The sequence below is a fragment of the Lissotriton vulgaris genome, chromosome 3_1, assembly GCF_964263255.1.
Source record: "Lissotriton vulgaris chromosome 3_1, aLisVul1.2, whole genome shotgun sequence".
In the NCBI taxonomy this organism is placed as follows: domain Eukaryota; kingdom Metazoa; phylum Chordata; class Amphibia; order Caudata; family Salamandridae; genus Lissotriton; species Lissotriton vulgaris.
In genome coordinates, this window is record NC_141689.1 from 257,931,053 (window position 1) to 258,075,231 (window position 144,179).

Here is a 144,179-nt window from a genome sequence, read left to right on the forward strand (position 1 = left end):
ACCTGACTAAAGTAGTGCTAGTGGACAATGCACTTTATTTCTCTTCTCACTCACCTCGGTCCTGGTAAAAGCTGCTACATCCCCTAGGGGAGTATTAGGCTGAAACTTGTTGACCATTCCATTGCTTTGACAGACTGAACCTCCCTCTGTCTGAGCTCCATGTTTTATCCTGACCTGCGGATGGCAGATTAAAGTTGATTAGCACACCACTAAGTCAGTTTTAATCACTCGCACTTTCATTTCACTCCTGTCTCATTACACCAATCTCATCAAGAGGTTTAGTACACATCAGCATCTCCATTAAAACATCCCTGAGCTCCTCCCTCTCAGAGAGGGGGTTGTAGCCCGCACTACGACTAGGTTCACAGTGCGAGGAGATCCCCAATGATGAAGCATGACACCCATGGGTGAATGAGTGGAATCCTCCTAAGAAAGGGACATTCCAGCACCACATCAAACTGCTTTTAGACTCAAGGGCTCATATTGTGTTTTTCAGTTATATGAGTAGGGAATCTGCCTCTGCTGGTCTTTAAATTTCCTCTGGTCCTCCTTTGTGTATATTATGACTAAAATATGTACCAATAAAAGACAAATTATGCTGCACAATGCAACAGATTTTGTGATGGTATAACTTCATTTTTTGTACATTTTTACAAATCTTAACACTCTCTGGGCAAAGAATTCAACTGATTAGTAACAATTTAACATCCAAATACAAAAATAAGCAACCAAAAGGTGACAAGTCGACCTTTGTGAGGGGACTTCCACTGCACCACATTTCACGTTGCTACACTTTTAGTAACATTTGGTCCCCTTGAGCTGGAAGCAAATTTTTTAGTTAAACTCTGGAGATTATCCATCAGGTGATGGAATATGTTCAAGTGCAGCAAATCCATAATTATGCAGTAAATGCTCAACAGGGTATTATTAAAAGCCACAACATAGCCCATGCACACTTGCATGATAGCACTTGCCAAGACTGCCTATTTTCAGTCTATTGTGAAATGCAGCCACCATCAAGTGACCCATCATGAAATCCCAAAGCAGCAAATTAAATCTCTGAACAGTAAATCCAAGCAAATAGAGAATGGGAAAAACAGCTGCTGAAAGGTAACCAAACGGTTAAGACAGAAGCTCTGCCAGACATTCAAACATGCTGTGTTCCTGAGAGTGGGTTAATTTAAACGAGCAACTCCACCTCTGGGGCTGTACAGTCCTGATATATGATTGAGTAGCAGAGATATCAAGGATCTTACTTAGGGGGCTCTCACAGCTGTTTAATTAAAAGAACCGTGATGAATTAAGTCAGCAAGGATTTACATTTTTTAGACTTGGGCTCCTCAATTTTTAAATTAGAATATGATTTTTAAATATTTCATAAAACAGAAAAATAAAGAACCTTGATATTTGTGTAGAAAGACTGCTGGGTCTATAAATAATGCTCAACCGGTGTTTAAAGTGACAAGTGCAAATTTAGAAGTAACGTAAAAACAGATGATATGTTCAACTATTAATGATATTAGGAAAATGAATGGCGGAATAATTGCATTCCATATAACTATTGCGGTAAAATATATTAATGACATTCGCAACAAAAGTTGTAGAAAATTATACCAAATAATTTAATTTCATCAATTTGTGCCTGTAGCTTAAGTTTCTGATAGTTGATAATAGGAGAGAACATGATTTTAAAAGTGTCTAAAATCATGTATAAAAAAAACATTTCATTATAAAAACCTGAATTCCTAAAAACTATCCCTGATTAATGGGCAAATTTCGCTACTACAGTACAATACTCCTGTGATTTTATCTAAACGTTAGATGTTGTAAAGTGCAAGTCCAGTGCAAAATGCATTATTTTATCACTAATATCCTAAATTAAAACCCATTAAATTCCTACTAAAACAGTACTAACTCACCCCATGTGTAAAAATGCAGCAGTTGTGATGTTTTGATTAATATCAAAAAAGTGTATTCTCAATTCTTGAGCATCAATGGCAATTGATAACTGGCTTATTGGACTCATAGATTCAAATATTTGCTTCACTCGCAGTTTAATCAAGTTCGAGACAAGTTTATAATTCCTCTGTGGCATTTAGACCTTTGTGAAATTTGTTTCGAGGTTGATAATATAGTTGGCCTCGTGTAGGCTGAGAGCTTTCTCTGTCACCTCCTCTTTTGTTGGGAGTGATGGCATCTATTAGAATGTACCTCAAACCGCTAGGGTCAGATATGTGTGCTTCACTGAAATGCCAGGCAACTGGATATTTCTGGTCTTCATTTTGTATCGCCCTTAAGTGCTGGAGAAGCCTCGTGTGGGCTTGTAAAATTGCGCTACCAATGTAGCTAAGCCCACAAGGCTAATCAGTTTTGCAATTGAGGGACTTGGTTATTGCATTTTCCTTGTTGCTAAAAGGAGTTTTGTATGTGGTCTGATTTCAGCCATATTGGCATGCATTATATACTCAACATCTGAAGAAACCCTTTCTTTGTGTTAGCCAAGAGCTTTTGTTCGGACCTGTAGGATCATTCTGGACCAAAATATCGCTCATGGACATCGCTCTGCTATATGTGATAGCTGGTTTCCTAGGGAGCAGATTCCCAATTGTAGGATAACTAAGGACTAAAGGCCAGATCCTGGTTAGTAGTCTCCTAATTTGTCTTTCTTGTTTGTTATACTGTATGATCAATCTGAAAGGGTCCCTAACAATATTTTTTTTGCCGGAAAGCGGGTGGGAGGGGCTGCTCTGCTTACGGAGCAGGGCAAGAGAAGAGTGGTTTGTCCACTCCTACCTGTGCAATGACTGTTTGGTCGGCAATCTCGGACCACCTAAACCAATCATGCGCACTCCCCTGTTTTCCATGCAGGCTGCATTGCAGCCTCCATGGAAAACATGCCCACCCGTCCAGCCCCTGGCTGAGCACCGTGTCACGGCACTCAGACCAATCACAATGCTTCATTTGAGGGTTGTGAGTGGCTTAGAAGTGGGAGCCCGGCTGCCTGCTTCATGTTCCGACCTGGGTTCTTTAAGACCCAGCGGTGCCAGGGCACAACACCTGAAACCTTCGTGGGTAACCTGCTCCGGCGTACGAATCACAGAGACACGGGACACTTCCTTCGACGTCAAAGATTCAAGGTTTATTTACTGCAGGGAACACAGAAGTCACGGCAAGTACACCACGTGCAACTTGGGGAGACTGCTTCAAATTGGTTCTGTGGATCGCTCCTTTTATACAGTTTTTACCCATAGGACAACATGGTACACAAAAGTTTACAACCTGGTTCTCACCATTATCCCCCAGAGGGGTCGCTTTGGTCACTTTGAAACACATGAGGTCCGGAACATAAGTGCGGAAACATTTGGCGGTTCCCAACTGTAAAAACCCATCTTCCCACCATTAGCGAATTCCTATCAGCAGTAAAACAGATCGAAATAGGAAGAAGGACAGGTGTAGAGGAAGACGGAGACAGTGGGGAGATCGGAAAGGGTGTAAAAGGGGAGGTATCGGGAAACACGAGATACAGGCATCAAAGGGACGTGCCTAATGAGATGCACGGCTGAGACAATAAGTCCGTGCGGCAAGATGAGCCTCGAGCGGCGCCATCTGCTTTACAGTAGCATCCCCCTCGTCATAAAGACACTTACAAAGAACATGTGTCTTCCGCAAATATCTTGGGAGTCCCAGGGTCGCGAAGCGGACAACGTCCGTTCGCTGGCTACTTGAGGGCAAGAGACAAAATGGATGCCGTATCTAAGATGGAACCCGTGGGTACAGATGAAAAACCCACATAACAAACGAACGGTTTAAGTTAGCACAGCAAAACTGCGCACACTTACTAAACTCGTCATTTGCGGTTCATAGATACCAGACTCGACCATATTCGTGCGAGTCGAAAACACCACTTACAATTGTCACGGAACCTCAGACGCTCCTTTTGCCCTCATGTAGGCAAGCACTAGTCGGAATCATATTCGATATTCATCAGACCATCGAGATGTTGCTGTAGCATAGCTCTGTCCAACCGAGTCCCCTTGGTAACAGGTGGTTGTCTTATACACGTTGTAGCACAGAGGCCACATAAGGCAGGACCACACTGTACACAAAGGCAACACATGAACAGGAACACTACAACAACTTCGATGATCATCAGAATCTTCCAACCCCAAGTCGACATCAGGCCCCAAAACCATCCAAGTAGCGTCCAATCCCCTACATCCACGTGTATGGATTCGGAGATCTTTTGCAACCTCGAGATGGCTTGATAGACAGTAGGAGCATTATCTGGAATAAAAATGCAGCAGCTCGAATGGATCACCTTACATACCCCACCTCGATCTGCTAAGATGACATCTAAAACCATACGGTTTTGTAACGTCATAAGTCTATCCGCCTGAAGTTCTGTGGTGATATTACCAAGGGCACTGGCAGTAATATTAGCTGTCGATTCTACCACTCGAGTCAACTGTCTCAGGTTCCTACTATTGACCATAGGTCCCCAAAACGGGAGGAAACCCTTGAAAAAGTCTCCTGCCTCTTGACCGGCAGTATCCTCTTCGCTAATTACGCCTCGTACAACTCTAGTCTTATGATAATCGGCATCTACAGTGAACGTCGGAGGCAACAAATTTGCAGCGAAACATGAGCCCATGAAGTCAGCGGGCAACCATGCATATGCACGATCATAACAGATAAAGTATGTACCCTTGGCAGCCAGAAACACAAGGGACGAGACCATCGGCAGTATGTAATTTTCAGTGCAAGCACTTGCTCCAAGTCGGGCTTGCGATCTTCGACCACGACCCATGGGACAAAAATTACCAGTGTGGGGTACGACCCATATCGGAGGCGAGCTTTTAAGCTGCTTTTCGCTAGTGAACGCACTATATTCACCTCTACTTAGGACCCTATAGGCCTGTACCTCTTCTTCGGGAATAAGCGAGGGATCATAGATATCACTATCTAAATCCTCTATTGCTATCGACAAAGGTTTTTGATACGAGGTAGGACGAGAGTAGGGGGAACGTGGTTCTCGAATGGGGTGGAAACCCAGTGCGCTTCGAAACATTGTTTGAAATGCTCGAGCTGACCCTTGGGAACTATACGGTAACACCAGATATGGAATTCCCTTATCCGTAGTGTATGGCATCAACCCACACACCCAACAATTAGTAGTGTTAACCACTAACTGATGCTGATGAAGGAGCTGAATAAAGGAATTGTTGCGGAATTCTACACGTCTAGCCTGCTCGTGTTCCGGTAACATGTGAAAGGAATGGGGAGAAACAGTAGAGGTAAGTTTAGGGTCAGGAGTAGGAGTAGGTGTAGCAGAAGGCAAGAAATAAGACATCGTATAATACACCCCACCCGCCAATAATGCAGAAGCAGTCAGGAATAATACAAACAGTTGGAATATAAAACATTTGGTACGACTGAGTTGCTGCAGCTTGAATCTGTGAACCTGAGCTCCCTCCAAATCATTCAGCTTCGAGAATGCCATTCCCTACGACCGTCCGCAACGTTTCTTGACGCACTTCGTTCTGTGTAGCAATAGTCAATCCCTAGGAGTTCCCAGGAACCGACGGCCTTTAACCTAGCGTCAAGACCTACTATCCAGAAGGAAGTACGCGCGCGGCCCTACGGCCTTTAATGCACAATATGTATATATGCAAAAACAAAGTCTCTCAGCTGTGGAAGCAAAAAGTACAAGGAATAAAGCTCAATATATGTACAATGAATAATTACAGTAATACGAAGGTTCAAAACTGATCACGGAAAACGGGATAATGCAGTTGTCAATACAACAAAGCAGGATCTTTTATTTGTCCTTAGTGCGAGATCGCAAAAAGTATCGGGTTTTCCCAGGACGTGTCTGCTCGTCAAACAAAGGATCCGTTGAAGAGACAGCGTCCTGCTGATCAGTTGAGTGTTCTGGTCTTGAGTCTTTTGATGCTAATTGTTCGACAGCGTCTCTCTGCTGCGCTGAGGATTCGCCAACAAGCTGTGCGTCGCTAAAAGGCACAGACGCCGGCAATGTTTCTGTTTCAGATGACGCAATGCCTCTCCTTACCCACGGGTCTGCCGGCAAAGGGATGGGGACTCTTTTGGTGTGGGTGGCATGCACCCAATTCTTACGTCCCTCGAGACGAACGGCAGTCCTCGTGGCCAGGAGCACTTGATAGGGTCCGGTAAACCTCGGGTCCAGGTTATTCTTGCGTGAAAAATTTCTCGTCACCACCCAGTCTCCGGGCTGGAGCTGGTGGCCTGGACCCTCCGTCTGCGTCGGCAATGCGTCGTAAACCTGTTGGTGAATTAACCTCAGTTTAGCAGTCAAGTCATGTAGATAATCGATCAACATTGGGTACTCAAGATCAGAGAACATTCCTGGCCTAGGAACCCCCCACACATTCGCAGGACGGCCGAACACTATTTCATAGGGACTAAGCCCTACTCGGGAGTGTACAGTCGCCCTAGTTGACAGTAATGCCAAAGGTAAAGCGTCAGGCCACGAAAGACCAGTCGTAGCCTGAATCTTCGCTAACTTTAGTTTAAGGGTGCCGTTGTACCCTTCAACCAATCCAGCTGACTGGGGATGATTGGCGCTGTGGAATTTCTGATTAATTCCCAGGCCCTTGCACACACTCTTCATCACACTACCCACGAACTCACTTCCGTTATCTGACCACACGACTCTAGGCATTCCATACCGAGGAAAATATTCCTTCAGCAGGATTTTCGCAGTAGACAAAGCAGTATTGTCTTTGAGAGGATAGGCCTCGATCCATCGGGAGAATGCGCAAACCACAACTAAGACGTATTTCAGGTTATTGCATCGCTCCATATGGATGAAGTCCAATTGAATCACCTCAAAGGGACATGAAGGGGGAGCAAAACTGCCAGGAGGAGTTGGGGTTCCTTGGCCAGGATTGTACATCATACACACCATACAATTCTTCACCAGACGTTCAGCACATTTCGTAATGCCATCATTCTTCCACACCGGAGACAACAATTTACAAATACCTTTCACGCTAATATGTGCTAACCCATGCGCCATTGTCACAACGGCCAGCACATACGCATCAGGCAACATCCATCTTTTCTGATCAGTCAAATCAATCCAACAACCACTCGCATCCAACTTTCCCGTACTTTCTTTCCACTTCATCTTTTCAGTCTCTGTGGCCTCATTCTGAATTTCTTTCACACTTTCGATAGTGTCCTCACACATTCTCGATTCTGTAGGCCACCTAACCGAACTCGTCACATACATCCGAGTGCTAAGGTTCCGGGCAGTCTCCTTAGCAGTCTCATCCGCAAACGCATTACCACGACCAACGTCATCCGTCACCTTACGATGCGCGCTACATTTAACAATCGCAACTTGCGTAGGCAAAGTCAATGCATCCAAAAGATCATTCACAAGCTGGCCATGCTGTATCTTCGTACCGTGCGACGTCAAGAAACCTCTCTCTCTCCACAATCGTCCAAAACTGTGAGCGACGCCAAATGCGTATTGGCTGTCGGTAAACACATTCACACGTTTCCCTTTCGCTAACACACATGCTCTAATGAGAGCAATCAATTCTGCAGCTTGGGCAGAATTCTGATTCAACCTAGCAGTCTCAACAACAGTATTCAATGTTACAACAGCATAAGCAGTAGTCACATCGCCATTCGGCAACTTAAAACATGACCCATCCACATACAATGTGCCATCCGGATCTTCCAATGGGGTGTTTTTAAGGTCCACTCGACCTTTTGTTTCCTCTTCGGTCCTCAAGTAGCAATCATGTTCTGCTACTTCATCTGACTCTGTGCTAACTGGTAACAAAGTTGCCGGGTTCAGAACATTACAACGTTTTATTTGAATGTGGCTTGCCAACAGCGTCAACTCATACCCAGACAACCTCGCACTCGTCAAGTGCTGAGTTTTCGTTCGATTCAAAAGAGTATCGACTGCATGCGGAACCATCACCGTAAGCATATTGTCCATGACCAATCCTGCTGATTGTCGGATGGAGACCGCAGCTGCCGCTGTTGCTCGTAAACAACTCGGTAATGCTCTACCTACTGGGTCCAAGGTCGAGGAAAAATATGCACATGGACGCTGCTTACCACCAAAAGGTTGCGTTAAGACACTCAAAGCACAACCTTCTCTCTCGTGAACATATAACGTAAACGGCTTACTGTAGTCAGGAGTACCTAACACAGGAGCCGAACACAATGAATCACGCAGTTCAGAAAAACTTTTCTGACATTCTTCCGTCCATGGTAAAGGAGTTGAAACATCCTTGCACGTAAGAGCCACCAATGGTTTCGCTAGCAATGAAAAATTAGGAATCCATTGCCTGCAGTATGACCTGATACCTAGAAAGGCACGCACATCTCTTTGGGTTTTTGGCACAGCCATTCGCGCAATTGCTGCAATTCTCTCTGGGGTCAACCTCCTTCCCTCCTTTGACAATATGTGACCTAGATAGGTTACTTCTTGACAACAATATTGGAGTTTAGAAGGGGACACCTTATGATTCAACTCACAGAGATGTTGGAGCAACGATACTGTAGCAATTTTGCAAATGTCCTGAGTATCAGCAGCCACCAATAAGTCGTCGACGTATTGGATCAAGGCCGCACCAACCGGCAACCTGAATGTGTCCAGTTGACCCTTCAAGGCTTGGCTGTAAATAGATGGACTTTCACAGTAGCCCTGAGGAGCGCGTTTGAACCGGAAGCTGCGTCCACCAAGAGAGAAACCGAAAAGGTCCCTGCTCTCCTCGGCAATCGGGATGCTGAAAAACGCATTTTTCAAGTCAATCACCGAAAACCATGATGCAGAAGCTGGAATCAGAGTCAGTAGCGCCGTGATGTCAGGCACAACGGGAAATTGAGGAACCACAATTTTATTCACCTCCCGTAAATCGATAACAAAGCGATAAACAGGCGGTTTTGAAGGATCAGTACGTTTAAGAATGGGCAGCACAGGGCTGTTGCACACGTTTCCCCGAGTCTCTTCAATAACATCTTTCTCGATCAAATCATAGATGATCGCTAACAGTGCTCGTTCACCATCAAGGGAGATACGATATTGGGGAATACGTGGTAGTCGCACATTAGATTTCAACTGTACAACATAAGGGGAGATATCAAGTAGGCCCACGTCATTCGGACCCGTTGCCCACAAAGACGCAGGAAGAGAACTCAATTCCGGTGGAAGCTTATCGAGAGACAAATACATAGGGGAGACAACCCTCTCTCCTAACGTAAGCTTTACACCCGCAGGAGAACAATACAACGTCGCGTACAAACGTTTAAGCAAATCCAGGCCCAAAAGATTTTCACCACAACCCGTAGTCAAAATCAATGGAGCTTCTAGCTCACGAGGCCCAATTTTAAGGGGCAAAGGGCGTGAAACTGGATTGCTAACCGGGGCGCCAGAGAATCCAACGGAAACATTTGTTAAGCCAGACAAAGGTGCGCCAGGGAGTTTCGAATGCATGATAGAACTTTTCGCTGCACCAGTGTCCAACAGAAAAGGCTCAACGACGCCCGATGTAGCAACTGCGACGTAAGGCCCTCTCTGATCAACCGGAACTGATACCACTCTCTCTCCTTGTCTTTGGCTGTCCTAGTACTTACTGTCGTCAGTTCCCTGATCGACGTAATAATCGTCTACATTGTACTGCGCAGATCGTCCTTGCGATGATCCACGTTGATCGAAACAATTATTAGAATTAGATGAGTTATCTGAGCGATCATTCTGAGCACCACGACCTCTACCACGTGATGCCTGCTGTGAAGCACCACGACCTCCTCTAGATGAGTTACCACTATTACGTTCATTCAAAACAGGGCAATTGAATTTAATGTGTCCCTCCTGTCTACAATAAGCACATTGATTGTACCCTAACGAAGATCTTTGGGAGGAGGAGTCATTACGAGTTTGGGATCTATTCGATTGCGGCTGCGATCTATTCTGTTGCGAATTATTCTGATTTGAACGTGGAGGATACGCTTGCTGAAGCAACACTTTAGTTTTCAATTCCTTCGTCTTTTTGTCAGCACGGTCGTTCTCTTCTTTCTCCCTATTCTCATAATATTGCGCCGTAGCCAATATCTGAGCCGAAGTAGAAACGGCCCATGCACTTTCCGAATTCTTTAACTTATTGCTCAAATCGGGCAATACATTCGAAACAAATTTATCCACAAACAGTCTCTGACCCCCCTCGGTACCCATATCCTGTCCACTATGATCAATGAATGCTTCCTCGAACCTCGTAAAGAAGTCGGAAACACTCTCATCTTTCTTCTGCTTACAGGCTGACAATTTGTCCCAGTTTACCCTCATAGCTGGCATAAGCGTTTTCATTAATGTTATTATTCGTTGAGGAAGAGCAGTAATCAACTGGTCGGGTTTAGTAGCAGCCACTTGTCCGGCATCTGCCGCTACAATAGCAGCCCAATCACCGCCTAATTCATTCGGATGATTCTCCTGCCGAATCTTATCCCATACCGGTTGCGGTACGACATTGCCGAACAACATATCGATATCGGCAAGATTCATTACCGTAGCATCTACGAGCTGCGATAATTCTTTGTAATACCCTGTAGGGTTTTTGCGTGGATCAGGCAAAGATTGCTTCACCTGTAGCACTTCCGATCGTTTCCATGGGAGGTGTATCCACACTCTCTGGAAATGCGCCACTGTCGCAGGGTTAGCAGCAGGATCAGCTGGTATCCAGACCGGCGGAACTTCACGCATAGGATATTGGCCAGACTCGTCTGGTTGTTTTTCAATATCCTCAACAAACAATGCATGAGGTATCGGAGCGGGACGGAAAGATAGCAACCGCTCAACAGCACGTCGAACGTTGGTATCCACTATCAGCCCATTTGCGAACTGAAGCTGAAGATCAGACAGAGCGGTGAGCACCTCGTCAGGCGCATCGGCCGCTATTTGATCATAAAGGAACTTACACATTTCATTAAACACATATCTCTGGGTTGGTATATTGAATTGGCAAAATGTATCAAGGACAACACGGGGTGGACATCTAAGAGGATTTACCATCCAACCCATCGCCATATTATATAGCGCAATGCGTTCTCTGTTTCCACGAAGCTGACTACGTCTCTGAGGACCATCGGAACCAGCGGACCCATGAACAGGTCCGAGCGAATGAAAGAAACTAGCCGCAAGAGGAGTAGTACGAGAACGAGTAGAAGGAGAAGCATACGATACAGGACTAACAAAAGAAGGAGTAGAAACAGTAGCAACAGTAGGAGTTAACAAAACAGGAGCAGTAGCAGGAGCAGTAGCGGGAGCAGGAGTATGTGGAAGTGGAGGAGCAGTAGGGATAGCAACAGGCAAAGGAGCAGGAGCAGTCGGAAGGGCAGGTGCAGGTTGAGGAACAGGCGGAGGAAGAATAGGCGGAAGAATAGGTACGGCAGGGACCACAGGAACTGCGGTACCCTGTACGTACGGAGGTGGTGACTTCATAAGATAAGACATTAAAGAATCCTCAACTGGCTCTTCCTTCTTTTCCGACTCCGTAGGCAAAGCGGGATAACATTTATCTACGGTCATACGCTGTAGTCTATCAAACACTTCCTTATCCTTAACCTCCTTATCTCGCTGAAATTGCTCTGCTTTCTTCACTATGGTAGCAACATTATCTCGCTGATTACGTTTAGTCTGTCTGATTTCTTTCTGTCGGGCTTCTTTACGCCACAACCGAAAGGCATCAAACATGGCCGGCCTTGACTTTCTTTCGAACAATTTAATCTCTAGATTATCTAAGATCGGGGCCTCGAAGCTACCATGAGGTGGCCAACGAAGGTCGCCGTCCTTTTTCGTGTATTTAATCCAGTAATCGTTAAAGGTAATTGGGCCTAGCCCATGTTTACTATAGAGCTCATAAGTGGGAGTTCCAACCGGAGGTATCGGACACGAGTCCTCCAGTCGGGAATCCGTACCACAAGGTCTGAAACAACTAAACAAAGTACTGCGACCAGGCATCTTGCACACTAGCCGAGTTTCACAAACTTCAAGGGTTACGGGATTTACCAAGTCCCAGCAAAAAAACAAAACCCTCGGTTTTTGGCGGCTGCAGTCGTCAAACAACACAACAAAGCACACTAGCAGAGTGTCACCGACAAAAACACTCACACAGCGCTAACAACAAAAACACTCGCTAAAGTGTCAACAACCAAGAACTCTGGGAGCGACCCACAAATACTTAACTCAAAAATCGATGGCGTCACCAGGAAGGCCCGTCAATCGTCTCGCTCTACCAAGGTCTACGCCAGGCGCCAAAACAGGTCTACAGTCAGGGCAGCAGTCCGTCGCAGCCGTCCGGAGGCGGGAATCTTCGCGGGAAAAGTCTTCGGGCCACTTATTTCGACAACAGGATCGATGAAGCGGAGTGCACCTTCCCTCGGAGATTTCACACGAAGTTCCTCACGATCGTCGGGCTTGGACCGGTACCACTGATGCAGCCCCACGTTGGGCGCCAACTGAAGGACTGGGTTCTTTAAGACCCAGCGGTGCCAGGGCACAACACCTGAAACCTTCGTGGGTAACCTGCTCCGGCGTACGAATCACAGAGACACGGGACACTTCCTTCGACGTCAAAGATTCAAGGTTTATTTACTGCAGGGAACACAGAAGTCACGGCAAGTACACCACGTGCAACTTGGGGAGACTGCTTCAAATTGGTTCTGTGGATCGCTCCTTTTATACAGTTTTTACCCATAGGACAACATGGTACACAAAAGTTTACAACCTGGTTCTCACCATTATCCCCCAGAGGGGTCGCTTTGGTCACTTTGAAACACATGAGGTCCGGAACATAAGTGCGGAAACATTTGGCGGTTCCCAACTGTACAAACCCATCTTCCCACCATTAGCGAATTCCTATCAGCAGTAAAACAGATCGAAATAGGAAGAAGGACAGGTGTAGAGGAAGACGGAGACAGTGGGGAGATCGGAAAGGGTGTAAAAGGGGAGGTATCGGGAAACACGAGATACAGGCATCAAAGGGACGTGCCTAATGAGATGCACGGCTGAGACAATAAGTCCGTGCGGCAAGATGAGCCTCGAGCGGCGCCATCTGCTTTACAGTAGCATCCCCCTCGTCATAAAGACACTTACAAAGAACATGTGTCTTCCGCAAATATCTTGGGAGTCCCAGGGTCGCGAAGCGGACAACGTCCGTTCGCTGGCTACTTGAGGGCAAAAATGGATGCCGTATCTAAGATGGAACCCGTGGGTACAGATGAAAAACCCACATAACAAACGAACGGTTTAAGTTAGCACAGCAAAACTGCGCACACTTACTAAACTCGTCATTTGCGGTTCATAGATACCAGACTCGACCATATTCGTGCGAGTCGAAAACACCACTTAGAATTGTCACGGAACCTCAGACCTGGAGTCGGACACAGGTGCGCAGGAAAGAAGACGCGCGGACCCGCGGAGGCAACTTGTGACATAAGCCTCCAAAATCTTGGCAAGGAACGGTAGAAGTGAAATCGGCCGAAAATTACTGGGCACGGAGGGATCTGCTCCTGGTTTTTTCAGAATGGGTCTCACCTCTGCCATCTTGAAGCAATCGGGAACAATGCCTGATGAGAGAGAGTTATTAAGGAGGGACAGGGGGATTTCAGGGAACTGATGAAAAACATCACGAGCGATGTGGGGGGGGCAGATATCCGTGGGGGAACCAGAACGGACTTTATTGAGGAGGGAGAAAAAAGTGTCTTGTGTGATAGGGGGGAATGAGTCAAATGAAGATGCATTATGGTATATCTCAGCAGGTATCGGGGAGGTAGTAACCTTGGGAATACTAGCTTTAATCGTGATGATTTTATCAAAGAAATAGGTGTTAAGGGAGTCGCAGAGCTGTTGGGATGGGGCGAGTTTGGGGGTAATCCTATCAGGCTTAGCCAACTCATCCACAATAGTGAATATTTCTTTAGCTTTGTTATCAGCGCTGAGAACCTATAGTGAATGTTTTTCAGCATTTGCTTTCAGGATGGCGGCCTTATATTGGTAAAGAGCCGCTACGAATGAGGATTTTAATATGGGACAGTAATTCGGTCTCCACTTTCGCTCTGCTTGACGCAGGGAGAGTTTCATTTGTTTCAAATTGGGAGTGAACCAGCGTTGGGCATCATGAGGTCTTTTCTGGATCACATTCTTAAGTGGGGCAAATTTGTCTCTGCCAGAGGTCAGCTAGGTATTAAGGTTCTCGGCTTGGGCGTGAGGAGATAGATGGGAATCGGGGAGGGGGGAACTAGAGGGTTTAGAAGTGGCTAGAAAGGAGCAGAGTTCAACACTGTTGACCCGGCTCCAGTTTCTAACTTTACTGCACCCTAGGTGAGGGGATTTAACATAAGAGGGAACAGGGAGGGAAAAGGATATAAGGTAATGATCTGACCAGGAGCACGGGCTGATCAGTAGATCAGAGATCTCAGCGTTGGAAGACCAGACCTGGTCAAGTATGTGTCCTTTTATATGAGTGGGACGCGTGATATGTTGTGAGAGATTCATCCCATTTAGAAGCTCAGTGAGAGCTGCTGATGTTGGACACTCACGCGGATCGCCGGGCCAAAAATTAAAATCGCCAATAACAAGAAGTATAGCGTGGGTGATGGCAAGTTCGGCAACAATGTTTCCTAAAGCTTGAGGAAAGGTGGGCATATAGCTAGGGGGTCTATAAATTACCGCACAGACAATGGGAGAGGTTAGTGAGTAAAGTTTGAACACTAGGAGGTCCACCAAGGGAATACCAGGTGAAGAGAGGAAGCTGAATTTATGTTTTTCCGGATTATGGCTGCCACTCTGCCCCCCACTTGTACTATTTGGACCTTGTACTACTTTCTAATATTCTCACCTTCTCTCACCCAGACGTGACAACTTCCCACACACACCATTACCTAATACAAATTGTGTGATTTTTGTTCTGCTGTCCCCAAGTCCATCACTTCATTTTGTCCCAAAAAGAAATCATGTTCCAGACTCCTTTCCTACTTTCCTGCTCAAAATACGCAGCAACATGCGCCACTTTAGCACACCTTATTATTTGACTAATGCAACCAAAGCCTTCAATATTGTTTGGCACGCACTATTCCTTGAGCACATTCAGAATCTTTGATCACGCCTCATTGAAAACCATAAAGAGGACGCTGCTTAGTAAGTAGCATAAAGACTTACGAGATTCTTTATGCTTTGTTGCAAGTTTGAACACACTTTCTTTTGCTTCAGAATACTACCTATTTTCAGAAAATCTTTTTTCTAGCTAAAACTCCATCCCCAAACATATTCCACGAATAATCAGTAACTTAATCTTCCCACTAAGCACATCAATCATTCATTCTTCACAATCCCTTTTGTCCCATCAATCACAAGTTCACTTTGCTATTCTCTCAGCTTATCCCAATCCTTTGATTCACTTACCTATTTTGTGCAGCAAATGGCCCAGCAAAGGTGCCATGGCCCTTAACAGACACAAGAAAAGTAACCCCCAGCCCACCTGTTAAGTAGAATACTGCAGTCATAGTACGGGTGCACTGGATGTCTAAGACTCATAGGCCCCGGTGTCACTGAATCTGCTGCTCCACTGATATCTACACCCCTGCGCACATCATTTGCCCCTTCAACCTAGAGTTTATCAAAACCTTAGCTTTTCTTATAATGTGCTTTTCTGACTAGCATCTCTTATCCCTTACCTACAGTATTTCAAGTCTGCAGTTATACTACTTTGATCTTCTGGTCAGGCTTTCTTGTCATTTGTTCAACTGAACCACAGTCATATTGATAAGTTTATCTCCTCCTTTCACCTCAATCACCTATCTTCGACCTATATTATTGGTCAATCTGCAGCTTTTGTTTCTGTAGATCACCAGATATTACTTCCCTGATTCTGTCTCCAAGCGCTCTGCCTAACAGTAGTTCTCTTCATATCTATGTAACTTCTCTTTCTCAGAGGTGAGGGACTCCAAAAGATCTCCACCATTCTTTCTTTCAGTCAGTTCCTTAATGGTCGATACAGGATTTTCTCTTATTTGCTCTGTGAACCACCTCACTTGAGGACACCAGAACCTCATTTGGCTCTTATCATCTGAGCACTGATGACATGAAAATTATCTTCTTTCTTACCTCTCTGACTGCCTCATTGCTAGTCAACATTGAATCCCCCTCTGGTCTCTAATGCTGAACTCCTTCCAAATGGAGATCCTCGGATTTACTGCCTCTTGTGAGACCATCCTGCTGACCTTCTCATACTTGATTGGAAATCTTTTAAACTCTCAATGTACTTTAAGTTTTTTATTACCAACACTGCCACTGCAGTACAGCATCAAGATCTAGATATAGGAAAAAATGGCACATATCCTCCTTTCCATGCCACTAAGGCAATATTCAGTTTCTAATACGTAGAAAAATTGAACAGCTGCAACGGACTGGTCATGTGTCTTCTCCATGCTGGGCAGCTTCCTTTACTTCGCTGCCAGAGCCTTACTCAACCTACATAAGCACACACCCTCAGGTTCTTTTTTGTCATGAAGTTGGATGGCTCTCAGCTAACAAACAGAACACTGTGCAAACTAGTAACACATATTCAAATTGATCTATTGCCTATCCAGACTAACTTGCTAACATGCTGACCCTCTATGCACCATCTAGGACTTCTCATGCCACCAACCAGAACCTGCTATCCACATCTAAATCAAGTCATTCATTAACCAAATTCTTATCTCTTCTATCTACTTTATACCCATCACTGCAACTTGCTTATATCCTGAAATCTGATCCAGCTCTTAGTGAGTTTAAAACAACACCGACGGACTACCACATGCAAGTAAAACTAGTGGCAAATATCAAAATTCTAAGTAAGTGCATTGATTAACAGTAATATATAAGTTGCCTAATTATTTTTTTCATTCACACAAAATAGCTTCTTTGCACAAAACCTCTTACACCCACTCAAGTTTGTGCTAATGTCCTTGTATGTCTATATTGCTATGTAGCACCCTGTGATTATTATTATTATTGTTTTTTTATTATTATTACTATTAATATTGTTATTATTATTATTTTTATTATTATTATTAATAATATTATTATTAGTTTTAATAATAAAATTACTGATAGGAACAACAAATATATTAACAATAATAATATTAATAATAACAACAATAATATCTTTATTAAGACTACTACTAATAATAGTCAGTATTATTTTTATTGTCATCATCATTTTTATAATAATAATTGTGAGACCTGGATTTTCTAGTGGGTTTATCTCCAGATTTTTTGCTTTTTGGCCTCCTCTTTTGGACCCTGTTTTTGTTTGTTTTATGAATCTGGGCACTTTAACACGGCTGATCAGTGCTAAAGTGCATATGCTATCCCTGTAAATTATGCTTATGGATTGGTGATTCCATGATTGGCATATTTGATTTACTGGTAAGTCCCTAGCACAGTGCACTGTCTGTGCGCAGGGCCAGTAAATAAAATGCTGCTAGTGGGCCTGCAGCACTGATTGTGCCATCCACATGAGTAGCCTGTAAATGTACCTCAGACCTGCCACTGCAGTTTCTGTGCACTGTTTGGCACTGCCATGTCGACCTGGCAAGTGCACCCACTTGCCAGACTCTAACCTTCACTTTTTGAACATGTGAGTCACCCCTAAGGTAGGCCCAAGGTACCCCTGTGGGCAGGGTGCAGTGTATGTAAAAGGTCGGACATGCCCTGATATGTGTGGAATGTCCTGATAGTGAAATGCTGCCAATTTTGATTTTTACTATTATAAGGCTATCTGTCTCATAGGATAGAATGGGAGTTTATTTATAACATCCTATCAATATAACTTCCCATTGCAACAAGATAGAAAGTTGGAGTCAGAATATAAAAAATAATCTTTTAATTAAAGATGATTTTTATATTGTGTGTTTGATAATACCACTTTTAGAAAGTGGGTGTTTTCTTCCTTAGCTATCCTGTGTGCCTCTGCTGGTTTGTAGATTGACTGTCTGGCTTTTAAGTGACAGGGGCTGGGGATGTGCATTCTCTCAGATAGCCAAGGGGGTTGATGTGTGTCCTGCTTTCCCTGAATGAATCAGGGCTGAGCTAAATAGACCTGGACTGCATTCAGAGTAGGGGGGGGGGGGGGAATTTCTTTCACATTAGAATGGGCCTGATCTGCCTTGAACAATGTTGTCTCCACATCTTGCCGGGCAGCAACCCCAGAGAGGACAGAGCTGGTTTTGGCTGGGCAAAGAGCTTCCTTGCCACCATAGAACAAAGGAACTTGTGCTATAAAAAATGGGGCACAGACCCCTGAACATGTGGATACTGCTGAACTAAGGAGCCTGCCAGGAAGAAGAACTGGGAAAGCTGGATGGGGAGTACTGCACCTGTGCTATGTGCTGTTGCGGTTGGCCTTCAGTGGGTGCTTCTTTCTTGGGCATGGGAAAGGACGGGATTGTGCTTTCATCATCTTGCTGTTAGAGTTGTCTCAAAGGGCTTGAAGTAGAGCTGGCCTTCTGTTGGAAGTATCAGGGATAGAAAAGACTTCAAAGAACACTTCTGGGAATCATGAGAAACCTTTGCCAAGGAGAACAGCTGGAGAAACTGAGGAGGAATACTGCCCCTGTGCTGTTTGCTGTCTGGAGCTGGCCTGCATAGGCTACTTTCTGCCAAGGAAAAGAGAAGGACTTTGCTGTGTGTTGTGTCCCACACTTGAAGAAAATCTTTAAGGGCTTGAAATAGAGTTTGATTGCTGTTCTGAAATCTCAGGGACACAAAGACTTCACACTCAGACCCTCCTGATCTCCTTTTCTGGGAGTTCTGACCTGCTGAGAGGTTCCTGTCAGTGTTCTGGACCTTAGAGGTTGTTTTGGGGCTGTAAACTGCAAGAACTTTGAAAATCGATGCATCGCCTGTTTCCGACGCATCGTTGCGGTGTGAGAAGAATTTTCCGACGTATCGGCGCCACCAAAGAATCGACACAGTGCGTGCTTGTGGCTAAAGTGCCTGCTGTGTGACGATTCCTGTGCACCAATCTCCAAGTCTGAGATCACCGCACGGATTCTGACACAGGCCCTCTTGCTGAACAACCAACATATCGAGGTGATGTGGTCGAAATCATTGCAGCGCATCCCAGGTCTTCACACATCGCCTCATGCCGGATTGTCATGCACCACATCGAAGCGTCAAGTCTGTCACATTTTTGGGGGCTGTTAGCACGTCACACTCCCCCGAAGTCCCGCCGGTAGTGGAGCAGCCTCCGTGTCTGCCAGCAGGAGCGGGCAGACCAGAGACCAGAAGGGAAGCGCTGGCTCCTGCGGCCAATCACAAGGGTGCGGGCCAGACGGGGAGCTGGCAGGAGCAGCCGGGGGTAGGCCCCCAGAGCTGCATTCAACCTCACCTGGCATGCACGGGAGTGACTGGGCCCCCAACGGTGGGCAAATGCGGCATAAGGCCGCCAGTATTTGCACTGCGGCTCTCCCCAGAGCAGCAGGACAGCCGCTGTTCTAAAAGCGCCCCATACTGCTTTGCAGGGCATGGGGATTACTGCGTGTTTTTGGGCGTGAGGTGGCCCTCAGAGAAGAGGGGTCACCACCATTGCTGGAAAAGGTGCAGGGGGAGCTACAAGACCAACGCAGACTCCCTCAGTATGAAAATGGAAATTCCCCACCCTCAGTCTCCGGGGGACTCAAAGGAGACTGCCCCTCAAGGGTTCATCTGTCTTTCCATGCTCATGACGAGCTCAGCTCGTCATGAGGCACACTGGAGCTGTGCTGATGACGAGCTGAGCTCGTCATGAACAATGGTATTCATAAAATGACAGCACAGGAGGGGAAAAGCCACAGCAGCCAAGGTGTTAAACCTACCTCATGCTGGAACTTTTGTTCTACAGCCAGGACCTGAAGCTTAGGGTTGTACTGAAGTATACAGGGTCAAACACGGATTCTCAGTGAGGTGATATCCCCTTGAGGTGGGAAGGTGTAATTGCACATGTGGTACATTTACAAATGGTGATCGTTTTGGGGACTGGAAATCACAGGTATAATGTGAAATGATTAGTGAATTGGGGGTTATGTTGCAGGACATTCTTGCTAGGGTGTCTGGCTGTACATACTTAATCCTGTGATTATCATTGTGATGCCTTTTAGGGGCTTTAATTGCAATGCTGTATAACTGTTATCAGATATGATGAGTTCTGTCATCCTAAGTGATGCCTAAACATGTATTCTTGATACTGCATTAGGTGAAGAACAAAACAGAATGTTAGCCACTAAGATGTATTGGTGTATACTGTATTGTCTGTATGAGATCCTCAGTCAGGGGTATGTGTCACCATGGCAGGTGTACCCATTTTAAATGCTTGCTGAGATACTGGGTTGGGTCGCCACTGGGATGGTGCCAGTGGGCAGGACCCTCACTCCAAGTTATGGCCAACCCACTGCATTAGGGGACAAGATGATGTGCATACATGGGGGTGGTGGTATTAGACCCCCCCCCCCCCACGGGTGGAGTGGGATTGTTATGCAATGTCACAAAGTAATTCCAACAGCTTATGTATATTTGTACTCTTCCTTTTATAAAGCAAAGTACAGACTGGGCAATCAAGCATTGAGTGTTATTTCTGCATACCTACAAATGGTGATTAGTAGCCCACACCACCTCCTTTGAGTAAGCGTTAGACTGCTCTGCAATGCTACCCTCTGAGAGTCAAGCGCTACAATGGATTGTTTGGTTCCCAGTGAAGGACAAATGTAGACATATTATTTGTGCAGGTCTCACAGATACTGCCTCGTTTTCAAACAGGGACGCAGTAAGAAACCGATGTATCAACTCCCCACACACTAAAAAACCGACGCATCACCCCCCTCTGCTAAGTAACCAACGCATCCCCTCCCCTGCGCAGCAGTAAGGAACTGAAGAATCACCTCCCCCGAACAAGGAACTGACGCATCATCTTCCCTTAATGAAAGGAACCAACACCTCACCTTCCCTGCGACCCTTTTTGCTTGCATCTTTTGACACATCCAAGGTACTTTGTATAAAAGTGTTGCATCCAGCATTTTCTTGGAACAGAACTGTTTCTACCTTTTGAGAATCATATTTTTAGTACTGTATTGTGGATTTTTGTCCTTTTGGTCTTGTTTGGTTTAGATAAAAAAATACTTATTTTTATAGACTGGTGTGGTGTCCCTTTGTAGCGTTTTCACTGTATTACTGTATGTGTTCACAAATGTTTTACACACTGCCTCTGAGATAAGCCTGTCTGCTCCTGCTAAGCTACCAATGAGGTGAGCAGGGGTTACTTTAAAAGTGTATCCCCCTAACCCTGACTAGGAAGAAGGGTCCTTTGGACAAAGGTACCTACCTCTGCCAACCAGAGATCACCATTTCTAACAATAATATTAACAACAATAATAACAGTTAATATTATAGCATTAGTAAGACTACTACTAACACATTTTAATAACCATACTAGTATGTATTATTTTATCATTATTATTATTGTTATTATTATGATCTTGCTCTCCCCCTCATCAGTTTGCCCTTCTGAATGCCAAGGGGAAGATTATCTCACTTCTGCATTAACCTCTTCCGTGCGTCGGACAGCCCCCGGAACATCTGATGTCACTTTGGGCATGTGTGGAGGATGGGCGAGGGCCGTCCGAATCGCGCACGCATCAAATTCCTCAGCACCGCTGGGGAATAACGGCCGCAGCGAAGCGGTTTAAGTTCATCTCTTATTTACCTCTTAAAATTCTGATCCAGATTTATCAAAGTGTTGCGTTATCCTTGCACCACTAAAGTCGGATTTTCCAAGCCACTCAAGGCCACTTTACGTGCCCCTGCATGTCTTGGTAAATGTGGAGTAAGGCAAGGCAGCGCAAGTTGTTACTCTCTGGCTGGGAGGCATCCCATGGATGAAGCGTGGGTGTTCCTACACATCCACCCATGGATTTTGACGCTTGCCCAGATTTACCTTGAGTGGTAGACCTGAGAATGCATCAAAATGCTACGCCTTCCAAGGGGAGGTGTAATGAGAAGATTTATCCTAAGTCCTCCGCATTTTCCTGTTTTCTGCGTGCACACTCTGCAGGACACAAAGAAAGAAGAAAAAGCCTCAGAGGAATTTTTTGGTGCAATGCAGGGATCCTTGCACCATGATGCAAGGGTGCTGCGTTGGCGCTAGGCAGGTAATAGTGTACCAGCGCAAGAGAGCACATGAATGCCCCATATAATGTTAAATATGGCACATTCTTGCCCTCTCCCTTTCACGGAGTGCAGCGCACTGAGGTGGCTTGCTGCGTTGCCTGAAATATTGATAAATCTGCCCCTATCTTCCTTTTGAACCTGCATCTAATCCCTCCATAGATTTGGTTCCCACCGAATGTATTTGTATTTAAAATGCATATTATTCCAGTGGTTTTCACTCTCTCGATGAGGCTTGCACTGCTGCTGCCTGTTGTCCATCTGTTCTGCATACAGGAAGGAAGCTTCTAGCCCTGATGACCTCATTTGTGGGTTATTTGTTTGACGGTAACCTGGATGCTATTGGAAACCTTCAGGAAACCTTTTGATTATACAAAAGCTAAAACTAATGTCTTTGCTAATTGTTGTTTATAACAGTCCATTACGGTTGGATGCAATTATTGTATAGCATGTTGCACCGTTTCGCTGCCTTCTGACAGGTGAACACATGCACCGGGCTTCTAATGCAGGCATTTGACTGACCCCTGCTGTCTGACCAAACTGGGGCAGTGGGCTGAAAGCGGAGTCATGGATACGTATGCTAGGTTGTGGCGTTTGCGCATGCTCCGTGGCATAGGAGAATTTGTCCTGCAGGCAGGAGCACTATAGTTCAGAGGAATGGTATCCTGTCATGTCTGAAAATCAGCGGCTGAAATTACCCGGCATAGGAGACATCGACCCAAAAAAACCTTATGAAAACGAATATTAGTGTGTCTCAGAAAAAAGGCGCAGCAGCTAACGCGTCTGATATTTGTAAAATGTGTACTATTATCATGTTTTATGGATGTCAATTAAAAATTGAAATTGAACGTCGAATTTAGCAATTGTAATGAACACGATGTTGGTCCTTGGTCCGCTGAAACTTCCAGCATGAGTCATGCAAAATTGTATTCAGAAAAATGGTTTTTGAGCCGGGAGAAGCCAATTCCTCATATCCTCTCGACTCATAAATCACGGGAGGGTAAACTCTGGAGACACTGAGTCAAAGACATCTGAGGAGCTGCCAGCAGCAGTCGCTGTGGGGTCAGGACATCTAATAAATTCCTGCAGTATATGATTAGACAGATTTTTGTGAAGCCATCTACGTGACCTTTGATTGAACACAGCAAATCCATCTCTGAAGGACGAGGCAGTTAGCGGAAGATATTTCATTAAAATACTGCGCCATGGGCAGGAAGGACAGATGCCCAGCTGCTGCAAGTGGTGTATTAAATTAAATGCGTCAGAATGAGCAAAAAGAAGTCACCCACTCGAAATAAATAGACTGCCGGTAGAAATTGTACTTATCTGAGGAGCATCGCAGGCTGACTCATACAGTAAGACGTTGCACCCCACCACCTAAATAGAAAAGTTCTTCCTAATCACGTCAATAATTATTGGGGGTCTAGGTGCGGTAGAGGAAACGGTGGGGGGCGAAGTCACGAGGGGCGGAGCCAGAAGAGCAGAATCTGACAGCTTATACATTTATAAAAAAAAAAAATCTGCTGTAAATAAATTGGCAAAAATAACGGTTGATGGACAGTATGCAGAACAATGTCATACATTCACCCCAGTACAGAGATCTGGGCCTAAATCCATCGTTTTTTTGCGCTCCACACCACCCCAGTTCAGACATCTTTCCTGGACCAGAATCAAGCATCCTAGGACCGGTTTCTGGCTATCAGCCGTCTTCAGCCAGGATAGCTTGACTCCAGTGGTGTGGAGAGCACGGGACTCACGTCTGAGCATACCCAGCCCACTCGGGGTGACAAATGCAAAAATCACAGTTGATGGACAGAATGCAGAACAATGTCATACATTCACTCCAGTACAGAGATCGGGCCTAAATCCATCGTTTTTTTGCACTCCACACCACGCCAGTTCAGACATGGCCATATGCAAATCAGCCTTGACCCTGTGCCTCATGGGAACAGTCCAGCCCGAACTGCCAAGCCATGTCTTTCCTGGACCAGAATCAAGCATCCTAGGACCTAGGACATGGGTATGGTATGTGCCTGACTTTGAAGAAGCGCTCTTTGTATGGTTACAGGAAATGCCTCTTTTTGCATGATCACCCCCAAAGTTTTGGACTGATGGTTTATCAACTCTCAGATTGCACTGAGGCCTGTTAACCAGACCCCAGTGCCAGTGTACTAACACTTTCCAAAATGTATGTTGAACTGACTACCCCAAATTGGCATAAGGTGACTTACTGAAGTACCTATTGTATGGTACCAAGGGTACCCAGGACATGTAAGTTAGAGTGTCCACCCTGGACGGCAGCACTGATTGTGCCACCCTAAGAGTAACAAAGCGCACAATGGCTTCTAGTCTGACACTGTAGCCTGGAATGGCAGTGTAAAACTGCTAGTTCGACTTTGCCATTTAAACCAATGGCAGCCGCGGCCGGTAGTGGGAGTACCGGCCGGGGGGAGACATGGGTAGGGTGCAGGTAGTAATGTATGGATTACAGACTTTAACAGGTAAGTAAACATATAAATAAATAAAACGAATTTCATTGCGCGCACTGCATCACCAAATGCGATGCAGTGCGCGCAACAAAATTCGTTTTATTCATTTATATGTTTACTTACTTGTTAAAGTCCGTAATCCATACATTACTACCCCCCATCCTGCCCCTCCCCCTCCCCACGTCACCGCCCGGCCTGCACTCCCACTACCGGCCCCTGCTGACCAATGGTAAAGCCCCCACTTTAACAATATATATAAGGCTCCCCTAAAGAAACCATATCGAGCCCTAAGACAGGAACCTGTATATTATTAGGTAAGATGTACTTTAAAATGTCTGAACATTAAAACTTACAAATTGTCTTTTTAATGTGGAAAAGCTAGTAGCCCCATTGTCTAGTGCAGAGTTGCAGGCTTCCTCCACGGTCCTCCAAACTTCTCAATCGGGCTACTAAAATGGCTACTTCCAGGTACCAAATTAATCTTGGCTTTAAACCCAACTTGATGCCCTAGTCCAATTTAATGTCACTTTTAAGGAGAAGCAACCTTTACAAAGTTGCCACTTTGTTTCCCAGTTTATCTAATGGCCTTTTGCAGTTGCTGGCTGTCAGACAGCCTTCTGCCTTCCTGGGAAGTAGTGTGAGCGAATGAAAGGTTCAGGAACAATTGGGGTCCTGCCAAAGAGGGAGGTGGTACCTCTCCCTTGCAGGAAGCCACACAGGGTGTTGGTCCTAAAGGTGAGTTTCAAAGGAGAAGCCGTCTTTGGTGGGCATTTGAGAAGGGCTGCCCGTTTGTACAGAAAGACGGGCTGGTGGTGAAAACAAAGAGGGGAAACCTTTTGGCAAACCGTTTTCTTCGTGGGCGTGCAGTCTACAGGTAGCCATGCCTCTAGGGCAGACAACTAAGCTCCTGAAATGCAAGGAGGAGTTCAAGCATCTTGAGATTGGGCAGAAAAGTGCACTCTGGGATTGCTAGATCCCACGTCACAGGGTGGGAGAGATACTGGTGGCCTGTGGTCTAGTGACTACATTAACCCCTCAGGGCACTTTCTGGCCCTAAATATGGCACCCCTTGCACCCCGTACCTCAGATCACATCTGCAATGGTTAAAGGACCGAAAAAGGATGGCCCTGTTGACCCCTGAACCTGGCAAGAGAGGCTACACCAGCCATTAGACTGCACTTGCTGCTCATTGGGCTAGCGAAGAGAGTAGTGTGACTGTGGCGCTTACCCCCTGGAAAAGTCACTCCAGAGCCCCCGACCGACAAGGTGACCTCAAAGGGTCACTCAGCTGACCTCCTGTTCTGGCACCAGGGCCATTAAAGTTGAAGTAGCCTTGCACGGCTAGTTACTAGCCATTTCAAAGACTCGCCGCTGACTGCCAATGTGCAGCCAAGAAGACCACCCCTCAGGACTCAACAGTTGAGCCTGTGTCTCCTGGACTTGGGAGAGTCATCAGATTGTGGATTGGTTGGCCAAGGTGGACAATAGCCCTCACCAAAGGAAATCATTGGGACTGCTGTGACCGGAGATCAGAAGCTCAGCTGCTGCTGGGCTTCTGCTGGTTCAAAGAGGCCTTCGAGGGACCCCTGTGGTTAAAGTCGCCCCACCTTAGCTGTTGACTGAGGAATAACCCCAGGAAGGCCGCAATCAACTGCACAGCACCAAGGGGATTTTTCAGCATCCTCAGCATTCTGTATCCTCAGCATCAGGACTGCTCCATTAAAATCTATGGCAGTTTTGATGTAAAGTGTGTAACTGGATTCAAAACTGCTTTGGTGTCCAGGGAACTGTCCAAATTCTCCTTATTGGTCTCCATGACCATCTGCCTGTCAGAATTGGTCATATGCCCGGACCGGAGTGGCTGAGCACAACTCTTTCAAACTTTTCACAGGTTTACAAACTTTACAGTTACTAATGCTTGTATGTTTTACTTAAAAGTCTATTGGCCACATGTATCAACATTTGTAATAGTGATTACCTAATTGTGATTCCCTGATTATGGCAATCAGGTAATCGCTATTACAAATGTATGAAAATCCAAGAGTGTCATTTAGCGATTCCTAGGGGGTTGCAAATCGACCTACCTCATTAATATTATTGAGGTAGGTCCCAATTTCCGATCCTCTAGGAATTTCTAAAATCACTGGGATGGTGGCCTGCTGGGGTCAGTGATTGCTTTCAAGTACAGAAATCTTTTTGTTTGTAAAGCAAACGGTTTTACTTAAAGGAAAAGTGGGACCACTGCCTGCTCTTAAAAAAGGTTTTGCATACATTCACAAAGGGGAAGGGGTCCCTTGAGGACCCCTTCCAGTTTGCGAATGGGTTACCACCAACTTGAGGTTGGTGGAAAATTAGGAATGTTTTGCGACCACGTTCACAGTCACAAAACATTCATACATATCGTTACTATTCAGTATTTGGAAGGGACTCCCTAAACAAGCCTCTGCCAAATACTGAATTGCAAACCCATTTTGCAATTCGGTAACAGCAGGGCCGGACTGGCAATTCTGGGCACTGGGCAATCCCCCGGTAGGCTGGACGGGGTGGGGGCCGGTTTGGTGACAGGGGCCCGGTTTTGTTGCTGGGCCCGATTTGGACCCTGAGACGTGAGCGAGCAAACAAGCACAATCTGCATAAAATGCAGCTGTTGCTGGTGCTGCACGCACCGTCCGGGACCCTGTCCTTGATGTCATCAGATTCTACTTTAATTATTAAAATTCCACCTGTGATCTGCTCTGACCTGGGTTGGGTGGTGGGTGAACTGTGATGCGTGGCGCGCGTGACGCCAAGGCCGGACTGGGAACAACAACCAGCCCTGGCAAAGTGCTTGGCCGGCCCCCCCGTCCCCACTGGCGGGGGGGGTTGGAGGTGCCCCGAGCTCTTTGTCGGAGACGGTTTTCAGCCGATTTTGGTACAGGGCGGATTTCGCAGCTATGCGTACTTTCATCTTTTGCACATTATCTCTCCCCTTCAATTAAAAAAATTTATTCAAATACCATATACATTTTGTTAACTGAAAAAAAAAATTCTACAGAAATGTTTTAACAGTACATTTTGAATACTGCAAAGAATGAAAGGGAGCAAAGTAAAAGGGAGGAACTCCTATCTAATGAGTGTATAATTTCTTTGGTAATGATTACATTTTTTCCATCTGGTATCTGCAGTATTGCATTTGTCAATAAGATACTGGATTTAATGTATTGGAATGAGCGCCTGATAGATTGCTTGGATAACTGTCTGGGATCTGTACAACACGGCTTAAAAAAGCTGTTAGGTGGTCAATGCTGGCCACATCACAGCGCTTTTTTCCCCCTTGACTTTAAGCCATGTTTCAAGGCAGCTTGTTCTCCTGTGCAACTGGTCTAAAACAACATTAACAAAGCCAATAGCCAACAGTTCTCTGACCGAATTGTATTGTATTGTATTGCAACATTTATATAGCACTTACCACCGGATGTATGTCATTACTACGCATGCTTTTACAACGCACGCCTTTACCACGCAGGTTTTACAATGCAAGTAGTTACAACGACTTGCGTTGGGGGGCGCTGGATAGTGAATAGTTTAATTTACTATTCCAACTCCAGTCCCCGTGGATAGTAGGGAAGGTTTTGGATAGTAAATTAAACTATTCCCTATCCTACAGCGCCCCCCAGTGCAAGTCGTTGTAACGACTTGCATTGTAAAAGTTGCGTGGTAAAGGTACTGCGTGGTAAAAGTTGCGTTGTAAACGCTGTTCCCCTTACCACCCCTATGTAGGGTGCTGGAGTGCTTGCCTACATGAGTAGCATGCTACACTTTGTAGAGTGTGTGGTTGGATGTCTTTATTTTGGTCCTTTGTGGGAAATGTTTCCATGTCGTGCGTGATGACCACTGAGGTGCGGTTATCATGTTATGAGATGCATCACCTAGCCTTGTGTTTGATGAAGTGTGCGAGAAAGATTTTAATTTTTAGGGTTTTTCGTATGCTGATAGGTTCGAACAGCTCTTCAGTTCCCTTTATGGTATTTCATATAGTATAGTCTGCTCAGCTGGTTGCTGCAGTAGTTTGTCCAATCTGAGATTTTGGGTATGGTTGTGAGCGGGCATGGTTGAAGTAAGAGAGAAGTGGAAAGATTGGGATTGGCATTTTTATTATCATCCCATATGCTTGTCTTTGTGAGATGTAAATGTGAGGAGATATTGTTTTTTATCACCTAGAGTGCTGCTGAAATGTGTCTAATCTACAGCTATGGAGTGGAGGTTTCTTTCGGGTGAAGTTCATCTCGAGTTCACCTTGGAAACTCTCCTCAACCCAAATACCACTTTCATTTTTTAGATCCCACCCATTGCTTACCACTGGTTGGCTTCATTATCACACTCCTTCGCTTGCTTCCTATTTGATGGCTTGCCTTCCTCTTCTTGTATTTGCCCTTCTCCTGGTTGCTAACTCCTTTACCATCCTTTTGATTAGCTGACTTGTATCCTTCGCACTCCTCACATTTAGGGAACTCGTTTCTTATTTTTCATTCAGCTCTTTGTGAGAGTGCATTTGGTTTCTTGCTTTCTACCTTTGTATGTCCTTTCCCTCACCCCCCACCCCAAATCACTTTTCTTGTTTGTAAAAGCAATAAGTATATATTTTCTGTTGGGTATGACTAAATATGAGACTTTAAATGTTGTTTTGGTTTTATTTCCTGCACACCACATATTGCACATAAGCTCATGCCTTGCATGCAAAGGCTTTTATGACACTGGATGAGTGGCCGGTTGATGCACTCAGCTGGCATTTGAGGCAGAAGGTGTAATTAGCATGACTGAAAATTAGTTGTCTTTTGGGGGGTCCATAAATCTGCTCCCCTGGCTACAGCAGAGGACCGAATGGCTGTAGCTTGTTTAACTTTTCAGTCCTGTGAAAATTAAATTGGACCTTGGCATGCGTTTTCCTTTAAACGTCCTTCTTTTTAAAAAAACAAAAAAGAAATTCTACTCACTGCCCATGGGAAAATTGTTTGAAAAATAAACCAGACATTTATAAAGAAGGCAAATCTTGAATTCAGTGTACAGTCTAGCGAGACCTTAAGATACGTTTACGTGTCCTCCAGTGTTGTGAAATAATTTTTTCCTCCTTAAACAGTACTATACAGACAAGCACTGGCAAACCCAATAGCTTGACAATCTTACTGTAAAGGCAAGACCTATTGAATTCGCAAATGCTTGTTCCAATGATAGTAAAAGGTCTAATTTTTCCAAATATCCACCACTGAAATTACTTTTATATTTCACCATAATAATTCACCACTAATCCTTTATGGGCTTCTGGAGTAGCATGCTTCAACACCCCATCAGGGGTAAAAAAAAGTTCTATATAAATACAAACCTTTTTTTCCTCCTCTATCCTTCTGCTATTATTCCAAATCCAAATAACTGACTAACCTATCCACCACTTAAAATATACTTGCATGTTTCACTATACTAATTCAACACTAATCCTCTATGGGTCCCGGAGTAGCGTGCTACTCGCCGAAAAGGCGCTTTGACACCTCATCAGTAGTAGTAAGCGCTATATAAATAAATACAATACAATTAAAAGCCCGGACCCCCGCAGACCGTACCTGCAGGGTACCCTGGATGCGGCCCGCCCCAAGCCCGGACACTCCCGCTGCTGCAGCTGCCACAAGCCCCGGCTCCATCTTGTACAATCCCAATGACACACACACAAAACACTGAGCCCGCAGTTATTTATCGACCTCAGGCCAGCCTCCGGCCCGGCAGCCAGAAAAAGCTATTGAGGGTCCCGGCCTATCCACGATAATCCGCAATGAGGCTCCTGCGACAGCACATGATCATTAATCACCAAAACACAGAGCCTGCCTGGAGTTCCCTGGAACTGGCATCACAGCCGTTGAAAGGGGCTCCTTGTATTAAGACACGTGGAGCGCAGTTGTTAACGTACATCATGGATTGTTATGGAGAACTTGAGCAGGTAGACACAGACACACAACCAGATAAAGATACAGAGAGAGGAACAATAGAGCTGAGGGACACAAGTAGAGCAGAAAGATACAGCTGAACACAGATGCAGAGACAGGAACAGAGGTAAATGAACAGACAGAGACAGGTACACAACCCGACGAAGAGGAAGTGAGTGGGACACTAGAACTTAGAGACAATCATAAAGAGAAAGACAAACACAAGAACACAGAGACATGAGCAGAGGGACACAGACACACAACCACATACGGATATGATTAGAGGACCACTAGAACAGAGGGACAACAACACACAACCAGATAAATATATATGGATACAAGAACGGTAGAGAAGAGAGGGACACCAGTAGAGAAGAAAGATTCAGGCACACAACTGAACAAAGATGCAGAGAGGGGAACAGAGGTAAATGAACAGAAAGACACAGGTACACAACCTGACAAAGAGGAAGAGAGGGGCAAACTAGAATTTAAAAGACATGAGCAGAAATACACACGCACGGAACCAGACAAAGAGCGAAACACTAGAACCCATGGACATGAGGAGAGAGACACAAACCCACAACTAGACAAAGAAACAACATAGAGAGGAATGCTACAATCCAGAGTCACTGAGTGTAGGGCTGCAGGGGCGCAGCTGCAACCCCAAAATAACCACCATGGAGTTTGGAATGAATGAGCAATAAAACACCTTAACTTGTGTTTTTATTTTGTCACATTTACTGTGAGTTCATAGACAGAGGTCAAACGCCAGGCCATGCCTTTAGACAAATCAATGCTTATTCTTTTAACCTGGAGATTGGTGTTTTCTTTACTTTCTGCGTCAGCTGTCAGGGAACCAGAAAAGAAGCACTTTTTGTAATTTAGAAGTGTGAAGGACACAACGATTTTACTAGGATCAAAACAAAGTCACACGGCTTTACATGGTGATGCACACAACAAATATTTGCTGAAAACAGATTTCCACAAATATTCTTGTTTGTGCTAAAAAAACTAAAAAAAATATGCAGACCGTGATATGTACCTGCATGAGAGGAAAGCTTGCGCTGCTTCCTCTTATGTTGCCTTGCGCCCGTCCTGTTAGGAAAGTGCGAATGCTTGATGCACATCTCGTAATTGTGCTGTCTGTGTTAGGGAATCTGTGCTGTTGATGTACATTTCTGAAATGTTGAAGCTCGAGTTCACTTGCATGTGCAAAACATTGAAATTGTATTGAATTATTTTCATCAGCAGCAGCAATGTTTTGTATACGGAGATTTACGAACTGAATCAATGTAGTCTCTTATGGGCCTGTGTGCCTGCAGCAGAGGAGTGGTTCTTGTTTTGATTGACATGTGTGGTCATTTTCCTTCAGTACATAGAGACCCTCAACCTTGATGGCAGTGGAAGGCTCTCCTTCCCGGAGATACTAAAGAAAAACCAGGACTCGGTCAGGCTGGCAGTGTTCGTGGGCTGGTTCTTCTCATAGAGTCTGTGATGTGCTAGGCGGAGTGTTGGCACCTCTGCGTTGTTCATGGGATACCCTGAAAGGCCTCAAGATAACACCCCGTGATTAATGTTGCCTCAAACATCTGATTAGATGTTATCTCTGGCCACCGTAATTCACCACCCCACCTGCCCATCCATTACCAAGCAGTCTGTTCTAGTTGCTTACACTAGGCACCAGGTTCTGGCTGCGGCGGTACCAGTGAAATGTTACATATTAGTAGATGCACATACTTTCGAAATTCGAACCACCAACTCCCATGCTAATGTGATGCCAGCACAGGGCGCAGAGAAACTGCCCATTCAGGCAGGTATATTTCCTTATCTCGAAATAGAAGTGAGAATATCTCAGCAGGTGTGTCACTTCTTGCTCGATCTGGCTGGAGCCTCGTGAGCATCAGCCATGAAGCAAAGGACGTGCATGCTTCAGAATATTGCCTATCGGTACATAAATCAGAATACCCACGCAGTGTATCCTTTTTTTTTTTGTTGGTGTTCTTCTTCTATTTCTCCAAATGAACCAGAATCGCTTTGTGTATTCAGTCTCTACTTGTAAATGATGCCATTGAACACAGTGCTCCATGCCTTCTAGTGGGAGATTAGGTGACATCCCCCTTTAAGAGCCTCCTTGCAAATAGCTGCGTGTGAAATAGCAGCACGTTGGTTGTACAGTGCAATAAATACTGCCTTACTTCCCCGGGTAGATTCCATCATCTCTGGGTCTCTCACAGACTTCCTTGTCAGACTAATAGTTATCGCCCAGCTGTGGAAGAAACTCATTTAAAAAAAGGAACAGCCAAGGCTAATTGATTGGGCTTTTGTATAGTGGATAATGTTAGTCAGCATCAATGCTACACAGAAGGGGTAGCACAAGGGCAGCAATGGAAAGCGTTTGCTTTCCCACACTCAGTCTCGCTCTGCGGAGGAACTGGGCTTTAAGTGGGCCGGGTCCTGTCGGTGTTGTTCTAAAAAGCATGCACTGAGATGGGTCCCTATCGGGCTCTCCATTTTTGCCCTCACCCTCAGGGTGAAAAAAAAATCTCAACTCTGCTGCAGTGCCACCCTTCACTGCCTTTAATGCAACTTCAAAGAGCCTCGTTATCATTCTTTCACAGTCTCATCATTTCAGAACTGAAGCATTTTCAATATTATATACTACGAAGCCATAGTTGTCGCTTATTTATCTTGTGCAACTAACTAACTGGCTTGTTGTAGGTATAATGTTACTTGCTGTATTATGTATCTGGATGCAATCACAGATGCATCAAAATACCAGTCGGGCGGACACACTCTGCTAAGCACAGGCTATGAGCTTAGGTATTTTAAGCCATGGCATCAATGACATCGACCATGCCCCATTGAGAGAAACCACCCAAGTGTTTTTTTATCAAACTTAAAGCCCTGCTGAAGAACATTTTAAACCTGTCACCATGATCATGTTAAACAATCCTAGGCATTGGCCACCGACCTAATTTGAGGCCGCGGCATTTGAACCTATACAAATTATAAAGACACAAGCCAAACCAGAATGTCACCCCACACACAAGAATTAGAACGAGAAATAGTTTGACGATTTATTTAATTCATTTTTGTGCAACTAGGGATTTTATTCAGGGGACTCAGAATTATGTAGTTCTAAGCCAGGAGAGAGATTTTTTGGGTTACAGAGGACGAGTTCCAGGCATCTGACAGCAAAGCCATCTCTTAGGGGTGAAATAATTCCCACAGGCTCGTCCCTGAGAGGTCAGGCGGATTCAGTTCGGAACCCCACCAGAAGCTCTACATAGTAAGCAAAGCATTTGGAGCAGGATGCACTGGTACTGTCTTCATAATCGCGATCTGTGGACATCTTTAAGGCATTCGCTACTCAACTACATTGGAATAAATGCAAGAGTTGAGCCTTCAAAACGTAAGTCATACAACCAGGAAACTCTGCTGGAGAATAACTATAATCATCACAAACAATTGAGTAAATGAGATGATTTCTAATTGAATACAATGTCCTTCCTATATTTTGTTTCTCACTATCTGTACATTTTGTAGTGGTTTCTGTTTATATAATGTGGTAACAAACATTGTGCACATTGGGTTAAGGTGTTTCGGCAGGTGTGGCGGAGCTATACTTTCATTTTGGGTCCTATTTTTCAGCCTTAAATCTGCCCTGTGTCAGCACCAACTCTCTGAGCTAATCAATGGGACTTCTCCACAAGCTGGTGATGTCTGTCAATGCTTCCTGGCCTGGGTGCTTATGTGTGACATTTCCATAGCTTCTGTCCTCAGTGACCTGGAGGCTCCTTTGTGACATTTCAATGCTTACTGGCTTGGGTGCTTATATGTGACGGTTACGTGCTTTCTAGTCTGTTGTAATCAGTCCTGAGTCAGTGCCTAGGTGCTTATGTGTGAATTTCCAGTTTCAGGCCTCACTTTACATAATATGCTTCATTTGAGCACTGTTTACAAAACTCAGGATATAAAAATCATTTAATGTTTGCACATTGTCTTGTACACTTTTTGCTCTGAACCTTTGCTCAATTGTTTGAGGTTAAGTGCATTTTTTAATGTCTTAATGCTATTTTATATGAAAAATAAATTGGTTATATTTAAATTTATGTTTTCTGCTAGACATTTTAATTTTTAGTGTTCTCTGTAGGAATGTCTGATTTATATCTGGGTATCCTGGTGCTCTATTAGGTAATCATTTACTATGCTTTAAAAGTTAATACAATCTAATATGTAAAGAAAAATGTGTTGAAAAAGGCTTTGTTTTGGCCCTTCTGTCTCCCAAATTTTCTTGAGGGGACAACCCCCCAAACTCCCCCTGGTAGTCGTTGCTCACTGCGCTTGCTCGCTGCACACCATGTGGGTGTTGGTCTCACTTTTACTTTTTTCTCTCTGATTCACTACATGTGTCTATTTTTGGTGCTCCCTGAAAGAATGTCTATGGGTACATATGACTGGCTGGGTAACCTGGTGCTCTTTAAGGGCATCATCTAGTATTTATTTTGCTTTGAATTTTGCTACCATTGAATACGTAATGAAAAAGGTTCTGTAAACTTCACCATTTTGGTCCGTCTTTTTCCAAATTTTTCTTGGGGGGACAAGCCCCCCAAAACCCCCCCTTGTAGCAGTTGAGCTCGCTCGCTGTGCTCGCTTGCTTCATGCTGGACGGGGGCTGGTCTGCCAAAATTTGCCAGGGCTGCTTTCAGTTCCTTGTCCAGCCCTGGGTAACAGGATACTGAATCGCAAAATAGGGTTTATTACGTGTGAAAAGAATTTCTGTGCGTTCGCAAATGGTTGGCATGTTTGCGAAAGCAAAAAATGTTTGATACACGTGGCCCTATATCTCATATTCATAAACATATTTAAAAATGTTTTTTAAATTTTTTTTTTCAAATTGCAGTTGCATTTGTTTTGTGTTGTGTGACTTTCTTATTTTGTTGTTTGATACTTCTAAATGTTTTAAACTAGTTCCTTTTTTAAAGCTTTGCTACTCGAAGCACAGCTACCCAGAGTTGAGCAAGAGGTTTTACAAATGAGCCGGACTGAACCCAAGATGCATTTGTCAGTGTATTACATGGTAAGGTCGCACAGCCACAGTATATAATACACCACAATTCTCACAGTTACCCATTGTGGCAAATCCTCATTCTTTGATAGGAAATAGTAGAGGCTACCAAGGTTTAGAAGGCTACAATCTCTGCTTTCTCCTGCCTCAAAAGTATATCTTGAAGTCTGTGTCAGTATGAGCCAGCGAATTTCTGTGAACAGGCACGGGCAGCATACCAAAGATGTAACTGTACCTAGGAGCTATTGTAATTTTCATGGCTCGTACCCATCCTTACAGGGATAGGTTAAGTTGTGTACATTTTTCAAAATCGTTTTCTGATTTGGTCATTAATGGTAATAGATTATCCTCAACCATTTTTTCCAATTGGCTAGTACTCCCAAGTATTTGAGACCTCTCGACATCCACTTAAAATTGAAGTTCCCCAAACAGGCTATTGTGGTAACCGTCATGGGAAGAGCCTCATATTTATCCCCATTAATATTGTAGCCCTAGCATGAAGATAATATGTTAATGAGGCTCATCAATGCAGGCAGAAATGTTTAAGGCTCAGTAAGTCTTAGGAGCACATTAGCCGTGTAACCAAACAGTTTTATTATCCCTATTGCCGTCTGAATCCCATGAGTATCCGTGGATCTCCTTGTGGCTGCAGAAAAGGTATCAAAGATCGATGAATAAGAAACTAGGGTATGTGGGAAAAAGTGTCTTGCGTACAGGAGAGAAAGGTGTAGTCCCTATCTGTAGAGTGCAACAATCGCTAGCTGTCATTGAGGGCTTGATTCTTTATACGGTCAGTTAGCTATGCCATGTTCTTATCATTGTGTGCATCAGGCTGACCTGATATATCCAGTGTGATATCAGGAACAAAATGTCAGTCACCACCCATTAGTATGGAAGTGGTAGAAAATTCTATCAATAGATGGTATAAACAGTGAGGAAGACGACTTTGGCGGTATTTAGGGCATACATGGTCCCCACAATTTTGGTCTTGTCTAGCATTGTAAGTTTGGTGAGCACATATCTGCCTTCCTGATTTGCTCAAGCTTTTTTTTAGGATCTAACTGGAAAGGTGTCCATGAAAGAAATTATTTGTTCAACAATTTTTGGTGCAACTGTCCCTCTCATGTCATGACCACTGTATCAACCCAGTCAGGTTTTAATTTTGGTGCTTTTTTAGTTTGTTTCCTCCAAAAATGCTCCAGGCATGCATTGAGGATGGAAGCATTGAAGAATTGTTTTCTGTTTTACAAAACGTGGGAGATCATTTACACATAGGGTTAGAATAAATGGACTTTTGGAGTGACAAGTACGGACCATCAGCTTGATTGCTTCAGGCTAGAAAATCTGATAAGAGAAAGATGATGTTAAACCTCAGATTATCATTGGAGGATGGTGTAGAGGATATAACTATGTATGTGCCTAGTGACCAAGCATAGAACATTGTGTGGCTAGTTTTAATGGATAATTAATTGGAAATTACAAGGGCAGGGATGTAAGTCAGGGGACGAAGTCTTATAAACAAGGGGACAAATCATTATTTCGGTGAATTAACCTTTTAAATTTCAATCTATGAACTGAAGCCGACACCCAGAGTGTTGCCTTACATCTGATATGGGGATCCCATGAGAATACTGTGTGGAAAGAAGGGGCATGGCTTTCTAAATATTATGTGTATATTATCTTGCAATTGAGAATATATTATAGCCCATACAGACTAATCCAGACAAAGAAGTGCTAAAGGGCATTAATACCAGTAAGCCATGATTCCATAACTCCAAAACCAAAGCCACCTTCCCTGAGCTTTTGAAACATGCCAGCCATAATTCTGCCACCACTACAGAAACCACAGAAGGCCATCCTTACCATTTTACTACAGGCCAATTTTGCTGCTACCCAGTCAAGCAAAAGTGTTGGTAAAACACACTGACAAGAGACTAGCAAACCACCTGGACAAAAATAAGATCCTGGACCAATCCCAAACATGCTTCACATCAAATCACAGCACCAAAACTGCCCTCATTGCTGCTACTGATGCCATCCGGGATATCATGGACACAGGAAATACCGCACCCCTCATCCTCGTTGACCTCTCAGAGGCTTTCAGCACAGTCTCCCAATTGATCTCAACCCACAGGTCCACAAGTCAGGAATTCCAGATAGAGTCCATCAATGGATCAGCTGTTCCTCAAAGGATACACTCAGAAAGTCAGCCTACCCCCTACACTTCCAAACCGATTAAGCATTCTGCACAGTCCCCCAGGGATCGCCACTCAACTCCATGCTCTGCAATATCTAAATGGCCCCACTCCCCAAGATTGTGCAAACCCTTGGAATGAACATCATCTTGTACACCAGTCACAAACAACAATTCTCTTTCTTACTCTCCTAGGACACTGCCAGCTACCAAGCAAAGTTCATCAAGTGCATCTCAGAAGTCGCCCTTTGGATGAAATAAAACTGTCTCAAGACAACTCAGAAAAAACTGAGAAGTTGTCTTCAGGAAGAACTCAGTTCTCTGGACACTCCAGAAGCCATGAACCTGGGAATTTTAGTCACCTGTAAATTATCAATGGATGGCTAAGTCAACTTAGTCACCTCTATCTGCTTTCAATCCCTCAAGACACTCAGGAACACTCAACAACCTCTGAACACTCATGCAAGCACACATCACTTGCAAGCAGGACTACAGAAATGTACTTTACATTGGAATATCAACCCAGGTCACCAAGCCACTCCAGATCATTTACAAAATATAGCAGCCAGATTCACACTCAACTTCTCTCCACGTACCCACCTCAGATACCTCTACTGCCTCCCCATACACAAACAGACTCTGTTCAAAGTACTCACACATATATACAAATCACAATTCAACTTAAGCGCCACCTACCTGAACAGCTGCATCAGCTTCCACACACCCGCAGAACCAGAGCCGGTGGTCGCACTTTTTTGTGCTTGCCTCCTAAAGCCTGGATTTGACTCCCTCTCCACATTAGAGCCACCAGCTTAGCCATAGACTTCAGGGAAAAACTGGGAATGTGGCTCTTCATATAAGACCCAGTCAGGGCAGTAAACCTTCTCCGTCCTGACCATTGGTGCCAGGATACCCTCTTGGGAGAGACGCACACTTTACAAGTAAAATTAACCTAGCCTAACCTAACCTAACATAAAATAACATTACATAACATTACATAACATTACATAACATGATAACATTACTGTTAAACCTGTCATCCTTAGGGTGTTCTTTCTCCAATGTTTTGCCTGTGTACCTCCTCTTTTTGCTATATCTTTTGCTGGCCTTAGGATTCTTAGCACTTTACCACTGCTAACCAGTCATAAAGTGCATGTGCTTCTCCCCTAAACATAGTGACATTGGTATATACCCGAGTAGCATATTTAGTTTACCATTAGTTCCCTTGTGAAGTGATATACCATAAACCCAGGACCTTTCATCTAAATGCTATTAGTGAGCTTGCAGCACTGGTTATGCCACCAACACAGGGAGTCTTTCAAACCTGTCTCAGACCTGCCATTAAAAGGCCTGTATTTGCAGTTTGTTTACTGCCAATTCGACTTCACATTTAAAACCCCTTGACAAGCCTTAAACTCCCATTTTATTTCAAATAGGCCAACCCTAAGGTAGGCCCTAGGTTACCCTAAGGGCAGGGTGCTATGTAAGCAAAAGGTAGGACATGTATTTTTAAGTTTTACAGGTCCTAGTAGTGACAGCTAAATTAGTTTTTCTCTATAGTGAGGCCTACTCCTTTCATAGGCTAGCATTGGGAATTTCCTAAAACACGTGTAAAATGCAATTTCGGATTAGAGAGGAGCAGCTAAATCATGTTTCATATGTTTGGAATGGTAATGATGAATACTCTTTAGTGGCAAAGCTGAATTTGACATTACTATTTTAGTATTGACACTTTTAAAAAGTAGACATTTCTCTCCTCTTAATTTTGCTCTCTGTGCCTGCAACCTGTCTCCTATACACATCTGGGCGACAGTTACACTTTGTGGATTCTTTTTTTATGGCGTTTTATATAGCGCAAACCTGACCCGAATCGGGTATCAGAGCTCTTTACTTAGCACCAGTTGCGCTACATGAGACACATACATTTTTTTGTTAGGCACGGTCAGATTTAGTGATTTGTCCAGAATCACAAGATGTTCAGCGTCGTTGCCGAGACTCGAACCTGGTTCCCCAGATTCGAGGACGACTGCCCTAGCCATTAGGCCAACTCCTCTCCCCTTTAGCATTCCCTCTAGACAGCCACTAAAAACAGGAGGGGTGGGTGTCACAGAGGACTCATCTGATTTCTGATAGCCTTTCTGGGAAGGAAGGGGGAGTGGGGGAGTGGGAGCTAACACTTACTTCTGTTAGATCATGTCCTGTGTCCCACACAAAAGGCTTATTACTCCCCTCAGATAACCTGGCAGACAGGGCTGGGATGAAAGAGAGCCTGTGCACTTCAAGAAGGTGCTGTGAAGTCACTCCTAGTTCAAAGGCACATTTGTATATAAATACTGGAGCTCTGACCCTACCAAGAGAGTACTTTGCTAGACCTGTGAAGTACTCTGCCAGGAGTAAGGACTGATGTGCTTCAAGGATTGCCACTCTGCTTGACTGATTGTTGTAAATAACTGCTTCACTGCTGTGCTGAGCCGCCTCCACTGCCTACTGATCTCTGCCCTGCTGAGGACAAGGACTGGACCTATCTCGATTGAACCCTGAGTGACTACAAGGGCTTGCTGGCTTGCTTCCAGTTTTCTGAAGTCTCAGGGTCAAAAACGACTTATTTCAAATATGCTGATGCTGCTGGACTATGCCATCTGTGAGTCCTACCCTGACCTGAGGTGCCCCTCCAGGAATGGGCCTCAAAAGTGTGTTTTGTAGCTGTTTTGATACAAAAACAACAAGCCGTTACCATTGCTTCGATCAGAACTGATGTAGTGCAAATTGGTGCCGATGCAGTGCTGATCCGAAGACATCCCTCTGCGGCTCGACGACCACATGGGACCTGACTGAGAGGTTTGACAACAACCACACAGTGACCCGACTGTGTGAATCAGAACTGATGCATCTACTCCTAACAATGATGCCTTGCTCCATCCAATGTTCTTTGTCAGCATGACCTGTTTATAGCCGGCCTTCTCTCGATCATGGTCAGCCTGAACTTTGGATTTACCACGGTTACTCCCTTTTAGCGCTATTGACTTCAAAGCACTACGTTGGAATTTCATCTAACTCATATTTGAACTCTACTTATTGGATTGTTCTCGTTTTGATCATGTTTTACTCAGATAAATATTCTCTATTTTACTTAACCTGTGTGGCGTATTTCTGTGGTCTTTTCAATGTGTTACTGTGTGTTTGCCTTGCACAAATACTTTACAGATTGGCAGTTAAGGTAAGCCTGCCTGCTCCGTACCAAGCTGCCAGGGGATGAGAAAAGGTTAATCTAAAGTGTGTATCAAACTTACACTGACTAGGATGGTGGTCTCTTCTTGGAAACCCAATTTCTAACAATTTCTATATTTCGGATAAAGATGGCTGACAACAGAGAGCTCCACATCTAGGCTTCGGGTGAGGTATCATGAAATAGTGTATATTCTTGTGCTTACCCTCCCATCTACACCTAATTCGACAAAGACAACTCTGGCTATTCTACCAAGGGAAACTGGATTCACTTACGAGCCCGTGTCTGATGATGAAATCATTCGCCCCCTGTATCGACTTGCTGGGTATGCGTGCCTCTCTACCAGGCTGAGGAGTGCTGATTTTTATCTGCGTTTGCTGTCTGAAGGGTGTCACCATCACCCTGCTGGGTTCCACTTTGGTGGTTTTCTTTTGTGGCTCCCAGTTTTATGTTAGTTGCCAGTGGCTACTGGAGAGTCTTGATCTAGGACCAGGCACTGTGCCCCCTAGCTGCTTTGCACTGGTCTGAGTAGCTGCCGCTCCCGGGATGTTCCTCTCCCATCACAGATGGAATCTGGTGCTTTATCCCTTCAGGCTTTCAGTGAATGTTTGGGCGCTTGTTGAGGGTGGGTTGGCTGCTGACCCCATTTCTAACTCTGCTCTCATGGGGAATGGTTGTCGGGCTGTTTCGCTCCCGCTATGTAGCTGGCCCATTGGTTTGCCCCTACACCATGAAGCTTTGGGCTTCTCTGCGGTCCCTCACCCCTTCCTCGCCCGCAACCTTGCTCACTGAGGCTTACACCAGTGGATCCCTCTCAGCTAGCTCATGCCTGGCCTCATGTCCTGGAGGCTCTTTTTGTCAGCCTCTCTCCCCGTGAGGATGGGGTTGTTTCCTGAGAATGAGGTCGTTCCCTGCCAATCTCTCGACCTGTGGCCCAGACCGTTTTAGGTGCCTTCCTAGGACGCATCCATATGGAGTCTGGGGCTGTGGCAGCACTTCGACTGGTGCTATCTTTATAACTTCATAATAGGTCAGATAAGCCAAGAACAGAACAAAACACGCCTCTGGATAACAGGTTAGGAAAGGAGCCAAGTCATGTAACATTTTTCGTTCTAAAGGAACTGTTGGACCCGCTTTCACAAGACATTTTAGTATTGATCTTCAGAGCACTGCAGTTTGTACTAAATGAACAGTGGGAGCCACTTTCTGAAGACATTTGAGTATTGTGCTTCAGAGCATTGCAGTTTGTATGAAACGAACAGTGGGGGACACCTTTCACAGGGCATTTGGGTATTGAGCTTCAGAGCATTGCAGCTTCTATGAAAGAAACAGTGGGGAACACCTTTCACAAGACATTTGAGTATTGAGCTTCAAAGCATTGCAGCTTGTAAAATAATGTGGCCTGCTGTTTCGAAGAGGAAGAGTGGGAGCCACATTTGACAAAACAATTGAGTATAGAGCTTTAGATCCTTGCAGCTTATACAAAGAATGTGGTCCAGATTTACTAAGGCTAAGCACTGGTGCTAAGGGAGACACAGTAGTATATGGCACTTAGTATCCAGGGCAAGACTTGCTTTATGCTGGAAATATTGCCTTTCTCTCAGCACAAAAAACACTTTGTGCTGCTTGGCTCTAATTCAGGAGAGCATTACTGGAGCAGATCAACTCATGCACCCACAGGCTCTGGTGCAAACCTCCTTCTACTAAGATAGCTAGGCTGTGCTTTGCATTAAAAACAAACCCCCAAATTAAGGACTTATAAACAAGGAGAAATTGGATTTATGACATATCCACGCATGTGTTTAAAAACGCATGCCTTTACAACGCGGGCAATACAGCAACGCGTTGTTACCACACGTTCCATTTTAACGCAAGTCATTACAACAACTTGCTTTAGGGAAGCGCTGGAGTTTGGAATAGTATCTTTTACTATTCCAACTCCAGTCTGTGCAACAGTAGGGAAGGTGTTGGATTAAAAATCTAACAATGAGTTCCATAATGCAAGCCGTGGTAATGACTTGCGTTGCAATGGAACGTGTTGTAATGGAACGCATGGTAATGGTGCGTTCGTTGTAGTGCCTGTGTTGTAATGGTTTTGCATTATTCTGACAGCTTTCTAAACACAGTTTCCCAGAGAAATGTGTTAATTTCTCAATAAAAAGGTGCATTACATGTATGCTGATGTGCACATTACACATTTAATGAGCATGATTTGTCTCAGATTGTCGAAGGTATATCAATTTATACAAGATGTGTATGCTTCTAGTACACATCCTATGCTAGATAGCTCACACTCACCTCTGCACCATGGAGAGAGACTTTGCATCCTGCAAGGCAGTCTCGTTGGAGCACCAACGCAGGTGATTACAGCAGCAAAAGTCCACTCTAGGCGATTATGCAAATTTATTTGCTATGCTGAAAAATTGGACTGTAGGTAAAATAGCTGATATGCAGTTTTCAATGATTCTTCAAGTTATTAGAGGCCAGTGCGGTTGTCTCTGGATTGGTGAGATATAGATGCATAGAATGATAAAATAATCCCCACCCAAGTACAGGAACATTTTTGCCCACTTAGGTGGCAGACAGAGAAGTGCAGCTTTGTTACTTTTTTTGCCCTTTGTTACTTTTTGATTCTGAAATCCTCGACCGTAGTAAGGGCTAAACCACTGTAAATTGTCATCTCCTTTGCTATTAGAAGGAAGTCTGGAGCCATTGTGCAGATGTTTCCCCCCTGGAATGTGTGCATGAATAAACAGACCATGCATAATGTATGCATGTGCACATTGCACAGTAACGATCAGGCATTTTCAATGTCCACATGAACTTTGAATCACATATTATTATTACGTTCAGCAATATCCATGTTTTCAGTGATGATGATCAAAAGCAAGTAGCATTGTATCTTATCATCAAATGTTTCTCTTGCAGAACATGTAGACCTAACTTACTTTAGAAACAAAAATAGAAGTGACCCTACAACTCTTTTGGTTCACAGAGGCCTTGAGATCAGGTGTAGAGTCTTTATTTTGCATGCTGCTAAAATGCTGTACTTGTAATCTTCCTGGTGCTCCTCTGGGAGATGAGAGACATGTCTCTTTGTCCCTGATTACGGCTACAACTGCTTGTCCTTAAAGGTGCTTGATGGTATAAGAGTCGCTCTTGGAGTTTCTCCTACAGCTCTCAGGTCCCCTGGATAGGCTTTAAAACACCAAGGGCCAGATGTAGGTAAATCTCATTTACCGATTCATAAATACCGAATTTTACCGATTCGGTATTTATGAATCTGTAAATGAGATGTAGGTAAAAATTTGGTATTTTTTACCGAATCGGTAAGATTCGGTATTTTCCGATTCGGTAAATACCGAATCGGTATTTGCTATTGAATCCTATGGGCCTTGAAGCCCATAGGATTCAATAGCAAATACCGATTCGGTATTTACCGAATCGGGAAAAATACCAAATTGCTAAGGGGGACAGGGTGTCACTTTATTTATTTATTTATTTATTTAAGGTATTTATAGAGCGCGTAATCACCCGTGAGTATCTCAGCGCTATACCAGGTAGTCGGGCAGGGGCACAGGACAGGAAATTAAGAAGGTTTGGGGAAGAGGAGGGTTTTGAGTGTTTTTCTGAAACGGAGATGGTTGGATTCCGTTCTAAGTTCCCGGGGCAGCGCATTCCACTGCTTGGCTGTATGCACCGAGAATCGGCGGCCTCCTGCCCGGGCCTTCTTCACTCTCGGTACCACTAAGAGGTTTTCGTGGTCCGATCTCAGTGCTCTGGCCGGTCTGTAGGGGGTGATGCAGTTTTTAAGGATTGGAGGGCCTTTTCCGTGCAGCGTTTTGTGGGCCAGACAAAGTGCCTTGAACACCACTCTTTCTCTGACCGGGAGCCAGTGGAGCTTCGTCAAGGCGGGTTTCGCAGATGTTCTGGCTGGTGTGCCCGTGAGCATCCGGGCAGCAGCGTTCTGAATTTTCTGAAGAGTGTGAAAAGTGGCTTCTGGGGCTCCCAAGTAAATGGCATTACTATAATCCAGCCTGGACACAATCAGGCCCTGGATCAGTAGTTTCCGAGAGTTAAAAGGCAGCAGGGGGAGAACTTTCCTGCATGCCCTGAGAAGGCCGAAGCAGACACCAGCCGTCTTTTTTGCCTGTGTCTTAAAAGTGAGGTCTTTCTCCAGCCATACTCCTAGGCTCTTCACCTCAGTTTTGGGAGAAGGTGGTTCACCGAGACAAGCCGGCCAGATGTTAGGGGGGAGGGAAAGATCTCGATGCCCCAGGAGTAGGATCTCCGTTTTAGACCCATTGAGTTTGAGGGCTGAGTCATTCATCCACTGATGTATTTTGGTGAGACAGCCGTGAAGGTCCGAGGGGTCTTGCTTCGGGTGGGAAAGCGTAACCACCAGCTGTGTGTCGTCAGCGTAGCTGATGGTGGTTACTCCAAATACTTTGACACCCTGTTGCACCCCTGTAACTGGCTTTTGCGCCATGTGGCACACAGACATGCCCTTAGGGCATGTCTGTGTGCCACATGGCACAGGTGTACATGCACATGTGCATGTACACAGGAATTCGTAATTTACCATGCAATTGTATTGCATGGTAAATACCGAATTCTAAAGGCCTTGTAGCACTGTTAAAAAGTGCTACCTACATCATAAAATACATTTTCGGTATTTTTACTGAATGGTAAATTTACAGAATCAGTAAAATGTACAGAATCGGTAAATTTACCGATTCGGTAAAATTACCGAAAATGTACGTTTACCGAAAATGTACGTTCTCCATTGCCATTTACCGGTCGGAAACGGACAAAAATCGGTATTTTCGGCCGTTTCCAACTGGTAAAGGGCTACCTACATCTGGCCCCCCATGCCTTATTTACAAACTCCTTGCCCTACTGGTGCTTCACTTTTAATATGGGAATAAGTGACTTACTGGGGTCACAAGGGACCTGTAAATAAGCCCCCAAGTCTCTTTACTAGCACATCTAGTCCCAAGTGGTCAGTTGGACATTCTTCATACCAAGGAGCCTTTCAGCCTTTGGTGCCCCTGCCCCTGGCCCATAGAGATATTGTCGTCTTCACTAACTTAGCATGAGCACCCTGTAGCCTGCCTGCTGCTTTGCGCACATTATACATGTCTTTATTTTTGCAATAATTGCAATGACTGCTTTCACATGAGAATTCATCACTGTGTTCACTCTCTGCATGTTCCTAGGATTTTGACTGAACATTATGTGCAAGGTCGAACAACAATGCCCCTTGTAATTTTGTTCTGGCCAATCATTGACCCTTAGACAAAAAATACCACTGCAGTTGTTGTTTGTAAAATGTACTTTGGTTCTTAGTGGGGTACACGAATGGGTGAACCACACTTGGAGAGGGACCTTTCAAGGGAGAAGAGCGAGACAGCACCTCTGATATAGATCTACCATCTGTAGGTTTGCTACCAAAGCCCAGAGATCTTCTACTATATAATAATACTTCTTCTTTGCAAGGGAAAAGAGATTAGGCACTATAGTCGATTCTCCATTGTCTTTTTATGATGACATCTCCCTTCATGATATATGGACTAGCTGCTATGCTGATTGCATTTGTACTATGCATTTTCCTGCTTGTTGTGGCAATTATACTGCATGTTATGGTATGTTAGTTAAAATAAATATTTTTACATGTTTCGTGTCTCTGTCAGATCTTATCGTGGACAAGTACAAGAGTGCAAGTGAAAGGGTGTGTCTTGTTACTGCGATTCCTGAGAGATCTGGGAGTGGTGTGTTCTGGGGTGTCTAATCATTTGCTTCTTAGTAAGTGAGTAGGAGAGCAAGAGAGACACTATAGCTAGTCGGTCCTGGGCTTGTGGGTACTAAGGTGGTAGGAAGACCCAGTCCCTATACACTAAGGGCCAGATGTAGGTAGCCCTTTACCGGTCGGAAACGGCTGAAAATACCGATTTTTGGCCGTTTCGACCAGTTAAGGGCAATGGAGATGTAGGGGCTAAAAAAACGTACATTTTCGGTAATTTTACCAAATCGGTAATTTTATCGAATCGGTAAAATTACAGAATTGGTAAATTAACCGATTCTGTACATTTTACTGATTCGGTAAATTTACCATTCGGTAAAAATACCGAAAATGTATTTTGTGATGTAGGTAGCACTTCTAACAGTGCTACAGGACCTTTAGAATTCAGTATTTACCATGCAATACAATTGCATGGTAAATTACGAATTCCTGTGTACATGCACATCTGTGCATGTAGACCTGTGCCATGTGGCACACAGACATGCCCTAAGGGCATGTATGTGTGCCACATGGCGCAAAATCCAGTGACAGGGGTGCAACAAGGTGTCAAAGTGACACCCTGTCCCCCTTAGCAATTCAGTATTTTTACCGATTCGGTAAATACAGAATCGGTATTTGCTATTGAATCCTATGGGCTTCAAGGCCCATAGGATTGACGTATGGTCTGGTACTTATTCAGAAGACCCATGAGTAGCACTTGTTTTTTGTCCATAATACCCTCTCACTGGTTTCTGGAGACGTCTGTGGTGTGAGGGCTTAGACTCCTATATTTGTATTTTATAGGTTTTTCAAGCTTGAAGTTTAAAAGGTTTTATTACTCTTTCTCAACCTAATTTTGTGCTACCGTTCATTGGGTTTATCCTTTTCTATTTTTATTATGGCAGTCACTATTCCAGCACCTAACCACGCATTCTTGACTCAATGTAGAGTCCCCGTAGCAGGGACTAATATTAATTTTGTTGTAGAGGCGGACGCGGCTTACAACTTCGAGGTCTTTTACTCTTGGCTTACATTCCCAGCAGTGGATGGGAATGATAATTTGTTTTATGAATATACAGCAGCCGCAGTGCCTATGGCTTATCGCCTTATGCATTACCTGAAGTTGGGTTGACGGCCTGGTAGCATACCATCTGGTTTAATAGTGCCCTTACTCAACATGTTTTAGTGGTCCATTCAGGCCCCTTGTCAGTTGATGGGGCTACTTGGCCCATTTTGGCAGGTTTTACAGTACAATAAATTATCTAAATGTTATATATGCTGAGCTACGTAAGTTACATACAATGCTAATTCACATAGACAGAAGTGTCATATAAATTATGTCGCATGCGATTCAGGTGGCTCCGGCTGGAGCCGCACCCCAGCCACCAGTACATGGTGGTGTTCTTGATGTTAGTCCCGTCATGATTAATTCGATGATGGGCAAACGTTCTCAAAACCGTGATGACCTGACATTTTGGTTTGCACAAAAATTTGAACAACTTGAAGCTGTCTTTCCATATACTATGCCTGTGGAAAAACACAGGATCCTTACAATGAGTTTACCGAGTGGTTTGATTCCCCCTTTAGGTTACAGTAAAACCTGGGGGACAGTGTTTGCTTCAGTGTATACCCCCTCCATGACTGTTCTACCAAGCATTCTGAAAAAGGTTCAAGATGTACACGGGGCTCGTCCAGCCCTTGAATTGGGGATGAAGTTAGTGGGAATGTTTCTTATTGTCTCTGATATGATTCTGACCAACATTAAAGGTGAGGTAGTTTGCTTACAAGTACGTCAATGCCTAGCGGTGGTGCCAGACGTGGATCAACAGCGACAAATGGCAATTATAATTGCGGATGTGTATACATCTTTGGGTCGCAATAGTTTGGGGATTCAAACATGTGCTCAGTCACAGTCTAAACCTCCTCCTGAGAAGGAGGGTTGTCCTGTCTTGCCTAAAAAGTCTTGGAACAAAAATCAGTGGCAGCAACACCAGAAGCGTGGTTCAAGTGCTGGCTCGCCACTACCTGACACTTCTGAACGTAGATATGCTTTGCATGACCGCTCTAAAATTAAGACACCTGAGAGGTTCCAGGTTCCTGATCCTTGTTCTACTCGTTCCTTTCAGGAATCATCTGATCAACTGTTCGGCGGGGAGGATGACAGGATTGCAGAGACAAGTTTTAGGTAGGGTGAGCAACCCAATAAAACCTTGCGGGCTTGGGCAGTAGAATTGTTTAGAGAATGGGCCAGCAAGGGATTTGTTTGTGAAACAATTTTTTAGCAAGAGTGAGAGGAACTGTACTAAGTCAAGTTACCACACTTTGTCAAATTAGTGACTAAAATATTTTGAGAAAAAACATCAATAATGTTACCACACTAACATATTGAGACAGTAAAAAAGAATGCAAGAACCAGGTATTGTTGTATCAAAAGATTATTATTTCCTTTATAGCAAAAAAGTGCATAGGGTACAAAACAATGCAAGTGCGATATGAAAGGAGTGTGCTTTAGATATTCCTGTACTATATCACACAATAGGGTCTAAGCTGCTTTACTAATAAAAACACAATGATTCCAAAACAATAATTGAAAATCAAAAGTGATTACAACATAACAAGCAGGATTTAGACACAGCGGTCGACGTTTCGGTCTTTTGTGGATGATTTCATAAGACCATCATCAGGACTTGAATTTTTAAAGCATATGGAGATGGTTGACCCTGAAACAAACTGTGACACAATAATATTGTATTACAACCTGGTTACATATTGCAAAGAAACAAAGACTTTTCGTCTGTAGATATAACATTTAAGAATTTACATAAAGATGCTCAGATCGGTGTGGCGACTGGACATACAATTAATTGTGGTTACAAAATTAGTTGAGCTTACTTAAAAATTCCAAGACCAATAGTTCCCAGAGGTAGGAAGGGGTGTTGTTCAGCAATGTTGGATATACAGCGTGTGAATGAATCGACTGGATCCAGCAAAACAAGCTGAAAGTGACAGGAGTGGGATATGTACAATTTTGACAACGGGTTGAGCTAGAGGATTAAAAAATAATTGGCATCTACCCTTACGTTAAGTTTTGAGATGATCACTTGTCAATGGTGATGATCGATTTAAATCTCTCTATTCAGGTCAGGGATTGTCCTGGGCAGAAGAAGACAATAACATATTCAGTGTCATATGGCTATATTTATTCTAGTTGGCTCATCAATGGGTCACTCTGTAATGCACCACTTACAATGGGAATTACCTTTAGATCCAGAATTCGGAGTGTCCTGGGAATAAATTAAGGACAGCGCCTTGTTTTGATTATTCAATAATCCGGTTCTGAAAAGTAAGGCGGATAATTGTTGTGGTTATGTTGAATGCTACCAAACTGTTATGAGATTCAAATGTAGCTGTTGTATAAGGATGCATGTCCAAGCGTAATTTAATTGCATTGATTCATGCATAAAAAGTGCTATATCTGGTATGCATGGGGATGAAAAAGCATACTGGGCCAAAGGTAATGATTGTGGCGGTGTAGCGGAGCTATTAGATTCAAGAGCGAACATGCTAGACAGTGTTGTCACTCTTCTCTATATTTAGTTCAAAAGGGACACTTGTTAAACATTGTGGGATATTTTAATGAAAAGCCGTCTATGCAGGCATTTCAAACTATTAAGTTAAACTGCATCAATGACCACGCGGCGGTGTATACAGCATCTAGCCAGCTAGTGGAGTTGGAGCGAGAAACTTACTTGAGCAATACGTCGGGAAAAAACGCGATCGCGATGTGCAGGACGGCAACAGCGTTCACACAGCAGCCGATTCCTATGACAGCTGTGTTTGGACTTTTAAACTATTAATTGCGGGAGTTCATGACTCGAATTCTCGCGGGATTACGATATTGTGAGCCTCGCGATGAGGATGTTGACTTGCTGTTCATGTATGCAAGGATGGTGGCCATATTTGAATGGGTTTGGATTTATTGTGCCTGATTGCTGTCCTGATATATAGATGTGATAAGGACGACATGAGCAGAGAGTTAAGAAATAATGTTCAGCGATCTTATTGCTGACAAGATCAGGACCAAATTGGATCTGTGATATAAATATATATAACATTCTCAAAACAAAGGTACTTATCTTAAAACTTGAGTGATATACATAATTCACAATTTATAAACTGTTTATCGCGGGAGTTCATGATTTTAATTCTCGCGGGATTACGACATTGTAAGCCTCACGATGAGGATGTTGACTTGCTGTTAGTGTGTGCAGGGATGGCGGCCATATTTGAATGGGTTTAGATTTATTGTGCCTGATTACTGTCCTGGTATATAAATATAACAAGGACGATATGAACAAAAAATGGAAAATGATGTTGAGAGATCTTGTTGCTGGCCGGATCAGGACCAAATTAAATGTCTACTGTAAATATATATTATATTATCAAAATGGAAATGTTTTTTTTGCAGCTTGAAATTATGCATATTTCACTGCAGCGAGCTAGTTGGCGTGTTTGGTAAATAAATGTGATCCTTCGAGTTGTGGATGGCTTTTGTGACTATGTTGAAAAGCATATGTACAATTTATTTTTTGTGCATCCTGTCGCCATAGTGGGAAGCGCGCACAATCTTGAAACAAAATACAATCAAACACATTTTTTATGCTAGTACATACTGGCCATGAATGCAGCTATTATTTCTGTGCAAAAAGAGCTGAAAACAATATTGAAGCATATGGTGTATGTACATTGTTCTAGAAAAAACATTCTTGTTGCTAAGGCAATTTTGTGCCAAACAGATGGTTTAAGACAACCACTACGTTTTACAAGTACAGATGATACAGTTATTAATTATTGACATGTGGTTACAGATTGACAAGTATAATGACAGGTCAAAGAGACTTCAGACGACTGTGTTACGTCAGACAGGCAAGGGTATGCCACTCAGTATAGGAGTTTAATCCTTGCTTGATACTGTCGGCAGATTCAATCCAGCGGTATTCTTTTAGGGTTAATAGTCTGTCAACATTTTTCTGTCTGATTGTCGGTTTGACAATGTCTATGACCCACCAGGTCATTTCTTTTTCTAAGTGATTGAAAAGTGAATAGTGCTCCACCAATGGAGCATTTTCAACTTTGCACCGGATGCGAGATTGGTGCTGTAGGATCCTCTGTTTGACCATTTGGGTGGTCTTGCCTATATATAATAGGCCGCAAGGACAACAGATCCAGTAGATCACATTAGATGTTCTGCAGTTTGAGAAGTGTTTGATTGTGAATTTCTTGCCTTGAATTTCAAAGCTTTTCTTGTTGTTAGTTGTCTTGCAGGCAATACAATTGTTGCACTTAAAGTGACCTAGTATTGGTGTTAACTGTTTCATGTTGTCTACAACATGGGGATCTTGTCGGTCGTAGGCATGAACCAAGCGGTCTTTTAGGTTCGGACCACGTTTGAAAGCAAATAATGGCTTTTCTCTTAATTCTGGAAGATTCTGCACTAGTGACCAATGTTTGTTAATGATCTTTTTGATCTGTTGGCTGCTAGCGCCAAACGTGGTAACGCAAACAAGGGGGACTTCTGTCTTTTTAGGTTTTATTTCTAGTAACGAGTCACAGTTGTTGTACCATGCTCGTTTCATGGAAGACTTAAGAAGCCTGTTTGGATAGCCCCTTTCCAGAAGTTTTTGTTTTAGAATCCTGACTTCATGAAAGTAATCTGCACGTTTGGAGCAATTTCTTCGAAGCCGAAGGAATTGACCAAACGGCAGGCCATCACGAAGTGCTTTAGGGTGATGACTGCTATATTTTAAGAGGGTGTTTCTAGCAGTGGGTTTTGTAAACAAGGTCGTGTAGATGGTCTTGTCTTCATTGACTTTGATGGTAATGTCTAAAAAGTTCATGCTTTGAGTACTGTAATCAAGACTGAATTGCAGGTTAGGATTTCTGTCATTGAGCCAATTGTGGAATTGTATCAACAGTTCTTTATTGCCCTTCCAAATTAGGAAAACATCATCTATATACCTGAGCCAGCATGAAATGTTGGCCAGGAATGGATTCAGGTAATGATAGATGAATTTCTGCTCAAAAGTGGAGACATATATATTAGCTATATTGGGGGCGTAAACCGCCCCCATGTCTACTCCTTTGAGTTGTTGGTAAAATTCCTTTTCAAAAAGGAAGAAGTTTTCACACATGGATAGTCGGATACACTCAACTATAAATTCAGTTGGAACATTATGTGGCCTGATGCGTTCATCAAGTAAGTCACTGATTATTGCTAGAACCTCCTCTTGGGGGATGTTTGTGTAGAGGCTGGATATATCCATCGTGACTAAGTATTCTTCCTCTGGATCAAAATGGTGATTTTCAAGTTTGTTTATAACAGATGTTGTGTCCCTGATGTATGTGTCAGATTCTATCACAAAGGGTCTAATAAATACATCAGAGTATTGAGCAAGGGGTTTGAGTATGGAATTACAACCCGAGACTATTGGTCTCCCTGGTGGTTCAGTGGCATGCTTGTGTATTTTCGGAAGGATATAGATGGCTGGAACAGTGGGGCTTTTGTTAATGAGGAATTCTGCTACCTTGCAGCTCAGCCATCCTCCTTCACTTCCTGCTTTGCTCAAAGCTAGTATTTCTGTCTCCAATCTTTTGGTAGGATCAGATCTTAACAGTTTATAGTTAGTAGTGACTGATAGCTGTCTATGCATTTCCGCTCTATAAGCATCGCGATCCCATAGGACAAGGCCTCCGCCTTTGTCTGCAGGTTTGATAAGTGTATCAGTTAGAGTTTCTAAGTTCTTAAGGGCCAGGTGTTGTTCTTTGTCTAAGTTGTTTCTACAGAAGACTGGCTGTTGAAAGAGATTGTCTGTTTCAATAAGGACCGCATTTTCAAATGTAAGAATATTTTTAGCAATCATATTATTGCTAGGAAAGAAAGTGGAAGGAGGATTTAATCCTGTCCAATTGTTCTCTCTATTGTCAGGTTTTAGTGCAAAAAAGTTCTTAAGGCGCACTGAGCGAAAGAACTTGTAAAGCTCAAGTTTAGTTTGAAATTTGTTATTTCTATAGGTGGGTACAAAAGAGAGGCCAGATGTTAACAAGGCAATCTCTGCATTTGAAAGACTATGTTTTGAGAGATTAAAGATGGGAATCGTGGATTGGTCATTCACCATTCGTAATGTTGGTTGCGTGTCTGGCGTTGACCTGTGGTGTATTGATTCCGGTACCAGCCCCGTCGTGATCCCCTTGTTCTCCGAGCAGGGCCCGAGCCTCTCCTCTCCTGTCCTAAAAAAACCTGACGTGAGGTGGATGGTTGTTGATCATAAGATGGATTGCAGAGACAGCAAGTCTGCACAAGCAATACGTGACCTGCAGCACCAGTTTGATGTAAAAGTCAAGCAGGGGGAGCCACCTCAATATCGTTCCCTATTTCAGAATTAAAAAGTTGCTACTTTGACTGAAAAGTAAGCCGCAGACGGTGAGAATCCTGCTCCTCAACAGGAGCTGGGTGGTAAATCTCCTCAACAGCGCAGCAGAGGTTACCATAGTGTGGCAGACACTCCACCACCGTCTGTATGCGAAAGCAACTGATACTTTTATTTCAGTAGAAACTGACACTCGAGTTGCCCCTCCTGATAGACTTTATGAAGTGAATCTCCAAATTGAAGGTGATATTAAGTGCCAGAGTAAAGCAGTGTTTTGGGAAAACCTCACTTCTTCTTATGACATTTTATTGCCCAACTTCCTCTAGAGGGGAAGATGTTATTCTACCCAGTATTTCACAATATGTTCCTGATGATGATAGCATGGATTATGCCTCCAAGTGGACCTTAGCCCAAGCATTATATTGCAATCAGGCAGGTTGGGATGAGGATTTATTTATTTATTCATTTACTAAGGAGTTTTATATAGCGCTAGCCTGACCGGAGGGTATCGGAGTGCTTCACAACAGTTTTTGAGCACGATTCATACAAATAGCAGTATTCTACATATAAGTTCGGCCGTCAAAGTGTGCTGAGCAGCATTGAGATAGTACATTAGTCCTGAGATAACCACATAGATTGCACGTTATCTTGGGGTTGATACAATAAAGCAGGATTCTACATAATAGGTTTTGAAATCCAAGTGTGCTGAGCAGCATTGAGGTAGTCCGTGAGACCTGCGATAACATCATAGAGTACACGTAGTGTTGGGGTTTAACCAATTAAGCAGGGAGGAGCATTTGGGGGTCGGATAGCAGGGAGGAGAAAAGTCTAGCTACAAGGTCAGGAAGAGATGACGAGCAGGGAATAGGGTTTTGATGGCGGCTATCTATTCGGGAGGGAGCGGTTGAGGAAAAGGACTGTTGTTTTATTAATTTTGTGAAGGACAGGATAGTCCTGATACTGACTGGAATGGCATTCCAGATTTTAGATGCATTTCCGGCAAAGGACCGCACAGCAGTTTTTTGTTTGCGTGTTTTCATTGGGATCAGTAGTAAGGTGCTGGAGCTCCTGGGGTTCTTGTCTGACCAGCCCTCTTGAGTTTGGTGGCCAAATACTCAGGTTTTCCTGTGTGCAGGGCTTTATGTGTGAGGCAGGCAGTTCCGTATCTGGCACATAGTGCGAATGTGAGCCATTTTAGTTCTCTGAGTGCTGGTGAGATGTGTTCGTATTTCCTGATTCCAGTGACCATTCTAGCTGCTGCGTTGACAGTAGTTTTGAGGGGGGCTAGGTGCAATTTTGTTGTTACCAGTGAGGGTGACGTTCCCATAGTCAAGTCTGTATAGCACCAGTGATTAGGTGGCTTGTTTGAGGTCGTTGGTTGGGACGAATGGTTTAATTTTGTTAAGTAACTTCAGGTTGACGAAGACACTCTTTGCTGAGATCATGATGTGATTGGCCATGTCAAGTTTTGAGGCTAGGGTAATTCCTAATGATTTAACGGAGTGGGTCAGAGTGTGATTGCCGTTAAGAGCATCCAAAGCTTTCAGCCATTCTGAAATATGAGGGTTCTCCTCTGTGTTGGAGATGAGGAGTATATCGGTTTTGTCTTTGGTTGGGTTTTATGTGGTTAAGCGACAGCTAATGATGGATTTCTTTTAGAGTAACATTTAGTCTGTGAATGCTCCCGCACTGCATTTCTGTCACAACTTCATCAACTGAGTGAGCTAGCTGTTGAAAATAAATATTTCACCGTACTAGGAGATTTCAATTTCCATCTGGAATCCCTAACCGATAGAGACACCTTCCAGCTCATCAACGATTTACTTCCTGTGGAACTTAGACAACTGATCACGACTCCCACACACAAAGCAGGACATACGCTTGATGGTATTTTTACCAACAATCCACACATAATCATAAATAAAATACTACCTCTAACATGGTCTGATCACTCTGCAATTTTATTTGATATCAAAACAAAAACCTCGGCATGTAAAAATATATCACCGAACCCTTACCAAACCACCAGAGACTGGAGAAACCTTGACCTTACTCATCTTACACAGACTCTCACTGATGCATTCGTGGGTATAGACACTGAAACAGATCCAAATACTGCAGCCACCAGATATACTTCAATTCTGGAAGGAGCATTCACAACACTAGTTCCAACTAGAACATCTAAATACAACAGGAAAATCCCTTCGGCTCCTTGGTTCTCTGAACAACTAAGATTACAACAACAACATTGCCGTAACTTAGAACGCCATTGGCGCAAACATTATAATTCAGCAGATAAAATAACATATAAAGCTGCACTCTATAACTACAAGCAGAGAATATCTATAGAAAAAAACATCTACTATACCACCCAAATAGACCAGGCCAAATGTATCACGAAAAAACTGTTTGAAGTTGTAAACCATCTTGCAGAACCTTCAAACCCGCCCACTGAAACATCTCAAACCCTCTGTAATGCATTGGCGGACTTTTTCGCTGAAAAGGTTACGTCTATATTCAAGGACTTCACTCCAAATTCCAATACCATTCAACCAACAAACACACAAACAAATCTGAACTCACCAGTTTTTATGGAATTTACTAAGATACATCCGCAATATATTCATAAATTAATCTCGTCAATTAAATCTGGCTCCCCTTTGGACCCCTGTCACACTTCTATACTCAATACTATCCCAGACATCATTACCTTACCTTTGACACACATCTGTAACGCTATGTTCTCAACAGGTTCATACCCAACAATATGGAAAAATACTATAATTAAACCACTTCTCAAAAAACCATCACTAGACCCTTCACTACCTTCCAACTACCGTCCCATAGCATCCTTGCCGTTCCCAGCTAAAATCTTTGAATCCGTCATGAATAAACAGCTGTCCGAATTCATTCATAATCATGACCTTTTAGATGACACCCAGTTCGGCTTCCGACAAGGTCACGGGACAGAAACTGCCCTGATCAAGGCTGCAGATGAAATAAGAACAACGATGGATAACGGCGGACAGGCTGTGTTGATTTTGCTGGACCTATCGGCGGCATTCGACACGGTCGATCATGCTACTTTGATCGACCGTGTCCAGGCCATCGGTATTAAACACAAAGCCCGGGATCTCATTACATCTTTTCTGGCAGACCGTAAACAGGCAGTTAAATTAGGCACATATACCTCTCCCACCTTCACTCTTCCTTGTGGAGTTCCACAGGGTTCCTCGCTAAGTCCGACCCTTTTTAATATCTATGTTTCTGACTTAGCGAGGGTAATAAAAGCCTACAACATCAATTTAACAACATATGCCGATGATACCCAGTTGGTATTATCTGTACATAGAGACGGTCCTACAATAGCAGCAAACTTCAAAGATGGCATGAGGGCCATCAGCAGTTGGATGTCTTCCAACTGTCTAAAACTGAATTCAACAAAGACGGAAGTAATGTTGTTTGGCAAGATTCAGCCTTTGTGGTCCCCCCTATGGTGGCCGGAGGAAATGGGCACTCCACCTGAACCAGTCAGTAAAGTTAGAAACCTAGGAGTTGTTTTTGATGATAAACTCCTTTTTCACCATCATGTGAACTCGGTAGTTTCATCATCATTTAACACCCTACGGAAAATCAAGAAACTCCTTCCTTACCTTCCTATAACGGCAGGAAAAACACTAATTTCAACACTGGTGTTCTCACGCACTGACTATTGTAATGCCCTCCTCCTCAATGCACAAGAAAAGGTCATCTCCAAACTCCAAATGATACAGAATGCCTCAGCTAGAGTTTTACTGGGCATTTCAAAATTCAGTTCCGTTTCTGGACATCTGAAACAACTACATTGGCTTCCGATTAGAAGTCGTACAAAATTTAAGTCCCTTTGTATTGTCTAAGAGGCAATTAACAACGTTTGACCTAAATTTCTTAGGAACTCATTCAAACCTCTCACAACCCCCAGAACGCTTCGCTCTAATACTGCTCACCTGCTTCACATACCCAGAACGAGGAGAGTTAACTGGGGTGACAGATGCTTCACCATCGCGGCTGCAAAATTATGGAACTCTCTTCCCCTTACCATAAAAACCAGTCCTACTCTGATTATCTTTAGAAAGCAACTAAAGACATGGTTGTTCTCCCAATAACTTGATTATTTCAGAAAGTACATAAAGAAACGCTTCAGAGATCTCACATTAGTTGTATCAAACATAGCTCACAGCGCCGAGACACCCCTGGGTAATTGCAGCGCTTTAAAAATTGCAAAAATAAATAAATAAATAAAATAAATAAAAGGAGGTTTCAAGATAGATTTGGGTATCATCTGCATAGAGATGGAAAGGGAGGTTAGCCTTTTTTGTGTAGAGTGGTAAGGGGTTCCATGTATATGTTGAACAGTTGAGGTGAGAGCACTCAACCTTGGGGACTCCCCAGTTGACAGGGTGTAGGTCAGAGGTAAAGTTTTTTATTTTTATCCTTTGAAAGCGGCTGTGTAAGAAGGAGGAGAACCAGCGTAGGACCACCTCATCAGCTCCTACCCTTTCTTGTAGCGCCTTGATGAGAAGTTGGTGATCAACCGTGTCAAAGGCTGCCGATAGGTCTAGGAGAATGAGGAGGCAGCATTGGTTGGTATCAAGGGATTTGTGGATGTCGTCTGTGATGTTAAGGATCGCGGTCTCGGTGCTGTAGCCTTTTCTGAAACCCGATTGGTGAGGGTCAAGAAGGTTGATGATATCCATGTGTTGAGTAGGAGGACGCAGTTTTCCAGGATTTTATATAGGAGGGGGAGATTGGAGACAGGTCTGAAGTTATTCAGTTCCTTGGAGTCAATGCCTGTTTTTTTCGTAGTGGATCGACTTGGCCAACTTGGAGGCATTCAGGTATGATGCCGGTTCTCAGGGAGCTGTTAATGATCTTGCACTAGAACGGGGCTATGGAGAGACTCAATTTTTTGGTCAGTTTGGTGGGAATCGGGTCAAGGACTTGAGAGGCTGCTTTGGAGGTGGAGATCAGTTTGAGGATCTCAGTTTCCGCGATGGGGTTGAAGGACTTCAGATTTTTGTGGGGTGCTTGGGTGAGCTATCTACTGTCAATGGAGGCAGGTTTTTGCAGATGAGGTTGATGTTGAGGTCGAGTGGGAGCATAACCTTGATGATTTTTTCTTCGAAGAAGTTGGCGAAGTTTTCACATAGGTCTTTGGAGGCCTGTAAGGAGGGTTCCGGGGGTTTGGAGGTTTTGTTATTTGATGATTTTGAACAGTTCGTTGGGCCTGTTTTTTGCGAAGTGCAGGGCGGTGCAGAAGAAGGTGAATTTTTCGCTGCTGATGTGTTTTTTGTAATTCCTTCGAGCTGCTTTGAGTTGTTCGAGTAGGCTTGAGGAGGGGCTGCTCCTCCATAGTCTTTCTGAAGCTCTTAGTTGTCTTCTTTCATTGTTAATGTCCGTGTTGAACCAAGATCTGGATGGGATGTTCCTGTTTTTTTAGTTTTAAGGAGGCTACTTGATCTAAAATGGATGTCATGTTTGTGTTGTAGTGGGCTGTGAGTTCTGTTGTGGATAGATCGCCCGTGTGGGAAGTGAGGAGAGAGTTAACCCTACTCTTTAAATCAGTCATGTTAATCTGGGTGAAGTTTCTAGTCTAAGCAGTGTTGGGTAAGGTTGTTGCTGTGAAGCAACTCTTTTAGGTTCTGGATTAGCAGGTTGCTTTCTTCATTCCAGTGAAGAATGAGGTCACCCAGAATAAGGTTGTTCGTATCTCGGAGAGAGCAGTGAGCAATCAGGTCGTACAGGTGTGTGGTGAATGTGGTGGTGTTGCCTGGGGGTGATAAATGAGGTGGCAGATGAGTGTTTTATTGTTGCTAGTGTTGATGTTGGTGGTTAGGCACTCAAATGTGTTGTAGGTGAAGGAGTCTATTTCCATCACGGAAATATTGTTTTTGTGGATGATGGCTATGCCTCCACCTCTTTGATCTTTTCTATCTTTATTGGTGATAACAAAGCCAAGGGGGACAAGAGTATCCATGACTGGAAATGAGGATTCATTTAGCCTTGTCTCAGTGATGAATACTATGTCTTTGTCATTGGTGGGAATGGATTCCCCTAGTTCTGTGGCAGGCTTGGTGGCTGATCTGCAGTTTATGAGCATGCATTTTGTGGGGGACGTCTCTGTTGAGTGTTTTATCGTTCGGGGGACCATGGGATGATAGTGCGAGTGGCTGGGGTTCCAGGGGATTTCAGGGGTCCTGTTCTCTTCCCAGTCCGGTGATCACCTGTATTTTGGATTGGGGGTGGCAGTAAAAAGATTGTCATACAAGGAAGAGAGAGCTGCAGCTTCACTCGCAGAAGTGACATCTCTAGTTCTTTTCAGTCTCTGTGTCTGATGAGAGAGGGGGGTAGAGATCCCCACTGGATGGGGAGAATTGAGATGTCTCTGTTGAGAAAGAGAAGGGAAAAAAGGGTAGTGGTGAGGCTTTATGGGGTTGGTAAGGATTTCACTGGGACCCTGGATTATGGTGGTAATTTAGCTTTTCAAGTAGGGTGGGCCGCTGCCCAGTCTCTACATCAGTGTGGGTGTTCTGTGCAGTAAGGTTAAACCTGGGGGAGACAGCCTGATTGTGTTAGGTTGCCCTTTAGTGGGTGAGGGATGTATGACGTTACAACGCATGCTTTTACCACGCATGCATTTACAACGTGGTTTTTACAATGCATGCCTATACAACACATAGTGCTTTGGGGCGCTGGATAGTGAATAGTTTAATTTACTATTCCAACTCCAGTCCCCGTGGATAGTAGGGAAGGTGTTGGATAGTAAATTAAACCTATTCCCTATCCTAGAGCGCCCCCAGCGCAATGCGTTGTAATGGTTTGCGTTGTAAAAGTTGCGTCGTAAAGGCGCTGCGTGGTAAAAGTTGCGTTGTAAAGGATGTTTACCGTGGGTGAGATGTCTGTGTGGGATCTGGGCGAGGTTGGTGGTGCGGGTAGGCAGGGGCCATTTTGGGCGTAGATGTTAAATTGCATTAGGGACTGGGGAGGGGGTTTCGAGTCATGTACTGTGTGTTTATGTTGTTTGAAGTGGGTTTGGAGGGAGGGAGGGGGGTCGGGAGAGGGAGGTTGCCGAGGGGGGTCGAGGGGTCTTGTTCTCTCTGAAAGTGTTAGAGGTGGTGTCTTGCGGCGGGAGGCTGGTGTTATTACTAGGGTGCCCCGGGATGGAGGGTCAATTCTGTTGGTGGGTCAGGTTCTTCAGGGAGAGGAGGATGGGTGGCAGGGGAAGACTGCGTGAGAGAGACGGAAGTCCGGAGGGATGGGAAGAGAGCATCAAAGATTCTAGGTTGTCATTGTTGACTTGTATCAGGACAGTGCCATTGGAGTAGATGGTCGCAGTGGTGTTCCTGTTTCGCCTAGTGTGGTTAGAGGCTGAGAAAGTCAGTTTGCAGCAATGGGACGTGTTAGTCATTTTGGAGATATTGATTTGTGATCTGAGGATGGAGTTCCATTTTCGGGTCTTTAAGTGTGGAGGATGAGATCCATTATCAGGCAGGTTGGGAAGAGGGTTCTCTAGTCCATGTGATTCCTTTGCAGTTTACACCTCAGCCCCAACCACAGTATCCAATCAAATGAGACGCTAAGGCATCTGTAAGCAAAATCTTGATCCAATTGGATTTCCAGGGTGTGATTGAGCCCTGTGTTTTATCGATGAATAGTCCTCTTTTTCTAATAGTGAAATTGGGCGGTTCATATCGCATAGTTTTAGATTACAGACATGTAAACAGTCACGTACAAACATTTGCGGTTTAGAACATACATAGCTGTGTTAGGGAATAACATTGTTTGAAAAAATATAATACCACCTTGGATGGTTCCAATGGATTTTTCATCCACTTTTTGGCTCCTGAGAGCCGTGATTTGACCGCATTCAGTGCTTTGGGCAATCAGTGCCGATATGCGAGATTGCCTATGGGATATAAGAATAGCCCTGGTGTGTTTTTGGCATGCATAGTGTCCCTTTTGCATGAGATTGACCCTGATGCCTTCTCATACATCGATGACATACACTTGACAGATGATGAATTACAGCCACATGTCTTGTGTGTGGACTGCATTATCACACATTTTGCAAACTTTGGTTACAAATTAAATTCTGCTAAGTCTCACATCACCTTCTTGGTGGTTCCTTTTCGTGGTTACAAACTCAACAATGAAGGTAGGGGGTTGGCACCCCACTTTCTGAAGAAATTAGCTCAATTGCAACCTCCATGTACACTTAAAAAATTGAAATCTTTGCTGGGTTTTTTTAATTTCGGGAGGACATACATTCCTGATTATGCCCAGTGTATCAAACATCTTTACTCATTGATACAACCTTCTTTTTCGGCTTCCAGTTTGCTTCGAGGGCACACTGCAATTCTTGGTCTCTACAGTCTGATCTGCTGGTGACCAACTTCTTGTTAACACGAGACAATTCTACAAATTTAGTCATAAGGACTGTACCAGACGTGTTAGGCTTTACCTACTTGAAGTTCAATGAGGGGGACACGGTCCCTATTGCTTATAAACCACATTTGAATACTCGAGCTGAGATGTATTTCTCTTCTACAGAGAATTTTTTGACAGCTGTCCAGATGGTTCTAAACACACATATTCAGCAGCCTGCATAATTGTGGCAGGGAAGATTGTTGATGGGGATTTTAAATCCTCCTTGGTGTACACACAGCCTCTTGGAGATTGCACAGCTCAATTGACGGAGCTATGTGCTTTGGTTTTAGCTCTTGAGTTTGCTGAACCCAATGTTCCAACACTTGTAGTGTGTGATTCGTTTTACTCTATACAATCCTTTAACAATAACTTGTTCTTCTGGACACCAAATGATTTTTGTGATTCTAAAGGTAATCATAAAACGCTTTGAGTTTGAGTGGCTGCTCGTAAGGAACGTTTGTCGCTCACACTTGTTATTCATACGTTAGGTCATCAATGTGCCGGGGCACATGCAGGTGGTAATTTCCATTGCTGATGAGGCAGCCAAATGTGCAATAGCCACTTGTACAGTAGCAGCAGTCACTAGGTCCATGACTAAAATTGATGATGATATTCTGGCGGCAATAGCTGTGACGAAGGATGGAAAGGAGTTTCCCCAAGGTTTTCCTTTACATTGCTCATACCACTTGTCATCTGATCAAATTCCATTTACAACTATTCCGTCCGTTGGAAATCGGCTCATTCCCAACGAGGACCCCCGACTTTCTTTGATCATTGCTGCTCATGAAGGCGTGGCTTCTGCCCATGCTGGAGTAACTATGACAATTTCACTTTTACAGCAATGTTTTTGGTGGCATGGTTTATATCAACAGGCATGTAAATATATACTTTCTTGTGACACTTGTCAACAAATTAAGCCTTATACTGTTGCATGTGTGCCACATTCTCAGCTTTACATCTCAAATCAGCCATGCGGCCGCATTTATCTTGATCACTGTAGATCTTGGACACCTGACACTGCTATTAAATATATCTTGGTTGCAATGGATTTGTGCACTATATTCCTTTGCGTTTGGCTGCATCGCAGTGCTGATGCTCAAACTGTTATAAAAGTTTTGCATGTTTTTGTCTGGACATTTACCTGTGTCACCTTCCATTCTGACCAAGGTCCTGCATTTGCCTCTAAGGCTTACCGGGATTTTCAGTATCTCTAGGGGTGCAGGTGAAATTCTTGTCTCTATATCGGCCTGAGGGCAATTCTGTTTTGGAGCAGATGAACTGTGACTTAAAGTAATCCTTAACAGCAAGAGTTTAGGTACTGGTATGGGCTGGCTGGCTCATCTTTACGGAGTCCAAAGTTCACTCAATAATCTCCCAAGAAGATCCCTGGGTGGGCGGACCCCATACAAAATGCTCTTTGGCAATGTAATGTTTGTGCCAGATCTTGATGTTCAAGATGTTGGCTGGCTTCCTAAAGTTGTATATCTGCTCCGAGAGAAGGTGGAGAACAAAAAAGAATGGGTCCATTCTACTGTACACCAGTTAGAGTCTTTGGCTTAAAAGGAACCCATACAGTGATTCTGCCTCCACTACCAGGTCGAAAGTAGAATCATTATATTTCCATTGACCATGTCAAGCTACACAACATGGCTGATACTGAATAGTATGCCTCCAGCATTCCACGTTAGGATCTTTCACTGAATCCGATGGCTTCTGTTTCTCCGACTACTCCCCAGCAAATGGCAGGGGAGATGGAAACTTCAATTGATTTATTGCCTCTTTTACCTTCTACATCCACAACTGCAGACATTGAGGTTATAATTGACATTCCTGAAAGTACAGTCAATTCACCTTCTGCTGAATCTCAACCACCGTTGTTTGAGCTGGGGTCCAGTGATTACTATATGGGCGGCAATAGCTTTTCTTCTGCATCATCTTCATCAACCATAGCAGAACCCCCTACTCGTACCCGTCTTTTCATCTCCTGGTTCTGAAACACTTGCCTAGTCCCTACATGGACATACATCTGTATGGTGCTGACAATGGTGTTCCTTTTCATGTGGATTGGGTTCGTGACTGTGTTTTTCCTCTGATTAATGGCCATTATTTACCTGAACGCTCTGCTGTGAACTTGGTTGATGGTGTTCTGGCCCCACAGATGTCGTCTCACAAATGAAACATGATCAAGCCCTAGTTAATATTTCAGCATTCCCAGCTGTTGATGGCATTGTTTGGGATAAAGTACCATACGATGTCCCTGGCCCAACGGAACTTTTAAACATTCCATACGTGTTTCGCGTTTCCTTCTGAGATGTGATTTTGCCTCAAGTACACTCTGATGACTGGGATATTCATGCTGTCCATTCATTGTTCTCTGACTTGAAATATTGTACTGCTTTTGACGCTGAGGATTTGTATTTAAATTCTGCAATCTACGTTGATTTGTTCTGTTATCAACATTATGGCCATCATTGTTTTACACAAGACCAATACTCAGAGACCATTTTTAAAATGTTACCCAATGGAGCATTGCCCCACACCGTTATAGAGAGGTTCAAAGACCCAACAGAATACATTTATATATTTTTCTGATTACAATCCTTCTGACCCTCAGTCTAGTTATTACAGACTAAAAATACCTGCCAGCACTAAATTTATGCACACCCATACTAAATTAGTGAACTCCTTGTCCTACATAAATATTTTGCCCGTGAAATGTTATGAGTATTGGAAGGGCACAATAGATTTGAAATCCATCTGGGGTACCAACAATTGGCAAGTGCAGGGAACAGAATCATTGCATTGTGCAGGTCTGATACGTCTAAGCTCATATTTTTAAATGAGACAGTACAACCGACTACTTGTTTTCGTTTAGCCACAGCCAAATATCTGAATTCTCCCTCTGTTCCGTTATGGGCTCCTTATGACACATGGCAAGCACATACCAAATACTTGATTGAAGACTTAGCTGCCATGTTTCAAAATGGTATACTTATTTCTTCCACACTTGACCCCCTGAGGTGATTACTGTGACCCAAGAGCTCCAATGCATGTCAATTACGCTTTTTAAATACTACACATGGGTTTACACAAAGTAGACCTGTTCCACATTTTACACATTCCCATACAGTTACCAGATATTCAGTGGGTAAATTGTGTCAGCAATGGTTTGGACACTCCACACTATCATCTGTGAAACAACACTTTTCTCTTGTCAGATGACATTGATCTGTCAGATTTTCTTTTAGGTCCAAAGTCTGCTAGAGCAAAACGTTTTGTTTATGCAGCATATAATACATTTTGGAAGCTGACACAGGTGGAAGCAGCGGTGCGCCTGCACCAAATTGACCAAGTTAATTTAGAAAAAGTTCTTGCAGTAGTCGATAACAGCATTAATACACTGTCTTCCTGTATATATACTTTGGATAATATTGTATCTTTCGTCATTGATATTGTTCAACATGAAGTGTCTGTTTTGTTTCATGGTCAAAATCAGTTACGTTCCATAATGCAATTTGCATGGACCTTACAAATGCTCAAAAGTGGAAAAGTACTGTGGGATTGACTGAATGCTTCTGTGCTGTTTTTGCCATTTATTTTGACTGATAAACAGAGATTAATGTTAATGAAGGATGTCACATATACATTGTTGCATATTGAACAATTGGAAGAGTTACCCTTTTCTGTAGCAGAGACTGATTCAGCTGTGTGGTTAGTACATGGGATTATTTCACTGCCTAGCTCTCTCTTTCAGTTCGTAGCCTGTATGAAACATTATCCAGTTAGTAAATATGGGCCCCTGGGGAGTAATTATATTCATGAAGTATGGTCATTACCTTTCATATTTAGATGTCAACGCGCTAAGAAAGTTTTCCTTGCAGGGGAATATTGTGACGCCACAGTAGGACATTCCCTGGTCTGTAAACAAGGTTTACTCCATTGCGCCTGTAACGTGTCGCCCCTAATCTGGCTTGTTTTTTTAAAGGTACCCCTCTTGTGCTTGTTGTGGCGCATATTTCGTAAATCAGGGTATGTTAGTTAAAATAAATATTTTAAACCGATCCCCGTCTCTGTCAGATCTTATTATGGATAAGTACAAGAGAGCGAGCAAAAAGGTGTGTCTTGTTGTGTCTTGTTACCGCGAATCCTGAGAGATCTGTGAGTGTTGTGTTCTGAAGTGTTGAATCATTTGCTTCTCTGTGAGTGAGTAGGAGAGCAAGTGAGACACTATAGCTATTCGGTTCTGGGCTCGTGGCTACTAAGGTGGTAGATAGACCCAGTCCCTATACACCAAGGTCCTATAATCCTGTGCATAGTTCTCTGTTTGTGCTGAATCCCTCCAACATCCCTGTAGCAGCGACAGCATGCCAACAACTTGATACTTTGAGAGCACTGCAGGTGCAATGGTAGCAGCAGAATTCAGAAGTCCTTCAGTCATGTCTCCAAATAAGTCTGACACAATCCTCTTTTCTTCAAGGTGTTTCTTCCCAGTTCCAGACATGCTGTGACAAGCTGGTGGTAAAGTTCCTGTGGGAGCTCTGGTCCTTCCTCTATCTTTTTCCCTATGACATCTTTCAAAGCTAAAGAAAGAACTGTGAAAGCTGCCCTTTGTTCTGCCAGCTGTTGCTGTCCCTCCAGAAGACTAATCCCAACTAATTGACTACTTTCCTGTGTTCCTACTGCCAGAGGGCAACTCATTGTCCTCGAGGAGTATGGTGATTTGCAGGCAGCCAAAGATGTTTATTTTGGGATCTGGAGCAGGGTTGAAAAATTGACCTGTCTAAACTAGTTTTCCCACAGGCAGCACAATGTTCAGTTTCTTAAAGACACTTTTTGTTTAAGAGTATCAAAAATCTATGTCCACCATTGAATCAGATTTTTGAAACTAAGTAGAAAATAACTTTAATTATTTACCATAGCATTTCCCCCAGGTTAAGATAACAAATAATGACCATTTTAATGAGATCTTTTCTTGTTCCTAGAAAACGCAGCTTTATATACACAGTGAAAATAGATTTTTGACAATTGTTCACTATACATGCACACGATTCTCGATGTGTACTAAGTCAAATTTCTGTATGTCAAGTAACGAGGTCTGGGGACTTATTAAACACGATTTACAAAAAGGGGGTGGTGATGAACAGAGTGTCTGAGTTAAACAGACCACTCTTACCCAGTCCAAAGATCAGGGCTTGATCCATCACCGTTATTTATCTCACTGCCCCATCCCAGCTCAGAACCTGGCTATATGCAAATCAGTCTGTCCCTGGCCCAGTGCATCATGGGAACAGGGCAAACTAAACTACCAAGCCAATTCTTCACCAGAAAGGAGACAAGCTACCGGGGACCGGTTTCTGGCATTTCAGCCTTCTTCGGCCCGGCTTGCTTGAATCCTGATGGAGCAGTGAGAAAGGGACTCATGTCTGAGTATACCCTGCCACACCTATAGTGGCCAAAAACGATTTACAAAAAGGGGGTGGTGATGAACAGAGTGTCTGAGTTAAACAGACCACTCTTACCCAGTCCAAAGATCAGGGCTTGATCCATCACCGTTATTTATCTCACTGCCCCATCCCAGCTCAGAACCTGGCTATATGCAAATCAGTCTGTCCCTGGCCCAGTGCATCATGGGAACAGGGCAGACTAAACTACCAAGCCAATTCTTCACCAGAAAGGAGACAAGCTACCGGGGACCGGTTTCTGGCATTTCAGCCTTCTTCGGCCCGGCTTGCTTGAATCCTGATGGAGCAGTGAGAAAGGGACTCATGTCTGAGTATACCCTGCCACACCTATAGTGGCCAAAAACGATTTACAAAAAGGGGGTGGTGATGAACATAGTGTCTGAGTTAAACAGACCACTCTTACCCAGTCCAAAGATCAGGGCTTGATCCATCACCGTTATTTATCTCACTGCCCCATCCCAGCTCAGAACCTGGCTATATGCAAATCAGTCTGTCCCTGGCCCAGTGCATCATGGGAACAGGGCAGACTAAACTACCAAGCCAATTCTTCACCAGAAAGGAGACAAGCTACCGGGGACCGGTTTCTGGCATTTCAGCCTTCTTCGGCCCGGCTTGCTTGAATCCTGATGGAGCAGTGAGAAAGGGACTCAAGTCTGAGTATACCCTGCCACACCTATAGTGGCCAAAAACGATTTACAAAAAGGGGGTGGTGATGAACAGAGTGTCTGAGTTAAACAGACCACTCTTACCCAGTCCAAAGATCAGGGCTTGATCCATCACCGTTATTTATCTCACTGCCCCATCCCAGCTCAGAACCTGGCTATATGCAAATCAGTCTGTCCCTGGCCCAGTGCATCATGGGAACAGGGCAGACTAAACTACCAAGCCAATTCTTCACCAGAAAGGAGACAAGCTACCGGGGACCGGTTTCTGGCATTTCAGCCTTCTTCGGCCCGGCTTGCTTGAATCCTGATGGAGCAGTGAGAAAGGGACTCATGTCTGAGTATACCCTGCCACACCTATAGTGGCCAAAAACGATTTACAAAAAGGGGGTGGTGATGAACAGAGTGTCTGAGTTAAACAGACCACTCTTACCCAGTCCAAAGATCAGGGCTTGATCCATCACCGTTATTTATCTCACTGCCCCATCCCAGCTCAGAACCTGGCTATATGCAAATCAGTCTGTCCCTGGCCCAGTGCATCATGGGAACAGGGCAGACTAAACTACCAAGCCAATTCTTCACCAGAAAGGAGACAAGCTACCGGGGACCGGTTTCTGGCATTTCAGCCTTCTTCGGCCCGGCTTGCTTGAATCCTGATGGAGCAGTGAGAAAGGGACTCATGTCTGAGTATACCCTGCCACACCTATAGTGGCCAAAAACGATTTACAAAAAGGGGGTGGTGATGAACAGAGTGTCTGAGTTAAACAGACCACTCTTACCCAGTCCAAAGATCAGGGCTTGATCCATCACCGTTATTTATCTCACTGCCCCATCCCAGCTCAGAACCTGGCTATATGCAAATCAGTCTGTCCCTGGCCCAGTGCATCATGGGAACAGGGCAGACTAAACTACCCAGCCAATTCTTCACCAGAAAGGAGACAAGCTACCGGGGACCGGTTTCTGGCATTTCAGCCTTCTTCGGCCCGGCTTGCTTGAATCCTGATGGAGCAGTGAGAAAGGGACTCATGTCTGAGTATACCCTGCCACACCTATAGTGGCCAAAAACGATTTACAAAAAGGGGGTGGTGATGAACAGAGTGTCTGAGTTAAACAGACCACTCTTACCCAGTCCAAAGATCAGGGCTTGATCCATCACCGTTATTTATCTCACTGCCCCATCCCAGCTCAGAACCTGGCTATATGCAAATCAGTCTGTCCCTGGCCCAGTGCATCATGGGAACAGGGCAGACTAAACTACCAAGCCAATTCTTCACCAGAAAGGAGACAAGCTACCGGGGACCGGTTTCTGGCATTTCAGCCTTCTTCGGCCCGGCTTGCTTGAATCCTGATGGAGCAGTGAGAAAGGGACTCATGTCTGAGTATACCCTGCCACACCTATAGTGGCCAAAAACGATTTACAAAAAGGGGGTGGTGATGAACAGAGTGTCTGAGTTAAACAGACCACTCTTACCCAGTCCAAAGATCAGGGCTTGATCCATCACCGTTATTTATCTCACTGCCCCATCCCAGCTCAGAACCTGGCTATATGCAAATCAGTCTGTCCCTGGCCCAGTGCATCATGGGAACAGGGCAGACTAAACTACCAAGCCAATTCTTCACCAGAAAGGAGACAAACTACCGGGGACCGGTTTCTGGCATTTCAGCCTTCTTCGGCCCGGCTTGCTTGAATCCTGATGGAGCAGTGAGAAAGGGACTCATGTCTGAGTATACCCTGCCACACCTATAGTGGCCAAAAACGATTTACAAAAAGGGGGTGGTGATGAACAGAGTGTCTGAGTTAAACAGACCACTCTTACCCAGTCCAAAGATCAGGGCTTGATCCATCACCGTTATTTATCTCACTGCCCCATCCCAGCTCAGAACCTGGCTATATGCAAATCAGTCTGTCCCTGGCCCAGTGCATCATGGGAACAGGGCAGACTAAACTACCAAGCCAATTCTTCACCAGAAAGGAGACAAGCTACCGGGGACCGGTTTCTGGCATTTCAGCCTTCTTCGGCCCGGCTTGCTTGAATCCTGATGGAGCAGTGAGAAAGGGACTCATGTCTGAGTATACCCTGCCACACCTATAGTGGCCAAAAACGATTTAGAAAAAGGGGGTGGTGATGAACAGAGTGTATGAGTTAAACAGACCACTCTTACCCAGTCCAAAGATCAGGGCTTGATCCATCACCGTTATTTATCTCACTGCCCCATCCCAGCTCAGAACCTGGCTATATGCAAATCAGTCTGTCCCTGGCCCAGTGCATCATGGGAACAGGGCAGACTAAACTACCAAGCCAATTCTTCACCAGAAAGGAGACAAGCTACCGGGGACCGGTTTCTGGCATTTCAGCCTTCTTCGGCCCGGCTTGCTTGAATCCTGATGGAGCAGTGAGAAAGGGACTCATGTCTGAGTATACCCTGCCACACCTATAGTGGCCAAAAACGATTTACAAAAAGGGGGTGGTGATGAACAGAGTGTCTGAGTTAAACAGACCACTCTTACCCAGTCCAAAGATCAGGGCTTGATCCATCACCGTTATTTATCTCACTGCCCCATCCCAGCTCAGAACCTGGCTATATGCAAATCAGTCTGTCCCTGGCCCAGTGCATCATGGGAACAGGGCAGACTAAACTACCAAGCCAATTCTTCACCAGAAAGGAGACAAGCTACCGGGGACCGGTTTCTGGCATTTCAGCCTTCTTCGGCCCGGCTTGCTTGAATCCTGATGGAGCAGTGAGAAAGGGACTCATGTCTGAGTATACCCTGCCACACCTATAGTGGCCAAAAACGATTTACAAAAAGGGGGTGGTGATGAACAGAGTGTCTGAGTTAAACAGACCACTCTTACCCAGTCCAAAGATCAGGGCTTGATCCATCACCGTTATTTATCTCACTGCCCCATCCCAGCTCAGAACCTGGCTATATGCAAATCAGTCTGTCCCTGGCCCAGTGCATCATGGGAACAGGGCAGACTAAACTACCAAGCCAATTCTTCACCAGAAAGGAGACAAGCTACCGGGGACCGGTTTCTGGCATTTCAGCCTTCTTCGGCCCGGCTTGCTTGAATCCTGATGGAGCAGTGAGAAAGGGACTCATGTCTGAGTATACCCTGCCACACCTATAGTGGCCAAAAACGATTTACAAAAAGGGGGTGGTGATGAACAGAGTGTCTGAGTTAAACAGACCACTCTTACCCAGTCCAAAGATCAGGGCTTGATCCATCACCGTTATTTATCTCACTGCCCCATCCCAGCTCAGAACCTGGCTATATGCAAATCAGTCTGTCCCTGGCCCAGTGCATCATGGGAACAGGGCAGACTAAACTACCAAGCCAATTCTTCACCAGAAAGGAGACAAGCTACCGGGGACCGGTTTCTGGCATTTCAGCCTTCTTCGGCCCGGCTTGCTTGAATCCTGATGGAGCAGTGAGAAAGGGACTCATGTCTGAGTATACCCTGCCACACCTATAGTGGCCAAAAACGATTTACAAAAAGGGGGTGGTGATGAACAGAGTGTCTGAGTTAAACAGACCACTCTTACCCAGTCCAAAGATCAGGGCTTGATCCATCACCGTTATTTATCTCACTGCCCCATCCCAGCTCAGAACCTGGCTATATGCAAATCAGTCTGTCCCTGGCCCAGTGCATCATGGGAACAGGGCAGACTAAACTACCAAGCCAATTCTTCACCAGAAAGAAGACAAGCTACCGGGGACCGGTTTCTGGCATTTCAGCCTTCTTCGGCCCCGCTTGCTTGAATCCTGATGGAGCAGTGAGAAAGGGACTCATGTCTGAGTATACCCTGCCACACCTATAGTGGCCAAAAACGATTTACAAAAAGGGGGTGGTGATGAACAGAGTGTCTGAGTTAAACAGACCACTCTTACCCAGTCCAAAGATCAGGGCTTGATCCATCACCGTTATTTATCTCACTGCCCCATCCCAGCTCAGAACCTGGCTATATGCAAATCAGTCTGTCCCTGGCCCAGTGCATCATGGGGACAGGGCAGACTAAACTACCAAGCCAATTCTTCACCAGAAAGGAGACAAGCTACCGGGGACCGGTTTCTGGCATTTCAGCCTTCTTCGGCCCGGCTTGCTTGAATCCTGATGGAGCAGTGAGAAAGGGACTCATGTCTGAGTATACCCTGCCACACCTATAGTGGCCAAAAATGATTTACAAAAAGGGGGTGGTGATGAACAGCGTGTCTGAGTTAAACAGACCCCTCTTACCCAGTCCAAAGATCAGGGCTTGATCCATCACCGTTATTTATCTCACTGCCCCATCCCAGCTCAGAACCTGGCTATATGCAAATCAGTCTGTCCCTGGCCCAGTGCATCATGGGAACAGGGCAGACTAAACTACCAAGCCAATTCTTCACCAGAAAGGAGACAAGCTACCGGGGACCGGTTTCTGGCATTTCAGCCTTCTTCGGCCCGGCTTGCTTGAATCCTGATGGAGCAGTGAGAAAGGGACTCATGTCTGAGTATACCCTGCCACACCTATAGTGGCCAAAAACGATTTAGAAAAAGGGGGTGGTGATGAACAGAGTGTCTGAGTTAAACAGACCACTCTTACCCAGTCCAAAGATCAGGGCTTGATCCATCACCGTTATTTATCTCACTGCCCCATCCCAGCTCAGAACCTGGCTATATGCAAATCAGTCTGTCCCTGGCCCAGTGCATCATGGGAACAGGGCAGACTAAACTACCAAGCCAATTCTTCACCAGAAAGGAGACAAGCTACCGGGGACCGGTTTCTGGCATTTCAGCCTTCTTCGGCCCGGCTTGCTTGAATCCTGATGGAGCAGTGAGAAAGGGACTCATGTCTGAGTATACCCTGCCACACCTATAGTGGCCAAAAACGATTTACAAAAAGGGGGTGGTGATGAACCGAGTGTCTGAGTTAAACAGACCACTCTTACCCAGTCCAAAGATCAGGGCTTGATCCATCACCGTTATTTATCTCACTGCCCCATCCCAGCTCAGAACCTGGCTATATGCAAATCAGTCTGTCCCTGGCCCAGTGCATCATGGGAACAGGGCAGCCTAAACTACCAAGCCAATTCTTCACCAGAAAGGAGACAAGCTACCGGGGACCGGTTTCTGGCATTTCAGCCTTCTTCGGCCCGGCTTGCTTGAATCCTGATGGAGCAGTGAGAAAGGGACTCATGTCTGAGTATACCCTGCCACACCTATAGTGGCCAAAAACGATTTACAAAAAGGGGGTGGTGATGAACAGAGTGTCTGAGTTAAACAGACCACTCTTACCCAGTCCAAAGATCAGGGCTTGATCCATCACCGTTATTTATCTCACTGCCCCATCCCAGCTCAGAACCTGGCTATATGCAAATCAGTCTGTCCCTGGCCCAGTGCATCATGGGAACAGGGCAGACTAAACTACCAAGCCAATTCTTCACCAGAAAGGAGACAAGCTACCGGGGACCGGTTTCTGGCATTTCAGCCTTCTTCGGCCCGGCTTCCTTGAATCCTGATGGAGCAGTGAGAAAGGGACTCATGTCTGAGTATACCCTGCCACACCTATAGTGGCCAAAAACGATTTACAAAAAGGGGGTGGTGATGAACAGAGTGTCTGAGTTAAACAGACCACTCTTACCCAGTCCAAAGATCAGGGCTTGATCCAGGTTCTGAAACTGGGATGGTGCAGTGAGCTAAAAAACGGTGTTGGATCTAGCCCTGATCTCTTGACTGGGTGAGAGCTTTCTGCTTAATTCAGAGACTCTGTCCCTCACCACCCCTTGTTGTAAATATTTTTGTCCACCCTAAGCGTGGAAGGGTATTCTCAGATGTGAGACCCTTGCTCATTGCACCATCAGGATTCAAGCAAACCGGGCCGAAGACGGCTGTAATGCCAGAAACCGGTCCCCGGGAGCTTGTTTCCTTCCCAGTGTAAGAATTGGCTTTTGTAGTTTGGTTTGCCCTGTTCCCATCATGCACTGGGACAGGAACAGACTAATTTGCATACAGCCAGGTTCTGAAACTGGGATGGTGCAGTGAGCTAAAAAACGGTGTTGGATTTAGCCCTGATCTCTTGACTGGGTGAGAGCTTTCTGCTTAATTCAGAGACTCTGTCCCTCACCACCCCTTGTTGTAAATATTTTTGTCCACCCTAAGCGTGGAAGGGTATTCTCAGATGTGAGACCCTTGCTCATTGCACCATTAGGATTCAAGCAAACCGGGCCGAAGACGGCTGTAATGCCAGAAACCGGTCCCCGGGAGCTTGTTTCCTTCCCAGTGTAAGAATTGGCTTTTGTAGTTTGGTTTGCCCTGTTCCCATCATGCACTGGGACAGGAACAGACTAATTTGCATACAGCCAGGTTCTGAAACTGGGATGGTGCAGTGAGCTAAAAAACGGTGTTGGATCTAGCCCTGATCTCTTGACTGGGTGAGAGCTTTCTGCTTAATTCAGAGACTCTGTCCCTCACCACCCCTTGTTGTAAATATTTTTGTCCACCCTAAGCGTGGAAGGGTATTCTCAGATGTGAGACCCTTGCTCATTGCACCATCGGGATTCAAGCAAACCGGGCCGAAGACGGCTGTAATGCCAGAAACCGGTCCCCGGGAGCTTGTTTCCTTCCCAGTGTAAGAATTGGCTTTTGTAGTTTGGTTTGCCCTGTTCCCATCATGCACTGGGACAGGAACAGACTAATTTGCATACAGCCAGGTTCTGAAACTGGGATGGTGCAGTGAGCTAAAAAACGGTGTTGGATCTAGCCCTGATCTCTTGACTGGGTGAGAGCTTTCTGCTTAATTCAGAGACTCTGTCCCTCACCACCCCTTGTTGGAAATATTTTTGTCCACCCTAAGCGTGGAAGGGTATTCTCAGATGTGAGACCCTTGCTCATTGCACCATCAGGATTCAAGCAAACCGGGCCGAAGACGGCTGTAATGCCAGAAACCGGTCCCCGGGAGCTTGTTTCCTTCCCAGTGTAAGAATTGGCTTTTGTAGTTTGGTTTGCCCTGTTCCCATCAGGCACTGGGACAGGAACAGACTAATTTGCATACAGCCAGGTTCTGAAACTGGGATGGTGCAGTGAGCTAAAAAACGGTGTTGGATCTAGCCCTGATCTCTTGACTGGGTGAGAGCTTTCTGCTTAATTCAGAGACTCTGTCCCTCACCACCCCTTGTTGTAAAAATTTTTGTCCACCCTAAGCGTGGAAGGGTATTCTCAGATGTGAGACCCTTGCTCATTGCACCATCAGGATTCAAGCAAACCGGGCCGAAGACGGCTGTAATGCCAGAAACCGGTCCCCGGGAGCTTGTTTCCTTCCCAGTGTAAGAATTGGCTTTTGTAGTTTGGTTTGCCCTGTTCCCATCATGCACTGGGACAGGAACAGACTAATTTGCATACAGCCAGGTTCTGAAACTGGGATGGTGCAGTGAGCTAAAAAACGGTGTTGGATCTAGCCCTGATCTCTTGACTGGGTGAGAGCTTTCTGCTTAATTCAGAGACTCTGTCCCTCACCACCCCTTGTTGTAAATATTTTTGTCCACCCTAAGCGTGGAAGGGTATTCTCAGATGTGAGACCCTTGCTCATTGCACCATCAGGATTCAAGCAAACCGGGCCGAAGACGGCTGTAATGCCAGAAACCGGTCCCCGGGAGCTTGTTTCCTTCCCAGTGTAAGAATTGGCTTTTGTAGTTTGGTTTGCCCTGTTCCCATCATGCACTGGGACAGGAACAGACTAATTTGCATACAGCCAGGTTCTGAAACTGGGATGGTGCAGTGAGCTAAAAAACGGTGTTGGATCTAGCCCTGATCTCTTGACTGGGTGAGAGCTTTCTGCTTAATTCAGAGACTCTGTCCCTCACCACCCCTTGTTGTAAATATTTTTGTCCACCCTAAGCGTGGAAGGGTATTCTCAGATGTGAGACCCTTGCTCATTGCACCATCAGGATTCAAGCAAACCGGGCCGAAGACGGCTGTAATGCCAGAAACCGGTCCCCGGGAGCTTGTTTCCTTCCCAGTGTAAGAATTGGCTTTTGTAGTTTGGTTTGCCCTGTTCCCATCATGCACTGGGACAGGAACAGACTAATTTGCATACAGCCAGGTTCTGAAACTGGGATGGTGCAGTGAGCTAAAAAACGGTGTTGGATCTAGCCCTGATCTCTTGACTGGGTGAGAGCTTTCTGCTTAATTCAGAGACTCTGTCCCTCACCACCCCTTGTTGTAAATATTTTTGTCCACCCTAAGCGTGGAAGGGTATTCTCAGATGTGAGACCCTTGCTCATTGCACCATCAGGATTCAAGCAAACCGGGCCGAAGACGGCTGTAATGCCAGAAACCGGTCCCCGGGAGCTTGTTTCCTTCCCAGTGTAAGAATTGGCTTTTGTAGTTTGGTTTGCCCTGTTCCCATCATGCACTGGGACAGGAACAGACTAATTTGCATACAGCCAGGTTCTGAAACTGGGATGGTGCAGTGAGCTAAAAAACGGTGTTGGATCTAGCCCTGATCTCTTGACTGGGTGAGAGCTTTCTGCTTAATTCAGAGACTCTGTCCCTCACCACCCCTTGTTGTAAATATTTTTGTCCACCCTAAGCGTGGAAGGGTATTCTCAGATGTGAGACCCTTGCTCATTGCACCATCAGGATTCAAGCAAACCGGGCCGAAGACGGCTGTAATGCCAGAAACCGGTCCCCGGGAGCTTGTTTCCTTCCCAGTGTAAGAATTGGCTTTTGTAGTTTGGTTTGCCCTGTTCCCATCATGCACTGGGACAGGAACAGACTAATTTGCATACAGCCAGGTTCTGAAACTGGGATGGTGCAGTGAGCTAAAAAACGGTGTTGGATCTAGCCCTGATCTCTTGACTGGGTGAGAGCTTTCTGCTTAATTCAGAGACTCTGTCCCTCACCACCCCTTGTTGTAAATATTTTTGTCCACCCTAAGCGTGGAAGGGTATTCTCAGATGTGAGACCCTTGCTCATTGCACCATCGGGATTCAAGCAAACCGGGCCGAAGACGGCTGTAATGCCAGAAACCGGTCCCCGGGAGCTTGTTTCCTTCCCAGTGTAAGAATTGGCTTTTGTAGTTTGGTTTGCCCTGTTCCCATCATGCACTGGGACAGGAACAGACTAATTTGCATACAGCCAGGTTCTGAAACTGGGATGGTGCAGTGAGCTAAAAAACGGTGTTGGATCTAGCCCTGATCTCTTGACTGGGTGAGAGCTTTCTGCTTAATTCAGAGACTCTGTCCCTCACCACCCCTTGTTGTAAATATTTTTGTCCACCCTAAGCGTGGAAGGGTATTCTCAGATGTGAGACCCTTGCTCATTGCACCATCAGGATTCAAGCAAACCGGGCCGAAGACGGCTGTAATGCCAGAAACCGGTCCCCGGGAGCTTGTTTCCTTCCCAGTGTAAGAATTGGCTTTTGTAGTTTGGTTTGCCCTGTTCCCATCATGCACTGGGACAGGAACAGACTAATTTGCATACAGCCAGGTTCTGAAACTGGGATGGTGCAGTGAGCTAAAAAACGGTGTTGGATCTAGCCCTGATCTCTTGACTGGGTGAGAGCTTTCTGCTTAATTCAGAGACTCTGTCCCTCACCACCCCTTGTTGTAAATATTTTTGTCCACCCTAAGCGTGGAAGGGTATTCTCAGATGTGAGACCCTTGCTCATTGCACCATCAGGATTCAAGCAAACCGGGCCGAAGACGGCTGTAATGCCAGAAACCGGTCCCCGGGAGCTTGTTTCCTTCCCAGTGTAAGAATTGGCTTTTGTAGTTTGGTTTGCCCTGTTCCCATCATGCACTGGGACAGGAACAGACTAATTTGCATACAGCCAGGTTCTGAAACTGGGATGGTGCAGTGAGCTAAAAAACGGTGTTGGATCTAGCCCTGATCTCTTGACTGGGTGAGAGCTTTCTGCTTAATTCAGAGACTCTGTCCCTCACCACCCCTTGTTGTAAATATTTTTGTCCACCCTAAGCGTGGAAGGGTATTCTCAGATGTGAGACCCTTGCTCATTGCACCATCGGGATTCAAGCAAACCGGGCCGAAGACGGCTGTAATGCCAGAAACCGGTCCCCGGGAGCTTGTTTCCTTCCCAGTGTAAGAATTGGCTTTTGTAGTTTGGTTTGCCCTGTTCCCATCAGGCACTGGGACAGGAACAGACTAATTTGCATACAGCCAGGTTCTGAAACTGGGATGGTGCAGTGAGCTAAAAAACGGTGTTGGATCTAGCCCTGATCTCTTGACTGGGTGAGAGCTTTCTGCTTAATTCAGAGACTCTGTCCCTCACCACCCCTTGTTGTAAATATTTTTGTCCACCCTAAGCGTGGAAGGGTATTCTCAGATGTGAGACCCTTGCTCATTGCACCATCAGGATTCAAGCAAACCGGGCCGAAGACGGCTGTAATGCCAGAAACCGGTCCCCGGGAGCTTGTTTCCTTCCCAGTGTAAGAATTGGCTTTTGTAGTTTGGTTTGCCCTGTTCCCATCATGCACTGGGACAGGAACAGACTAATTTGCATACAGCCAGGTTCTGAAACTGGGATGGTGCAGTGAGCTAAAAAACGGTGTTGGATCTAGCCCTGATCTCTTGACTGGGTGAGAGCTTTCTGCTTAATTCAGAGACTCTGTCCCTCACCACCCCTTGTTGTAAATATTTTTGTCCACCCTAAGCGTGGAAGGGTATTCTCAGATGTGAGACCCTTGCTCATTGCACCATCAGGATTCAAGCAAACCGGGCCGAAGACGGCTGTAATGCCAGAAACCGGTCCCCGGGAGCTTGTTTCCTTCCCAGTGTAAGAATTGGCTTTTGTAGTTTGGTTTGCCCTGTTCCCATCATGCACTGGGACAGGAACAGACTAATTTGCATACAGCCAGGTTCTGAAACTGGGATGGTGCAGTGAGCTAAAAAACGGTGTTGGATCTAGCCCTGATCTCTTGACTGGGTGAGAGCTTTCTGCTTAATTCAGAGACTCTGTCCCTCACCACCCCTTGTTGTAAATATTTTTGTCCACCCTAAGCGTGGAAGGGTATTCTCAGATGTGAGACCCTTGCTCATTGCACCATCAGGATTCAAGCAAACCGGGCCGAAGACGGCTGTAATGCCAGAAACCGGTCCCCGGGAGCTTGTTTCCTTCCCAGTGTAAGAATTGGCTTTTGTAGTTTGGTTTGCCCTGTTCCCATCAGGCACTGGGACAGGAACAGACTAATTTGCATACAGCCAGGTTCTGAAACTGGGATGGTGCAGTGAGCTAAAAAACGGTGTTGGATCTAGCCCTGATCTCTTGACTGGGTGAGAGCTTTCTGCTTAATTCAGAGACTCTGTCCCTCACCACCCCTTGTTGTAAATATTTTTGTCCACCCTAAGCGTGGAAGGGTATTCTCAGATGTGAGACCCTTGCTCATTGCACCATCAGGATTCAAGCAAACCGGGCCGAAGACGGCTGTAATGCCAGAAACCGGTCCCCGGGAGCTTGTTTCCTTCCCAGTGTAAGAATTGGCTTTTGTAGTTTGGTTTGCCCTGTTCCCATCATGCACTGGGACAGGAACAGACTAATTTGCATACAGCCAGGTTCTGAAACTGGGATGGTGCAGTGAGCTAAAAAACGGTGTTGGATATAGCCCTGATCTCTTGACTGGGTGAGAGCTTTCTGCTTAATTCAGAGACTCTGTCCCTCACCACCCCTTGTTGTAAATATTTTTGTCCACCCTAAGCGTGGAAGGGTATTCTCAGATGTGAGACCCTTGGTCATTGCACCATCAGGATTCAAGCAAACCGGGCCGAAGACGGCTGTAATGCCAGAAACCGGTCCCCGGGAGCTTGTTTCCTTCCCAGTGTAAGAATTGGCTTTTGTAGTTTGGTTTGCCCTGTTCCCATCATGCACTGGGACAGGAACAGACTAATTTGCATACAGCCAGGTTCTGAAACTGGGATGGTGCAGTGAGCTAAAAAACGGTGTTGGATCTAGCCCTGATCTCTTGACTGGGTGAGAGCTTTCTGCTTAATTCAGAGACTCTGTCCCTCACCACCCCTTGTTGTAAATATTTTTGTCCACCCTAAGCGTGGAAGGGTATTCTCAGATGTGAGACCCTTGCTCATTGCACCATCAGGATTCAAGCAAACCGGGCCGAAGACGGCTGTAATGCTAGAAACCGGTCCCCGGGAGCTTGTTTCCTTCCCAGTGTAAGAATTGGCTTTTGTAGTTTGGTTTGCCCTGTTCCCATCATGCACTGGGACAGGAACAGACTAATTTGCATACAGCCAGGTTCTGAAACTGGGATGGTGCAGTGAGCTAAAAAACGGTGTTGGATCCAGCCCTGATCTCTTGACTGGGTGAGAGCTTTCTGCTTAATTCAGAGACTTTGTCCCTCACCACCCCTTGTTGTAAAGACTTATTAAACACAGTATAGGGTTGACTTAAATTGCTATGTAGAAAAATAGCCTTTTCTATGGAGCACAGACTACTTTCCTTACCATGCGTCACTGCAGTGCTTTTAAACTGCACCCCAGCCAGAGATGTGTAAAGGCACAATGCAGCCCAAGATGAAATTTACCTTCCACAACATTGGCGTTTTCTTGCACCATTAACCCTGACCTTACAAGAGAGTTAAATAAGCTAACTAGCTGAAGCCAATGTATTCGAGAAAAGGAATATAAGTGATAAGCCACCATTAAGGAATCCTAAGGCAGAAAAAAATTAGACAAGTGGGAGGACCACAACAAAAGGATACCTTTTCTCACAGTGGAACATACATAAGTAGACAGTATCTGCAGAATGTCTCCAGTTCAAAGGGGAACAATGGTATCATTTAGCTGAGAATCGCAAAAACGTAACATTGATACATATGGGCCAGAGTCCGGTTCCTTCTCTGCCCGTCCCGAACATCCACAAAAGCAAGCAGAGCCTTTTCTGAATGCCTTTGCTATTTCTGCCATCTTGGGACACAGTTTTGAAAAGAAAAAGTAGGGGAACGGAATCTTTTTAATGAAAGAAGTAGGGGCACGCCGTGCCCTTCCGATCATGCCCACTTCGACCACTGGTTCTGGTGGAACTAATTAAGAACAATCATGATCAAAGCGTATATAAAGGGAGACCGGCAATGTCCAGCGTTACTATTTCACATTAACAGACAATGCTTCCAGTTTATGAACAGGAGGTAAGATAGCAGACGGGCACTTTTGTTTGGTTTTATTAACACTGTATGGCACTTTAATTGAGGTTGTTTTCTCGTTGGTTTCTGTTTTTTCGTTTCTCGTTTGTTTTTGCAAAATGGCACTTCACAGTGACACAGTGCACTTACCATACAATTGAACTTGAGAGAGCAACAGTTCACATTGTTATTATTTCGCATAAATGCATACTATGCGACCCAATTCACAACCTCTTCCTCAGTGGGGCCAACCAGTTTTGACACCTTCTACCCTCAAGCTCCTAGCTGTGCGACTCAGTTGCATCTTGTGCTTTGAGACCTCTTTTTATTTCATCACGTTGTTGACTTGCAGACAGCGTGTGGTGACCTTAAAGACAGAGGGGCATATTACCAACAACTAGCGATAATTATCGCTATGTTGGCTTAGCGGCAATATTTTTATAGCCGAGCTGCGGCGATTTTTATCGCTTAGAACCTTGCTATTATCAAGGTTTATCTCCTAAGCGATAAAAATCGGCCGAAATGCATGAATATCGCTGAAAAGTCAGCGATATTCATGCATTACCGAGCTAATGCTCTTAGCCATGTTATCCACCTACCATTGGATAACATGGCTAAGAACTGCTTAGCGCGAATATCTCCAAAAGTTGGTAATAGGAGATAGCGATGTTAGCGACTGTTTCCAGTCGCTAACATCTTGGCACGCCCACTTTGCATGTCATTAGTGATAAATTTCACTGACATGCAAAGCGGGGTCCAAGATGGTCGCTATCTCCTACTAGCTGTCGCTAACTAGTGTTAGCGACAGCTAGGTAATAGGGAGATAATTGTATCTCCGCTTTCTTGGCTTTTAAAGCCAAAAAAGCGGAGATAAACCACCTTGATAATATGGCCCAGAGTTCTTTGCTGCAATCATCTGCTTTTGACTGGTTCTCAAAATATGCATGGATGTCATTAAGGGGGTCACAGCTGCGACCCCTGACTTACCCCTTGCCACCCCTGGCACTGCCTTTGCAACCCCCAGGGGTTGCAACCCCCGGCCTGCCCTTCCGATCCTGCCCACTTGGACCAATGGTTCAGGTGAAACTAATTAAGAACAATCATGATCGAAGCGTATAGGGAGACCGGCAATGTGCAGTGTTACTATTTCACATTAACAGACAATGCTGCCAGTTTATGAACAGGAGGTAAGATAGCAGACGAGCACTTTTGTTTCGTTCTATTAACACCGTAGGGCACCTTAGTTGAGGATGTTCGCTCATTTGTTTTTGTTTTCTCATAATCAGCCTTACACATATTACAGAGGGATAACGTACCATATCTCTTTTGGTAGACCCAACGTACAATAGCTACTCAGCTGAGCATATTCGTAGTATTTTGGCAAGGTTATACTATTTACTGATCTTGCTCCCCAAAAGATGTCTGCCTCAAGTTTATTATGACCCCAGTCCATATCTAATGCCCCTTGTCAGTGTAGCCCCTTTATGCATTTCTAAGGACTCCGGCATAGTATGGCCACTACAGCTCCAGTCCTGAGCTGTAACATGACGTGCTCGTGTAGTTTCAACGCATCTTCTCGTGGGACTTGTAGTTTACAAATAGTTGATTTCACCAGCCTTCCTGAGCCGGCTTCCTCGCATGTCGCTGCTTCTTTAGAATTTCGCCGCATGCTTTAACCTATACATTAGAGGTAATCACCTCTTGACATGGTTTTGTGCATAACTATCCATTTTGATGTTTCTTTCACTGCAGAACACTAGTGCACAGAAGCACCAATCCAAGCGTATAACATTTCAGGCAATGGCGTAAACTCTATTTGCACAAGTGCAGGACGTCTGCACATTCGCTTTTGGGCAGTGCAATAAGCTGTGCAGGTGTTCAGATTTAAAGGCACGATGCAGCTGCTTTCTCTGAGGGAGGCAAATGCTTGATTTCTTGGCCGAACGTGACTCACCTGCACACACCATGAACAAGGGCCTTTGTGTTGTATTTGACAATGTTGGGAACAGTACCTTAGGGGACTGTCAGATTCAAGTCATATATGTTATATCGTTTACTGTGAAACATACTGACTGATGTGCAGTTTTATGTTTTTAGCCTATGGAGATAGAGTTGCGCCGCTCATAGTAAAAATGCACGTATGAGGATGCTATCTGTGCATGTGAGTTTACATCTATGCACGCGTGTATGTGTAAACACAATCCCCCCACTCGTCACATTCATACCGTGTGTGTGTGTGTGTGTAAGAGAGAGCTCGTTGGTATTTTCATTGGTCAGGGAATTGAACACTAGTAAATATGCTGCTAAAACATTTCTGTTATTACCAATATTGTTAAGGACAATTTACGAATTATTTTCTGTCTTGTTAATTAATACACATCTAACCTTAATCACTACATTTTGTCAGAGTTAAGGGGTATCCGGGAAATGTTTTGGGAAAGCCAGTCAAGTTATCCATTTCCCCGTTCTACCCTTGTGAAAACGGCCCTGGTCCTTAGGGAACACTTCAGTAGTGCGCTATTTAGACACAAATTGGCCTTTGATCTGTTTAGAGACTGCCTTTTTCAACCAAATCTATGGAAAACATCAAAGACTCATGTAGGATCCAATGTAGACGGAGCCGGTATGCTGATTTTAAATCAGAAGCCTCTTTCTGGCCCAACAGGAACGCAATGCCGGCGCTGACCAGCCAGTGAACTCTACGCTGGAGCCACCGTCACACTGACAAAAGACCAGGGACAGAGAAATGCGCTGGTCTGAGCCGATCCAGTGTACCTACTTGCGCATGTACAGACCCTGGTACACAGCCTAAATATTGAGTTTGTAATATCGACCAACAGAAATATCAAGTCTGAAATATCGAAGGTAAAGAATATCGATGTCAAGAATCTCATTGGACAGAATATCGACCGTAAGGTAAGTAATATCACATTTTCTTATTTCGATATAAGTAATATTGAAGTCAGTAATATCGATATCAAATATATCGATGTTACTAATTTCAATGTTACTAATATCGATATTTGTATTTTTGTTATGTATGTTATTATGTATTTATTATGTATGTGTTATATGTGTTTTGTTAAGTATTTTACTTGTTTTAACCCCTTCCATGCTGATGACGAACCCCAGCCGTCATGCACTACGGTGCTCGTGTGCTGATGACGGCTGGGGTTCGTCAGGGCCCGCCCCTGTTCGTGCTGTTTACAGCACACCAGGGGAATCGCGGCCGCATGGAAAGGGTTAAATTATATGTGTACTTTTCAGTCAATTTTATGTTTTAGTACTGGAGTGGGTTGTGGGTTTATAGGGGAATAGGGTGGGAAGTAATTTAAATATATTAAATAATAATTATTTTTTAGTAATTACAAATTAATTTTAATGAATTTTTGCGTTTAAGTTTTGTAGCGGGCAGTGGGTTTATAGGGGAATTGGGTGGGAAGCATTTTAATTGTAATTAAATAATTTATTTAAATTTATTGATATTGATAATTAGTTAATTTTTAATTAATTATTAATTGGCAATTCATTATTTTAATTGTAAATTTACTTTAAATTGGTAATTAATGTTTGTAATTGGTAATTAATTTTTTTAATTGGTAATTAAAGTTTGTAATAAGTAATTCATGTTTGCAATTGGTAAATCATTTTTTTAATTGGTAATTATTTTTTTAATTGGTAATTAGTTTTTTAAATTGGTAATTAATTTTTTTAATTGGTAAGTATTTATTTTAATTGGTTAGTCATTTTTTTTAATTGGAAATTATTTTTTAACAAGTGGTAATTAATGTTTTATAAAAAGTATTTTTTGGTATACAAAATAATTTTATTGTTTAAAGTTTTTTAATTGCTTATCAATTTTTAATAATACATTTTTTTTGTCTTGAAATATTTTATTGTTCAATATTTATTATTTGGTAACTAATATTAATTAATTAATATTTGTTAATTAATTTTTCATTTTTAATTATGGGCCCCATTAGGATGGCGGGCGGATCAGCCCCGCCAGGCCGGAGGTAGCCACGCCAGCCATCCGTGCCGAATGACATCGCCATACTATAATGGCTGGGGGGTCCGCGGCGGATTGAAAGACCTTCCGCCGCTTTCCCCCCCGGTCGACATGTCGACCGGACGGAAAAGGGTTCTATATGATGGCGGTGTCTGAAAGACAACGCCAGCCATATTAGTATGTCTATTTTTCAACGCCGGAAAGGCATGCAGAGTCTGCTTTGGGTGCTCGTTGCGGGCCCCCATGGACTCCGGGGGGGTACACATGGGGGTACCCCCCTGAATTTCAAAGAACAATGTGGCAGGCACCGCACGGTGCCTGTCACGTTGTGCTTTGAAATGCACAACATGTATTTTTACCATTGCCGCGGGCCGTGCTTTCAGCACCTCCCACCGCAATGTTAAGAATACGGGATGGCCTGCCACTGTGGCAGGCGGATCCTAATAGCTCCCACGGGACACCCCCCCCCCCCTTATGGCGGGCGGTCCCTTCCACCACGAGGATGGCGGCTAATGATGGCCTTTGTTTTTAATAATTAATAATGGGTATTTGTAAATGATGTTGAGTTATTTAAAATTGTAATTAATAATTATTTTAAATACAAACATTATTTATAAGTATGTTATATGTAATTTCTATGCTATCCAACACTTTCCCTACTGTTGCACTCTCTGGAGCTAGAATAGTAATTTTTACCCACCCGCTATCCAACGCTTTCCCTACTGTTGCACTCACTGGAGTGGGAAGAGTAATTTTTACCTTCCCACTATCCAACACTTTCCTTACTGTTGCACTCTTTGGAGTGGGAATAGTAATTTTTACCCCTACGCTATCTAATGCTTTCCCTTCTGTTGCACTCACTGGAGTGGGAATAGTAATTTTTACCTTCCCGCTATCCAATGCTTTACCAACTGTTGCACTCACTGGAGTGGAAATAGTAATTTTTACCCACCCGCTATCCAACGCTTTCTCTACTGTTGCACTCTCTGGAGCGGGAATAGTCATTTTTACCCCTACGCTATCCAACGCTTTCCCTACTGTTGGACGTTCTGGAGTGGGAATAGTAATTTTTACCCCTACGCTTTCCAACGCTTTCCCTACTGTTGCTATCACTGGAGTGGGAATAGTAATTTTTACACCTATGCCATCCAACGCTTTCCCTACTGTAGCACTCTTTGGAGTGGGAACTGTAATTTTTACCCCTACGCTATCCAATGCTTTCCTACTGTTGCACCCTTTGGAGTGGGAATAGTAATTTTGATCCCTATGCTATCCAACGCTTTCCCTACTGTTGCACTGTCTAGAGTGGAAATAGTAATTTTTACCCCTACTCTATCCAACGCTTTCCCTACTGTTTCACTCTCTGGAGTTGGAATAGTAATTTTTACCCACACGCTATCCAACGCTTTCCCTACTGTTGCACTCACTGGAGTGGGAAGAGTAATTTTTACCTTCCCACTATCCAACACTTTCCTTACTGTTGCACTCTTTGGAGTGGGAATAGTAATGTTTACCCCTACGCTATCTAATGCTTTCCCTCCTGTTGCACTCACTGGAGTGGGAATAGTAATTTTTACCTTCCCGCTATCCAACGCTTTCCCTACTGTTGCACTCACTGGAGTGGAAATAGTAATTTTTACCCACCCGCTATCCAACGCTTTCTCTACTGTTGCACTCTCTGGAGCGGGAATAGTAATTTTTACCCCTACGCTATCCAACGCTTTCCCTACTGTTGGACTCTTTGGAGTGGGAATAATAATTTTAACCCCTACGCTTTCCAACACTTTTTCTACTGTTGCTCTCACTGGAGTGGGAATAGTATTTTCACACCTATGCTATCCAACGCTTTCCCTACTGTTGCACTCTTTGGAGCGGGAATAGTAATTTTTACCCCTACGCTATCCAATGCTTTCCCTACTGTTGCATTCTCTGGAGTGGGAACTGTAATTTTTACCGTCCCGCTATCCAATGGTTTCCCTTCTGTTGCACTCTTTGGAGTGGGAATAGTAATTTTAATCCCTATGCTATCCAACGCTTTACCTACTGTTGCACTGTCTGAAGTGGAAATAGTAATTTTTACCCCTACTCTATCCAACGCTTTCCCTACTGTTGCACTCACTGGAGTGGGAATAGTAATTTTTACCCCTACGCTATTCAACGCTTTCCCTACCGTTGCACTCTCCGGAGTGGGAATAGTAATTTTTACCCCTACTCTATCCAACGCTTTCCATACTGTTGCACTAACTGGAGTGGGAATAGTAATGCAGATAACTGCAGGGCTGTTTAGAAGTTACCAAGGACAGACTCATATTCCTGCGCATGTATGATTAGAAAGGCATGCGCATTCTAGGCCCTGTCTCTGTATTGATGTACCGAGCAATTAAAAATCAATTGAAAGCTCGCTTTCTCTGGGAGAGGTAAAGTAAAAAACAATGTATTTTTAAACATGGCAGCGCAGACAAGGCTATGCTACTGTGTTCTCCGACAGTCTTATCTGTACCACGTTCAATGGGTTACACTCCAGTGCCTTTGGTTTGGGCGACTAGTAATGATACCTCTGCAGTATATATGTTTATACTGATAAGAGGTGAAATGAATAGATGAATGTTACTGAAACAGTGCATAAATCAATATCGCGGATCATCTATAGAGCCTCTTGTGATCTTGCAAGTTGCCTAGCAATGTTGTGTCTGTTTATATGCACCGGCCATCTCTACTCTGAAGGGTTCAGAGTCCCAAAAACAGGGTTTCATCAAGAGAGATGACTCCCATGAGCAGTAAAACCCAGCGGCCTTGTTTTTCCACTTAACTGGGGCTGGAGAAGCATGTTGTTCCTAATCATACAAAATGTCCCTCAGCAGCAGGGCAGCACCATCTCAGCATCTCTCAGCACCAGCACAAGAACAGCACACATCAGCGCACCACCACAGCATCTGTCAGCACCACCACAGCATCACTCAGCACCAGCGCAGCATCTCCTCAGCACCAACTCTGCATCTCCTCAGCATCACTCAATACTAGCACAGCACCATCTCTGCACCATCTCTGCATCAATGTACCAGCAGCTCAGCACCACCTCAGCAGCAACTCTGCTTTCAATGCAGCACCTCTTCAGAATTAGCACAGCACCACCTCAGCACCAGCTGAGCACAGCACCACCAAATCATCACTCAGCACCACATCCACACAAGCACACCACCACCTCAGTAACACTCAGCACCGCTGCACTACAAAATTCCATTACACTTAATACCAATTAATTACTATCCACATAATTCTACAGCACACCATGCCACATATTTCCACTACACAGCTCACCACCACACAATTCCACAACAAACAATTCCAATACAACCCAATCCTCCCTCACACTCCCACTACCTCCTTTCATTTTGCAATCCCACTGCCCCTCTCATTGCTCCCACATACTCTATCGCCTCTCTATAATACCTGCTCACACATGCTAACTTCCTGTACCTCCTCGCGGTGTGCACTAGTCAACCTCTCGCTCTACACCCTCCCCGGGGGTCCCTCCCACTCATCTCTGTCTCTCGTACCATCTCTCTCTCTCTCTCTCTCTCTCTCTTGTACCATCTCTCACTTCGCTTGCTCATACACTCTTCCAACCTCGATCATATGGTTCACTTCAGTTCTTTGAGCACAATATCTTTCCAGTGCCTTTTCAAATGTTTCTGTCCCTCAAACCCACACTGCCCTCCTCTTCTGCAGGTATCTTCTACATACACAAGCGCTCCCTCTTTATACCTCTGTGGCCTGCTGTTCACTTATCTCCCTCTTTCTCGCACACTCTTCCTGATCCTCTGTCTAGAGTTCATTCACCACTTTGTGCACAAACTACAAATCCCTCTCTATCTTCCTCTAACTCTATTTTCTGCACCTCTCACCCCTGTTCACCAAGCCACATAATCCAACTACACAAATACACTACACACCACACAATACCACACCACACAATCCCACAAATAACAATTTCAATACAACCCACATAATTCCACTCCACATCACTTGCATCCACAACACTCCAAACAAAACACGAGGGTAAACGATATTACCATTTACAATGCCAATGGCTCTAACTATAGCAAATGCGAGACCTATGGAATTGCAAATGCTTGTTTCTAATGGCCACTGTTGCCATCTTCTTGCCATCATTAACAATGTTTGACTTATTATTCTCTGCCTCCAATGAGACATGTCACTTGCTTTACAAAGTTAATGAAGCTTTGTATTGCTAATCGACCCACGCAAATGCTTCTGTATATGCTTATGCATTTGTACATAGTCCAATCCATCCAACAAGCTGTGCAAAACCTGCCTGTGCCTCATACATATGGAACATGCCTTGTATTTTATAATGTTTAGCATGTATCACTGATATATAACATGAGGGCATATAGTGCCAGTGATAAATGCATGTTGTACAAAAATGCCTCTTTTTGCATGATGGCCCCCAAAGTTTTCGACCAATGATGCTGGTTTTTCAAGTCTGAGATTAAACTGAGCCCTGCTAACCAGACCTCAGTGCCGGTGTTCCAACCCATTACAAAATGTATGTTGACTTAGCTACCCCCAATTGGCATAAGCTGGCTTACTTATAAGTCCCTAGTATCTGTTACCACAGGAACCCAGGGCATGTAGGACAGAGTGTCCCCCCATGGCTGCAGCACTGGTTTTGCCACCCTACATGTGACAAAGACCACAATGGCTGTCAGCCTACCACTACAGCCTGGAAGAGCAGTTTTAAAACTGCTAGTTCGTTTTGCCATTGAAACCAGTGACAATGCCCCAACTTCCCTTAACAATATATGTAAGTCTCCCCAAGGAAGGCCTATGGAGCCCTATGGCAGGGAGATGGATATTATTAAGTAGCACATAACCTTTTAACATATGCTACCAGCGAGGCAAGATGGCCGCTGGCAGGTTGAGGTGAACAGTCGCACTAAAACCTCTCTCCTGTCGAGTTGTGGAATCTGGCGAAATGGCGTGGTAGTCTCCCTCATTAGCCCTCTTCTGGAGGAAAAATCTAAAAAGGTCTTCTACAGACGTGCCTGGAGATGAAGGACGAGTCACGGTGATGCTGGAATCTCTTGTTATTCAAAGGGCAGCATTGTTAAAGAACAGCTATCTCAGGAACTTTGGCAGCGCAGCGGCAGCAGGAATTGGCAGGTGGTCAAGGAATATAGAGCGGAGTTTCGAGCTCTTAAAAGCCAACCTGGTTAAACACTCAGTAACCTTTGCAGCATTGGGCTTAAAAGGTTTGAGAAGCGTGTTTCCAGACGATATGCCGCCAAAACCAATCAAGATCGACAAAAAGATCGACAAAAAGAAAAACAAAGAAGATATTGAACCCGATCAGAACACCACGACATCGGCTACACCTGGCATGAGGAAAACACAGGAAGCAGCAAAGAACCAGGGCGCAATAAGGAAAGCGCCTTTGCCACCAGTAAAAAAGAAACCAGATGTGAAGGATAAAATGTCGGGAGACGAGCGCACAAAAACAAGCGAGAGAGCAGTGATCTCTAAAACCAGACTAAAAACGACCCCTCTCAGGCAGCCTACCTTACCTGAGACTTTTACCCGCCCTGGCTCTGTAGACAGTGGAGCGTCCAGTGTTACAGAGCAAGTGCCCGATTCTGGAATAAGACGAGGAAGCGTCCTCGAGGACGCAGCAGCAGCGGCAGCGGAGGCAGGAGCTCAGAGCGCGGGAGACGCCAGGGCAGCAGTTGCTAAGCAACCTACAACGGAGCCTTCGGAGCCTTCGGCGAGACGCGAGGAGGACGTCAGCTGCAAGGTAACAGCTGGGCTTACGGGACAGAGGGCAGAAGGAGACACAAACATAAGCGCTAATGCTATAAACGAAAACGAAAGGGTGTTGGCTCAGAAGGGGTCGCTGGAATGCGGAAAAAAAGTGGTTGAAGAACCTGGTAAGGATAATGGTAAATATAACGACGAAGAGGCGGAGATGGAAGCACTAATGGAGAATGTAACACCTAGTAACCACGAGGAAGCCAGTGATATGATGCAGGCAATTATGCAGGTGGAAGCCGAGCTAATGGCTAGACCCTCTAACCCTATCCCTACAGGGGGAAGCACAGCCAGCCTGGCGCACGGAAAATTAGCAACTAGGCACCCTAATGAGAAGGAGGAGGAGAAGGAGGATATATGCTCACTGGAGGGTGACCGTTTTTTTTCAGTGGATGAGGATTTCGACCCAGCTCAGCAGGAGAGGAAGGGTACCGAGCTGGAAGAGGAGGAGGAGGACGAGGAAGAGGCAGTAAGGGAGGATGAAGAGGATGAGGAGGACGATTCATGGTCAGCCTCTACCTCTACCGCCTCAGAAACAGATACTGATAAGGAGTCCACACTGAAAAAGGCAAAGGCAAGGAGGCATAGACATGAAAGGTCACCGACAAGGGGTACTGAAAGGAAACTGGTTTGGGACTATTCAGCTACATCACAGACATATCAAGATGAGTCAGAAGTAGGTTTGAACCAGGGAGAAGCGCTCGGAAAGGTGTTTAATATGCTGAAGCAAATTCAATCTGAAGCAAGATCTACAAGCCGGAAAACAAGGCAGGACTACAGGAGAATACAATCGACGCTCAGGAAGACTAACAAATTATATGAAGGCTTAGCAGGGAGAGTCTCTGAGGTCGAGGAGAGAACAGGTAAAATCGAGGATGACTTTCGTAGCTTCAGTGAATTTAAAGAACAACAGGAGAAGAAAGCAGATGACATTCTATGGAAAATGGAGGATTTTGAAAATCGCCAAAGGCGAAACAATGTACGCATTTTGGGAGTGGCAGAAGGGCTGGAAGGGCAAGATCCAAGGGGTTTTGTGATTAAGTTATTAAGGGGGGCATTCCCGGAGTCCCAGTGGCAGTGGGAGGCAGAAGTACAAAGGGCTCACAGGTTCCCCTTTTTCCAGAGGAAGGTATACGGAGCCGAGGGTGGGTCAAAACCCCCACCTCCCCGAGCAATTTTGGTCTATGTTGGGAACTTTTTACTCCGTGAGGAACTCATCCAGAAAGCTAGACCAGATAGCAAAAGGTCAGTGGAGGGTGTTACATTCTTCACGAGACCAGATTTCTGTCATGTGACAGTAGAAAGGAGGTGGAGACTCAGAAGATTGATCTCGGAGTTTCAGGCTCTAGGCTCAGAAGCATATCTGTTATTCCCTGCCAGGTTGAAAGTAGTTACGAAAGGCAAGGTCAGGATGTTCATATCAGAGGTGAAAGCGCAGGAGTTTATTCAGGACTTGGAAAGGGCGAAGAAAGAGGGGCGATGAGGGATAAGTATTTCATTTTCTTTTTTTTTCTTTGAGAAAGGGGGAGACACAGTATAGGAGACGGGAGAGGGGTGCGACTAACTCAATCAGGAAGCGTCCACACATAGGTCATGAGTGACCTATTTGCCTGTAAGGGGAGGGGAGGGGGGGTCAGGCAGGGGAGGTGGGGGGGAAGGGAAAGCAAAAAACAGTTGAAGCATATGATTCTGATAAAACAATTAGCACACATTGACTACGCATTTTGGTTGTTGTTTAAATTGTTGTTTAAGTTTTTTTTTGGTACAGCAGGAGGGGCTGGCGTGAAGTCAGTAACGTCAGTAGGGTTAGGAAGAGTTGGTTCTTTTTTCAGCATTAAATGGCATGTAAGATAGTTTCATTAAATGTATGTGGCTTGAATGACCCAAGGAAGAGGACAAATGTAGCAGCGTACTTAAGAAATCTGCAGGCAGATTTAGTATGTTTGCAAGAAACACATATAGAGGATAAACAGATCTACTTAATGAATCAACTGGGTCTTGATGTACTTGCAGCTAGTAGACAGGGATCCAGGACAAGGGGAGTTGTTATCCTGGGGAGAAGGAGAGAAGTGACTGTTATAAAAAAGAAAGAGGATCGCTGGGGAAGATGGGTTATCACGGAATTAAAAGTTAAAGGGCTCAAACTCACATTAATAAATATCTATGGCTCTACTGAGGATGATTCAGAGATCTGGGAGTTTTTAGATTTAGAAATGGCACAGTGGCCTGAACCTATAATTTGCTGTGGCGATTTTAACATGCATGATCCTACCAGTTCTTTTATGGGTACAGGAGCAGTATATAAGGGCAGGAAGAAAAAAGTACACAGAGCCATTACTAATATGGTCAAAAACAATCTTCTGGTAGATCCCTGGATAATGCAACACCCGTTTTTAGACGGTAGTACCTTTTTCTCGGCACCTCACCAGGTGTTGGTAAGACTAGATTACTTTTTAGTTTCTAGGTCCCTGGTTCACGCGACTCAGGTTGAGAAATATCCAAGAACATTATCTGATCATAGTCCATTGTCATTATCAATCAAGGTTGCGCAAGTACGGAGAACGAGGTCCACATGGACGTTTGAGAGGAGTCTGCTCCAAGATCTTGAATATAGGAAACATATGGCAGAGTGGATCAGGATTTTTTGGGAGATTAATCACGGGACAGCTTCTGTAGGGCAGACCTGGGATTGTTTTAAAGCAGGCATTAGAGGAGAAACTCTAAGCTATGTGTTGAATAGTCGCAAGAAAGAGAGGTTGAGGTATGAAACCTTTCAGCAAAAATTAATCATAGAGGAAGGTAAACTAGTCTCTGCAGTAAGTTCTAAGTCCAGCTTGGAAGATATAATACTGACAATAGTAGCTCTTAAGGCGGACGCAGTTGAAAGCCTCTCGAAAAAGTCTGCTGAAAAATATTTGGCTAAGAAAGAAGAACTATATGAATGTAGCGAGAAGGTGGGTCACATACTTGCGGTTAAAACCAGGCAGCAAAGAGCGGATGCTGAAATAAAAGAGATATTAGATACAACGGGCACCATTGTTACAGGCTCAGATCAGATAAGAGAGGTTTTTAGAGGATTTTACGAAAAACTGTATACACAGGGTAATACTGAGGATATGGAGGAAGTTAGGAACTATCTTGGAGGGGTGAGAGCATCAAGAGTTACAAAAGAAGAAGGGGAAATGTTGGACTCTACCCTATGTATGGAGGAATTTATAGATGCATTAAATAACTTACCAGCAGGAAAGGCATCAGGACCCGATCAAATCCCGGTCGAATTTTATAAAGTATTCCGTGATTGCTTGTTGGTTTATATGTTTGAAGTTATGGTTCATGTGCAACAAGGAGGGCTGTCACCAGATTCTTGGCGCGGCGCAGATTTAATTGTTATTGCCAAAAAAGGGAAGCCCGCAACCCTCCCGGGATCCTACAGACCCATCACACTGATGAACTCAGATAGCAAGGTCTACTCTAAAATGTTGGCAAAGAGACTAGCAGGCTGTATTGAACATTTGGTGAGCCCGTCACAGCATGGTTTCATACCTGGGAAGGGTACCACTCAGCACATTAGGACGCTAATTACTACGATTGATGTGGCAGATGTTACAGGCGACCCTTTTTCAGCATTGTTTTTAGACGCCGAGAAGGCTTTTGACAGGGTCGCCTGGGACTATCTATGGGAAACAATGAGGTGGTGTGGTATCGGGCCAGGCTATATACGCGCTATACAAGCTTTATATAGAGAGCCAGAGGTCAAAATTAGAGTAAACGGAGGGCACTCGGATTCAATACAGGTACAACGGGGGACACGCCAGGGCTGCCCATCTTCACCATTACTGTTTGCTCTGTACATGGAGCCACTACTACGTAAATTAGAGGAAAACCAGGCTATTCAACCCGTCTCATTCAATGGATGCACTGTAAAAATTTTGGCCTACGCTGACGACGTGGCTATTTTGACTCCAAATCCAGATATGGCTATGGCTGGGGTAGAGGCAGAGGCGCATGAGTTTGGGTTGTTATCAGGTTATAATCTAAATAAAACTAAAACACAGATCATTCTGAATAGATTTGCAACAAGTTTAGATAGCAGGGTGGTCAGCAAGGCAATCTATCTAGGCATTGATGTTACTGTAAAATTGGAGGACTTAGTAGAGCAAAACATCGAACCGTTGCTTACTAAGGTAAAAAAAGATTTGGAAAGAATAAACAATTTACATCTTTCTTTGGTTGGAACTACAAACGTGCTGAAAATGATAGTCCTGCCTAAATTTTTGTATTTATTTAGGTCAATACCTCTGATTTTTGACAACAAATGGTTTAACAGATTGGAAAGCTTGGCCAATGGATTTATATGGGCAAGAGGGAAAACTCGCAGGGCATATAAATTCATTTCCCTGCCAAGGGATAGAGGGGGGTGGGGAGCACCAGATTTTAGATTATATTTTTTGGCGGCAGCACTCCAGTATATGCAGGGATTAATTGGAGGAGGTGGCGGGACATCACAGACCATGAATATGTCAATTGAAACGTACACAATGATATTGGGCCAAAACGCTGTCAATGGATTCCTGTACTATACGGATTTGGGGTACCTTAGAAGGCAGCCGTACAAAACCCTAAGGGCAGCACTTAAAGTCTGGAGTATTTTTTTAAAGAAATCAGGCATGGGTAGATTTAATAGGTACACCAGAGTCTACAAGAACAAATCATTCCCTGAAGAAATCTTTTCTGATGCATTAATGGCAGAATGGGAGGGTAAAGGGATACAGCAAGTTGGGGACTTAGTCAAATCAGAGGGCATAATTCAATTCGAGGACTTGATTAGAATATATAAAGTAAACAGAAGGGACTTCTTTAAGTATCTTCAGATCAGGAGTTTCCTTAGGAATAAACAAGGAGGCCCGCTGGGTTTTCAGCCAACTGAGCTGATGGAAGGGCTAATTACAGGGGAGGAATACTCTATTAGGCTAATATATGTTGTACTGGCAAAAACCAGACTTGATGATCTAGATAAACATAGGGCCAAATGGGGGGAAAGGATAGATGCCACACCCGAATCATTTAACGTTTCACTGGAGCTAGGTCGGTCTATCCTATGCTCCGCCCCCTTGCAATCCCAACATTACAAAACGCTATTCTCGCTATACCACACCCCAGCCAGGATCGCGAAGTGGGGGGGTACGGAAGGCACTACGTGCCCCAGGTGCAACTCCACTGAGGCAGATATCGTCCACATGTTTGCCACTTGCCCTCAACTATACACACTAATCAAGGATGTAGAAAACTTTTTATCCAATTCATTAAAGATCAGGTTAACCTTCTCGGTCGGTTTAATTATGCTGGGTGTGGATATTGGAAATGAGTATGCGGATTCAGGGGACGAAATGTTTTTGTTTATGGCAGCGGCTGTCTTTAGATTAATGTTAGCCAGGGTATGGTTAGATAAGAATCCCCCGTCTTTGCAAACATGGTTGACAAATCTTATTGCCATTCATAACTTAGAAAAGTACATATATGCAAGAAAGGGTAGGAGTGGGAGAGTACGAGGTATTAAGATATGGGGACCTTTGGAGAAATGGAGAACAGGAATAGGTTGATTTAGTTTTTTACTGACGTAATATGATGGTGTCTACTATACTATATAACTTAATATACGATATGTTTTCCCCCTTTCGGGGTTAAATAACTTTAATGTGAAATTTATTTGGATTGTACTGTAAGACGAACAAATGTAGGAACAAAATGCTGTATTTTTGGTTTTTCTTCTATTTTTCTGTAATGTGTGCTTTTTTCTTACTTGAAAGATAAAATAAAAGATATTTAAAAAAAAAAAAAAATTAACATATGCTACCAGCAAAACTTCCAAATTGTAATTCTTAATGTAGAAGAGTTAGTAGCCCTATTGGTTAGACGAAGTTACTGGCTGACCTCTCAGTCCAGCTAACATCTGAATGGGACTACTAAAATGGGTAATTCAAGGTTTCAAACTAATCATAGCATTAAACCTGACGTAATGGCCAAGCCAAATTTAATGTAACTTTTAAGGAAAGGCAATGTTTATAAAGTAACAACAACAATGTGTGCTTCCAAGCGTGCTTAGTCGCAAATCCCTTTGTGGGGCACTCCTATAGGTCATTAGGCTTCAAAAAAGTTCATAAACACTTTACATACTTCAGTAAGTGATTTATTCATTCAATGCTTCATTTAAATTCCTGCATATTATGTAGCATATGCAATTTTTTGAATGAAACTTGCAAAATCATCAATTGAAATCTTTCAGTCTCCAATGCATTTCGAGCAACCCTGTGCTATTCATCAGGGAGTCAAACTAGAAAGGTAAATAGATAATATAATGCTTAATCCCATAATGTTGAAACGTCACACATTAATAGCACATAAATGACAGAATTCAAATCAAGATGGTCAGTGTGGTTAGTAAGCACACGTGATTCAAATGTTTCCAGAAATGTCAGTACTCACTTATAACAGCATAGTTAATACCAATGTTCCAATGATATTTGACCGAAAAACTGTTGAAAAGATAAAAGAAACTCATGGTCGAAATTTGATATCGTGCCCTAATGTGGATGAAACTATAATACAGGTAAGTGTACCATATAAATGAAAGTATCAGTCATGTTACCATTCTTAACTAGTACTTGACAGTACACGTTTACACTAATAGCGTATCCGATAGTTACAAACCAACATGTTACATAACGGCGCGTAATGCGCTTTGCAAGATTGTCGTTTTCTCAAATCTTACCGTTATATCTTCTTATAGCGGGATTAACTCGTCCCGTTCTGCGCTAGTTCATGTTGTGAAGTTCCTGGCGTGTGACATCATTATTAAGGGCGTGACAAATAACGCAAACTACTATAGTTAAAAACTAAAATAGGACTGGAGTGTAGATAGTGGCGGCCATCTTCTAAATGTCAGCGCTACTTAATAATACCAGGCATCAAACCTAAAGAGTGAATTAGAGTTAATAGTAAATCGTAATCAAGAATAAATAACGAATAATGAATGTCCTAATGAAATATAAATGTTGGAGTAATATGACATTATCAAAGACTCATGTTATATAATCGGCATCTAATCACAGTCTATGAGCAAAATAAACCCACAAGGGGCGTATTTACAGGTAACATAAAAATTCATTCCGATCGTTCAGACCCAATGGTTTCATAGCTTTCAATAGGTAAATCCAGTAATTTTCACGCTTGAGTAGATATATATTGTTGTCTCTACCCTCAACTTTTTCAATCACTTCCAGTACTTGAAATCTGAGTTGGGCTATATTATGCTTTTGATCAAAAAATTGCATAGCCACTGTGGACCTTGGGTTTTTTGTTCTTATATTCGATTAATGTTCTTTGATACGTATACGTATTTTGTGCTCTGTTTTTCCAACATATATTTTCCCACAAGGACATTTTAAAAGGTAAATCACATTGGAGGTTTCACAAGTAGCTGAAACATGTAACTTAATTTCATGTCCCTTCATGGGGTGTCGTATGATAGTTCCTCGCATGATGTTATTACAGTTCTGACAGTTTAAGCAAGGAAGAGTGCCAGTGTGTTTACTTATCTTCTGTTTCTTGCTTTTTAAGATTTCTCCCAAATTTCTGTTTCTAATGTATGCAAACAAAGGAGGTTCCTTGAATAGATTCTTAAAGTCAGGTTCCATAGTGAGAAGCAGCCAATGTTTGTTAATTATCCTTTTGAATGAATGACTTTTTGTAGTATATTTAGTTACCACCAACATCCTGGTTGTTTCCTTTTTGTTGCTGGGGATTAAAGAAGTTTCCCTTGTGGTTGATTGACATCTTTGACTTGCTTTATCAACAATAGTGTGTGGGTAACCTCTCTGTCGAAATCGTTTCACCATTTCTTCAACTCTGAGTGGTACTTTAGTTTCATCTGATACTATTCTCCGTATTCGCAACATTTGTGATACAGGAAGGTTATTTTTAAGACTTGGTTGATGGTGACTAGTGTAGTGAAGGGCATTGTTTTTGTCTGAAGGTTTCCTATATATGTCTGTATCCAAGTGTGTACCTGCTTTTTTTAGTCTTATATCCAAAAAAGTTATTTCAGTATCTGATATTTCACACGTGAACTGTAGATGTTCATTAAAGTCATTCCATGATTCCAAAGCCTCTTTAGCACTCCTTTTATCTCCTTTCCATAGTACGAAGATATCATTGATATATCGTTGGTAGAGCAAGATATGGGGTTTCCAACTCACATTAGAGAGAATGTTTTCTTCCTCAAATTTTTCCATAACTAAATTCGCATATGATGGAGCCATACAATTCCCCATCGAAGTACCGCTTAGTTGGAGGAACCATTCCTCCTTCCATCTGAAATAGCTGTAATACAGTGAGAAATGCACAAGTTCCATTATGAATATTTGCATTTTATAGTTTTTAACTATAGTAGTTTGCGTTATTTGTCACGCCCTTAATAATGATGTCACACGCCAGGAACTTCACAACATGAACTAGCGTAGAACGGGACGAGTTAATCCCGCTATAAGAAGATATAACGGTAAGATTTGAGAAAACTACAATCTTGTAAAGCGCATTACGCGCCGTTATGTAACATGTTGGTTTGTAACTATCGGATACGCTATTAGTGTAAACGTGTACTGTCAAGTACTAGTTAATAATGGTAGCATGACTGATACTTTCATTTATATGGTACACTTACCTGTATTATAGTTTCATCCACATTAGGGCACAATATCAAATTTCGACCATGAGTTTCTTTGATCTTTTCAACAGTTTTTTGGTCAAATATCATTGGAACATTGGTATTTACTATGCTGTTATAAGTGAGTTCTGACATTTCTGGATACATTTGAATCACGTGTGCTTACTAACCACACTGACCATCTTGATTTGAATTCTGTCATTTATGTGTTATTAATATGTGACGTTTCAACATTATGGGATTAAACATTATATTATCTATTTATCTATCATCTCTTATGCCAACGACACCCAGTTAATCCTTTCCCTCACCAAAGACCCCAACACCGCCAAAACCAATCTTCACGAAGGCATGAAAGAAGTAGCCGAATGGATGAAACATAGCCGCCTTAAACTCAACTCAGACAAAACGGAGGTGCTCATCCTAGGATCTTCCCCCTCAGCTTGGGATGACTCTTGGTGGCCTTCCGCTCTGGGCACAGCACCCTCACCCACAGACCATGCACGTAACCTTGGCTTCATCCTAGACTCCTCTCTCTCGATGTCCAGACAAGTCAACGCCATCTCGTCCTGCTGCTTCAACGTACTTCGCATTCTCAAAAAGATCTTCCGCTGGATCCCCCTCGAGACAAGAAAGACTGTCACCTACGCACTGGTCACGAGTCGACTGGATTATGGTAACACACTTTACGCCGGAATCACAGCAAAATTACAGAAAAAACTCCAGCGCATCCAAAACGCGTCAGCGAGACTCATATTAGACATCCCGCGCCAAGATCACATCACCGGACATCTAAAAGACCTCCACTGGCTTCCCGTCAACAAAAGAATTATTTTCCGCCTTCTCACCCACGCACACAAGGCCCTCTACAATCTAGGACCCGAATGCCTCAACACTCGACTGTCCTTCTACAAACCCACCCGCCAACTAAGATCGTCCAATCAAGCCCTCGCCGCAGTCCCGCGCATCCGGAAATCCACCATGGGTGGCAGATCCTTCTCCTTCCTGGCTGCCAAGACCTGGAACTCACTCCCCACCCACCTCCGCCTTACTCAGAACCACATCTCCTTCAGAAAAGAACTTAAAACCTGGCTATTCGACAAATAATGAACTCCTTCCCTAGCGCCTTGAGACCCTCTGGGTGAGTAGTGCGCTATACAAATGCCCGAACTTGAACTTGAACCTTTCTAGTTTGACTCCCTGATGAAGAGCACATGGTTGCTCGAAATGCATTGGAGACTGAAAGATTTCAATTGAAGATTTTGCAAGTTTCATTAAAAAAATCGCATATGCTACATAATATGCAGAAATTGAAATGAAGCATTGAATGAATAAATCACTTACTGAAGTATGTAAAGTGTTTATGAACTTTTTTGGAGCCTAATGACTTATAGGTGTGCCCCACAAAGGGATTTGCGACTAAGCCCGCTTGGAAGCACACATTGTTGGATTAAACCTTGGCGTTATTGACGGTAAACGCCACCCTGGGAGCAACCTAAAATTCCTTTAATTCTTAAAAATCACATTTATACTTGATGAACATTCAGTTACTAGTAAGGTTGTGCGGTTATACACCATTTTGATTTAATGTTTATAAAGTGCCACTCTGTAGCCCAGTTGTCCAGTGACCTCCTGGAGTGTAGTGTGAACAACTCCCAGGCTCAGGAACAATTATAGCCTGTTGTAGAGGGAGGTGTCACCCCCTCCTTGCAGAAAGCCACTCAGGGTGTTGGCCCAAAAGACAAACTACAAAGGCGCAGTGGTCTGTAATGGGCCAAATTGCGATCACAGTCCTAACGGACTGTCCCTTTATTTAAGTAAACATGCTGGCGATGGCAACAGAGAGGGGAGGCCAGGGCCAAAAATTGTTTTCCCAATGGTGTGTAGCCCACAGGTAGCGACATCTCTAGTGTGGCCTACCATGTTCCTAACATCCGAAGAAGGGTCAAAACATCTTGAGAGTAGGCAAGTAGTGCACTGTGAGATTGCTTGATGACACACATAGGAAGAAGTCATCACAGGGAGGGAGGTATCTTGGTAGCCCATGGAATAGTGACCACGTCATCTCTCCAGGGCACCTTTTGGACATAAATATGGCACCTCTGGCACCATGAACCTCAGATCACATGGAAATGTACAAAGGACCAAAGAAGGACTGCCATGCTGACCCCTGGACCTGGCACTGTCTTCTGGACTGTACCTGCCACACCATGAGATAGTAAGCAGAGCGGTGGCGGCTGACACAGCTAAACGCGGTGGGTGGGGGCTGGGAGCGGGTAGAAGTCAACTGAAGACAGAATAGGTATATTTATATAAAAAAATAACACCTATTCCATCGTCTATCAGTTTTCCCCTCTGTCACGCCCTGCCTGGCTCCACTGCCCAACACATCAAACCTTGTGGTCAAAGTAACCTCACCTTACCCGTGGACTGAGGAATAACCACAAGGACACCCCCCATTGACTGTACAGCACAGAGAGCATGTTGCATCATCCTCAGCAACCTACATCCCCAGCATTAGCGCCACTCCATTAATGTTTATGGCAGTCTTGATTTAAAACGAGGAACTGGACATTGAGACTTTTTTGGTGACCAGTTAAGTGTCCAAATACTCCTTGTTGGCCCCCTGACCTTCTCCCTGATCGATGTGGTTGCCCCACTCTGGATGTAGTAGCTGAACACAACTATTTCAAACTTTTTAAAAGTTCCTAAATTTGGCAGTTACCAATGCTTGTTTATGATTTGGGCTAAAACGCTGAGACTTATGTTTTACTTAAAAGTCTGTATCCTGGAACCCTCTGTGGATTTTGCTTATCTTGCTGTATAAACATTCATAAAAATATAATTTATTTTTAAATTGGTGTAGGATTTCTTTTGTGTTGCATGACTTTCTTATTTCATTGTTTGGTGCTTCTAAAATCTTTACACTAGCTCCTTTGTTTAAGCCTTGCTGCTTAAAGACACAGCTACCGGGGGTTGAGCTAAATGTTTTACAAACAAGACTCACTGGACCCTAGACAGTTTTGTGAGTGTAATACATGATAAGGTTGCACAACCATACCATATAATACACTACAATCCTTGCATATCTATATATTCTCTACATATATCTGGTGGGATGGTATAATGAACATTATATTTTATTGTCAGCTGTAGTGCAGATATCACTTATGTAAAAGCTGTCACTGTGACATGTGTTGACACATCCACACCATGGGGCATATTACCAACAACTAGCGATAATTTTTGTCTCTAACTTGTTTAGAGACAAAAATTATCGCCGCACATCGGCGATTTTTATCGCAGATAAACCTTGCTATTAACAAGGTTTATCGCAAATGCGATAAAAAACGGCCGAAATGCATGAATATCGCTGAAAAGTCAGCGATATTCATGCATTATCGAGCAAATGCTCTTAGCCATGTTATCCACCTCCCATTGGATAACATGGCTAAGAACTGCTCAGGGCAGGTGTTAGCTTTTGGAGATATTCCCGCTTAGCGCGAATATCTCCAAAAGTTGTTAATAGGAGATAGCGATGTTAGCGACTGTTTTCAGTCTCTAACATCTTGGCACGCCCACTTTGCATCTCATTAGTGATAAATATCACTGACATGCAAAGTGGGGCCCAAGATGGTCGCTATCTCCTACTAGCTGTCGCTAACTGGTGTTAGCGACAGCTTGGTAATAGGGAGATAATTTTATCTCCGCTTTCTTGGCTTTTAAAGCCAAAAAAGCGGAGATAAACCCCCTTGATAATATGCCCCCATGTTCTTTCTGACTTACTACTGCAGCATGATGGACATGTGAATGTAGGTCTTTGGTTACATGCTTATGTACTGCTCTTAGCATAGCAGTATGAGAAGAAACACAGTAAGCCTTAATCATATTCACTTCAAATGATATATAAAGGAACAATGCACAGGGTTTAGAGAGAGGGTTTGGCACATCAGGTGTGCACAGCCAAACATTCAGGAATAACTAGAATGAGATTCTATCTTCTAGATCTACCAATCATGGAGGATAGTGATTACTGCATGCACACAAGCATCAGCATGGCATGGGGAGCCAGATAAGCACGTACCAGTGGGATAGTTATTCAAAGTAGTCATGCCAGACCTGAAATTGGACAACCAGATCAAAGCAACAGCACTATGTGAATGACCCACATGTATGTCCAGACCAGAACCTCAGTGCAACCACCAGTCCCTCCTGTTCACCCTCGGGAGACAGGAGGAGGATGAGTTTTGCTCACTATGAGTACCTCCCAAACCAAATTGATGACACTCCCGAAGTGGCTCTGGGCCTGCTCATATGCATATACGACCACAAAATAGGTGAGCTAATGAAAGACATAATTATATTTAACTCCATCAGAATGGATGAAAAAGCGGTTGACCATAGCCATATAAAAGCATTCCAGTTGCGTAATCAGAGTATGAGTGAATTAATTATTTTAATTTGTAGAGTGCATTGTGATCTCAAAAGCTATCGAAGTGCTCACAAAGAACCGCAGAGAAATCAAGTACCACAAAATGAACAAAAAGAAGATTGACATTAGGCATTAGAGAAAAACAAGTTTTAACTGTTACCTATCTCCATAAAGTTGGTTTTGTTTCCAAATACACTGAAAGAAATTCACTCTTCAACCATAGAAGATTTAAAAAGTTTTCTCTTGTACATTGTTTGACATCAGTGTTCTTATGCAAATGGTTTTATAGCCCATCTTGTTAAATCTTTAATACGTCTTTGCAGTAAACTGCCTGAAAATTTTGAAGGATCCTTACAGCAGAAAATGGGCTATTTTACCTTACTAAGGGTATAAAATAATGATTTTACTATTCAAATTGTGATCATAGAATACTGTGCCCCCTTGTGTGTTCTTCATTGGTCTTTACCCTTCTTCATTGGTTTCCATCCCAGGCATTTTGAAGAAGGTGTTGCTGGAATATGGATGGAAGACTATAGAAGGCTAAATGGCCTTAGGATCAGCCTTGATGTGCAGGACTGGGTTATTTGAGACCCAGCGGTGCCAGGGGACAACACCTGAAACCTTCGTGGGTAACCTGTTCTGGGGTACAAATGACAGAGACACAGGACACTTCCTTCGGCGTCAAAGATTCGAGGTTTATTTACTGCAGGGAACACAGAATTCATGAGAAGTACACAACGGGTATGTTTTCGGGATCTGCTTCAATTTGCTACTGTGGATCGCTCCTTTTTATACACATTTCTCTCATAGGCTAACATGGTACACAAAGGTTTACAACTTGGTTCCCATAATTATCCCCGAGAGGGGTCGCTTTAAATGCATTCAAGGTCCGGAACATAAGTACAGAAACATTCGTGGTTCCCAACTGTAAAAACCCATCTTCCCACCATTAGTACATTCCAATCGGCAGTAAACAGATCGAAGAAGGAACAAGGACAGGTGCAGAGGAAGGCAGAAACAGTGGGGAGATCGAAAAGGGTGTAAAAGGGGTGGCATCGGGAAACACGAACTGCAAGCATCAAAGAGACGTGCCTAATGAGATGCACGGCTGAGACAATAGATCGGCACGGCAAGATGAGCCTCGAGCGGGGCCATCTGCCTTACAGTATCATCCCTCTCATCATAAAGACACTTTCAAAGGAAACGTGTCTTCCGCAAGAGTCTTGGGAATCCCAGGGTCGCGAAGCGGACAACGTCCGTTCGCTGGCTACTTGAGGGCAAGAGACAAAATGGATGCCATAGCTAAGATGGAACCCGTGGGTACAGATGTATAAACCCACGAAACAGACGAACGGTTTAGGTTAGTACAGCGAAACTGCGCACACCCACTAAACTCGTCATTTGCGGTTCATAGATACCAGACTCGACCATATTCGTGCGAGTCGAAAACACCACTTACGATCGTCACGGAACCTCAGACGCTCCTCTTGCCCTCATGTAGGCAAGCACTAGTCAGAATCATACTCGATATTCATCAGACCGTCTAGATGTTGCTGTAACATAACTCTGTCCAACCGAGCTCCCTTGGTAACAGGCGGCTGTCTTATACACGTCGTAGCGCAGAGGCCACATAAGGCAGGACCACACTGCACACAAAGGCAACACGTGAACAGAAACGCTACAACAACTCCGATGATCATCAGAATCTTCCAACCCCAAGTCGACATCAGGCCCCAAAACCACCCAAGCAGCGTCCAATCCCCTACGTCCACGTGTATGGACTCAGAGATCTTATGCAACTTTGAGATGGCTTGATAGACAGTCGGAGCGTTATCTGGAATGAAAATGCAGCAGCTCGAATGGATCACCTTACATACTCCACCTCGATCTGCTAAGACCACGTCTAAAACCATACGGTTTTGTAACGTCATAAGCCTTTCCGCCTGAAGTTCTGTGGTGATATTACCAAGGGCACTGGCAGTGATATTAGCTGTCGATTCCACCACACGAGTCAATTGTCTCAGGTTCCTACTATTAACCGTAGGCCCCCAAAACGGGAGGAAACCCTTGAAAAAGTCTCCTGCCTCTTGACCGCAGTGTCCTCTTCGCTAATCACGCCTCTCACAACTCTAGCCTTGTGATAGTCTGCATCTACAGTAAACGTCGGAGGCAACAGATTTGCGATAAAACATGAGCCCACAAAGTCGGAGGGCAACCATGTATACGCACGATCATGGCAGACAAAGTATGTACCCTTGGCAGCCAGAAACACAGGGGACGAGACCATCGGCAGAATATAAGTCTCGGAGCAAGCACTCTCTCCAAGACGAGCTTTCGATCTTCGGCCACGACCCATTAGACAGAAATTACCAAGGTGGGGTACGACCCATATCGGAGGCGAGCTTCTAAGCTGTTTTTCACTCGTGAGCGCACTATACTCGACCTTACTCAGGACCTTATAGGCTTGTACCTCTTCCTCTGGGATGAGCGACGGCTCATAGATATCTCTATCTAAATCTTCTATCGCTATAGACAAAGGCTTCTGATACGAGCCGGGACCAGAGTAGGGAGAACGTGGCTCTCGACTGGGGTAAGAATCTAGTGCACTTCAAAACATTGTTTGGAATGCTCGAGCTGAACCCTGGGAACTATAAGGTAAGACCAGATATGGAATTCCCTTATCCGTGGTATGTGGCATTAACCCACACACCCAACAATTTGTAGTGTTAATCACTAACTGATGCTGATGAAGGAGCTGAATAAAGGAATTATTCCTGAATTCCACACGTCTAGCCTGCTCGTGTTCGGGTAAGATGTAGAAAGAATGAGGGGATGCAGTGGAGGTAGATTTAGGTTCAGAAGTAGGATGAGGTAAGGCAGAGGGTAAGAAGTACGACATCGTGTAATACACCCCACCCGCCAATAGTAAAGAAACAGTCAGAAACAGTAGGAGCACTTGTAACAGAAAACATTTGGTACGAATAATTTGTTGCAGTTTGAATCTTTGCGCCTGAGCTTCTTCCAAGTCCATCAGCTTCGAAAACGCCATCCCCTAAAACCGTCCGCAACGTTTCTTGACGCACTTCGTTCTGTGTAGCAGTAGTCAATCCCTAGGAGTTCCCAGGAATCGACGGCCTTTAACCTAGTGTCAAGACCTACTAACCAGAAGGAAGTACACGCGCGGCCCTACGGTACACCTGGATGTAAGGTATCTTATTTTCACAAATATGTAAAAGTCTCTCAGCTGTGGAAGTAAAAACACATAGATGAAACGAAACTCAATATTTACAAAAATAATCACAGTTATACAGGATTCAGACTGATCGTGATTAACGGGATAATGCAGTTGTCAAGGGACAGAACGGGAATTCTTTATTTGTCTCTGGTGTTGGATCGCAAAAAGTATCGAGTTTTCCCGGGACGTGTCTGTTCGTCAAACAATGGATCCGATAAAGGAACAGAGTTCTGCCGATCAGTCGATTGTTCCGATCTTGAGTCTTGTGATGGCAAATGTTCCACAATGTTGTTGTGCTGTACTGAGGATTCTCCAGCAGGTTCAGCGTCGCTAAAAGGTAAAAAGGTCAGTAGTCCTTCGGTTTCCGATGAAGCAATGCCCTTCCTTACCCACGAGTCTGCCGGCAAAGGTATAGGAACCTTCTTGGTATGAGTGGCATGCACCCAATTTTTACGTCCTTCCAAACGGACGGCAGTTCTCGTGGCAAGGAGGACCTGGAAGGGTCCGGTAAAGCGGGGTTCCAAATTCTTTTTTCGAGCAAAGTTGCGGGTAACCACCCAATCTCCGGGTTGGAGCTGGTGGCCTGGACCCTCCGTCTGCGTTGGCAGTGCTTCGTAAACCTGTTGGTGAATTAACCTCAGTTTAGCAGTCAGATCATGAAGATAGTCAATCAACATTGGGTACTCAAGATTAGAAAATACACCCGGTCTAGGAACCCCCCAAACATTGGCAGGACGGCCGAACACTATTTCATAGGGACTGAGCCCTACTCGAGAGTGTACTGTCGCCCTTGTTGACAACAAAGCAAGGGGCAAAGCGTCAGGCCACGAAAGACCAGTCATAGCCTGAATCTTAGCCAGTTTGAGTTTAAGGGTGCCATTATACCCTTCAACCAAACCTGCTGACTGGGGATGATTGGCGCTATGGAATTTTTGATTAATTCCAAGGCCCTTACACACACTCTTCATCACACTCCCTACAAACTCACTTCCGTTATCAGACCATACAATTCGAGGCATTCCATACCGAGGAAAGTATTCCTTCAGCAGGATTTTCGCAGTAGACAGGGCAGTATTGTCTTTAAGAGGATAGGCTTCAATCCATCTGGAGAATGCGCAAACCACAACTAAAACGTATTTCAGATTATTGCATCGCTCCATATGGATGAAGTCTAGCTGGATTACCTCAAAGGGATACGAAGGAGGAGCAAAATGGCCAGGAGGTGTAGGGGTTCCCTTACCAGGATTGTACAACATACATATCATGCAATTCTTCACCAATCTCTCAGCACACTTCGTAATACCATCGTTCTTCCACACAGGAGACAATAACTTACAAATACCTTTCGCACTAATATGTGCTAACCCGTGTGCCATTGTCACAACAGCCAGCACATACGCATCTGGTAACATCCACCTCTTGTGCTCCGACAAATCAACCCAGCAACCATTCGCATCCAACTTTCCCGTACTCTCTTTCCACTTCGTCTTTTCAGTCTCAGTGGCCTCATTCTGAATGGCTTTCACGCTCTCGATAGTGTCCTCACACATACTAGTCTCAGTAGGCCACCTAACCGAACTCGTCACATACATTCTAGTGCTAAGGTTCCGGGCAGTCTCCTTAGCAATCTCATCCGCGAACGCATTGCCACGACCAACATCATCCGTCACCTTACGATGTGCACTACATTTAACAATCGCCACTTGCTTAGGTAAGGTAAGTGCATCCAAAACATCATTCACAAGCTGTCCATGCTGAATTTTCATACCATGCGACGTCAAAAAACCTCTCTCTCTCCACAATCGTCCAAAGCTATGAGCGACGCCAAAGGCATATTGGCTGTCGGTAAACACATTCACTCGTTTCCCTTTCGCCAACACACACGCTCTAGTTAGAGCGATCAGCTCTGCAGCCTGGGCAGAGTTCTGATTCAATCTTGCAGTTTCCACGACAGTATTCAATGTTACAACAGCATACGCAGTCGTCACATCACCATTCGGTAATTTAAAACACGAACCATCCACATACAAAGTCCCATCGGGATCTTCCAAAGGAGTGTTTTTAAGGTCCACTCGACCTTTTGTTTCCTCCTCAGTCCTTAAATAGCAGTCATGGGCTGCTACTTCATCTGACTCTGCACTTATTGGCAATAAAGTCGCCGGGTTCAGGACATTACATCGTTTTATCTGAATATGGCTTGCCAACAACGTCAACTCGTATCCTGACAACCTTGCACTCGTCAAGTGCTGAGTTTTCGTACGATTCAAAAGAGTGTCGACTGCGTGCGGAACCATCACCGTAAGCATATTATCCATGACCAATCCTGCTGATTGTCGGATGGAGACCGCGGCTGCCGCTGTTGCTCTCAAACAACTCGGCAATGCTCTAGCTACCGGGTCCAAGGTCGAGGAAAAATATGCACATGGACGTTGCTTATCACCAAAAGGTTGCGTTAGGACACTCAAGTCACAACCTTCCCTTTCGTGAACGTATAGTGTAAACGGCTTGCTGTAGTCAGGAGTACCTAATACAGGGGCCGAACACAATGCGTCACGCAGTTCAGAAAAACTTTTCTGACATTCTTCCGTCCATGGTAAAGGAGTTGAAACATCCTTGCACGTAAGAGCCACCAATGGTTTCGCTAACAATGAAAAATTTGGAATCCACTGTCTGCAATATGACGTGATACCTAGAAAGGCACGCACATCTCTTTGGGTTGTTGGCACAGATATTCGCGCAATGGCTGCAATTCTTTCAGGGGTCAACCTTCTTCCCTCCTTTGACAATAAGTGACCTAGATAGGTTACTTCTTGACAACAATATTGAAGCTTAGAAGGTGACACCTTGTGATGTAAGTCACAGAGATGTTGCAACAACGATACCGTGGCAATTTTGCAAATGTCCTGAGTATCTGCAGCCACCAATAAGTCGTCAACATATTGGATCAAAGCCGCACCAGCCGGCAACACAAACGCATCTAGTTGACCCTTCAAGGCTTGACTGTAAATCGATGGACTCTCACAGTAGCCCTGAGGAGCACGTTTAAACCGGAAGCTACGGCCACCATGAGAGAAACCGAAAAGGTCCCTGCTTTCTTCAGCAATCGGAATACTGAAGAACGCATTCTTCAGATCGATTACTGAAAACCAAGATGCAGAAGCTGGAATCAGAGTCAGTAGCGCCGTGATGTCAGGCACAACAGGGAACTGAGGAATCACAATTTTATTTACTTCCCGTAAATCGATAACAAAACGATAAACAGGTGGTTTTGATGGATCTGTGCGTTTCAAAATAGGTAATACAGGGCTATTGCACACGTTTCCCCGTGTCTCCTCGATAACATCTTTCTCGATCAAATCATAGATGATCGCTAACAGCGCTCGCTCACCATCAAGGGAGATACGATACTGGGGAATACGTGGCAATCGCACATTAGATTTCACATGAACAACATAAGGGGAGATGTCAAGCAGGCCCACGTCATTGGGACCTGTTGCCCACAAAGATGCAGGAAGAGAACTCAATTCCGGTGGAAGGTTATCGAGAGACAAATACATTGGAGAGATAACTCTCTTACCTAAAGTAAGCTTTACTCCTGCAGGAGAACAATACAAAGTCGCATACAGACGTTTTAGCAAATCCAGGCCCAAGAGATTTTCACCACAACCAGTGGTCAAAATCAACGGAGCTTCAAGCTCACGTGGCCCAATTGTGAGTGGCAATGGGCACGAAACCGGATTGCTAACAGGGGCGCCAGAGAATCCAACGGAAACATTTGTTAAGCCAGACAAAGGTGCGCCAGGGAGTTTCGAATGCATGATGGAACTTTTCGCTGCACCAGTGTCCAACAGAAAAGGCTCAACGACGCCCGAGGTGGCAACTGCGACGTAAGGCCCTCTCTGATCAACCGGAACTGATACCACTCCCTCTCCTTGTCTACGGCTGTCCTAGTAATTACCGTCGTCAGCATCCTGATCGACGTAATAATCATCTACGTTGTACTGCGCAGATCGTCCTTGCGATGATCTACGTTGATCAAAACAATTGTTGGAATTTGACGAATTGTCTGAACGATCATTGGGAGCACCACGACCCCTACCACGTGATGTCTGCTGAGAACCACCACGACCTCCTCTAGATGTGTTACCACTATTACGCTCATTTAGAACAGGAAAATTGAATTTTAGGTGACCCTCCTGTCTACAATAGGCACACTGGTTGTACCCTAATGAAGATCTTTGCGAAGAGGAGTCATTTCGCGATTGCGACCGATTAGATTGCGACTGCGATCGATTACGTTGTTGCGAATCATTCTGATTCGAGCGCGGAGGATACGCTTGCTGCAACAACACCTTAGTTTTAAGTTCTTTCGTCTTTTTATCAGCACAATCATTCTCTTCTTTCTCCCTATTCTCATAATATTGTGCCGTAGCCAATATTTGAGCAGACGTAGAAACAGCCCACGCACTCTCAGAATTTTTTAATTTATTGCTCAAGTCGGGCAATAAGTTTGAAACAAATTTATCCACAAACAACCGCTGACCACCCTCGGTACTCATATCCTGACCACTATGGTCAATGAATGCCTCCTCAAATCTCGTAAAGAAATCGGAGACACTCTCGTCTTTCTTCTGCCTGCAAGCTGACAACTTGTCCCAGTTTACCCTCATAGCTGGCATAAGCGTTTTCATTAAAGTAATGATTCTCTGAGGGAGATCAGTAATGAGCTGTTCAGGCTTAGCCCCACCAACTTGTCGTGTATCGGCCGCAGTAAGAGCAGCCCAATCGCCACCTAATTCGTTTGCATGATCTTCGTGCCGAATCTTGGCCCATACCGGTTGCGGTACAACATTGCCGAACAGCATATCGATATCAGCAAGATTCATTATCGTAGCATCTACGAGCTGCGACAACTCCTTATAGTACCCTGCGGGATTTTTGCGAGGGTCAGGCAAAGATTGCTTCACCTGTAACACTTCCGATCGTTTCCATGGGAGATGTATCCATACTCTCTGGAAATGTGCCAATACCGGAGGTTGAGCCTGAGGATTAGCCGGCATCCACACTGGTGGAACTTCGCGCATAGGAAACTGACCAGACGGATCTAACTGTCTTTCAACATCCTCAACGAACAATGCTTGAGGTATCGGAGAGGGGCGAAGAGATAACAATTGCTCAACAGCGCGTCGAACATTAGTATCCACTATCATTCCGCTCGAGAACTGAAGCTGTAAGTTAGTCAAAACAGTTAATACATCTTCCGATGCATCTGCCCATATTTGGTCACGCAGAACTTTACACATTTCTTCGAAGACATATCTTTGTGTCGGTATATTGAATTGACAGAACGTATCAAGTACAGCACGTGGAGGATTTCTAAAAGGGTGCGTCATCCACCCCATCGCCATAATATACAACCCAGCACGTTCCCTATTACCGGGAAGTTGACTACGTCTTTGAGGACCGTCCGAACCAGCGGACTCAAGAATAGGTCCAAGAGAATTAAAGAAGGTAGCAGCCATTGAAGGGGTACGACGTCGAGTAGTTGGAGATGTATACGATAGAGTAGAAACGAGAGAAGGAGTAGGAACAGAAGAAGCAGTAGGAGTAAGTAGAACAGGAGCAGTAGCGGGAGCAGGAGTATGTGGAAGTACAAGCGAAGGAGCAGTAGGGACAGCAGTAGGCAAGGGAGTAGAAACAGTCGGAGGAACAGGTTGAGGAGCGAGTACAGGGGCAGGTACAGGAGGAACCACGGGAACTGTGGTACCCTGTGCGTACGGAGGTGGTTACTTCATAAGATAGGACATTAAAGGATCCTCAACTAATTCCTCCTTCTTATCCGACTCCGTTGGCAAAGCGGGATAACATTTATCTATAGTCATACGCTGAAGCCTGTCAAAAACTTCCTTTTCCTTATCCTCCTTATCACGCTGAAACTGCTCTGCTTTCTTTACAATAGTAGCAACACCATCTCTCTGATTACATTTAGTCTGTCTGATCTCTTTCTGTCGGGCTTCTTTACGCCACAACCGGAAGGCATCAAACATGGCCGGCCTTGACTTTTTCTTAAACAATTTTACCTCGAGGTTATCTAAAATCGGGGTCTCAAAACTACCATGAGGTGGCCAACTAAGGACACCATCCTTTCTGGTATAGCGAATCCAATATTTATTAAAAGTAATCGGGCCTAGCTCATGCTTACTATAGAGCTCATAAGTGGGAGTTCCAACCGGAGGTATCAGACACGAGTCCTCCTGTCGGGAATCCGTACCACAACGTCTGAAACAACTGAACAAAGTACTACGACCAGGCATCTTGCACGCTAGCCAAGTTTCACAAACTTCAAGGGTTACGGGATTTACCAAGTCCCAGCAAAGAGCAAAAACCCTCGGTTTTTGGCGACTGCAGACGACAAATAACACAACAAATAACCAAGTACTAAGAACCACAAATGCAATGGAACCATGCAACAACTAAGCAACCACAACCAAGGACTCTGGGAGCGACCCACAAATACTTAACTCAAAGATCAATGGCGTCACCAGGAAGGCCCGTCAATCGTCTCGCTGTACCAAGGTCTACGCCAGGCGCCAAAACAGGTCTACAGTCAGGGCAGCAGTCCGTCGCAGCCGTCAGGAGGCGGGAATCTTCGCGGGAAAAGTCGTCGGGCCACTTATTTCGACAACAGGATCGATGAAGCGGGGTGCACCTTCCCTCGGAGATTTCACACGAAGTTCCTCACGATCGTCGGGCTTGGACCGGTACCACTGATGCAGCCCTACGTTGGGCGCCAACTGAAGGACTGGGTTATTTGAGACCCAGCGGTGCCAGGGGACAACACCTGAAACCTTCGTGGGTAACCTGTTCCGGCGTACAAATGACAGAGACACGGGACACTTCCTTCGGCGTCAAAGATTCGAGGTTTATTTACTGCAGGGAACACAGAATTCACAAGAAGTACACAACGGGTATGTTTTCGGGATCTGCTTCAATTTGCTACTGTGGATCGCTCCTTTTTATACACATTTCTCTCATAGGCTAACATGGTACACAAAGGTTTACAACTTGGTTCCCATGATTATCCCCGAGAGGGGTCGCTTTAAATGCATTCAAGGTCCGGAACATAAGTACAGAAACATTCGTGGTTCCCAACTGTAAAAACCCATCTTCCCACCATTAGTACATTCCAATCGGCAGTAAACAGATCGAAGAAGGAACAAGGACAGGTGCAGAGGAAGGCAGAAACAGTGGGGAGATCGAAAAGGGTGTAAAAGGGGTGGCATCGGGAAACACGAATGTTTCTGTACTTATGTTCCGGACCTTGAATGCATTTAAAGCGACCCCTCTCGGGGATAATTATGGGAACCAAGTTGTAAACCTTTGTGTACCATGTTAGCCTATGAGAGAAATGTGTATAAAAAGGAGCGATCCACAGTAGCAAATTGAAGCAGATCCCGAAAACATACCCGTTGTGTACTTCTCGTGAATTCTGTGTTCCCTGCAGTAAATAAACCTCGAATCTTTGACGCCGAAGGAAGTGTCCCGTGTCTCTGTCATTTGTACGCCGGAACAGGTTACCCACGAAGGTTTCAGGTGTTGTCCCCTGGCACCGCTGGGTCTCAAATAACCCAGCCCTTCAGTTGGCGCCCCCATGGGGCTGCATCAGTGGTACCGGTCCAAGCCCGACGATCGTGAGGAACTTCGTGTGAAATCTCCGAGGGAAGGTGCACCCCGCTTCATCGATCCTGTTGTCGAAATAAGTGGCCCGACGACTTTTCCCGCGAAGATTCCCGCCCCTGACGGCTGCGACGGACTGCTGCCCTGACTGTAGACCTGTTTTGGCGCCTGGCGTAGACCTTGGTACAGCGAGACGATTGACGGGCCTTCCTGGTGACGCCACTGATCTTTGAGTTAAGTATTTGTGGGTCGCTCCCAGAGTCCTTGGTTGTGGTTGCTTAGTTTTTGCATGGTTCCATTGCATTTGTGGTTCTTAGTACTTGGTTCTTTGTTGTGTTATTTGTCGTCTGCAGTTGCCAAAAACCGAGGGTTTTTGCTCTTTGCTGGGACTTGGTAAATCCCGTAACCCTTGAAGTTTGTGAAACTTGGCTAGCGTGAAAGATGCCTGGTCGTAGTACTTTGTTCAGTTGTTTCAGACGTTGTGGTACGGATTCCCGACTGGAGGACTCGTGTCCGATACCTCCGGTTGGAACTCCCACTTATGAGCTCTATAGTAAGCATGGGCTAGGCCCGATTACTTTTAATAAATATTGGATTCGCTATACCAGAAAGGATGGTGTCCTTAGTTGGCCACCTCATGGTAGTTTTGAGACCCCGATTTTAGATAACCTCGAGGTAAAATTGTTTAAGAAAAAGTCAAGGCCGGCCATGTTTGATGCCTTCCGGTTGTGGCGTAAAGAAGCCCGACAGAAAGAGATCAGACAGACTAAACGTAATCAGAGAGATGGTGTTGCTACTATTGTAAAGAAAGCAGAGCAGTTTCAGCGTGATAAGGAGGATAAGGAAAAGGAAGTTTTTGACAGGCTTCAGCGTATGACTATAGATAAATGTTATCCCGCTTTGCCAACGGAGTCGGATAAGAAGGAGGAATTAGTTGAGGATCCTTTAATGTCCTATCTTATGAAGTCACCACCTCCGTACGCACAGGGTACCACAGTTCCCGTGGTTCCTCCTGTACCTGCCCCTGTACTCGCTCCTCAACCTGTTCCTCCGACTGTTTCTACTCCGTTGGCAAAGCGGGATAACATTTATCTATAGTCATACGCTGAAGCCTGTCAAAAACTTCCTTTTCCTTATCCTCCCTATCACGCTGAAACTGCTCTGCTTTCTTTACAATAGTAGCAACACCATCTCTCTGATTACGTTTAGTCTGTCTGATCTCTTTCTGTCGGGCTTCTTTACGCCACAACCGGAAGGCATCAAACATGGCCGGCCTTGACTTTTTCTTAAACAATTTTACCTCGAGGTTATCTAAAATCGGGGTCTCAAAACTACCATGAGGTGGCCAACTAAGGACACCATCCTTTCTGGTATAGCGAATCCAATATTTATTAAAAGTAATCGGGCCTAGCCCATGCTTACTATAGAGCTCATAAGTGGGAGTTCCAACCGGAGGTATCGGACACGAGTCCTCCAGTCGGGAATCCGTACCACAACGTCTGAAACAACTGAACAAAGTACTACGACCAGGCATCTTGCACGCTAGCCAAGTTTCACAAACTTCAAGGGTTACTGGATTTACCAAGTCCCAGCAAAGAGCAAAAACCCTCGGTTTTTGGCGACTGCAGACGACAAATAACACAACAAAGAACCAAGTACTAAGAACCACAAATGCAATGGAACCATGCAACAACTAAACAACCACAACCAAGGACTCTGGGAGCGACCCACAAATACTTAACTCAAAGATCAATGGCGTCACCAGGAAGGCCCGTCAATCGTCTCGCTGTACCAAGGTCTACGCCAGGCGCCAAAACAGGTCTACAGTCAGGGCAGCAGTCCGTCGCAGCCGTCAGGAGGCGGGAATCTTCGCGGGAAAAGTCGTCGGGCCACTTATTTCGACAACAGGATCGATGAAGCGGGGTGCACCTTCCCTCGGAGATTTCACACGAAGTTCCTCACGATCGTCGGGCTTGGACCGGTACCACTGATGCAGCCCTACGTTGGGCGCCAACTGAAGGACTGGGTTATTTGAGACCCAGTGGTGCCAGGGGACAACACCTGAAACCTTCGTGGGTAACCTGTTCCGGCGTACAAATGACAGAGACACGGGACACTTCCTTCGGCGTCAAAGATTCGAGGTTTATTTACTGCAGGGAACACAGAATTCACGAGAAGTACACAACGGGTATGTTTTCGGGATCTGCTTCAATTTGCTACTGTGGATAGCTCCTTTTTATACACATTTCTCTCATAGGCTAACATGGTACACAAAGGTTTACAACTTGGTTCCCATAATTATCCCCGAGAGGGGTCGCTTTAAATGCATTCAAGGTCCGGAACATAAGTACAGAAACATTCGTGGTTCCCAACTGTAAAAACCCATCTTCCCACCATTAGTACATTCCAATCGGCAGTAAACAGATCGAAGAAGGAACAAGGACAGGTGCAGAGGAAGGCAGAAACAGTGGGGAGATCGAAAAGGGTGTAAAAGGGGTGGCATCGGGAAACACGAATGTTTCTGTACTTATGTTCCGGACCTTGAATGCATTTAAAGCGACCCCTCTCGGGGATAATTATGGGAACCAAGTTGTAAACCTTTGTGTACCATGTTAGCCTATGAGAGAAATGTGTATAAAAAGGAGCGATCCACAGTAGCAAATTGAAGCAGATCCCGAAAACATACCCGTTGTGTACTTCTCGTGAATTCTGTGTTCCCTGCAGTAAATAAACCTCGAATCTTTGACGCCGAAGGAAGTGTCCCGTGTCTCTGTCATTTGTACGCCGGAACAGGTTACCCACGAAGGTTTCAGGTGTTGTCCCCTGGCACCGCTGGGTCTCAAATAACCCAGTCCTTCAGTTGGCGCCCAACATGGGGCTGCATCAGTGGTACCGGTCCAAGCCCGACGATCGTGAGGAACTTCGTGTGAAATCTCCGAGGGAAGGTGCACCCCGCTTCATCGATCCTGTTGTCGAAATAAGTGGCCCGACGACTTTTCCCGCGAAGATTCCCGCCTCCTGACGGCTGCGACGGACTGCTGCCCTGACTGTAGACCTGTTTTGGCGCCTGGCGTAGACCTTGGTACAGCGAGACGATTGACGGGCCTTCCTGGTGACGCCACTGATCTTTGAGTTAAGTATTTGTGGGTCGCTCCCAGAGTCCTTGGTTGTGGTTGCTTAGTTGTTGCATGGTTCCATTGCATTTGTGGTTCTTAGTACTTGGTTCTTTGTTGTGTTATTTGTCGTCTGCAGTTGCCAAAAACAGAGGGTTTTTGCTCTTTGCTGGGACTTGGTAAATCCCGTAACCCTTGAAGTTTGTGAAACTTGGCTAGCGTGCAAGATGCCTGGTCGTAGTACTTTGTTCAGTTGTTTCAGACGTTGTGGTACGGATTCCCGACTGGAGGACTCGTGTCCGATACCTCCGGTTGGAACTCCCACTTATGAGCTCTATAGTAAGCATGGGCCAGGCCCGATTACTTTTAATAAATATTGGATTCGCTATACCAGAAAGGATGGTGTCCTTAGTTGGCCACCTCATGGTAGTTTTGAGACCCCGATTTTAGATAACCTCGAGGTAAAATTGTTTAAGAAAAAGTCAAGGCCGGCCATGTTTGATGCCTTCCGGTTGTGGCGTAAAGAAGCCCGACAGAAAGAGATCAGACAGACTAAACGTAATCAGAGAGATGGTATTGCTACTATTGTAAAGAAAGCAGAGCAGTTTCAGCGTGATAAGGAGGATAAGGAAAAGGAAGTTTTTGACAGGCTTCAGCGTATGACTATAGATAAATGTTATCCCGCTTTGCCAACGGAGTCGGATAAGAAGGAGGAATTAGTTGAGGATCCTTTAATGTCCTATCTTATGAAGTCACCACCTCCGTACGCACAGGGTACCACAGTTCCCGTGGTTCCTCCTGTACCTGCCCCTGTACTCGCTCCTCAACCTGTTCCTCCGACTGTTTCTACTCCGTTGGCAAAGCGGGATAACATTTATCTATAGTCATACGCTGAAGCCTGTCAAAAACTTCCTTTTCCTTATCCTCCCTATCACGCTGAAACTGCTCTGCTTTCTTTACAATAGTAGCAACACCATCTCTCTGATTACGTTTAGTCTGTCTGATCTCTTTCTGTCGGGCTTCTTTACGCCACAACCGGAAGGCATCAAACATGGCCGGCCTTGACTTTTTCTTAAACAATTTTACCTCGAGGTTATCTAAAATCGGGGTCTCAAAACTACCATGAGGTGGCCAACTAAGGACACCATCCTTTCTGGTATAGCGAATCCAATATTTATTAAAAGTAATCGGGCCTAGCCCATGCTTACTATAGAGCTCATAAGTGGGAGTTCCAACCGGAGGTATCGGACACGAGTCCTCCAGTCGGGAATCCGTACCACAACGTCTGAAACAACTGAACAAAGTACTACGACCAGGCATCTTGCACGCTAGCCAAGTTTCACAAACTTCAAGGGTTACGGGATTTACCAAGTCCCAGCAAAGAGCAAAAACCCTCGGTTTTTGGCGACTGCAGACGACAAATAACACAACAAAGAACCAAGTACTAAGAACCACAAATGCAATGGAACCATGCAACAACTAAGCAACCACAACCAAGGACTCTGGGAGCGACCCACAAATACTTAACTCAAAGATCAATGGCGTCACCAGGAAGGCCCGTCAATCGTCTCGCTGTACCAAGGTCTACGCCAGGCGCCAAAACAGGTCTACAGTCAGGGCAGCAGACCGTCGCAGCCGTCAGGAGGCGGGAATCTTCGCGGGAAAAGTCGTCGGGCCACTTATTTCGACAACAGGATCGATGAAGCGGGGTGCACCTTCCCTCGGAGATTTCACACGAAGTTCCTCACGATCGTCGGGCTTGGACCGGTACCACTGATGCAGCCCCACGTTGGGCGCCAACTGAAGGACTGGGTTATTTGAGACCCAGCGGTGCCAGGGGACAACACCTGAAACCTTCGTGGGTAACCTGTTCCGGCGTACAAATGACAGAGACACGGGACACTTCCTTCGGCGTCAAAGATTCGAGGTTTATTTACTGCAGGGAACACAGAATTCACGAGAAGTACACAACGGGTATGTTTTCGGGATCTGCTTCAATTTGCTACTGTGGATCGCTCCTTTTTATACACATTTCTCTCATAGGCTAACATGGTACACAACTTGGTTCCCATAATTATCCCCGAGAGGGGTCGCTTTAAATGCATTCAAGGTCCGGAACATAAGTACAGAAACATTCGTGGTTCCCAACTGTAAAAACCCATCTTCTCACCATTAGTACATTCCAATCGGCAGTAAACAGATCGAAGAAGGAACAAGGACAGGTGCAGAGGAAGGCAGAAACAGTGGGGAGATCGAAAAGGGTGTAAAAGGGGTGGCATCGGGAAACACGAATGTTTCTGTACTTATGTTCCGGACCTTGAATGCATTTAAAGCGACCCCTCTCGCTTTGCCAACGGAGTAGAAACAGTCGGAGGAACAGTCTGATCTCTTTCTGTCGGGCTTCTTTACGCCACAACCGGAAGGCATCAAACATGGCCGGCCTTGACTTTTTCTTAAACAATTTTACCTCGAGGTTATCTAAAATCGGGGTCTCAAAACTACCATGAGGTGGCCAACTAAGGACACCATCCTTTCTGGTATAGCGAATCCAATATTTATTAAAAGTAATCGGGCCTAGCCCATGCTTACTATAGAGCTCATAAGTGGGAGTTCCAACCGGAGGTATCGGACACGAGTCCTCCAGTCGGGAATCCGTACCACAACGTCTGAAACAACTGAACAAAGTACTACGACCAGGCATCTTGCACGCTAGCCAAGTTTCACAAACTTCAAGGGTTACGGGATTTACCAAGTCCCAGCAAAGAGCAAAAACCCTCGGTTTTTGGCGACTGCAGACGACAAATAACACAACAAAGAACCAAGTACTAAGAACCACAAATGCAATGGAACCATGCAACAACTAAGCAACCACAACCAAGGACTCTGGGAGCGACCCACAAATACTTAACTCAAAGATCAATGGCGTCACCAGGAAGGCCCGTCAATCGTCTCGCTGTACCAAGGTCTACGCCAGGCGCCAAAACAGGTCTACAGTCAGGGCAGCAGTCCGTCGCAGCCGTCAGGAGGCGGGAATCTTCGCGGGAAAAGTCGTCGGGCCACTTATTTCGACAACAGGATCGATGAAGCGGGGTGCACCTTCCCTCGGAGATTTCACACGAAGTTCCTCACGATCGTCGGGCTTGGACCGGTACCACTGATGCAGCCCCATGTTGGGCGCCAACTGAAGGACTGGGTTATTTGAGACCCAGCGGTGCCAGGGGACAACACCTGAAACCTTCGTGGGTAACCTGTTCCGGCGTACAAATGACAGAGACACGGGACACTTCCTTCGGCGTCAAAGATTCGAGGTTTATTTACTGCAGGGAACACAGAATTCACGAGAAGTACACAACGGGTATGTTTTCGGGATCTGCTTCAATTTGCTACTGTGGATCGCTCCTTTTTATACACATTTCTCTCATAGGCTAACATGGTACACAAAGGTTTACAACTTGGTTCCCATAATTATCCCCGAGAGGGGTCGCTTTAAATGCATTCAAGGTCCGGAACATAAGTACAGAAACATTCGTGGTTCCCAACTGTAAAAACCCATCTTCCCACCATTAGTACATTCCAATCGGCAGTAAACAGATCGAAGAAGGAACAAGGACAGGTGCAGAGGAAGGCAGAAACAGTGGGGAGATCGAAAAGGGTGTAAAAGGGGTGGCATCGGGAAACACGAATGTTTCTGTACTTATGTTCCGGACCTTGAATGCATTTAAAGCGACCCCTCTCGGGGATAATTATGGGAACCAAGTTGTAAACCTTTGTGTACCATGTTAGCCTATGAGAGAAATGTGTATAAAAAGGAGCGATCCACAGTAGCAAATTGAAGCAGATCCCGAAAACATACCCGTTGTGTACTTCTCGTGAATTCTGTGTTCCCTGCAGTAAATAAACCTCGAATCTTTGACGCCGAAGGAAGTGTCCCGTGTCTCTGTCATTTGTACGCCGGAACAGGTTACCCACGAAGGTTTCAGGTGTTGTCCCCTGGCACCGCTGGGTCTCAAATAACCCAGTCCTTCAGTTGGCGCCCAAATTGGGGCTGCAACAGTGGTACCGGTCCAAGCCCGACGATCGTGAGGAACTTCGTGTGAAATCTCCGAGGGAAGGTGCACCCCGCTTCATCGATCCTGTTGTCGAAATAAGTGGCCCGACGACTTTTCCCGCGAAGATTCCCGCCTCCTGACGGCTGCGACGGACTGCTGCCCTGACTGTAGACCTGTTTTGGCGCCTGGCGTAGACCTTGGTACAGCGAGACGATTGACGGGCCTTCCTGGTGACGCCACTGATCTTTGAGTTAAGTATTTGTGGGTCGCTCCCAGAGTCCTTGGTTCTGGTTGCTTAGTTGTTGCATGGTTCCATTGCATTTGTGGTTCTTAGTACTTGGTTCTTTGTTGTGTTATTTGTCGTCTGCAGTTGCCAAAAACCGAGGGTTTTTGCTCTTTGCTGGGACTTGGTAAATCCCGTAACCCTTGAAGTTTGTGAAACTTGGCTAGCGTGCAAGATGCCTGGTCGTAGTACTTTGTTCAGTTGTTTCAGACGTTGTGGTACGGATTCCCGACTGGAGGACTCGTGTCCGATACCTCCGGTTGGAACTCCCACTTATGAGCTCTATAGTAAGCATGGGCTAGGCCCGATTACTTTTAATAAATATTGGATTCGCTATACCAGAAAGGATGGTGTCCTTAGTTGGCCACCTCATGGTAGTTTTGAGACCCCGATTTTAGATAACCTCGAGGTAAAATTGTTTAAGAAAAAGTCAAGGCCGGCCATGTTTGATGCCTTCCGGTTGTGGCGTAAAGAAGCCCGACAGAAAGAGATCAGACAGACTAAACGTAATCAGAGAGATGGTGTTGCTACTATTGTAAAGAAAGCAGAGCAGTTTCAGCGTGATAAGGAGGATAAGGAAAAGGAAGTTTTTGACAGGCTTCAGCGTATGACTATAGATAAATGTTATCCCGCTTTGCCAACTGAGTCGGATAAGAAGGAGGAATTAGTTGAGGATCCTTTAATGTCCTATCTTATGAAGTCACCACCTCCGTACGCACAGGGTACCACAGTTCCCGTGGTTCCTCCTGTACCTGCCCCTGTACTCGCTCCTCAACCTGTTCCTCCGACTGTTTCTACTCCGTTGGCAAAGCGGTGGTGGTGTCTCCCAGACATCGCCATCCATATTAGCATAATGGCGGGGAAATGCCTTTTTGTGGCGGCAGGCAGAAATCACTTGCGGGGCCCCTTGTGGGCCCCCAGGGATGTCGGTGGGTGGGGGGTGCACAATACACCCCTGCATTTCAAAATCGTGCCTGTCACGTTGTGCATTGAAATGCATGATGTGTATTTTTAGCATTGTGGCGGGCGGTGCTTTTGGTTGGAAAAACTCAGACAAGGAAAGTTTGAATTTTGTGCCCGGGTAGGTCCTCTCACCAGTCGGATACTTTTAGCACCTTTGTCCAGTCAAGATGTTTACCTTTGTACTTAATTTCTTTTTTGGAGCTCTAAATTCTTAAGCAGAGCAAGGCTGGAGGCTCCAAGACACCAGAGCCCTTCTCGAGGAGGTCCAGTTGAAATGGATTTACTATTAGTAAAAGTTTGGAGTGGGGAATTCTGTTTCTTCAGCTTAGCAAGGTCATGACCCGGACAGGTCCTAGAGCAGGTTTGTCTCAAACATCTGGTGGCCATGAACTCCAACAATGTTTCCCAGGTTTTCAGGAGTGGTAGGAGAAATCTAGTTAGACACATCCAAAGGTCTGCGAACCTCAGAAACAGAAATTGAGGGAATTGAGATGCACTCCAACAGAGACTACCATCAGAGTCCAGGTCAGGTTTAGTTGGTAATGGTCAGTTGGGCACTTCAGGAAAAAAGGTTTTTTACAGCTTGTTGTGTCTCTCCAGTCACACATGAGTCAGCCAACTTACACTTGAAGTCCACTTCTTTTTGCTGAGTGGAAGTGGGAGCAGGTTCAGTCCTCTAAGTCTCCTTACAGGTCTAAGACAGCAGGTTCAGCCCTTCTCCTGTTCTTAGACAGGTCCACCTTGATACTTGGCAGTATCTTGTGGGTTGAGGTGACTCCTGGCCCTTTCCTGACCAGGAGGGTAAATGAACCTTACCCAATTTTGCAACTGCTCCTTTGTTTCCTACTGTATACAATCCCACAGCACCCCATAAACACTAAATTTAAGAAGGTGTAACCCTTTTTCCATTATATAGTGCCTACTTAACCATCCAGAGGTGTGGCCAGGGTAATGAGCAGCCCCTCCAAACTAGTTCTGGGTGCCGCTTTTCACCCACTGGGATTTTGGTGCCTGTTTAACTGGTAGGATGAATAAAGGGGCCTGTTAAGGTGTAATTTGTTTGTGACAGGTGTGAGAAGTTGGCCTGGTATATAATGCTCACTAATTCTAGTGATCACTTTGTACCATGCCAAGCAACCCTTATGATGATTGGTTGTAATTCAACCTTGTAGACCAGTTATCCTAGTGGTAACGTGGACAAAGCAGTCTTAGGCTAAACTCTGAAAGGCATGTGAAGCCAGCTGTAATACCATACACAACCCCCTTGAATACCAAATGAAAGGGACACCACACAGATATATATTGAAAATATATATTGATTTATTAACTATAAAATCCCCTGGACTCTTTATGAGCACAGAAGCACAAGCGTTAAATCACAAGACAGTTTAAAATACACAAAAGTTGCACCATATGGATGAGCCCTAGGGGCCACCTAAACCATATACTAAAAAAGTGGTATAAGAGATACCAATCAGAAAGGAAACAGGCCTAGGGCCCTGGGAATCGCTGGAGCTATTGGAGACTAGCAGTGACTAAGTCGGGAAAAGCCCGCGGGACTCGGGTGCAGTGTTTAAAGTGCACGCACTCACCAATGTAAAGTCTATGGTGCGTAAAAAGTACAAAGTTAGATAGTTCGGAACCTTCCGAGTGACCTAGAACGCTGAAACTTAAGACACAGGCCCTTGAGATGTGTACCAGTGTAGGAACACCGGCGGAGCTGAGTTACCTCACCCACAGGAAGCGGGTGCACAGGGTCGAAGTAGTGTCGGGTTTCGTCACGCTGGCCGATGGTGCTTGGAGCTGAAGATGCTGCAGGCGGCTCGATGTGAAGAGTTCTGGTGGAACCAAGGGTGGATCTGTAGATGTGAAGACCTGAAAGCAGAGGGGACAATGTTCAAAGTCACTAGCCAGTGACTACCGTGGAACCAGATTGGAACCAGGCGATGTCGGGTGCAAACAGGTGTTGAGGTGTAGCTTCTCTCTGCAGCCACGTGGACACCGGGGGATGAGGACGTCCAGGAGTCGGTCATGAGCTGTCCCATGCAGGCTTCTCGCTGTTTGCGGTGTCGGCGACCTGATCGGAGCAAACAGGCCTTGGCTAAGGCAAGCCATGCAGGAATCGAAAGATACTCAACACTCGGACCAGCAAGGTCAGAGCGGGTGCTCCTTTTCACAGGAGCTAGGGCAAGTCTGGAGCAACCAGACTCGCAGTGTAGTTTGTCGGTTTCGTCGCCAAGATGGCCGCTGACTACGTGGCTAGTGGCCGGGATGGCGCGTCGAGTGGCACAATGCAAAAGGGCCCCACGCAGATCGTGGAGATGCTGGGGGGCTGATCTTTGGTGCAAGAACTGCTCGGTAGTGGGGGTTCTCAGTCCCCAAAGCACAACGTCGAGGATGCCTCGGTTGCTGCGCAGTCAGCTTTTCGGGTGTCTTTCAAGAGGTCCGGTCCCACGTCACTCGGTGCCTCCACGGGTCCCTTCTTTGCAGGGACTGTGGATCGGGCTGTGAGAGGTCAGGGAATTTGGGTCTTGTCAGGCTCTGGGCTCAGGCTCTGGCGGGAGGCGGCGACAAAGCAGACGTTGAGTTGCTGGTTGGTGCCTGTGTTCACAGGGTGGCCACTCCTAGGCCACAAGGGAGATTCTCTTCAGTCTTCTGAGCAGCAGAATGTCGAAGTCCAGTCTTCTTCTTGTTTAAAGTGGATTTCAGGATGATCTCCCGTGCAATGGCACTGCTCCCACTCTTATTCCCAATCTGAGGGGTGGATCACCTACTAGGTCCCTCCTCTGGGAGGAACCAGGAAGGGGGGCGGTTTCACCCCCTTTCCTTTGTCCAGCTCCTCGCCAGGCCTGGGTCTGGAAAGTCCCAGGACCGGTTTGGACTGGCTTATGCACGGGGACACCTTGTGTGCCCCGGGCATGTCTGATTCTATTCATCCCTGTCCCACCCAATACACAAAACCCTGTCTGGGGTGGTGCTCGCACCTCCCAAGGCAGGAAACGCTTTGTCCAAGCCTCCCTCGCTGGAAGGACTCCCAGCAGCAGGAGGTCAGACTTGTGTCTGTGGTGGCAGCATCCATTTTGTGATGCTGAGGCTCTGGTTAACTTTAACCGGGGTTAAGGCTACGCACATGTCGTGTCCCTCTAGAAGGGTGGAATGCTATCCCCGTCGACAGAACTGTCGAGGGGATAGTATTCCAATTCGTATGACACCTTACTCGACATGTTTTGATAAAGCCAAACCAAAGATAGCATATAACCGCGAGGATTATAATGCACTTAAGAGTATATGGTATGGCAATATCCCGGAACAGCTTAGGGAGTGGTTCCCGACAGCTGCAGACAGGCTCAGCTCATGCTAGAGCACCATCTCACATATTTCCAAGCACTCTGCCTCCAGGATTGAAGAGGCCTTCCATAGGAGTGGCTGATAGGAACATACGTGCCCAGTTTAGGGTCAGGCATAGGGATACTATACCTAAGTAAGAGGTGATTACACCGACTTACCCTAGCTGAGTGATCAGCCAGTTGTGTCAAATATGGAGGCCAGGCCAGGGGTGGCACAATACATGCTGCAGCCCCTGGTAGGCCTTGGATGCACCTATGCCCTGGGTACCTATGGTACACTGTTACAGGGGCCTATAAGGTGAACCAGTATCCAATTCGTAACGCACCTAGAGTGCATTGGCAGTAATTTAGAGAGAGAACAGCAGGCTGTGGGTCTGATTAGCAGGCCCACAGCCACATTAAGTCATAAACCAGTGAAGCAAAAAGCAAAAATTTGGGGTGACCATAGAATAGCAGACCCTACTCTCCTACAACAGGGTAGGCTCCTTTGACAAAAATGAAGTTCCTAGACCCAGCACAACTGGTCTTCCTGCACAACCTACACAACCCCCCCCCCCAAACGCAGGGACATTAGACTAACCTTGACCAGTTGTGTCTTCATGTTCTAAGTGGAAGTACCTGGAGAGACCATCTGCGTTGCCATGACAGTATCTGGGCGGTGCTCCACTGTAAAGTCCATCCCCTGTAGGGAAATGGACCACCTGAGTAGTTTGGAGTTTTCACCCTTCATCTGATTAAGCCATAAGAGGGGCTTATGGTCGGTCTGAATCTTGAAGTGAGTGCCAAATAAGTATGGTCTCAACTTCTTCAGGGCCCACACCACAGCAAAGGCCTCCCTCTCTATAGCTGACCAACGTTTCTCTCTGGGGCTCAGCCTTCTGCTAATAACAGCAATGGGCTGGTCCTGGCCATCTACATTAAACTGTGAAAGCACTGCTCCCACTCCCAACTCAGAAGCATCTGTTTGGACAATGAACTCTCTTGAGTAGTCAGGACTCTTCAGGATAGGTGCAGAGCACATGGCCTTCTTCAGGTCATCAAATGCCTTTTGACAGTTTTCTGTCCACTGAACCTTTTTGGGCATCTTCTTAGATGTCAGATCATTAAGAGGAGTCACAATGGACCCATAGTTCTTAACAAACTTACTGTAGTACCCAGTCAGGCCCAAGAAAGCTCTGACCTGAGTCTGGGTAGTTGGAGGGGACCAGTCCTTTATGGTCTGGATCTTACTCTCCAGTGGTTGAACTTGGCCTCCACCTACAAGGTGGCCCAGGTATACAACCTTGCTCTGCCCTATCTGGCATTTTGTTGCCTTGATAGTGAGGCCTGCCTTTTGCAGAGCCTCAAGCACTTCCTTCAGGTGGACCAGGTGATCCTCCCAGGTGGAGCTAAAGACAGCAATATCATCCAGATAAGCTGCACAAAAGTCATCCAACCCAGTGAGGACTTGATTCACCAACCTTTGGAAGGTGGCAGGTGCATTTTTCAAACCAAAGGGCATCACCACAAACTGATAATGCCCACTTTGGAAAACTGCTTTTGCCTTGAGCTGGGACCCTGGTCTGCTGTTTTGGACCTCTGCCTTCACCCTAACTGCTCGCGGAACCCGCTGCGTGGGTCCCGCTTCGTGTGGGGCTCCTTGTGGGATGTTGACTCTGCAGGGCTGCGAGCGTGTTGCGGCGCAGGACTACAAGTCCCAGGAGCGCCAGCAACCCCCAACCGCCACCACCTGGGACGCTCTCCCTGCAGCTCCTTCCTGCAGCTCCTCCCTGCAAACAACATAGTTAAAAGCTGTCTCCGTTGGCTGCAAGTTGGATCACTTTGGAAAACTGCTTTTGCCTTGAGCTGGGACCCTGGTCTGCTGTTTTGGACCTCTGCCTTCACCCTAACTGCTCGCGGAACCCGCTGTGCGGGTCCCGCTTCGTGTGGGGCTCCTTGTGGGAGGTTGACTCTGCAGGGCTGCGAGCGTGTTGCGGCGCAGGACTACAAGTCCCAGGAGCGCCAGCAACCCCCAACCGCCACCACCTGGGACGCTCTCCCTGCAGCTCCTTCCTGCAGCTCCTCCCTGCAAATAACATAGTTAAAAGCTGTCTCCGTTGGCTGCAAGTTGGATCACTTTGGAAAACTGCTTTTGCCTTGAGCTTGGACCCTGGTCTGCTGTTTTGGACCTCTGCCTTCACCCTAACTGCTCGCGGAACCCGCTGCGCGGGTCCCGCTTCGTGTGGGGCTCCTTGTGGGAGGTTGACTCTACAGGGCTGCGAGCGTGTTGCGGCGCAGGACTACAAGTCCCAGGAGCGCCAGCAACCCCCAACCGCCACCACCTGGGACGCTCTCCCTGCAGCTCCTTCCTGCAGCTCCTCCCTGCAAACAACATAGTTAAAAGCTGTCTCCGTTGGCTGCAAGTTGGATCACTTTGGAAAACTGCTTTTGCCTTGAGCTGGGACCCTGGTCTGCTGTTTTGGACCTCTGCCTTCACCCTAACTGCTCGCGGAACCCGCTGCGCGGGTCCCGCTTCGTGTGGGGCTCCTTGTGGGAGGTTGACTCTGCAGGGCTGCGAGCGTGTTGCGGCGCAGGACTACAAGTCCCAGGAGCGCCAGCAACCCCCAACCGCCACCACCTGGGACGCTCTCCCTGCAGCTCCTTCCTGCAGCTCCTCCCTGCAAACAACATAGTTAAAAGCTGTCTCCGTTGGCTGCAAGTTGGATCACTTTGGAAAACTGCTTTTGCCTTGAGCTGGGACCCTGGTCTGCTGTTTTGGACCTCTGCCTTCACCCTAACTGCTCGCGGAACCCGCTGCGTGGGTCCCGCTTTGTGTGGGGCTCCTTGTGGGAGGTTGACTCTGCAGGGCTGCGAGCGTGTTGCGGCGCAGGACTACACGTCCCAGGAGCGCCAGCAAACCCCCAACCGCCACCACCTGGGACGCTCTCCCTGCAGCTCCTTCCTGCAGCTCCTCCCTGCAAACAACATAGTTAAAAGCTGTCTCCGTTGGCTGCAAGTTGGATCACTTTGGAAAACTGCTTTTGCCTTGAGCTGGGACCCTGGTCTGCTGTTTTGGACCTCTGCCTTCACTCTAACTGCTCGCGGAACCCGCTGCGCGGGTCCCGCTTCGCGTGGGGCTCCTTGTGGGAGGTTGACTCTGCAGGGCTGCGAGCGTGTTGCGGCGCAGGACTACAAGTCTCAGGAGCGCCAGCAACCCCCAACCGCCACCACCTGGGACGCTCTCCCTGCAGCTCCTCCCTGCAGGCTCCTCCCCATTTCTTAGGATTGTACATCAGTAGCAGCCGTGTCCCGCTGCGCGGGAGTGCGCCGGGAGAAGCCCGGGACAAGGGCGGGACCGTCTGTGGCCGTCCGTGGTCGGACAAGGTTGGGTTGGGCCCGGACCCCTGTTAAAATTACCATCAGATCTACGTTATTCCTCTTGCACGGCTCCAAAAGGTATCTTGTCATAATCAGCCTTCACAAGGGAGGGGGACATATAGCACCCAAAGCACAGTGGAACTATTTATTGACTCATATACTTATCCACTTAGAATCTCACTTTGCCATTGAGATCAGGGAAAGAACGTTTAGTCCGCATACAAACTTCTAAGGGCGTAGTCTCTGGTCCCCTCGACGCCTTTATCACCAGAGCCACTGGGATTTTGGAAAAAGAAATAGAAATGGTGGAACAAAGGCTGTCCCTCGACCTAGTCACCGGAAAGCGCTCCTCAATGGGTGCTTTAGCTTTAGCCAAAAGCCCTGTCTCTCATGCAGCTTTTAACTGCATTTCTACCATTGAGACAGAGGCAATAGTTCACGTGGATGGCGATGGGGTGACCTTACCCCCTTCCCTAGACAACAGGGCCCAGAAATCCAATGTTAATCAGACAAGGGATGGGGACGAAAGCCAGAATACCGGGGATGACGAATATAGTTTGGTCAATTCACCCCAATCTATTGATTCTACTCCATCTAATTTGATTGAGTTGACTCAAACGAGTCCAAAACCGATATCCCGGAAGAGAAAATATGTTTCGAGCCCACAGGGGGAAAAAGATCAAAAACAGCCCAAATTGAATGACACTTGCAGTGTGAGTATACCACCCTCACAACCCCCCCCATGGTTTCCCAATTGTGTATTGTCCATCATTAGCTCGCCTGGGGTCATCTAATCCCTGCCCAACATGCCTCAATAGTGGCGACACCTTGTTGGTCAAAATTGAGGCTATGCTAAAAACCATTCTGCTCCTGGTTTTGGAGAGAACAAGGCTGATGACCGTTAAAATTGATGCACTGGAAACAGTAGTAAACACCAATTTGGGTCTACTGCAAAAGTTATCAATGTCTAGTCCCGGGGTGGGGGTTCGTAATCCGACTCAGGGTAAAAAACAAACAGCATGTAATCCCTCAGTGACCCAGGTAACCAAGCCCGCACCGCCAGGGGCAACTACTAATATTAATAAACCCATAGTAGGGGCAAAGTCCGCTGTTACAACAACCACCGCTAGTAGAGGTACCTCAAAGAACCTACCAAGGGAAAAACACCCACCCACATCTAACTCAGCTATAGCGAATCAGTCTATGTCAAAAGGCTTGGTAAAACAATCTAATAGTACCCCAGTCCAATCACTTAGTAGGGGTAAAACTAACCCTCAGTCTTCTAGGACTCAGCTGGTGGGTAAACAAAAGATGCGCCCCTCACCCCGAGTCAATCTACCCCCAGAAGCGTCCCAATATACCATAGTTTTAACTGGCGTAGCTCCCCTAAGGGACGGTATCAAGGAGACCCAAGGGGAATTGCGGAATGAAGTAATCTACTGGTTAAACAAAAATCGCCCACTTCCACCATCATCCCCTACTGAAATCCTTTTTGTAAGGAGAGTAGACTGGGTGGGTAAGGGCACCAAAGATTTGGAAGGGGACTATATCTTGATATCATTCAAAGACGCCTGGGTGGTCGACCTAATACGACGGAATGCTAGATTTGCCCGTCAGGGCGACGTCCAAACTTTGGACCTTGCTTACTTTTACCCTCATACACATACCAACTATTCCATAGACCCAAACCAGTGGAGAGTGAGAGATGGGAGGTTTCGCGGGCCTAGAACACCCCACCCACAACAGTACCCCCTACTTTTCAATCATTTTGGAGCGCTGTCTGACTTGGAGTTGGTAGATTGACTGTGTTTACCCAGTACGACGAATAACCCTACCGATGATAGCGGGGAAGAAGTACAAATTCTACTTAAACCCCCTATGACATATACACTGGGTAATCAGTTTATGCCATACAAAAAGGCAAATATGATGGTCCCGGCCGAGGGGGAAAGTGTGCAAAAAATCAACACTGAAGAAAAAGGGGTCAGAAATTTGCCCATAAGCACCACCCTAATCAACTCCCCCTCCCCTCCCCATTTAGGTAATAACCTTGCAGAACTCACTATAGCGACATTTAACATTGTGTCCTGGAATGTTGCCGGAGCGAAGGCTCGTATGGACTCTGAGGATTGGCTGGAGTTTATCGACAAATTTGACGTAGTGTTACTACAAGAAACTTGGGCAACTGCTACTATACACAAAGCTGGCTTCATAAACTTTTTCAAACCTGCAACAAAGAGCAATAAAGGGCGCGCTTCGGGGGGTTTGACAACGTGGGTCAAACAGGCTTGGGGATATACAACTACAGAACTTTATGAGGACAATACCGATATCTTGGCTATTAGGTTGAGCAAGGAAGGTGGTCAGGACATGCTTATTATTAACATCTACTCTCGTGGCCTCCCTGGTGGTCGATGTCCCCCGATGGTGGGTGTCTTGGACAATCTTTTGGCAGGGTGGAACAAAGGAACATTGATCCTGTTAGCTGGAGACCTAAATTGCACCATTGAGCCGCTTTACTTAGCAGGGGATAGCTGGGGGTCCGCAGAGGATGCAACTTGGAATATACCGGATCTATTGACCAGCAAACCTGTTAAAGCAACGGAGGCTGCCTTGAACTGGACTGCTTTTTGTCTCACCTGGGGGTTAAGGGCTGCAAACGGACGCACTCCATCCGACCTTGGCGCCAATTTTACTTTTGACAATGGCCGTAGAAAAAGCTGTATAGACTATATCTTCTTAAAAATGGAATTCTGGAGTCTGATGGTCGATATGGAAATTGCCCCTCGCCCAGAAAGCGATCATAACCCTCTGTCTCTGAAACTAAAGTTGCACAGTGTGGTAAGATTGGAAGTTCCAGTTCCTAAGGGGCAAGGGGTTGTAATCTTATCAAATGATCGGAGGAGATTGAAATGGTCTAACATAGCAGGAGATGAAACCATACAGACTAACATAGAGAAAGTGGTGAAGCTCGCATCAAACAAAATGATGTTAGAGGACCTCGGGAGGGGTACCATTGAACTAAACAAAATTATGGACTTGCATGATCAATGTTTTGCTGAGCTTAAGCTACTTCTCTCTAAACCATGTAAGAAGGGTGTTGGGCGACCGCTTGCCAATCAGGCAAAATGGTATAACAAAGATTGTAGGGAGGCTCACAGTAACCTAGTTGAAAAAGTTAAATCTAGAAATATGTGTGCTGTAAAGGAGGCTAGGAAACGGTACAAAAGAGTACAGTGGGAAGCAAAGAGGGCGTGGGAGGATGATTATTGGGCCGACCTCTTGGATGCCACCAAGTCAAACAACCAGACTAAATTTTGGGACATAGTAAAATGGGGGAAGGATGGTGACTCCCGTATTCCAACCAACCATGTGTCCCCAGAAGCCTGGATAACCCATTATGCATCCCAATTTAGCTCAGAAGGCATTGACCCTCCCCCTATTTTGAATCAGTTGCTTGTAATGCCCACTTGTGAAACGACCCTGACCTTCACTAATATCGAGACAGAGTTAGCCCTTGGTTTGACTCAGCGGGGGAAAGCTCCTGGGTTGGACCAAATACCAGCCGATTTGTTTAAAACAAATACTGCTCTCTGGGTGCCATATCTAACAAATATAGCTAATGCTATAGCAAAGGGTGCACGCATCCCCAAAACATGGAAGGGGGCTGAGATTCTTCCTATATATAAAAAAGGAGACAGGTCTAATCCGGGCAATTATCGCCCGATTAGTTTAATCGACTGCCTCCAAAAGGTCATTGCCCGTATGATCTTGGCCAGATTGCAAGGGTGGATGGACTCTGAAAACATATTGTCTCCCATGCAGGCGGGCTTTAGATCTGGTACGAGTACCATTGATCAGGTGCTCCGATTTTGTATGATCTTCTGGAAGGTTTTTACGCTAGGCGGTGGTACCATCTTTGCCGCATTTATAGACCTGAAGTCAGCCTTCGATCTGGTACCTAGGGGTAAATTGTGGCAGGTACTGAGGGACCTGGGTATGCCTGGAGAATTACTAGAGTTGATCATTAGATTACACAAAGAGAACTACGCTAGGGTAAGGTGGGGAGAACAAGGACAACATACGGATTCCTTCCCTGTAACCCGAGGAGTCCGACAGGGGTGCGTTCTCGCGCCCACTCTCTTCCTACTCTTTATAGACCAAGTAGCAAAATTCTTCTCGGCCACCCATACTGATGCCCCATCCTTGGCAGGGACCAAATTCCCCATGCTTATCTTCGCCGACGACACCTTACTCCTATCCAAGACCCGGGCAGGCCTACAGCGGGCCTTGAACCGTTTTGAGGAGTTTTGTGTGAAAAATGATCGCCAGGTAAATGTGGGCAAAACTAAGTTCATGGTTTTAACCAGGAATAACTTCATATGCAGTAACGTTCAAATGAGCGGGGTCAACTTGGAACAAGTTGAAACCATGACTTATCTGGGGGTCACCTTGGACCGCCGTCTGTCGTGGAAAGATCAAATAGCGACCCAGCAGTTAAAATTCACCCAATTGACCGGATGTCTTTTGCGTGAGCAGAAGAGATCTATTACCAAATGGGTCATCCCTGCCATTAGAATTTATGACACTAAAATAAACGCCGCAAAACTCTATGGGGCTGAGTTATGGGGATTTATGGACCTCTCTAGTCTCTATAGAATCCAGTGCAAATTCCTTCGGAACCTGGTAGGGTTGCCACAATCCTCCCCATCGATACCCCTCTGTCATGATGTGGGCTGCCCACCAATTACAGACATGGCTAGATTTAGAGTAGTGGCTACTTGGAGGCGCTTGTGGACCTCCCTGGATCTCACACTCTTTGCTAAGGAGTTAGCAGAAGTGAGGTCCATGGGGGGCTCTGAACGAATCCCATGGCTTCGTTCGGTGAAAAAGAGCCTGCATGATATGGGTTTAAAACATCTGTGGGTCTCCCCAGGCACCAACACTTTCCCATCTAAAAAAGAATTCAAAGAACTATTTTGGGCCTCAACCCGCCACTCCTTGGTAACCGCCTCTAGTTCTGGCAGCCTCACAGGAAGATTCTTAAGCTTTAAGCTAGATCCCTCCCGCGAGATTTACTGGGACACCATCACCAGACCACTGGACAAGAAACTTTATCATCAGTTTCGTGTGGGTGCCTTACCTTTGAATTCATTTACTTCATCCTGGGGTAAAACTTCCTCTAGTTCCTATAGCTGGTGCCCTGATCAAAAAGAAACAGAAGGTCATCTATTGTTTGCTTGTCCGCAGTATTCAGAACCTCGTTCCACATGGCTAAAACCCCTGTTCAAACGCCTTTCTTGTAGAAGGTCTTCCGAGGCGATCTGGGTGTTGAAAACTAATACCTCAGAAACTTTTGTGATATGCGTGGCCAAATTCTTAGGCTGGGCATGGGCAATTAGGGCCAGAAGGAACTTATCTTAATTGTATCATGTAAAATTTCACTTATAAAATGTGCTAATTCTGCTCTTTTTAGCCCCAGGTTTATACATGTCTTGTAAAACTAACAAAGTTTAATATTTAATAATTTAGTTTTAATCGTGATTTCAGTGCAAAGTTAATAATATGTTCATTGTTTTTTTATATAACTTAATGTATAGTGGTTGTTTTGTTTTGTAATGTTTTTAACTTGTCTTTTATGATTTTATTATCGAAATAAAGACATTAAAACCTGAACCTGATAATGCCCACGAGGGGTAGAAAATGCTGTCTTGGCTTTAGACTCCTCAGCTAACCTGATTTGCCAGTAGCCAGCTGTCAAGTCAAATGTGCTCAAATATTTGGCAGAAGCCAACTTGTCAATGAGCTCATCTGCCCTTGGAATAGGGTGTGCATCTGTCCTGGTGACAGCATTGAGTCCTCTGTAATCCACACAGAACCTCATCTCTCTCTTGCCATCTTTGGTGTGAGGTTTGGGGACCAGAACCACTGGGCTAGCCCAGGGGCTCTCTGAAGGCTCAATGACACCTAATTCCAGCATCTTTTGCACCTCAGTCTTTATACAGTCCCTGACGTGGTCAGGTTGCCTGTAAATCTTGCTCTTCACAGGAAGACTGTCACCAGTGTCCACCACATGGGTACACCAGTTAGTCTGACTGGGTGTCAATGAGAACATATGCCTGTATGCCTGTAGAACTTGTCTACAGTCATTTTGCTGATGTTCAGTGAGGCTGCCATCTAAGGCCACACCATCAACTGAGCCATCCTCAGGGTTCTGAGTGAGCAGGTCTGGGAGAGGGTCACTCTCTTCCTCCTGTAGCCATGAGCAAGTCCATGTCTTCCCTGCTGACATATGCCTTTAGTCTGTTGACATGGAGCACCCTGTGGGGGCTCCTGGGAGTTCCTAGGTCCACCAAGTAGGTAACCTCTCCCGTCTTTTCCAGAATTGTATGGGGTCCAGACCATTTGTCCTGGAGTGCTGCTGGGGCCACTGGCTCCAACACCCATACCTTCTGTCCAGGCTGAAACTCAACCAGGACAGCCTTTTGGCCATGCCAAGCTTTCTGTAATTCTTGGCTAGCCTCAAGGTTTTTGGATGCCTTTTCCATGTACTCTGCCATCCTGGAGTGGAGACCAAGTACATAGTCCACTATGTCTTGCTTAGGCTTTTTGAGAGGTAACTCCCATCCTTCCTTTACCAGACACAGGGGTCCTCTTTCAGGGTGCCCAAACAACAATTCAAAGGGGCTGAAGCCAACTGCCTTTTGAGGGACCTCTCTGTAAGCAAACAAAAGGCAGGGCAGTAGGATGTCCCATCTTCGCCTGAGCTTTTCAGGTAATCCTTTGATCATGCCCTTTAGGGTCTTGTTAAATCTCTCAACAAGCCCATTACATTGTGGATGATAAGGAGTGGTGAACTTGTAGTTGACACCACATTCCTTCCACATAGCTGTCAAATATCCTGACATGAAGTTGGCACCTCTGTCAGATATTACCTCCTTAGGAAACCCCACTCTGGAGAAAACTCCAAGTAAGGCCCTGGCCACAACAGGAGCTGTTGTGGTCCTAAGTGGAATTGCCTCTGGGTACCTGGTGGCATGGTCCACCACCACCAGTATGAATCTGTGCCCAGATGCTGTAGGGGGATCCATTGGACCTACAATATCAATCCCCACTCTTTCAAAGGGAACCCCCACCACAGGTAGTGGAATGAGGGGGGCCTTTGTGGTTCCACCTGCTTTACCACTGGCTTGGCAGGTTTCACAGGAGCGACTAAACTCCTTGGTGTCTTCAGACATGTGGGGCCAGTGAAAGGGAGGGACAAGCCTGTCCCAGGTCTTATTCTGGCCTAAGTGTCCTGCTAAAGGAATATCATGGGCTAAGGTGAGAAGGAAACCCCTAAATTGCAGAGGTATAACCAACCTCCTGGTTGCACCAGGCTTGGGGTCTCTACCCTCTGTGTAAAGGAGTCCTTCATCCCAATAAACTTTATGGGCACCTTGAGCATTCCCAGCAGCCTCAGCAGCAGCCTGCTGTCTAAGGGGTTCAAGAGAAGGACAGGTTAACTGAGCCTGCCCCAAGTCTGCCCTAGAAGGTCCCCCTGTCCCCAGAAAATCAACCTGATCAGGTTCAAGTTCTTCAGAGACAGTTCCTTCAGGGGTCTCAAGACCAGCTTCCTGTGAAGCTTGATCCTCACTTGTAGGCAGTTGGGAAGGCACAGCCTTAACCCTCCTGTTCTTCTTCTTGGAAGGTGCTTGGTCCATTGTTCCAGGATCCAAGACCTGAGGTTCAGAGAGGCACTTTTTGGCCTGTGACCTGGTCACAGCAAGGACATGTGATGATATCCCTAACATCTCTGCATGAGTCCTGTACTCAACTTCTGACCATAGAGAGTTCTCCAGGTCATTGCCCAACAAACATTCAACTGGGAGATCAGGACTAACCACAACTCTTTTTAGGCCAGTTACCCCTCCACAGGAAAAGTTAACAAGTGCCACACTATGGGTAGTAGTGACATTGCTGGCATTGGTCACCAGGTAATTATCACCTGGCATGTATTGTCCAGGGTCCATAAAGTTAGGTGTCACCACAGTGACACTGGCACATGTGTCCCTGTAAGCTTGAGCCACTTTGTTATTAATCAAAGGTGTCTGTCTGTATTTGCCCAGGTTACTGGGACTTATGTCAGGGGTCAAATCTATGTCCCCTTCACAAATCAGAACAGCCTGTGTAAGGGTTCTGACTAGGTCAGAATCTCCTTCAGTTCCCAAGGTGATACCCACTACCCCCTTGGTTTGTGGACCAGCACTGCTAGCTGTACTAGTGGGTGCAGTTGCCTTAGGGGCTGCAGTGCTGGGGGCTCCACCCTTTTTACACTCACTTGTCCAGTGAGAGGTGTTTTTACAAGTTTTACACCAGGGTTTCTTCTGACCTTCTTTCTTCTTCTTCTTGGAAGTTTGGGACCCACCCTCTGTTTCAGTTTGGGGCCCTGTTGAAGACTTCTGGTCTTTAGTTTTCTGCTCCCCACCCTTCTGGTCTGTTTTCTTCTGGTCACCACCCTGGTTCTGGTTCTGGTTCTTTTGCTTAACTCTGGTTCTAACCCATTTATCTGCCCTCTTTCCCAATTCTTGGGGAGAGGTCAAATCTGAGTCAACCAAATGTTGATGCAACTGCTGGTTCTGACAATTATTTAAAATGTGTTCTCTCATCAGCAAATTATACAATCCTTCATAGTCTGTAACCTTGCTTCCCAGCAACCATCCCTCCAGAGCCTTAGTGGCACACTCAACAAATTCAGACCAGTCCTGAGTCTGTGTCTTCTGGGTATCTCTGAACATTAACCTGTACTGTTCAGTGGTTAAGCCTAACCCATCAATCAGAGCACTCTTCAGGACCAGGTAGTTTCTAGAATCCCCATCACTAACTGTGAGGAGTCTGTCTCGGCCTCTACCTTCAAAGGAGAGCCACAAGATTGCTGCCCACTGCTTCTGAGGGATCTGCTGTACTCTGCAGGCTCTCTCCATTGCAGTCATCCATTTATGGATGTCATCCCCAGCTTTGTAGGGGGGCACAATCTTACTCAGGTTTCTGTTATCAAAAGACCTGTCTTTATCCTTGTGGATATTGCTGCCACCAGTGGGTTCTATTACCCCACTCTCTCTAGGCTGTCTTGCTCTAGCAAGTTTCTCCTTGGCCAAGGCAACCTCTAACTCTTGCCTCTGGATCCTAAGCTCAGCCTCTCTCATCTTGACCTCATGTTCCCTTCTCTGAGGGCTAGTCATCTCCTTTCTGGAGTGACCATGAGAGCCTCTAGAAGCATGGGAGTTGTTAGAGTCACCTGAGTGAGTCCTTCTCCTCCTAGGCTTCTGGTTAAGTCCACCTGGGGGTCTGAATGGGTTGTTACCTGATTCAGTCCCAAATAGGCTTAAGTTAGCCTGGTTCAGTCTACTGACCAGCACCTGACTATTTCTGTCATCATCTGACTCACTGCTCCCCCCTTCTGTCTCTTCTTCCTCTTCCTCCTCCTCATCTACCTGAGGAGCTCCAGTGATGGGGGCTTCCTCATCTACCAGGATGATAGGGACAGGGGTTTCTACAGTGTCATCCTCTGAAGGATGGCCTTCTTCAGCATCCCCTGTGGGGTCTGCCTTAGAGGTCTTTAGAGTCTCAGACTGGTCCAAGATCTCTCTAAGGTGGTCTGTGGTAGGGGAAGGCCCTGTCCTCAGACCCCTTAAGACACAAAGCTGTCTTAATTCCTTAAAGGAAAAAATAGCAAATTTGGAGGGTCACTCTCAACAGGGATGTTCCCAGTGGAACCCTCTGCTTCAGACATTGCTCTAGTGTGGGTGGATGTGTTGCAATCTACCTACACTGGTGTTTACCTACTAAACCTATCTAGTAGTTGTAGTCAGGGTGTGCTACTCCCTTTGCTCCACAACAACTAAGTTCAGTAGAACTTAAGTATACTAGTCTTGTTTTATATGTACCTAGCAGGTACCTGTATGATCTTTCAAATGATAATCTCAAAGATTGTAATGGTAAAACAACAGCAAGCTCAGATCCCACCGCTGCCACCAATGTGAGAAGTTGGCCTGGTATATAATGCTCACTAATTCTAGTGATCACTTTGTACCATGCCAAGCAACCCTTATGATGATTGGTTGTAATTCAACCTTATAGACCAGTTATCCTAGTGGTAATGTGGACAAAGCAGTCTTAGGCTAAACTCTGAAAGGCATGTGAAGCCAGCTGTAATACCATACACAACCCCCTTGAATACCAAATGAAAGGGACACCACACAGATATATATTGAAAATATATATTTATTTATTAACTATAAAATCCCCTGTACTCTTTATGAGCACAGAAGCACAAGCGTTAAATCACAAGACAGTTTAAAATACACAAAAGTTGCACAATATGGATGAGCCCTAGGGGTCACCTAAACCATATACTAAAAAAGTGGTATAAGAGATACCAATCAGAAAGGAAACAGGCCTAGGGCCCTGGGAATCGCTGGAGCTATTTGAGACTAGCAGTGACTAAGTTGGGAAAGGCCCGCGGGACTCGGGTGCAGTGTTTAAAGTGCACGCACTCACCAATGTAAAGTCTATGGTGCGTAAAAAGTACAAAGTTAGATAGTTCGGAACCTTCCGAGTGACCTAGAACGCTGAAACTTAAGACACAGGCCCTTGAGATGTGTACCAGTGTAGGAACACCGGCGGAGCTGAGTTACATCACCCACAGGAAGCGGGTGCACAGGGTCGAAGTAGTGTCGGGTTTCGTCACGCTGGTCGATGGTGCTTGGAGCTGAAGATGCTGCAGGCGGCTCGATGTGAAGAGTTCCGGTGGATCCAAGGTTGGATCTGAAGATGTGAAGACCTGAAAGCAGAGGGGACAATGTTCAAAGTCACTAGCCAGTGACTACCGTGGAACCAGATTGGAACCAGGCGATGTCGGGTGCAAACAGGCGTTGAGGTGTAGCTTCTCTCTGCAGCCACGTGGACACCGGGGGTCGAGGACGTCCAGGAGTCAGTCATGAGCTGTCCCACGCAGGCTTTTCGCTGTTGGCGGTGTCGGCGACCTGATCGGAGCAAACAGGCTTTGGCTAATGCAAGCCACGCAGGAATCAAAACATGCTTAACACTCGGACCAGCAAGGTCAGAGCGGGTGCTCCTTTTCACAGGAGCTAGGGCAAGTCTGGAGCAACCAGACTCACAGTGTAGTTTGTCGGTTTCGTTGCCAAGATGGCCGCTGACCACGTGGCTAGTGGCCGGGATGACGCATCAAGTGGCACAATGCAAAAGGGCCCCACACAGATCGTGGTGGAGATGCTGGGGGGCTGATCTTCGGTGCAAGGGCTGCTCGGTGGTGGGGGTTCTCAGTCCCCAAAGCACAACATTGAGGATGCCTCGGTTGCTGCGCAGTCAGCTTTTCGGGTGCCTTTCAAGAGGTCCGGTCCCACGTCACTCGGTGCCTCCACGGGTTCCTTTTTTGCAGGGAGTGTGGATCGGGCTGTGAGAGGTCTGGGAATCTGGGTCTTGCCAGGCTCTGGGCTCGGGCTCTGGCGGGAGGCGGCGGCAAAGCAGACGTCGAGTTGCTGGTTGGTGCCTGTGTTCACAGGGTGGCCACTCCTAGGCCACAAGGGAGATTCTCTTCAGTCTTCTGAGCAGCAGAACGTCGAAGTCCAGTCTTCTTCTTGTTTAAAGTTGATTTCAGGATGATCTCCCGTGCAATGGCACTGCTCCCACTCTTATTCCCAATCTGAGGGGTGGATCACCTACTAGGTCCCTCCTCTGGGAGGAACCAGGAAGGGGGGCGGTTACACCCCCTTTCCTTTGTCGAGCTCCTCGCCAGACCTGGGTCTGGAAAGTCCCAGGACCGGTTTGGACTGGCTTATGCACGGGGACACCTTGTGTGCCCCGGGCATGTCTGATTCTATTCAGCCCTGTCCCACCCAATACACAAAACCCTGTCTGGGGTGGTGCTCGCACCTCCCAAGGCAGGAAACCCTTTGTCCAAGCCTCCCTCGCTGGAAGGACTCCCAGCAGCAGGAGGTCAGACTTGTGTCTGTGGTGGCAGCATCCATTTTGTGATGCTGAGGCTCTGGTTAACTTTAACTGGGGTTAAGGCTACACACATGTTGTGTCCCTCTAGAAGGGTGGAATGCTATCCCCGTCGACAGAACTGTCGAGGGGATAGTATTCCAATTCGTATGACACCTTACTAGACATGTTTTGATAAAGCCAAACCAAAGATAGCATATAACCGCAAGGATTATAATGCACTTAAGAGTATATGGTATGGCAATATCCCGGAACAGCTTAGGGAGTGGTTCCCGACAGCTGCAGACAGGCTCAGCTCATGCTAGAGCACCATCTCACATATTTCCAAGCACTCTGCCTTCAGGATTGAAGAGGCCTTCCATAGGAGTGGCTGATAGGAACATACGTGTCCAGTTTAGGGTCAGGCATAGGGATACTATACCTAAGTAAGAGGTGATTACACCGACTTACCCCAGCTGAGTTATCAGCCAGTTGTGTCAAATATGGAGGCCAGGCCAGGGGTGGCACAATACATGCTGCAGCCCCTGGTAGGCCTTGGATGCACCTATGCCCTGGGTACCTATGGTACACTGTTACAGGGGCCTATAAGGTGAACCAGTATCCAATTCGTAACGCACCTAGAGTGCATTGGCAGTAATTTAGAGAGAGAACAGCAGGCTGTGGGTCTGATTAGCAGGCCCACAGCCACATTAAGTCATAAACCAGTGAAGCAAAAAGCAAAAATTTGGGGTGACCATAGGATAGCAGACCCTACTCTCCTACAACAGGGTAGGCTCCTTTGACAAAAATGAAGTTCCTAGACCCAGCACAACTGGTCTTCCTGCCAGGGGAACAAAAACACCTCCTCACACCCAGGCCATTGCCTCTGCACTGCTAATAGTTTTCAGACCTCATGAGGGATCTTCACCATCTGGGTGACTGTTAGAGATTAAAGCATATAAGCCTGCAGGAGCTTTCGGCAGGGAAAAAGTAATGTTCTAAAAGTCCCTTCCCTTAACAGTTATCAGAAAAAGCAAATTTCATCATTAAGTTACGTTTTTAATAAATATCAAAAACATAG